Source organism: Sabethes cyaneus, chromosome 1 (assembly GCF_943734655.1).
Source record: "Sabethes cyaneus chromosome 1, idSabCyanKW18_F2, whole genome shotgun sequence".
Classification (NCBI taxonomy): domain Eukaryota; kingdom Metazoa; phylum Arthropoda; class Insecta; order Diptera; family Culicidae; genus Sabethes; species Sabethes cyaneus.
The window spans coordinates 104,589,117-104,733,295 of record NC_071353.1 but is presented as its reverse complement, the minus strand read 5'-3'; the positions used below and the strand labels follow the sequence as shown (position 1 = coordinate 104,733,295).

Here is a 144,179-nt window from a genome sequence, read left to right as displayed (position 1 = left end):
TTATTCAAAAAAACCTTAATGGCCAAACCTTTAATGGAACCAAACCTCAAAAACAGAATAATATAGTAAAAATGTGTAATTTTTCAACGGGTGTTCCTTGCAGCAGTTAATTAATAAAATATAGCACATTTCCTTACACTTTTAGGGTGACCGTGAATCCGCTTAGAAGGGTGACACAAATTTTTATTTTTGAAACGCGTCGAAAAAAATAGCGTCTTCACAAAAATTGTAGAACACACTAAAATAAGCAACTTTGTTGCAAATAGTAACTATCTATCTCTTACTGGTTGCGAAATTTAATGATTTGTTTAAAGAAACCAGTTTAAATTCAAGCAAAGCAAAGTCATGGGTGTAAACGTCCTTTAGAACTTAACCCTTCTTTATCGACAGACTTCGCAGCCGGTTATTAGAGTACAGGAAAATTACGGGCTAGGGCAAAGATCCTATTAAATCTGTAACGGCACCGATCAGTCGAGATTCGAACATACGACGATTGGCTTGTTAGGCTAGCATTGTACCCCGAGACAAACAGCCACTTTAAAATCAGTTCTGCTCAAAAATTCTGTACACGCTGTTTTCATTGCTTTCATATGTTCTATAAAGTTATTTAGTAGGTTAAAATACACACTGAAGATTGTTTATCGCTAGGATGCATATGGATGATAACTAGCACAGCATTAACAAACAGTTGAATTAAGTTCCGAAGACGTGTCGATATCTGTATGAACATTTCCAGCTCAAAACGCTTAAAAAGGCATTTTTTTCTCGACTATTTTCGATTGGAATTGGAATTTGAATGTGAATATAGTTTCTTCTAATCCTAATATTTCACGAGCAATATTTCGAAAGGTCCAATGTGCAAATGAGATTCTTTTTGCGCCTCGTCTCTTACGCTTATTACGGCGGCATAAATGCACATGAATGCATCTATTTTGCATGGAACGGTTGCCGGTGTTATTGGAAAGCTAAAATCCTTTAGAAAAATTGGGTTGAAATGCATTTATGTCTCCGTAATAAGCATAAGAGAGGAGACACATAGAGAATCTCTCATTTACACATTGAACCTTTTGACATGTTGGTCGAGATTTCCACGTTTATCTGTAAGTAAAAAATAAAAAGGTTTGACAAAACGGGTCTTTTCTGTTAAAAAGGAGGTACTGCCACTAATCGTGGGGGGTATCAATCGGTACCAAATTTAAGATGTTTGCTTTCTGACCTATAATGAACAATCTGACAAAATTTGGTTCGAATTCGTGAAGGTCGATTACACGGTTATCGGATACTTTGCATGTGTTAACTTTAATAGATAATTTTTAGATTTCACACCTGAATAACTTGAGAATGGTTGGGCCTGAAAACAGCTTATTTAAGACTTTAGTTCAAAGTGATGTGTATAGAATTTGACTCTGTCAGTTTTATAAAAATTACAAATTCAAATTCAAATTAAAAATAATATTTGACCTGGAAATGCCCATTTCAAATGACATATGAGATGGTATAACAAAGGTTCCTTTCACCACTAGGTGGATTAAATCGGGTTTTTAAATTGTATTTGCACCTTTGCGATAGAAATTTAACCTAGAATCTCCAATTAGTTCATGACTGAACATCAGTTATTAGGATTAAGAAGTCACAATATCAAAGTACCACCCATCAGTCACAATGCTAAATTCAAAACGTTTTTTCCTCCCTTGGCAGTTTGCTTTTATGGTGCTTATCGTTTTAGTTCATCAGCACTGTTTTTTGTCTCCACGACAGTACCCTCTTTGTCTGCATGGACGGATGGCCTGATCTAGAGTAACACAATGAAACCACGAGCTTCCAATCTGCTATAGAAAGTGTTACCATCATGAAAGACCTTACACCTCGGCCAAATAATTCCAATTCATCTTACACGTTATGAGCCTATTCATTTTTTGTTGTGAATAGCTCAAGAATGAGAGTACAAAATGAGGCAAAAAAGTCAGCGTAAGCCTGCTTCTATTAGCTAATGGACATGAAACGGTCTTCGGCTTAGAATAACTGGAAGGGGGCTGAATAGCCTTCGTATGGATGAACAAATTGTAAGCTGCAGTGCATAGTAGGGCAGCATTGGCTGATGCAAACGATATCTGTACCAAACATATGGACCATGAGATTCAAGATCACTGGGTTATAAGTATTGATAAAGCAGCTGAACATTTACGCACAGTCATGTTAGTGATTGCTGGTTTTATTTCAGCAACTATACCCCGTTTTGTCGTCTTCCGTTCCTGATTGGCGAAGATTATTTATAGACATAAATATATAATCTAACTATCATCTGGCGAAACGATATTGGTGGAGTACACATACTAGGAACAACAGTATTATGAAATTAAGGTAAAATTAGTCGTCATCGATTCTGCCAATTTCAAAAGCAGTTTTTTTGTTTGAAACAAAAATTCTGTTCATGAAATTATATTCGCTGTGTTCAGATTGACAAAAAGAATGAAGTATTTCCATTTTTATAAACAGAATCCCGCTTTAGGTCCCAAAAACTGCTTCTGAAATTGGGCTTTCCGACGAAAAGTTAACGACTGCTAGTTTCCCGTTAAACTCAAGCTAAAATTTTTCCTCGCAAGTTTTTAGTCATAATATACGATTTAAAAAAATAATAATCCTAAACATGTTCTATCGGTGAAAAATTGAAAAAAATCAAGCAAATGGAACTAAATTTAGCATGTGGGGTTTTTTGGAGGCATAAATATTTTCTATGGTGAATTGAGACCCATCCCCCTATAAGAGGCGGGGCTCCCATACAAATGAAACACAAATTTCCTCATAACTCGAGAATTAATCAAGCAAATGGAATAAAATTTGGCATGTGAAGGTTTTAAGAATTTTTTTCTATGATGATTTGAGATTCCTTCCCCATCTGCACGGGATGTTCTCATTTAAAGAAAACAGAATTTTTTGTGTAATTCAAAAACTAATCGGACTCGAGAAATTTCAGACTTTTCCATAAAATATTAGTCATCAATAATACCACCAAAAACTACCTAGTAATACTAGAAGATTCAGGGCGAGAAGGTTGCAGGCCGCGGGTGTTGCCGGCGATTCGGAAGTGCCGGCCACTCCGCGACGAACAGCCCCGCCCGCAGAAATCAACTCTGTCTCTGTCTGTCTGATTTATTCATTTTCTTAGATCTACTAACCTCTATTACTTTCTTTCAGTTGAGTCCGACCCAGCTAACACCAAATTGTACATCAATGTATGAAAACTATCGTAAGTATCTCTTAACAAATTCGGAATCGTAATGCTTAATAAAGTGTGCCTTAGTTGATTTTCAGTCCTATATAACGATAATAACTGACACACATGCGATTTTCAGCACAGAATTGTATACAATTTTTACTATAGTATTATGAAGTGAATCGCGCTTAATCAGATTTTATCGTATATACATACTTATACAGATGAAATGCGTATAATTATTCCTCATCACATATTCCGCCCTCAAAATAGTACCGATATGCCAATTTTGTGCATCACATACGACTTATTAGCATGCGTATCTATACTTACTTTCCGCGAAAATGTATTTTGCGAAATGGTATTCCGCGAAACACTATAGTCCGCGCTTTGCTCAAGCGAGAATTCGTTTTCTGCGAGACGGTATTCGGCGAAATGTTATATCATGGTGAATATTTTAATGCTATTAGCTTTATTTCATCTGTCGTAGCAATAGGGGAAGTTGTTTTCTACTCTACTGTGAGAGAAAATTGAAAATTTGTATATTAAACTACTCATGGTTTCATAATTACGTAACTTCCATAATGAATCACCTAAGGTTGAACTCCTCAGGAACTTGCAAAACTCGAGATCGTGATAAAGGTCATCGGAGATTTACGATTTATGTACAGCACAGTTTAATTTGTGGCAATACGAAGTTTGCCGGGTCAGCTAGTCTACTATATATCTTGTTCTGTCTGTAACTAAAACCAAGCCCCTGACAGAACGCTATATCTTCGTTGTTAGAGTCGTCTCTCGCTCTCTGCTATATCTGTTATATTAAATCTAGATTATCGCATCATAAAACCAAAGCTTGGATATAAACGTCTTTAACACTTGACTTTTTGAACTACATGACACTTGAAACAAACTACATGACAATTACGGGACTAGTGCAACGATCCTATTGACCCCAGAAGCACCGCACAGCCGAGATTCGAACATACGACAATTGGCTTGTTAAACCAGCATCGACCTCAAAGTTCACTATCGCATCAAAAAAGTATTTTTTCGTAAAAAATAAAGAAAATTAATCTAGGCGCCTTCAAATCGCCGTCAGTTAGACGCGAGACGATGCACGTGGGCTGCAGCTAGTTGATGTATAAAGACATGGCGGCGAGTATGGTTGATTTAATATCGAGTAGTTGAATCAGTTGTTACACATATGAAAGAACGTTTTGACATTTTAATAAGATGTATTCAGACAAACTTTCACTAACACTAGATACAGAATTACGCATTCTTCCAAGTTTTTAAAATGGAAAATCTCTTAAACAACAAATATTTTTCACTTTGGGTGATTGTTGTGGAAAATTGACTGGCGAACACTTTAAACAGACTGTGAACAACTGCTTATTCGCACTGTGATGGTTATATTGCTTATTTGGTAAGATCAGGTCGATGTTATTTATTATGAGCTATAGAAACCGAACGAAACTACCATAATAGATACGATTGAGCAAGGCATTGCATAAAAAACAGCCGCAATCCGAATAAAGGAACTGAAAAGTGATTATACAGCATGACAACGTTAGGCAACACGTTGCCAAATCCGTTAAATACCATAATTCTTATAAGCACCATTCGGAGCAACACGGTTCCACGATTTTTGTATGCATCGATGGTTTTGGTAATTGAACGCGGTGTCGGTGCTGTGACTGACTCGCTACCTGGTGCTCTTTAGATCGGGACCGATGAGCACGGTGTCAGCAAACCATGCATGATTTCGTTCTTCGTTATTTTCTATCTAATATCTTCATACTTTGTATGGGTGGTAAATTATTTGTCAACGCAAAAAGCGGTCTGCTGGTCACCCGAGCCAACGCTATTTATAAAGGTGGTAAAAGCGGTGCGTCAAAGTGGAGCATCAAACGGTGCATCAAAGCGGCGCTTCTAAGCAGCGCGTAAAAACGAGTGACAGCGTGAACTGTCAACTGAACTTTCTTTCTTGTCCAGACGTGACCGAGAGTAGTCGAAAAGTATGTTCGTGAGTAGTTTGTAAATCGTTTGTAATAATTAGCTAAAACTAAAAGTGTAATTGTTGGCTATTGGCAAATAGCGAATTTATTATATTATCTACAGCTATTACTACGATGAATCTTAATATTATACCACAGACAAACAGACATAACTCTTGGAAGAAAAATCAACAAAAATTATCGTACCTCTCATTTAGCTTGAACACTAGCACCATCTATGATCGACATTCCCAAATATCAAATAGCAACATTAGCATCCCTCAAAGTATCAAGTATTTTTTATGAGGAATTCCCCTTCTTTCGTCAAAAAGTGCCACTTTGACCAAAACGGAGACATTCCCAACTAAGAACAAATTTGAAATGACGGTTTAATCGGTACGAAGAATGGAAAACGAGTGTTATGTCTGTTTGTCTGTGATTATACCATAAACTAGTACCTACTTAAATGTAACTTAACGCTATTATTGACCTAACTTATTCTATAGGACAGTGATTTGCCACGTGTAGCACGAGATACGTGCATAAGCAGCCATTGAAAGGCGAAAAAGATACTGAATAGTAAGACTAGTCACATGATCGAATTGAATGTAGGCTAATACGAAAATGTACCTTATTCATGGATTTGGTGTTTTGGCAGGATAAAACATCATCGCCTTAAGCCAAAAAAACACAATCGTTCCTGAATACCCATTCGATCCCATTTTTACCCAAGAACCACGACCCGAAAAATCTGTCTCAGTGCGCCCAATCGAAAATTTCTTCGGGATTTTGAGTTCCTTGGTGTACAAATATAACTGGAGAACCACGAAATGCAAACAGTGGATTGGTAGAATCAACAGATGCATTCGCAAAGTTGACATGAAGGCCGTACAACGCTCTTGTTTCGACGTCAAACGAAAGCTTCGCCGAACAGCCGATTACGGACCGTTTTCAAATGTACACTAATTTTTTTTCAACAATGGATAATGTATCTTTAATTTCGGTAAATCAGATCTTCTTCCTGTATCTTTGGCTTTTTTTGACAGCTTGAGAAAAAAATTCCAAAATTTTAGTTGCCACCCGTTATATGGCACCGCACCATACAAATGAAATTAATACCGAGGTGCGGTATCATATTCGTTTTAGTAGCGAGTCGGCATAATCCACCCAAAAAGAGAGCTTATTGGTAATGAGCGGGGCAAAACATTTAAACATGGCTCGCAAAAGGGTGCGTGCTTTCATAAGTCTGTTAAAAACTACTTGGTAACATACAAATGGGAAGTTCTATCACGCCCGCTATATTCTACAGATATTGCACCGTCCAAATATAATAGCGCATGGTCTGACCGATCAGCAGTTACGTTCATATGAAGACATTACAAATAGTTTTATTTGTAAGTAGCCTCTAAAAGCGAAGACTTTTACCGAAACGGTATTCGAGCTTTCCCGTATTAGCTAGCAATTGGCAATATTTTGAATGATTTATTTGTAACCATTTTTATCGCAATAAAATTGCATTTTCAAAACAAACAGCGGGAACTGACCATCTATTGCCTGGGCCAACGAGGAAATAAATCCTTGAAACGTTGCCCCGAGCAACGGTTCTACTAGTTTTCAAGAACGCCATCATTAAAACCCAAATCAGCTGTTAAATTTGAGAAATTCTGCGAAATGCTGCAGAGTCTGGCTGTAAGATGAGTAGATGAGTGGAACTGTCTCCAGCTTCAATAAATATATTTTAAAATATGGATAAGGACAAAGAGCCCAAAGTTGATGGCTTAACAGACCGTCAAAAGCGAATCAAAAAGGATATTTTGGCATGGTGTGGTGAGCGTTATACAATTTTCTTTTCGGACGAAACTTCGCTTCGTTCACAATCAAACCACAGACAAACAGCCATAACTCTTGGAAAAAAAAATCAACACAAATTAACGTACCTCACATTTAGCCTGAACACTAGCACCATCTACGATCGACATTGCCAAATATCAAATAGCAGCAGGAGTATCCCTCGAAATACTAGAAGTATTTTTATGGGGCGTTCCCCTTCTTTCGTTAAAAAGCGCCACTTTGACCAAAACGGAGACATTCCCAACTAAGCCCAAATTTGAAACGACGGTATAATCGGTACGAAGAATGGAAAACGGCTGTTATATCTATTTGTCTGTGATCGAACTGTATGCTCAACACACGTCGATTGCAATTTAGAATATGGTTTATAATCGAACGGGCCCGATCGGAATGTAGAAAATTCGGCAAAACATGGCTTCAGCGAGCATTTGCGAAAGGTTATAAATGGAAAGGGTGGCAGATTTAAACTTAATTGTAGATATTCATTTGCATTCATGTGATTGTTAAGAATAAAAATAGATTATTTTATTGAAATAATTTATTCAAATTTCGCATTCGTTCGGACGGTGAATGAAATTACTATAATGATTAATCTTTACTTTCGCTCCAAACTTTTTATTAATTGAGGACTCGCCTTGCGTTTAAAAAGTTCTAATAAACCAATAACAACATTTTTATTAACTGTAAATGTGCAAATATTTTGAAAACGCTAAAAAGTAAACAAAGAGAAAAAGATCAACAATAGCGTAACACCACAGTGAACATGTACGAAATAGCAAAATGTGACACAGCTAACATCCACGGTTCAGTATGAAGGTTGTCTGCACGCTCAATACCTTGAAATTCCACAGGACAATCACTAGAGTCACGTTTTCTGTTACCCCTTTTTGTCGCGCTTCAGAGACGCTTTGAAAATTTTCCGACAAATGAACTTGGTACAATCAAGCTTTCGGAAGCTACGGATGCTGTTCCTCCAGAACCTGATCGACTGGCTAGACAACCCGCTTTCCACCGGGAGCCACCCGGCAACGGATGTATATATGACATACATAAATAAGAAATTCCACTAAAAATCACGTACAATCTGACATCACGTCCTAAATCAATTAGTAAACACTTTATCTAGAACTGACAGCAGCGTAGGCGGCGGTGGCCGTGAAAGAGACGGAAAACGAACAATAACTGCTGAGCTCAGGGGCGAGACGCTTTGACACGCTTGCCCCGATGGACGGATTCTCGACCATGTTGACGCGGAGCATGATGGGACGCTGGGAATCCGGCGACACTCAACCTGGATTTGTTAGGTTAAGGCTGTCACGTGTTATCGATTTTCTCTATGCAGCTGCCAAAACGTGATCGCGATCAGAGACGACTGCTGGTTCACACAATTTTTCAACTACCAAACTTTGCCCACTCGGACGACAAGCACCGCCATGCTAATGAGCAAAGTTCAACCAGCTTGCGTGAATTGGCTCGGAAACCGGTCTTGAACTAAGATGGGGAGAAGCAACAAAAGTGTAATAAAAATATTTGGAAACGACTTATAGCAATAGCTATCCGCCTATGTATATATACAGCAGAAGCGTGAGTAGTGCAAGAACCGGTCGGCTTCTGAAAATGGTCGGAAAGGGGTTTTGAGAATCTTCCAAAGACTATAAACAAACAGAAGGAAGCATGAGAAGAACTAAAACAACAGCAGCAGCATCTTCAAGTTTGATGGGCGTGACGGAGTTAAATGGGTGTGCACCGTGTGTACATTAAGCGCATTACGGGCTGGATAAACCGTTCCACCGCAAGTTTACTCTTCCCTTTAATCCTAACCAATAAAATCAATCAAGCCACTCAAGGATTTACTAGTCCAAAGTGTGCTGACAGCTGACGATTAATAGGGGATTCAATGGTACTGAAATGAATTGTTTGATGGACAAAAACGGGTGTTTCAAATTCAATTATTTGTAATTTTATTACATATTATTTAACTTTGTCCTGTACATTGTTAGTAATTCTTTGTTATTATTCACCAACTCAGCAATCGAAATAACTAACCACTAACGCAGTCTTTTATTAGTTACATGAGTCAGCATCATGAGTCACACACCGTAGCTAATTATAAAACACTGGCATTTGTAACAATATCGTCATTTAAAATGAGAAGCGTTCGAAGCAATCGAGACTTACTTCAAAATGTTCGTTGTGTAAACTGAGCTGTCGTATTGAAATAAATAATTATCGATTTTGTGATTTAGTTACTATAATCACATCGGGATTGTTTAATCTAACATTCTTTCGATTAGATGTCTAGTGTGTTAAATCAGCATCGCACTTCGAAACCAAAAGGGGTTTATCAAGGTAATTTGTGCATTTGGATAAGTCTGACAAAAAAAGTTAAGCGAAACATAGACAAAAATGTCGTTTACATGTAGAATAAAAAAGAAGTAATAAGGCAAAAGAGGCTTGGGAAAAAAGGTTGAAAAATCAGCTTTTTGTAGAAATTGAGTAAGTAATAGTCTACAGAAATATAAATTAATTATTTCATTATATCTCATATAGTTTTTTAAGAATGTGGAATTTCCTAGTGAGAATAGTCGGTCATTTGTTGAGCCGACGCGACGCAAACGAGTCTTCTTTTTGACTTGACCTGACACTTGCCGGGTTATTTGTTGTAGGTTAGTACATTGAAAGCTGTCCATAAGATATAATTTCGCTACACAACATTATACGATCAAGATAACAATTTTCCAATCTGTTGACAGTTGACAGAAATGACACGACAAAATAGTAACTCCAATTGATAGTGTTGCGGAGTATTTTTGATGGAGTACAATGGGCAAGCAGGGGGAGGCATACCCAGTAAACAATTTGGTTTGTATATCTCAATTGCTACTGAAAAATACGAAATCATATCTGAACGAAAAATATTTCACATCACGTAAGAACAGAGTATACTCTAATCATTATACAATTCCAATATAAAAATGATAAGCAATGATTTAATGTGAATTTTCCATTACGATCTTGTGTTATCTGGGTAGGTGCATAGATCACGAGCTGCAGGCACACCTTGGAGAAATTTCTGGCGAAATTCGGGAGCCTAGGATGGGCAGGTTACGCCATGAGATACCGGACCGTATTGCGGCGAAATCTCTTCAAGCCACCACGAATAGTAGACCCCTCTACGTGATAGATGGTTCGATCAGATCGAAGCTAACTTGTTAGTAGTGAGAAGAAGTTGGCATCCCGGATGTCGTTGGCTGGGTGGCCACGAACCTCAGGGTGTGCCTCTCCTTCATTGTTCCTTCGGATTCCAGTCGAGTACTTCTCTGCAGATCTCGTTCACTTTTTTCCTTAAGCTGCGTCCGATCCACTACCACCTACGTTTTCGAATTTCTGTTGCTATCGGCCTTTGAGGAAATCTACGATGGAGTTCTTCGTTGGATATCCACTTGCCAGGGAACCAGGCAGGCAGCAATCAATAAGTATCTACAGTTTTTGCGTTGCCTTCACTGACACGCACCATGTTTCGCAGGCATACAGCACAGCAATACGGATTTAACATTTGGTTTGAGCCCAAGACCATCGGTGGAGCGGTGTTGTGTGATAACCAAGATATTGAAAGGCTTCCACCTGCTCAACCTGTTTCCCGGTATTACAAAGCTGGTGAGATTTCCAGTGTTCATTATCATAAACTTAGTCTTTACTACATTTACTGTGAGAGCTGCTGTCTGGCAGCTTCTTACTTGCATTCGTTCTGCATATCGTTTTATGTTGTTTCAACGTTGTGCGAGCAAGACATTAGGCCGTATGAATAAAACAGTTTACAGTTGCTGTATTGCCAATCGCTCTAACTAATATCTCATCCATTGTGATGAGACACACCAACGGTGATCATATACAGACCTGTCTCACCCTTATAGGGTTGGACAAGACGTCATTGTACAATACCTTGAGCGAGAATGCCTCGATGAGATGGAATAGCTTATTTGGAACTTCTCTACGCCTAAGCGCGCCCCAGATGTTTTCATAGTTGAGTCGGTCAAATGTTTTTTCAAAGTCAACGAACATCAGCAGAAATGAGTCATGGAATTCGTTGATCTGCTCCGATATTGTGGTCTACACATAATTGGCACATAATTAAGCCGCTTAGTTGGTTTCAAGGTACGATGCTGGTCTAACAAGCCAGTCGTCCTATGTTTGAATCTCAGCTAGGCGGTGCTGCTAGATAGAGTCAGTAGGATCGTTCCACTAGCCCCGTAACTGTCCTGTCCTCTAATAACCGACTGCGAAGTCTGTCGATAAAGAAGGGCCAAGTTCTCAACAGGACGTTTATATATACCCATGGCTTTGATTTTACATAATTAGCCAGCATGGTATCCAGCTTGCTGCTGCCAGAGAGTAGCATCGATTTACTCCTGAATCCAGCTGAGGAATACCTTATAGAGTACTTTATGAGTAATACAGAGTAACGTAATACCACAATAACTGTTGTGACATTCAGTTAGATCTTCTTTTTAAGGGACTTTGACCAATATGCCTCGCATCCAGTCCAGCGGAAAAGTTGCGGTTTCCTATATATTGCCGACTAGCTTCATATGGACTGACAAAAATGGGTCAGCTTTGAGTATCTCGGCTGAAACGCAGTCTACTCCTGGCGCTCTGTTGGGTTTCATACTATTGATGGCTGCTTCAATTTTATCCAGTGATGGCGCTCCAGAGTTGATGCGATGCGATAAACTACAGGCGTCGGGTAATGCTGTAACTGACCAGCTCTATCTGCCACTTAGTATTCATCCGGGCACCACCAAGGCGGCGAGAAATATCAGACAACAAACGGATATCACCATTGGCGGCTGCGGTTTCTCCTTCTTAGGCTAGGGAGTTAGCCCAGGCTCTCTTGTTTCACCTACAAGCTCGCTTCACAGTCCTCTTCAGTTTGGCGTGTCTTAACCGCTCTGGTTCGCGCTCGTTCAATGCCGGCTTTCGACTCTCTCCGTTCGTCGATCATCGTCCAAGTTTCATATAAAATCCACTCCCACTCCTAAATTAGTAACCATAACCAGTTGAATTGATACAAGAGAATCAGATGTTATTACGTCGACCGCCGGCTGGAAAATCCGAAGAAGAAAATGGCCTTCGTCGAATAATTAAAGCTTGCTTCAGATAGTATTGGAACAAAATCAATTGTGTGTATTTCAGTTATTTATTATTAAATTCAAGATCTTTTCTTACACAAATGTAGCATTTTCTTCATACTTTTAAGAACAAAATACGGATAAAATTGTTCGTCACGGTTTCGAAGGAATTCTCGAACTTTTCCTGTAATATGGCTCGTTAGGCGGCGCACACTTTCTTCGTCCATCGTTTTAGCTATCTTATTCCACCAGGTCTTCATCTGATTGATGTCTTTGACAACTTTTCCCTTTGCCTTGAGTCTCCTCTTCATGATTCCCCAGTATTTCTCAATGGGGCGAAACTGGGAGCAATTGGGTGGGTTAAGGTCTTTCGGAACAAACAGGACCCCTTTCTCTGCATACCATTCTTAAATGACGTTGCTGTAATGACAGCTTGCCAAATCTGGCCAAACATCACGGGAGGTGAACGTGGGATTGAATGAACGGCAAAATTCGTTTTTAGAGACGCTCCTTTTGGTACGGTTCCGACGTCATTGTCTTATTTGTAACGAAAACTTTCGTTTTTCTGCCACAGCAGCAAATGCCCTGCCAGATCATAAATTTTCGTGCAAATTTGTCAGCAAAAACAAATTTGAATTTGCTTGGAACATCCCCCCGAGCCGTTGCCAAGTAAAAATTTTGACCTGGATTTCCCCGAAGTCAGCCTTGACATAGGTTTCATTGCCCATCAGAAGACACCCGTCGAACTTGGTTAGCAAAGCAAAGGCAAAGGCATGGGTATAAACATCCTGTTGAGAACTTGACCCTTCTTTATCGACAGAATTCGCAGCCGGGTATTAGAGTACAGGACAGTTACGGGGCTAGCGCAACGATCCTACTGACTCTAGCAGCACCGCATAGCCGAGATTCGAACATACGACGGCTGACTTGTTAGACCAGCATCGTACCTCGAAACCAACCAGCGGAGGCTTCAAGCTATAGGCCAACTAGTTTACTTCCATTCATTAGTAAATTATTTGAGAGAATAATTCTTAACAGAATGATGTCACACATTACTGAACATTCCATTTTTGCAGATGAACAATTTGGTTTTCGACTTGGCCATTCCACTACTCATCAATTGCTCAGAGTTACAGAGCTAAACATAGAAAAAGCATTCGACAGTGTTTGGCATAAAGGTTTAATCACGAAATTGCTCAATTTTAACTTTCCAATTCACATTGTAAAAATTTTACAAAATTATTTAACTGATCGATTTTTACAGGTTGTCTATTAGAATTCTAAATCTGACAAATTTCCTGTTAAATCAGGTGTGCCCCAAGGCTCGATCTAGGGCCCAATCCTGTATAACATATACACATCTGATCTTCCTGAATTACCGGCTGGCTGCACTAAGTCGTTATTCTGCAACGATACAAGCATTTCCGTAATAGGAAAAAGTCTTCGTGTCATATGTAGTCGACTGCAGAAAAGCTTGGATATTTTCTCCAAACATTTGCAAAAGTGGAAAATTTCTCCCAATGCTTCTAAAACTCAATTAATTATTTTTCCTCATAATCCTAGAACTTCTTCCCTCAAGCCAAATAGCAATTACATTATCAAGATGAATGGAGTTACTTTGAATTGGTTTGACCAAGTTAAATATTTGGGATTAATTTATGATAAAAAACTTACTTTTAAAGACAACATTGAAAGTATACAAGCAAAATGTAACAAATTTTGAAAATGATTTTGAAGCGTCCTCCTTGGCTTAGTACATTAGAATTACATAGACTTACTGGTGTTGAAACCCTAGAATCTATGTCAAACAAAATTATTTCAAGTTTCCGACAAAAATCGTTGCAATCCTCTATTGCGATGATTAGGTCTCTTTATAGATCATTAGTTAGCTAGGTTAGATATTAGGTTAAGATTTTATATATATTTTTTTCTTCCTTACATGTAGGTTTTAATCCCTACTGTTAAATAATCTTAATTGTCGTAACAAATCATAAGAAATCATAATAATAGTATATAATGCAATTCTAATACTGTTGAAAAGTCAGCACTTGTGATTGAACACACAATATGATATAGGATAGTTACTCTAGTATTTTATGTAATCGAATATTTACCCCAATAAACAAAAGAAATACTTCGAAACCAACTAAGTGGCAACTTGGTTAGCACCCGGTCGTATAGCTTTCAAGCACGGATTTTGGCCACACTATTCTGTTTTATGATTCGGTTTGGCTTCCCGGAGTCGAATTCTCCTCACGGTACTATGGACAGCACCGAATTTTCTGGCCAAATCACGGTCCGACAGTTTGGGATTCATCTTGATGGTCTTCAAAATCTTACCACGCAGTTTCTGGTCGACAATTCCACTCCGATGATTAGCTCTAGATTAGATTAGTTTGATAACACACCATACTGTATTTCTGGGCAATTTCAGCTGTAGCTAGCCTAGGTGCAAATCACAATGGATTTTCCAAATAACTGTGCACAATTTTTCCCTTCTTTCGGCCTCTATGCTGTTTATTTACAAAATACAGTCGTTTCGTGGAATGTCAAAAATACATAGGTGAAGCTAACAAAATTTCCGACACGTGGGCGCCAAGAACTTCCAAATCCGCCCACCAAGAGCGCAACAATATGATCAAAAGTTTGCACCAATTCTAAATGAAGAAAGCTTTAACGTCCCAAGCGTCAGAAGTGCCGCGCGACGGAACTGTTGAAGCACAACGGACCGGCGTTCAGAATGCCTTCATCACAACGAGTGATGAAACGCTCGGTAAAGTGCGCAATGTCCAGAGGAAATAGATTTCATACAAATCCCGAAGTGTATGCTCGATGAGCGGAAAAAGGGACCATTGACCGAATCCGAGCGGATCTTAGACAGCGGCCCATCAATGATATGTACACCGAGTTAGTGAGAGAGCTATTGAAAAGTCTTATAGACGGAACAAGCCGTTAGATGAGGAAGGAAAAAAAGATCATCGTCAAATGGACATTCGTTTTTTGTCCGATATTTTTCGTGGATAACCAGCATAGCCAGCAGTGCGTGACGTCTACAGTAAACTTTATGATAAAACTTTTAAGTCAAACAGTCAAATCCATTTTCATCTAAACCAATCAACTGTAAGGTATTTCATAACAGTTTGGCAATCTTTTAATATTTGATCAAATGTTAGGCTGATTTGGCAATCGTTAACACATCGTTGAAATGCCTGAAAAAATAAAAAAGTTATATAGATCTACAATAAGAAAAAAAAACTAGAATTGAGAAATATTTCTTCGTTCAAATTGACATAATAATGCCATGGAAAATGTGCTTCATAAAAAATTTACTACCTTTGCTATGTTTTATCAACTTTACTAAAATTTCATCAAACACAGCCGCCAGATTAATTTATCCTGGGCCGGAGGTTTGTCTTTTCCAAAATGTAATAACTTGATAAAAAAAATAGCATAAACTCAATAATTATCTATTACAATTTTTTTTTGTATGGGCTTATCACTTTGACCACAACATTATTGATCTATTGTAATGTTGCCCGGGTATATGCTGTATTCTGCACTGCATTTCTGTGCTTTATCGTTATTGAGTAAACGATAAGGTTATATTTTTTATGCGTGCTTATGTGTATGAGGGTTTTACCCTTGCTTCGATGCATGTCCTACTATACATACCAGTATACTAACCATAAGAAGCATCTTCGGGATTATGTAGAACTCAGCATGAAGCAAGGGTAATGAGACGCCTGAGAATAAACCCATACTATAGTCACTTGACATCAAATGGCCTGATTCTACTTAGATTCGAACCCAGGACCACTTGCTTGTCAAGTAACCTTGCGGCTACGGATTACAATATAGTTAGTCATATTTCACTAATTGAAGTTTTCTGAGATCCAGCATAACGTTTCTGCGCTCAAGATTATTGTGATCCGACAATTACTATAAAAGTGACCAGAATTGAATAAAAAGAGCTTTTGTAGCATTTTGTCTTTCGCTATACAAAGGCGTTACAGGACAGAGCTTCCGTCCATTTTTATCAACCTAGCCTAACTTTTCTAATAATTTCTAAGAATATCCGTGATAATACTTAAAATATTAATAATGTATTCAATATTATTTAAATTTAAAAATCATAAAAATACTCAAGGTATACAATTACAAAAAATGCAATTAAAATTTCAAAAAAAAAATATTGTCAACAACCACTTTTACCAACTTGTTACATCAACCACTAGCTTCTTACATTCCTGTAATCATTTGAAAGATTTCGACGTAGTACTGGCGAGGAGCTAACGCTCACCACAGTACAATACATCACTCGATTTACACTTACTTTTGTAGGACATTCTTCACAAATCTCACAAAATTTACAACTGTAAACTCTGCCAAATTATGCACATGACACTTCTCCGAATTTCTCCGAATTGAACACAACTCCCACACCTGATGCTAAATTCAGCACTATTATCACACCATCTTCGATCCTCACTGTTCTGATCCTACAGTTGTTACATTAACATTAAAGTCTTTCATTGTTCATCACGACCGATGCAAGTGAAAACAACTAATTACACTCAAGTGCAGCACCAAACTACGGCAAAATGGTGCTTAGAGTAGTCGTCCCAGAGAATCTCCGTTTCGTGAAAACTTTCTTCCACCGCAAGCTCAACGACTACGATGCCACGATTACTAGATACTGGGCACTCACACGAGAGCTTCTCGCCTTCAACGGTAGCAATGTCATTGCCATGTTTGGTGTTTTTTTCAACGCTTCTGTATAATTATTATTGGAGAAGACAACAAAAATATCGCGACAAGTTGCTAGCCGCAAGCTTGCACATGACTTCACCCGTCTATGCCGCGCACCAAGTAGACCCCAACAGGTACATAGGTGCTCGGACTGCCGAGAATAATACTTGCCGTTCAGCACGTTCCATCCGGTGGCAGATCGCAAGCCGAGGAACGTTGCAACGTTGTTGCATATTTGCCGTATCAGAACGAAAACTTTTTTTCAAAACAATCCGTGACTTTATGGCAATACAGTTACTGGAATATTTTTTTTTTTCTTTCTGTGTTGAACGGCTAGGCGCTATCTGTGCTTATTTTGTCACTGGTGGTTATTGTAACTAACTGGCTAACTAATTCAAAGCGATACCTACGTGGGCGTTTATAATGTTTTAAATTGTTCAGCTAAAAACAACTAGACAACACTGTTGAAAAAATATAACCAATACTTACATATGATATTCGCAGCTAGTGGCAATGGGGATTTATAGAATTTAGCGCAATGAATATTCGACAACCTGATCTTAATTCCTGTTTATGCTGCGAGGGCCACACGGCACCCAGATATATTCCCGTAGCTATCGATTCAAGCAAAAGGCCACCGGTTGGCTTACTGTAGCCGTAGCTTACCGAGACTTCTACAGAAGATGGGGTATTGAATTTCTAAATTTGTTTGATTTTGATCTAATTTATGCTGGATCCTTAGTTCAAATCTATTTTTCAAATCTTAATTCAAATCCTATCCTTAATTCAAATTTTTTCGATATACCAATGATATACCAATTTGGTTTCATTTTATTCTGACAAACTTATAACTTGTTTATAAGTTGTACTTGTAGCTCTATTTATGTCTAAAAACTATCCCAAATTTATTTTGTTTCCAATTTCACCCGACAATTTTAGAATATTGCCACTTTTCTCACGCCTCTCTTATCTTCCGTCATTTCTCGTCAAGCTTAGCGTGTTTTTCATCAACTTTAATTTTAATTTCACTACTAACTAACTTTATTTCTGTTCTGTCTTGGTTTTATTTTATTAATGCTTCATGCTTTAAATTTAGTTTCTGAGTCTCATCACAACAATATTAATAATATTGTTGGTATAGCTATGTATATGCATCTAGAATCAAGAAAAAATAAGAACATGAAACAAGATGACAATGAAGGACTGCAGAACCGAATAATCAACGTTAGGAATTTTAAAGTAAAATTGAAAAGAGCTTCTCACAACGACCAAGAACTTTCGTGTTCTGTTCAACCATTTGCTCTCCCTCCGAATGATGCCAGAATACGTCCAGAATTGAGATTTGTTTCAGAGCACGGCAGAAGCCTAGCCGGTCATGAAAAGCTCTATTGCAGTTTGTTCTACAATCAGTTGAAATTAAAGAAAAGAAAAAACTTTTTCCAAATTAAATTCTACTATTAATATTTATTCACGACAGATACGTAATCCGTCTACGACTTGCATCATCGGTGCCTGTTTTCAGAACTTCGAGTTCGGGTTGGTATTGGCTACAGCTACTCGAAATGCCCTCTAATTCTGTGCTTTTCTGGTGGTGAAGAAATCGTAATATATGTAATGCTAACTAAAGTCAAGACCTATAGGTATGTTTATTTTTTCTTTTTTCATCATAAGATTCCATAGTGATAATATCACGATATAGGTATATATTATGAAAGTATTTTAAACTGTTCTATAACATGTTGCTAGTTAAAGTAATAATCTTGCCGACCCAAACACAAAGTTCGCATCCTCCAATATTGGTGAAATGGAACGAAAAATGAACAGTTAGTATGCTCAAAAATTTAATTTAACTTAACTTAAAATAGAAAATTTAAAAAATGGTTGTGTGTCTCAATTCACAAAATTCAAGGTGACTAACATAATCAATACAAAATGTGAATATTTTATAGTTCCGTTCTAATAATCAACAAAAAAAAAATGCGATTAAAACATCTTCCAACCAATAGGTTTGTTTCCATCGAGCTTACGAGAATGTTGTCAACGGCTTGAAAACCACGTCCGATGCGGTATGTTTTCCCACCCTGTCACCGGAATGATCGTTCAATCAACCCCTTTCATGCGTAACCGAAGCAAGCCCATCATGCGGGCGTCTTGATGTTGTCTTCAAACTTTGCTCATGCACTTCTATTTGTTATTTTTTGCACCCAAGTGTCAAACTTACCGTTCGGTTACTTGTTATAATCAATCAATCGTTTTCCTGCCTAGATCGGAAGTTGTTGATAAACAGTTTCAACGTTTTCGCTACCGTACCGTCGATTGTTAAAACGAACGAGCACCAGCAGGAAGAAAATAGAGAGCTCAATTTGTAGCTGGAAAGCAAAATCTCGCATGTTTGCAGGAGATCGTGCCGATGAATAAATTTTCGACATGGTCTGAGCCTCGACAATATCCTCGATTAGGTATTGCCGTCGGCACTTTTCGCCGGTCAGCACGTGAGTGCAACAATGAAGATCCGATCAATTTTTCTATCCTATTATCGATCGGAATGCATTTATGATGTCACAAAGAATGGGAGATTTTCACGGTCTCGCCGGAGCCACGGAACGTGATTTTTCTTCCGAATAGGCTAGGTGGAGTTGGTAAGTGTGAGAAGATGAAAGAATTGAGAAAATCATGTGACTATGAACGAAAATCGATTATTGGTACTGGAAAATAAAGCACGGGTTTTCGTTTTATTGCATTTAAATTTTACCATCCAATTCTTCATTCAGAAAATATTATAAAAATCGTGACAATGTAAATCTGCTTAAATCAGTCTAAATTTTATTGAATGAAAAATGCAGCTGCATCCAAAAATTTAAATACTAACATATTATATTAGGTGCGCGATAAAGTTCACGCGAATTTTATTATTTAAATGCAAATGTTCCCCAGGTGATGGCCTCGTACGGTTACAGCAGCTCATCGAGATCCCCAGCGCCATGGTGGTGACCAGCATATGAACTACAATTTCAGCGATTCACGAGTTCGTCGAACCCCAGCGAATCGAATTATCAATATCTACTGCAGAAGGTACTTTATTCGCTTGAAGTTGGACGCGTAGCAACACACGCGGGTGGACCTAGTAATAAATAACATCGACCTGCTTGTACCAAATACGCAGCATAATCTTCTAGGCGTGAATATTTGGCCGAGTTAACGACATAGAAGCATGACCGTGCAGTTTCCACGGTTTAAATTTTTTGGGTTGTAGTACTACCAACAATGCAATGCGTTAAACGGTTCGACTTTCTTTTTTGTCGCAATAGCAGTTGTTCACTGACTAGAAAACGACGCTCATCGTGCTCTGGCTTTAAATTATAAGGAATCCAAGTTCCTAGCTTTTTGAATTTTTGCTCTTTTGACTACAGCACGTTAGCGAAACAGCGAAGCGAACAGCGCGTTAGCGAAGAGAAAGACAGAAGTGAAAGACAGAAATACCGAGAGCTTGAAGGAGGAAAGGAAAAGCATGTCTAGCAAAGCAAACAAAAGGACCCTGAGTTTTCTGAGTTTCCCAAGTGTCCCGACGTGTACCTACGTTTGGCCTTGAGCATTACACGTTACCACGGAGCATGTGTTGATCTGCGCCGTTGCCACCACATTCGTCAACCCCGAAACTGAAAAAGCGTCTCTACCATCGATGCCATCCCAGTTACGCCACGTCGTCACCATCCTTAACCAATGCCTTGAGTGAGTCCGCAGCCGGAACGCAGGGAGCAGGCCATCAAATCCCGTGCCAATAGTCACCGACTTGACCGCAACAGATCACGAGCAGCATCTGCGCCGGAAGTGAAACCTTCAATACCACAAGGTAGGAGTTACCAGAGGGAAACCCGTGAATAAAGGGAATAGTTTAAGAAGAAGGTTTGCAGTAGAGATGGTCGGGTAGCGGAAAATTTACCCGAAACCCGCACCCGTACCCGCCGGGTACGGGTCGGGTTCGGGTATTGAAAAAAGAATAATTTGTGGGTTCGGGTCGCGTACGGGTTCTTAATTTTTGGTTTTGAAACCTGGTACGGGTCGGGTCGGTTATCTATTGACCTCATTAAACATTAAAGATTGTCGGGTATCCGAACCCGTACCCGTGCCCGACGGGTTGTGGTCGGGTTCAGGTATCAAAAAAAATAAACTTGCGGGTTCGGGTCGGGCACGGGTTTTTATTTTTTTTCTTAATCGGGTACGGGTATTCAAATTTTCATACCCGACCATCTCTAGTTTGCAGGTGTTTTTTGACAATAAGACGCGAACGTTTGCCGTCCATGAGGGGCGTAAACTCTGGGTAGTTGCGACCTTGTCAGTTACAACTTGCTGGACAAAGCTTTTGTGGAATACATTCAATTTCATATAGAATTTAAGCGAATCCTTAGAACAATAGAGCTGTTCAATTGGCACACACGCTATTTCATTTTCCTTATTCTCTTATTCTCCTTATTTTGAAAAAAGCGCGTCTGCTGTTTTCGTTTCAGTTTATACGGCTCTCTGGTACATCGACACCCACGCTGCTAATGCAAAATCTTCTGGCATCAAATCTTCCTCGTCGTACCGAATGTTCGTAATAACGTAGTCTTTTTACCGGAAAGGATTAACTATTAAAATGCAGAGGGACCCAACGTGCTAGAGGGTTTGATCAAGTTGAAGCCGACTTGCGTGTGACGAGACCCTCAACGAATTGGTGACGAGTTGCCCAGAACCGAGTACAGTGGAGAGAAATTCTTGATACGGCAAGAACCACCCCAGCTCTTTTTTGTTAGAAGTAAGTAAGCAATAGAATGCTGCGTATGACTCAACTCAACTTTTGCTATTCTAACGAGTATACAAATAATTCTGTTGCCCCACAAGGCAGTAATTTAGGAACTTGGTTGTTCAAATTATTTTTCGTTCAACGGCATTAACTCATTATTAGATATTGGTGTAAAACAAGTACATGCTGATGATCTGAAACTACTTATTAGTTTATTTGATCCGTGGAGAAGAGAAAACCCCGCGGGAATGATACTTTATACTAGTGGTGGCCACGGTGTAAGCATAATGCGGGCTAAATCAGATCTGCTCAATAGATCCGCGGGCCGAAATGACTTCTGACATTAATAAATTCAACCTATAGTTCCCGTCCACCATCCATCAAACCAGTTCGCGGGTCGCAAGGACCATATTCAAGAGCCGTATGCGGCCCGCGGGCCGCAATTTGGCCATCACTGCCCTATACCATCGTATCTTCTTCTTCGATCTTCTCCTGCGTGCACAAAAGCATCATCTTTTAAGTTGAACAACTGCTAACATGACATCCTACACCACATTGAGACATTGAGGAGTGTCGACGTTTACAAGTGCTTTAGGATGTATTTGTAGCTGGTACCGTAGAAACTGTTTTTTTGAATGCCAGAAGGGCATTGGGTTAAAAGGCCACTGCGACAATCTTAATGATCGTCTTTTGTGGCAGGCCCCGACTGCTGTACACAGTTTACGAACCGCTCATACCCATTGATGGAGTTGAGCGGGATAGTTGTAATCCTGTGTCCCAATTCGGTACTACAATGACCGTTTTGGGATTAGGATCCATACCTGATATGGAGTAAGAAGGAAACTTCCGAAGAAGTTGTGCCTTGATAATGCAAGAGCTCCGCAATTGCAGAGCAGATGCGTTGAACTCTCAGGTTCAGAGTTACAAAAGGCAGGTGTCGGATGATACCTTGCCGATATTTTTTAAATGATAAAGAGCGGGGCTGTGTCCTGTTAGCAGTCCCGTGATTGTGCGTAGTACACTACGAGTGAAATGGAGTAGTTTTTTAGCTACTGCAGGGTTTGGGTAGATAAACTGTTTAGCTTGTCTACAGCCCTGTGTTTGATTCCAACGGGATACTATTTCTAGCTTTTCCCATGTCATCAGTTCGCCTTACACGGCGGATGTGGAGGTACCCAGAAACTGTTCAGGACCAATAAATTGCTGAGCTGATCCTTGTCTAGGTTGTCAGCAAATTCATTACCCTCGATTCCGCAGTGACCGGGAACCCAAAGTAATAAAACATTATTTTGGCGGGAGAGCTTCTTCAATGCTGTGCTGCACTCCCAAACTAATTTGGACACGCATTTGGCGGACTTGAGTGCCAGTAGCGCTGCTCGGTTGTCCGTGAAGATACCGATTTTCGCATGCCTGTACTTTCGTTTCAAGCATATTGTTGCTCAGACGTATATCGCATATACTTCTGCTTGAAAAACGGTGGGCCACTTTCCTAATGAGATAGTTTCCCTGATGCCGGGTTCGTAGACTCTGGAGCCTGTGCAGGCCCCCATTTTTGAACCATCTGTAAAAAAGCAGATAGTTCCAGGTGGAAGATCCGGCCCTCCATTATTCCACATTGAGCGATCTGTTTCAATCACCTCATATGGAACGTCCATATTGGGCCTGACTTCCATGCAGTCAAAGACTGAAGTTACTAAGGGTGTCAGATTGAACTCCCGAAATATGCGAAGATGACCGTTTTGGTCACCTTCGAGTATAGGTTTACTCCTTTGCAACCGTAGTGCGCCGAGCTCTGCTTCCTGCTTCAAATGAAAATGCAAAGGCAGTAAGCATTGCATTACCTCTATGGCTGTAGTAAGTGTTGTACGCATGGCACTGGTAACTGTAAGACAGGCCAGGCGCTGAACTTTGTTTAGTTTAGGATTTAGGATTGGGCTGTCACCTCATTCACCTTTGGCCACCAGACGACTGCAGCATAGATTATCCTTGGCCGTAAAATAGTAGTATATGACCAAAAAGCTAGTTGAGGTTTCGATCCCCAGGTTTTGCCAAACAGTGAGCTGCATGCCCAGATAGCCAATAATGTTCCAACCGACGAACAATGGTGTGCCGTTTCATGTTTATACAGAAAATATTAAAATGTAGATTTTTATAAATTGACTTTCAAACTATCATCAAGGCTATTTGCAGATGAATATTTGAATAACAAATAAATTATCAAATGAACGAATCAGTTAACAATAATACCGTACCTATAGTCCTAAACTGACATGAATGGGTTGATTGTTGACTTCTCTTCGTTGCCAATAACCTATTTCCATAAAATCGCTTCGTGCGAGGCGGTTTCCACCGCAGTATAAGTGGAAAAACCCTCACAACTACGAGGCACATTACAATTCCAGTCACATATCCGTTCACGGAATCGATAAAGACGTTAACTTGGCCAGTTAGAGTCAACTTGCCCAGTTTCAACAACGTTGTCGATATTTTCGTCTTGACTCGTCGTGTCCGAATATTTACACAACTGTCAAATTATATACGCCTAAGGGCGCGGATAATGTCCCATTATGTTGCCATCAGTTTTATGATTGAGGAAGAAATAATTGTCCGCTTTGTGTCAGGACTGATTGTATTTTGTTGCCATTTAAACCCGATCGAGTCCCAAAAGGCCTCCTTGCGGAGTTCTACAGCCGAACAGTAAAACTTATTGACATCACTTTCTGTGATGCCGTCAACAATGATAAAACTGGTGCGCACGAGAGATACGGTATTTGGTTTCATAGAAAGCGGAATAATAGCCTCAACAGTTACTTGAAGTTTTAAAATAAACTGTGACCAAAGCACGAGTTTCGTGGAAAGCAGAATCCGCGCGAAACAGAGATTTTACTGTCCAAGACTAATCATAATTTTACGAGCAACACTTGCGCAGCATCGCCGTTCCGTCGACGGGTGAATGGATTGGCAGGTCAGTTCTCTACGCGCACTTGCTATGCGTTGGGTGAGAAATTTTGCACTCAGTCTGTACTGAAAATAGGATGCGACATAATGGTCATCATGCCTCCCGTTCATTACTGGAAACTAGTTAATGATTTGTGAAGTGTTTCACTGTTCGTGGGATAAACCGGTGGAAGCCACAATTGTGTAACCTTCACGAAAGCGCACTGAAAAGCGAAAGCGCCTATTAATTTAGAAATACTTGTGAAACTTTGTAGTCTCCGATGACTGGACTATGAACCGTTCATTTCAAAGGTTCGAAGTGTTAGCTAGAGTTAGCGATGTCTTCGAGAATTATATCTTGTACTAAGCCCATAAAGTCTTTTTAATTTGTATCTAGGTACTACTAATAAAAGTACATGAATGCAAATCCGCAAATATCTCAGGGCTGTGGAGGTTATAGCTCCGACTACCGAAAACCGTTCCTTTTGCAGGAAATGCTTTTAAACGTAATATTGATTGAGGTTGAGGTGGACTTTGCTCTTTTACAACGCCGATAGTACTTCAAACACATTTTAATTGTCCTAAGTGGAAAGTGTAATTTGAAGATGTGGGTGCTCTCGTCAAGCTCATGGAAGCCCTTTGTCTCGTGGTGCTTTATTTCTTTTTTTTTCTTTCATGCAATATAAATAAAAATAATAAACTAAGTACCAAACACGAGCCACTGGCCGCCGCTCTCTTGTAAAAAATGCTGACAAACAAATCCGTCAGCATAGTATGAAGTGTGGGGCGATCGGAACAAAGTTTTTTTTCTTCTTTAAACATATAATCCCCATGCGACGATAAAGATGATGACGATGACGTTGAAGGACTTGAGTGGATGGAACGTACGAGAGAGTTGTTCTTTATATTCGCTAATTAAGATGTTTTTGTTCGTCATTGGAGGATGTGTGTATAACAATTCACTGAGGGAATATGATCCTACTTATTCTTTATTGGAGCACTACAGTATCGCCTTCCAGCGTCGAGACTGTAAATCGATTCGCTTCGTTTTAATAATAAACAGTAGCCTGCCAGAAGCGCATATAAAGTTAGGGTAGTTTCATATTGGTAATAAAATGCGATACATATATCTGACAAGCAGACAAAAAATAAGAATTTTAGGCTTGAGTTAAAGAATTAAAAAATAGTAAATTAATAGTGAAGCCTTGCTTTTGTCTGAGCTAGTGAATTAACACGACATTGCGAGATTATTTATTTTTACATGATTATTGACCCAGTTATTTTTACGCTCAAAAGAATGTGAGCATTTCTCGTTGAAACGAGGCCACTACTGACACGAGGCCTTCAAATGTTGGGACTTTTGTACTTAATTGGTTGAAAAATAAAAATTACACTTTTAATACCTTGAACCAGTAGACCCCTCGTTTGCCAAGGGGCCCGATAGTTTAAAATCGAGTTGAATGGGATATCCGAGTCCCCAGGCATCACCTGTTCATCGATTTCAAAGCCGCATATGAATGTGTAAACCGACAAGAGCTATGGAAAATTTTGGACGAAAACGGCTTTCCGGGTAAGCTTACTAAACTTATCATAGCTACGATGGATGGGATCCATACTACGGACTCCACAAACACTTGCGGTCGAACAACTGAGCCCCTGTACAAAGTGCACACTGTACTAAACATTAAGGGGACATGAACTACTAAAAATTTTGAAAAAATCATTTTTTATTTCAGTTTTTGATTCTGACAGTTCATTTGCTAACTGGTATAATTGCGTGTTTAGACAACCATTTTTAGAGAAAATTGCAGGGGAATTTGGACACTCTAAGCAACCCAAGCAGCAATTACAACATCTTCCATGTTGCTATTAAATCTTATTTGAATTGCAAAGAACTTCACCGGTCACAGTATTGAAATACATAACAAATGAGCAACTTTATGTTATTAATTCGTTGGATTCAGGTTATCCAATGTTTTTACTGGCTGTCATTAATATATTAGTGTATATCTAGTAACATGAAACTTTATCTCAACACCTTACTTACTTTACTTATGTGTCCATGTCCGCCGGTCCGGCAGAACAAAGGGATGAAATCAGAGATCTCCACTGCTGACGGTTACCCGCCATGGCTTTACCTGTCGCCAGGACAGGTTCTCGTCTACAGCCCGGATGTCGTTGGCTAAGCTCCGTCTCCATGAGCCTCTGGGTCTGCCTCTTCTACGCTGTCCTTGTGGATTCCAGTCGAGTGCTGCTCTGCAAACCTCGTTCGCTCCTTTCCTCAAGGTGTGTCCGATCCACTTCCACCTACGCTCACGAATTTCTGTGGCTATCGGCCGTTGATGACACCGACGATGGAGTTCCTCATTGGATATCCAATTATCAGGCCACCAGGCACGAATAATATATCGCAGGCACCGGTTAATGAATACCTGCAGTTTTTGCGTTGTCTCCGCTGAGACGCACCACGTTTCGCAGGCATACAGCAGTACGGATTTAACGTTTGAATTAAAGATTCGGGTTTTCGTACGTAGAGTGATCTGGTTTGAGCGCCAAATGTTTCGCAGACCTGCAAAGGCACCCCTGGCCTTCCTGATCCGTGTGGCTATATCAGTCTTGGTACCACCATCGGGCGTTGTTTGGCTACCAAGATATTGAAAGACGGCTACCTGCTCAACTTGTTGCCCCGCTACTGTAAAGTTGGTGGAATTGTCAGTGTTCACTACCATAGACTTAGTTTTCGCTACATTGACTGTGAGACCTGCTGCCTGGGAGCTCTCGGAGAGGTCGTCTAACTTGCTCTGCATATCGTTTCGGCGTTGTGCGAGCAAGACAATGTCGTCGGCTAGGTCGAGGTCATTTAGCTGCTCCATCGTTAGAGGATTCCAAGGCAATCCTCGATTTGGTCTACTGTCAATTGCTCCAACTAATATCTCATCCATAACGATGAGAAACAGAAGCGGTGATAAAATGCAGCCCTGTCTCACGCCAGCAGTAACCCTCAATTATCTCAACATCGTGTTATTATAATATCATTGGGAAACAATAATGTCACATGATGTTGCATCATATTGATTCAGGCATATTTTTAAATTAAATGTAACCAAACAAATACAATAAATAATTCCCCCATATTTTATATGAAAAAATGTTACTCAATGAAGAAACATTCTTATTTTAATAATAAGTACATGAAAATTCATGAAGATCGCATTACATTTACTAATATATCAAATAATTACAGTTTACAGCATCTAGTTTGATTTTACAACGCATTTTCCCATTGTAAACGAAATCTTAATTTGGCTGGTTTAATTAATTTAAATTTGAAAATTATTAAACAAATTTCACATGGCCCATGAAAAAATACGAAGCAAAATTATATTTTGCACGATAAATTTTGAATGGCATGAAGATGAGTATAATATAATAGGCCCATAAACTAAAGTTTTGTTTCGTATTACGGTTTACGGATATCAATGTAAATACTTTTTGTCTGGGAGATCAGAGAGCAAATTTGTTTCCCGCTAAACAAAATTCGCGATTACGAAGTCGCTCATAATTGTTTGGTTTTTGTGTGAGAAAAAAAGAGAAGAAAGTATTTTTGTTTTGTTTTCCCGCTAGTTTTGACAACGCGGCATAGGATTTCCTGTGAGTGCGAACAGGCTTAAAATCTCTTTTAGTATCGTATTCGCGAATAGCTGCTTGTGTTTAGATAACGCGCATTGATGTTCCATGAAACATCTGTGTAACAATTGGTTGCTTATAGGCTCCACCTCTTGCGCTTTTTCAGTCACATAACAGTTCAATAAATGTAACGGATACGAATTTCTACCATATTTGAATGTTTCAATTATAGTTGCGTAATCCTTCATGCAACAAATGGTGCTGCTTGGGATATAAACTAAATAAACTAAATCTAAAAATCTATGCATCAAAAATCAAAAAAGTTGAATCGTATGCTGAGATTTGCTTATTTTCTGTTTACCAGCTGAGTTTAACTATGGTATCTAGCTTAGTTTTACAGCCTATGGATTCCGTATGGATCACAACCTGCTTTTAGCCAAGATAGAACATACGCGAGCGGCATCAAATTTTGTAAACTGGTCAAAATCATACCTGGTTAATCGTCGTATTTCAGTAAAACTAGGCTATGTCTCTTCTAGCAAGTTTTGTAACCATTCTGGCGTGCCACAAGGAAGCAAACCTGGATCGCTATTGTTTGGGAGTGCTTCTTGATACGAGCCTCTGTTTTCGGGAACACTAATTCATATGTAAACTCTGAAGCTAATCAAAGTTTGGGCTTCATATTTAGGGTCTCCAAAGAATTTAGGAGATCCATATTACTTACATGCACTGTATTTTTGTATTGTTCGTTCTGTCCTAGAGTATGCTGCTGTAGTTTGGAGCCCTTACACTGGAATTTGGTCCTCCAGGTTGGAAACATTACAAGCCAAATTCTTACGGGCGAAATCCTTTAGTGCTTTCACTGTATCAACCGTCGCAACCATTGAAACACTTGACATTAGGAGAAAAATTGTAAGAGTTCTGATCATCAGTGCCCAGCAAACCACAAATCGTATAATAATGTGTGAAAATCATCTTAAATACCGCTAAGCAAACTCGAAATCGTACATAAAGCTTAATAAAGCGCACCCTTGTTTACATTTATTCGTACAAAATGATAGTAACTGATTCACATACGATTTTCGTCACAGAATTGTATAGCATTATGGAACTAATCATGTTGAGTCAGATTTCATCGTATACAAATACTTATGAATGTGAATTGTTTTCATATAATTTGTAGTACGTATATCGCCTCCAAAACAGTACGCATATGCTGGTTTCGTGCATCGAATGCGATTTTTCCAGATATATATCGGTACATATATCATATTTGTTACTTTGATATACGTACGAAAATGTTTGCTGGGTGATCATCAGTGCGCTTCGAGACATACAATTACTTCACCCGGAATAGGACACCGCCTCCAGTTTCTGATAATAAATAACAGAAGTTGGCGCTTTTCATCATGCGTCATGCGTAAGAGTATGCTTTAAACTATCAGTGTTTCCCCGTTGAATACAACAGATGTCGTTACTTTGTAACGCATATTGTACATTTCGGAAACAGCTCAATTTAGCGCGTCAATAAATTTACTCAACACAGCAACATTACTCTCTCATGCATCTCAGTTTCTTTTCTGTTTATAGCTAATCGCACTATATCCTTTGACACCTGAATCAATAAACAGTTGGTAAACATTTTTTTTAGTTAGTGACTATAATACTTTAACCAGTTTGGGTCATTCGTGACTTCTGCGGGGTTGGGATTTGAGCCCGGGTCCTAGTTGGTATACATTTTTATTTATTGCGTGCATGTTGCGAAATTTAATTTTTTCAAACGGTACCAAATCACTTTGCAGTGGTGGGCACCGCTAATCAGCTAACCGCTAACCTTTTAGCCAGCGAGTAGTGCTAGGTTCAACTCCTCCATCAACTCCTGGAGTGATTTCACGAATTTTGATACCAATATTGTGTGATTTTATTGACAATTGTACACATTTGTTTTGGATCCGGAACATGGTCCCGGAGATCCGGATTTACGGGAACCAGACGCGGTCCCAGGCTTGGTAAGTCTCATGCTCTAAAAATAGACAAATTTTCCAATCTTTTGACGGTTCAAGATCCAAAATCGGTAAAGAATTGATAAAGTTAGAAGCATTTCATTTCGGTGGGTACCCGGGTACCCATCCGAACACCTATAGGTGTTAAATTTCCCGTACACATAACGGTTAAGGTGATTCGCCGATCAGATTTCAAAAAGAGAGGTTTGATTTGCCAAGTGGCTAAGCAGATGACAGATACTTTGCCACGACGAAAGCCATCTATGCTAGACTTAAGGCGGAGCCTAGCAGGATTGGGCTTTAAATCAACGCGTCGAAGACCAAATACATGAATGATAATAGCTCAAGTGGTCGCTGTTAAAAATTTGTTCAAAATATACTGCTCTGTATGGTTTGTAGCTATCAATTGTTCGAAATCATCTCATAACACCGGCTGTTTGCAACATTTGTGTAGTCTAATTAGAGTAAAATATAGCTTAGAAAATTCTTGATCGTTTGCTGTCATTAATTCATTCTTTTACATTTTGCGATTTGGTCTGGTCTGATTTAACGCGGACCAAATGAGACGAACGTGCTCTTTTCGCAGACGGTAATCGGCGACGGCGACGAACCAGAAGTGGTAGATGAGCTCGTGAATATGGGTTCGCTGGTAGCCGCGGACAACAACACAAATAAGGAGATCCAGCGGCATATTCAAGCAGGACAACGGGCCTACTTTGAGCCTCGCCAAACGCTGCGATTAAGCCATCTTAGGAACCTTACAAAGTACAAAACCCCTATTAGACCGATATGCCATGCTCACGGAGGACTTACGCGCCTTTGCGGACGACATTTGACGAAGTACAAGCTGAAAGCGAAGAGTAGCGGAGGTGCATGAATCAAGGGCAACATCCCCTGCTTGGGAAGATTGCCAACGTACATTTGGCAAAAGTCGGTAAACTACAGTGAACCAGCCACGTCGTAAGGAAAACGGTTCTATACAACAATCCCACCGACACCGGCACAGAGCGACTCAACGTGCGAAATGGCTCGTCCAGGTCTAAAGCGACATTTTTTATTTTTTAAGTAAAAAACTGCGACTTCCGAGATGCCCGGAAAATGGGCGACGAGTAACCCAAGATCGAATTAAAGGGGGTTAAAACCAGATCCCTGTCACGACAGTTGTCAGCTGAAGCCGCCTCCGATAGTGGTGGTGATAGAGGTAAACAACAAATTTTGAAACAAAATTTAAACGAGGCAACGCATGTATTTAATGCTGCGCAGTATGACGAAAGCAGCGTGTTGTTTCCCTTTTTTTGTTTATCGTAAAAAATAAGACTATCAAAAGTCAGAATTTTTTCTATCTAATGTTGCCGATAACACAAAAAAACGAACATCGTTCATTATCTACATCCTACATGCAACATATTTTCTGAACCATAAGACCCTATGATTGCGTAATTCTTACAGATGCTGTCAAAATCGAGCCAGCAAGCCTAGCTCAAACGGCTTCAAGAAAAATGTATGAGAATGACGTTCGTGCCAGGGATGTGGTTAAAACAGCACGAACCACTGAGTTTCGAGTTCACGACGCCGACGGGGATCGTACAATCATCCCGTACATTTTCCTGTGCTTTAAACAACAGCTGGCTGTGAAATTTCAAGCTTAAAAGTGTATAACAAATTTTCTCCTGGGGGGGAATACCCTGATAGCCTGCCGCAGTTTCAGCATGCATGCTTCAATGGACAATTGACTTCAGTTCATCTCAAAAGAGCTGAATGCATCAAATTGTCCCCGGGTTCGGGAGTGGGAGAACCAGTTCAGAAATTATACCAACACCATTTTAGTTTTCTCGTAAGTAAACAAAACCAAATCCTGGTGGCTCAGAGAGGCTGGTTAAACCTGTCAAAGTTGAAGATAGAATGACCGTATGACATATCGATTGGGATAAAATACTTAGGTACGGTAACAAGATGAATGTGACATTGCATTTTGCACAACCATAGACATTCAGGTATTATCCCCGAGCGCTCTAAAAACCGCATATTTCAATATGAATCTGAGTATAGAGGGAAATGACCAAAGAAAAACATTTGTCTTACAGTTTGTTCTCAAACACACCGAAACCCGATTATTAAAACAACCTGACTTTTGTGACGAATGTTCCCTTTGGCGATCATGCATTGGCGCGATTGCAAATACTCTCGATGCTATGTGCACATAAATCCATTCTAGATTGCCTGCAATGGTATTTCCAGTGGATTCTTGTTTCTTGTTCAATTAGACCGAAGAAATGGTTTAAAATCAACTCGACCATTTCACGCAAAAAAACTGTCGATTTCACTCCACAAAGCATACAAGAATATGAGTTCACAAAATTGGATTTATTTTTATACAACCTATACATACATACATATAACTTTATACATTCTAACCAACAGTTCCTCTTACGTAGCCAAACAGAATTGCACTACACAATATTTTGAAAAATTTGTTAAATCACTAAAAATACCTTAAGACCTTTTTAGGCAGTTGTTCTGTTTACGTTTACGTTCGGTCGCACTTGTCAAAGCTCACGTTTCCGGTACTGGGAATTAAAACATTTTGCACATGTTCCAAACGAATGCTTGGAAATTAATTCCAAGATAGCGGAATGATCGCCATTTCCAACGAATGGTTCAGCACCGCTGCAAGAAACGACACTCTGTGAAAATCCGAAGTCAGTTAACTGTTTTACCAAATGTTAAACTTCTAAAAAAATGCAAAACCTAAATTATATCTTCAGTACATCCGAAATTTACAATTTCTGACATAAGGTTAAAAACAGCCTCCCAGTTAGCGTCGAGGTGCGTACGACACTAGCCTCACAAACCAGCCGTTACGTGTTCGATTCTGGACTAAAAGAGGCTTTAAAAGGCAATAAGATCACAGCACCAGCCCCGCAACCGTCCTGCACTACAACAGCCGGCCGCGAAATCGTTCAAACAGAAAACAGTAGGTCAAGTTCCTAATGCGAAATGTAGCACAAAGGCTTTGCTTTTTCCATTTAGTACAATTTGTGGCAGTTCGAAGTTTGCCGGATCAGCTGGTTTATAATAAGGCACAAATTAATTCATACCCCTGCAACAGTACACTTTCGCTGAAGTCCGCTATCAGTCCTACTGGAACACCCAAACTGGCACACGTGTTCCAATTGCAGATGTTTTCTCTATTTTTCAGCCTTGCCCACCGAAGCAGATCGGTAGCGTCGAAATTCAATGAGGCATTTTATTTTCCAAAAACAAGATTTATGTTGCTCTACCGAGCCGAAACAGTACGGAAGGTACGGGCTTCCTGCTGTGCGATCATACGTAAATCCCGCCTCTTCGGATTACAAACGACATTTGCCGATAATGTAAACATATCCATACATACATACATAAAAAAGATAACTTCGTAAATTAAAACTAAAAATCACTCCAAAAAAATAAAAACAATTCGATCCTACTTCACACGCCAATCCAAGAAATTAAACAAACTCACCGGCGGCGACTTTGTACTGGCTGCTAGAATCTATTGCGCAAACCGTTGCGGGTGCCATACAAAATGGACTTGGTTAGTCGTTTCTAGCTGTGAGTATCGTTAACAAAAGCACGATTGTAATATAAACCAAAAAAGTCATTAAACTTTTATTAACAAATACCTTAAAATCTGTTGAGTATAGTTCGCTATAAAATCCGTATGTCTGCTATAATCCGTCGTACGTTAGTATCCTTCATGTAGTGCAATCACATTTGAATCCACACGCACAAATCACAGCTAATTGTCCAGCATCACTCTTGCGAACAAGTACAGCAATCTATAAGCATCAACTACTGTAAAACTTTAGCAAATGATCACAATAATAGTAATTTTGCACTAAAAACATCATTAAACTTCAAAATCACACACTTTGACAATGCAATCCAATTCGCCAAATTTCAATCTCAGGGACTGCGTGAGTCCTTTCGAAGCGGTTCGAGCTAGCAGGGGCGCTTCTTTTTCGTTTCCGCACTGGCGCGTAGAATAACGAGTACTGAACAGCATCGTCGCAGCATCGCGTACCCGAACCAAGCGCAGCCAGTTCATGTTTCGAGAGCGCACAATGCGGGATAGGAGACAGCAGAGACCCTGGCCAGGAAAATGCCACCGAGCGGCGCACGGTTCACTGCGACGTGGGCACGGCATGCAACTGTTGAAAGACACAGGGGAGATGCAAGCTTGCGGCGAGCAGCCGAAAATCAACGCCATTCATCCCGTGTGTAAACAAAATCGTCACTAAGAGCTCGGGAACGATGCCTGCTGATGCTTTGGTTGGCGCTCTTCCACAGTAGTGGAACAGGCTGCCGGGATATTACACGATATGGGTCGGAAAATTATGACTGGCTATCAACCAGAGCAGAGGGAAGAGAAGGTTTGGTGGATACTGGGTGAAAGGCGAAACGCCAGGATTGTGCAATTTTTAACTACCTTCTATATAACCCGTTTCAGCTATCTCGAGAAGAAATACATTGTTAGAAGAGTTGAAAAAAGTACCAGTTGTGTCAGTATCGGTAGTTTAAAACCCAAATAATTTGCGTATCTTTCACTTAGAGTTTATTCTTTAAAACAAGTAATTCTAGTTGAATAAATCGTTTGGACGATAACTTTATAGAATATCTGTCTCAACTTTTTGTTTAATATCTAGGTATTTCACGGATATTGATTAGAGAAATGCATGATAACATAGTTCAAACATGTAGTTCAGTAAATCAAACATATGCCTATCATTTGTGTACAAACATTTTTTCAACTTGCTATAAAATTAATTTATAATATAAAATTAAAAGTTATCAATTACAACACTTGATCCTGTGCAAAACCATAATCTTATATTCCATTTTCGTCGTTCAATTACGCTATTGTACGTCGTTATTCTACTTAATTACAAATTTACGATTGTTCCATTTGTGTAATCTATGTTGGTATAGAAAAATATGTAACTTTTCCTTTTAATTCTCGTAATTTATATTCTAGTTAACGTCACGAAAATATGAAAGATTTTGAACACTAATTATGAATGGATTTTGATGCTTCTGATACCGATCTTATGTATCGATCATATGTATATGTATATGTATATGTATCAATATATGTATGCGGTTTTTATTTTAACTTTCTTTTTCTATAACTAACTAGTGAAAAAAAAACGAATTAATCCACCTAGCGGTGTGACCTGGCCTTTCTACTGCAACAGTAATTATGTTTTATTTCTCAGGAGCATCTACAATTAAATTGACTATATTTTTAAATATCCTTTCCTTGTTCCTCAAAATCCTTATTTAACAGTAAAATTCATAAGAAAGTACTGCTAGCAATATTTTCTTTCCTATCTTGCGTAAATATTTATAAGTGTCATTTAATTTACTTTATCAATACCTTATTTAGTTTTATGATTTCTAGAAATACATATAAAGACAAAGGATCATTTTTGCAGACTTGAATGGATATATGTAGAAAATTATAAATTAACCGTTTAACAAGTAAGGCTTCAAAGCCACATACGAATTTCGTTTTGAATTGACAATATGAAAAATGTGTTCATAATCGATTTCTTGATATTTTGATATTAATGTTACAACACTATGACTATGCGTTAGAGTTATCATTTTTTAAAAGGAAATCAGGAATATTTCTAAAAAAATATTGCGTGAATATTTCCTTTTTTATGTTCAATGAAAATGGACATCTAGAATCAAATGATTAATCTCAAAATTTTTCTGTGAGTAATTTACATGTTTGATTTCAAAATTGTAATATATCTGGATTGCAAAAATAACTGGGTAGAGCATTAGATATGAAACATTAAGAAGAGAAATTGGACTTTTCCCTTGTTGGCCCTCCTTTAGATAAGGTACCCCGGGGCAAGTGGAACCTAAAAAATGCATTGTTAGTGTTTATTCCACTGTGTTATCTATACCTATGATTATTTCAAAATTCTTTCAGCACAGAAACTCTTCAGTAAAATCACTTCGAAGGTTTAATTACGAAAATGGCCTATCAATTTAAATAAAATGAATCTGGAGGAGAATTTTCAAAACCATGGCGATAGGTCCCACTTGCCCCGGTAAATGGGGCAATCAAAGACAATATTTGTACGAATGGTTCATCCAAAAATAGCGTAACAAAATCAGATCACAACGGGCGACTTCATAAATTATAAAAAACACAGATCGTGAGCAATTACGCTGTGATACATTATTGTAATGAGATGCAGTTGAATATGTCGCTGTATCCAATTCTTGCGAGACATAATTTAGGAGTAACCATTGTTTAATAGCTCGAAAATATGATTATGATCTGTTTGTTCTACCATGCCCAATTTGGTAGAGCTACTCATAAGAGATAGTTACGCTATAATAACCACAACGCTTTATTGTTTCAATTCCAGTTGCAAATTTGCTTAATTATATCAAATATGCCTTTCCAGATACAATTAACATCGAAACAAAGCCTGGGTGCTAATTCCGTTATCGAAATTTGACCTTCTGTTTTTATACGACAGACTTCGCAACCAGCTGTTAGAATACAGGACAGTGCGGGGTCAGTGCTACGATCCTATTGACTCTAACAGCCTCTCCCAGCCGAGATTCGAACATACGACGACTGGCTTATTAGACCAGCGTCTTACCTCGAGACCAACTGGGAGGCCAATTAACATCGATTAGGTGTAACCAAAATGTGACCAAATTGTAGAATCATCGTTTCAAAAATAAATATTAATACACTCAAATCTCGTTTTACGTCCACTATTGGGGGGACGTAAATCAAATCGGTCGTAAAAAAAGTGGACGTTAATTCAAATTTCGGACGTAAAACGAGAGGACGTTAATTCAAATTTTGGACGTAAAACGAGAGGACGTTAATTCCAGTTTTGGACGTAAAAAAAGAGGACGTCAATAATTGGAATAATTCCTGATCCTGACCGTATAGAACGTTGGTGTCTTCGACATAGTTGTTTAGCAGATCAAGGGCTTTTCGTCGGATTGTATGTATTATAGAATTGCCTCACTACGTGGCGCTAGCGTATATGTAGCATTCTTATACAAGCTATATCTTGCGCTGCTGACTATCTAGAAAGTTGTGGTCTTCAGGAAGGTTACTTAAATGACTGCCGCCTTCAAAATGGTATGGAAAATAGCGCAGAATTGACTCACTACGTGGCGCTAGCGTATATGTAGCATTCTTATACAAGCTGTATCTTGCGCTGCTGACTATCTAGAAAGTTGTGGTCTTCAGGAAGGTTACTTAAATGACTGACGCCTTCAAAATGGTATGGAAAATAGCGCAGAATTGACTCACTACGTGGCGCTAGCGTATATGTAGCATTCTTATACAAGCTGTATCTTGCGCTGCTGACTATCTAGAAAGTTGTGGTCTTCAGGAAGGTTACTTAAATGACTGACGCCTTCAAAATGGTATGGAAAATAGCGCAGAATTGACTCACTACGTGGCGCTAGCGTATATGTAGCATTCTTATACAAGCTGTATCTTGCGCTGCTGACTATCTAGAAAGTTGTGGTCTTCAGGAAGGTTACTTAAATGACTGCCGCCTTCAAAATGGTATGGAAAATAGCGCAGAATTGACTCACTACGTGGCGCTAGCGTATATGTAGCATTCTTATACAAGCTGTATCTTGCGCTGCTGACTATCTAGAAAGTTGTGGTCTTCAGGAAGGTTACTTAAATGACTGTCGCCTTCAAAATGGTATGGAAAATAGCGCAGAATTGACTCACTACGTGGCGCTAGCGTATATGTAGCATTCTTATACAAGCTGTATCTTGCGCTGCTGACTATCTAGAAAGTTGTGGTCTTCAGGAAGGTTACTTAAATGACTGCCGCCTTCAAGATGGTATGGAAAATAGCGCAGAATTGACTCACTACGTGGCGCTAGCGTATATGTAGCATTCTTATACAAGCTGTATCTTGCGCTGCAGACTATCTAGAAAGTTGTGGTCTTCGGGAAGGTTACTTAAATGACTGACGCCTTCAAAATGGTATGGAAAATAGCGCAGAATTGCCTCACTTTGTGGCGGTAGTGTATATGTAGCATTCTTATACAAGCTGTATCTTGCGCCACTGTGGGAGCCACTGTACCCCCTTCCCTGCTAGCGTACGACAACCAAGGTTGCGTACGTCAGCCGGCACCACGTGGAGGTAGGGATAGAAGTTGGTGAACAAAGGTTCTGGAATGTACATGTTAACCCTTCGCCAGGCCGCCTTGTCTTGCTCGTGAAATAGTGGAATCAAGAATCTTTCAGCTTAGAATTATCAATATATTTTCTGATAAGTGGAATCTTACTCATGATATCATGCGTTTTTGGACTGAAATCTTGAAATCACGATGATGTCATTTAGCTACTAAATGACAAATTTGGCTGGTTTATTTACATGAACTTTTAACAAATATCAAATCAACGAGGAAGCCGATCGACTCGCACACGATACAAGAAACCTACCCCCAGAAGACCACCCGATTCCAGTAACCGATGCACTGCAAACTACAAAACAGAACATTCGACAACACTGGGAAAAGCAGTGATTTGCATTTCGCGATGAGATACTCTATTAGTCCCCCCCCCCCGCTCCGCGGAAGAAACCGTTGAATTTATCCGAGATACAAAGTTTAAAAACCCCGATGTTTCAAGCCGATTTCAAAGAAAGGGGGGGGGCGCTACAAAAACTTTAAAAATAATTTGCAATGGCCTTAGTTCTCAAGTTATACAGAAATTTCTGTTTCATTTGTATAGGAGCTTCCCTCTTAGAGGGGGACGGGTTACTAACCATCATAAGACCCCGGCCCCAAAAACGCCCAAATTTTTACGCCAATTGGTTCAGTAGTTTCTAAGTCCATGAGGAACATACAGACAGACAGACAGAAATTCAACGTTATAGGCATAGATTACGATGAATGACAAATGGTTAAAATCCGTTATTTAATTTATAAACAATATATAATAATTATTGGCGCATCACGAAGATCCTGTCCTAATATATGTTAGTATCTGCGATCCTGCTACTATTCAAACAACTTTTCCGAAAAAAGTAATATCATAGGTTACCTGTATATGACGTATATGATATATGACGTACAAAACGTATCACTAGCATCGACCGATGAGAAGATTGTGAACTATTTTCTATACTATCTTGAATTTGACAGTCATTTGAATAAACTTATACAAGTACAAGAATGTTACATATACGGTAGTACCACGTGGCTATACGATTCTGTACTATTTTCTATAATATCTGGAAAGCTGCTATGACTCAAACAACATTCCCGAAGAAAGTAATATCTTAGGTAACACGGATCATGAAATATAGCGAATAAAAAGACGTCGCGTATATACTAGCGCCGCATATTGCGAATAAACTAAACTATTTTCCATGTCATCTCCGAGGTGACAGTCATTTGAACAACTTTTCCGAAGACCACAACTTTTTAGATAGTCAGCAGCGCTATACACTAGCGCCACCATGTGAGACAATTCTGCGCCATTTTCTATACCATCTTGAAGGCGTCAGTCATTTAAGTAACCTTCCCGAAGACCACAACTTTCTAGATAGTCAGCAGCGCAAGATACAGCTTGTATAAGAATGCTACATATACGCTAGCGCCACGTAGTGAGTCAATTCTGCGCTATTTTCCATACCATCTTGAAGGCGGCAGTCATTTAAGTAACCTTCCCGAAGACGTTAATTCAAATTTTGGACGTAAAACGAGAGGACGTTAATTCAAATTTCGGACGTAAAACGAGAGGACGTTAATTCAAATTTTGGACGTAAAAAAAGTGGACGTTAATTCAAATTTTGGACGTAAAACGAGAGGACGTTAATTCAAATTTTGGACGTAAAAAAAGTGACGTAAAACGAAATCACGTAAAATGAACGGACGTAAAACGAGATTCTAGTGTATATGCCTGACCGCATTTCAAGGTCATGACTAAAGTCACGAGTTTGGTCAATTAAGACAGGAAGTTTTGTGCTGAAACACTTTATTTTTAATAGGTCCCACTTGCCCCGGGTACTTTCAAGTGTGGATCTTATTCCGACCCATTTTGATATAGGACTACGTCTTTGTTTACTATATTGGGACTGGGTAGTAATTTGCGAAAACGAAAATAAAAGTGTAACGTTTGAATGAAAGATTTCGAATGCTAATAACTACTAAACTACTGAACGAAACTGAACAATTCGTATGTCGTTGGATAAATAAAATGACTAGCAATTTTATGGGGGAATAAGCGTGCAATTTTAAGGAGGGCGTAAGAGGGGGGGGGGCTCCCATACAAATGAAATATAAATTTCCTCATAACTCAAGAACTAATTAAACAAATGGAACCAAATTTGGCATGTGGGGGTTTCAGAAGGCAAAATTTTTTTTATGGTGAATTGAGACCGCTCCCCTCTTTAGGAGGGGAGGCTCCCATACAAATGAAATACAAATTCCCTCATAACTCGAGAACTAATCAAGCAAAAGGAACCAAATTTGGCATGTGGGGGTTTCAGAAGGCAAAATTTTTTTCTACGGTAAATGGAGACCCCTCCCCTCTTTAGGAAGGGGGGCGCCCATACAAATGAAATACAAATTCCCTCATAACTCGAGAACTAATCAAGCAAATGGAACCAAATTTGGCATCTGGGTGTTTTAGAAGGCGGGAGTTTTTTGTATGGTGTACTGAGACCCACCCGGATTGTAACAGGGGGGGCACCTATACAAATAAAACACCAGTTCCCTTATAACTCAAGAAATAAATAAGCAAATGGAATCAAAACTAGGCATGTGTGGGGTTTTGGAGGCAGGATTTTTTTCTATGGTGAATTAAGACCTTTACTGCCCATAAATGCATAACAGTCCCATCTGACTTTTCACCACTTTTGAGATAAACCTGGGAATCATCTTTAAATTAACTGTTCTTTCAATATTTCAAACAAAAAAGCTATGTTTGTTCCCAAGATGTTGAAAAAAATATCAAACTATGTCAGTCCCATATTACAAATAAACGCATAACAGTCACAGTAGTAAAAATATATAAATAAGCATCTGTTTTTGGGAAATGCTTGGACCGATTCGCCCGTAGCAACTACCAAACGGAAGATTTTATAGCCTAGAAGAACACTATTGAGGAGAACTTGGATCGGATGTACGATTCCGAAGTTACAGTGGGAACAAGTTCCGGAATATATGGGACTTGAACATAGAAGCACCTTGAATCACAACACACCCATCATGTGACACCTATAAATACACGGATTTGCAAATCTAGACTATTGGTAGTCGTATAAAGTATTCAAGACGCCATTGGCCACATCTAAACATGTTCGTGAATGTTCCGGATTCCTCTGTCCAGGTTCACATTGGTCATACTCGGACACGTTCTGGGAGTGTTCCGGACACACATGAAAGCGACCAGCTTCTGAGTCAAACAAACCCCATCATGCAACCTCACTATAAATTCAATATAACAAATTACAATAAAAAGTAGAAAAGGCCAGGAAGAGATTTGAGCCAAAAAGGACATTTTGAACAATTGAATTGAACGAGCACGTGAATTATCAAAACAACGACACGTGGTCTTGAAAATACTGCCGAGTCACCGACAATGCAAGGATCAAGGCATGCTGTGCCTGTGACTGTTATGCGTTTATTCTTGCTTATTCAAGCACAAATAAACGCATATCAGTAATTTCGGCAGTTTTTCTAAGTTTTGGAACAAATTTTAGGTCACTTGTGAACAAATTGTTTGTAAAAGTATTCTGTTATGTACATTCAAGTGATTTTATGACGATTTGGACGATTTGTTCCCAAAATCGATTCAATATTAAAAGAAAAATGGTCGTGGCTTCAACAGCGTTTTTCGTAGTTGCACGATTTTGCAGATGTGACTGTCTTCCATTTATGGACAGTTTACATTCTTTAAGAAGGAGGGACCCCATACAAATGAAGTGCAAATTTCCTCATACCTCGAGAACTAATCAAGCAAAGGGAACCTAATTTGGCATGTGGTGTTTTTTGGAGGCAGGTATTTATTTTATGATGGTTTGAGATCCCTCCCCCTGTGGTAGGAGGATAAGGACTCTCATACAAGTAAAACAAATTTTTGCGTATGTGCCATATTTTCTACTATGTAACAAGCGGTGAAAGTAAACTAGTAAAACTTTGTTGAAGCAAAAGAGAGTGAATCGACACCGCTAACTTACGTGCAGGCAGGACACTCGAATGGCATGTCACATTTACGATGAACATGCTTTGGCTTTAACGTTATTTGTAATCAATGGCCCTTTTAAAGGCCACTAGCGAGTTAAAGTAAGATTATTGAAACATGTCAAGCTTCGCATAATCATATTTAATAAAATAATATGTGGGCTGGTCATTCATTACTATTTCAACCTTTATGATGCACTCAAGTGATTTTTAAAAGAAGTCTCTATGTGTCAATGGTTGCAGGCATTATACTTATGAACCCCCGTTCACGTATTTTCAGAGCCACTATTGCATTCAATGAAGAATTGAATCTGAATATTTTGACTTTCTCTTTTAAACATTCACTTAAACAGTGGCACTCAAAGCAAAGCAAAGCGTATGTGCTACATTCCGTTATTGAAACTTGACCTTCTTTTTTATACAATGGACTTCACAGCCAGCTGTTATAGAGCAGGACAATTGCAGGGCCAGTTGCTATGATCCTATTGACTCTAACAACCTCTCCCAGTTCGAACTGGCTTATTCGGCCAGCGTCATACCTCGAAGCCAACTGGGAGGCACTCACAGATTCTTGTAAACATACATATACCAGAAATGCAGTTTACATTAGTCTGTGATCTAATGATCTGATATAGTCCTACGTCACCCTTTCGTACAACCTTTAGGGCTGTATACCTTGTAGTTTTTTTAATGCCGTTTGTCAAATTAAACAACTAGTTTTCGGGTTTATTTTGTTAATACACACATTATGTTTACCTACTGCCAGAAAAACATGCACTTTTACGAAAAGCCTTTGGCCAAAATATCATTTATAGAAAGGTGCGTTGAACTTACAACGCAAATTGAAAATAACGCTCAATTTTAAAGTTCAATTTTGGTGTTTGGAATGCCTGTTATAAATAATCTATGATTTTAATACATGCGTTTGAGTTGTATCTTTCATTTCTAGAAAGGTTCGGTTGAATCAAATGAGGTTGAAGAGAGTTATGAGCTCCGTTCCCACTTACCGCGTATTCCCACTTGCCCCGGGGTACCTTAATTGTTTTTGCATGAAAACTAAAATTGGAACTTCTTTTGAAAACATTCATGAAAAAATAGTCATTGGTTTGATCGCATCGTTTTTACGATGTTGTCCGCTAGAGAGTTAAGAAAACGAGATGAGATCAAAGGAATAGTACAAAACTAGCGCCATAAACATGCTTGAGAATGGCAAAAATTCCAGCGTGGTTTTTCCAGCGCTAGTGTTTTGATGGAATGAGCGATCCGATATGCGCAAAATTTGCTTGAAATTTGTGTAAATTTATATGGGAGAATCCATTTATTAGCGTTCTCAATTCTATACACCACTCCCAAGTAACCAGTAAGCACTAAACACTAGTCGTTTGACAACATTGTATAAGCATTCAGAACTATGATTAAAAGCTTGTTTTTCTATACATACTTCTGTAGAACTCACATAATGCTAAAAAGGCGAAATAGCGGGTTATTAAAATGCTACACCACAACCATTCAATAAATATTATTAGTGTTTGATTGAGGCTTAATCGAAACGTCACACAGTGCGTTGAGCCATAGACAAAAATCATTTTTCACTTTTTTTTAATCGGGTATACTAAGTATTTAGAATTGTTTATAGATGCCTTCTGCTATATAAACAAGTATTAGTTTGCTTGGGAAAGCGTCACAACTACTATTACAAGCGTTCAAACTGTCAAGTTGCAGAGTGGATTTTACTTACAAATTTTGCTTTCATTTTTGAAGGTTATTCTTCACGCTCGTAAAAGTTTCATAGTTTGTGTAATCAAAATCTTTAAAATGGAGAATAACTATCAAGATTAGTAGAATAAATTTTGGTTATAGAAGGAATTCATTTTGACCTCACTCCTAAGAAATCGCCCCATAGAAACGACATACATATTGTCCTTCAAAAAAACAGAACTCCAACTTTGATTACTGATTTAAAAAATGTTCCACCGACTTCCAAGCTAAAATATACACAAAATAATTGTTCAAAGTGTCCTCTACAAGATCGAACAGGTTTTAGCTGCAACTACTTGCAACTCTGCAAGATATTTCAATATTTGTAGATCAACGTCAAGCACTGATAAACCGTCAGATTCCCGTTATTATGTTATCCCTGTTAGAAGAAACCACTGTTTATGAAGCTTTGTGCTATTACTGTTCAAAATTAAACTCAAAGCGATTTTATTTCATATAGCGAGTAAATATTTCTTTAAAAAAATTAATAAACTTAATCGGTATTAAGTATTGCCAATTTTTCCCGTTTCTCGGGTTGAATAATGACGAATAATCGATGATAACGTTTTTCCTGCTGAAAATTCGTTTCGCGGATCTAATTAAAAGGTTTTCAAAAATTTCCCAACAAAAACAGAACGTCGACCTACAGACTTTGTCTCAAATTATGCCACGGAAAATTATTAATTACTTTTTACTAGATTACTAGATTTTTGAGATTACTAGATTTGTTAGTGCGAAACTATATTTTGCTTAGAAGTGCAAACGTCTTCCATAAACATAGCTTTCCAAGCTTTCATGCACTGAAGAAAAACTTTTCGATTACCGAAATTGCAGCCAAGGTTGATCTTCGAGTGCTGCTTAATATAACACTAGATGGCATTGCTGAATTTACCAAAGTATTTCTAGTACAAATGCTGCTTTCACAAACAACATTGGTAGTTATACAGCCGACGGCAACCCATATAATGATGAAAAACTTTTGCAATGCTTGCGTAAAAATTTGGTGTTTGGGACATTTTTGCCATTATGTAAATATTTTGAGACATTTAAGCAAATACTAGCTTCTATTATCACAAACTACTTTTTTCATTACACTAGCTTGATAAAATGACTAAAACTAGCAGTTTTGATTTTTGTCCTGCAGTCCCATACGTTCAATGCACTGTGCGTCATTTTGACTACATTATCGACGTATCGAAAAAATATCGACAGCATATCGTTTGCTTATTATGGAAAATAAAAATAGATTCGGTCGGGATTTAAAAAACTAAAACAAGCAAGCGATTTTTTTTTGCTGCATCTCAAGGGGAGCAGGATTAACAGAATCATTTTTTGAAATGCTGAATAATGTTACCACCTAGACAGGGCCCGAACCGGGGAGTTAGTCATGCAGCCTCATTCGTTTGTTTACACCTTTGCTATCTAAACCATAGCGGACGTGATTGAGTGAGTTGAAATTAGTCGTATTTAAATCTTGGTGATATTCGCTCTCATATCATAGCTACTTGTCCTGCATTACCAATAGGGTAGAAAAAGACGACATCCGTTAGGTGGAAGAGGGCACGAATAGTGGCCGTGGACTAGCAAAATAAGAAGTCAAGTACAAGCCGTTTATCAACACTTACGGCTCGTGTCAATGCAATTGACTAAGTGCATTATATTGTTACGTTATATGCCGATATATTGCTTTCTTTAATGCTGATTTACGTTAATGCTTCTATGCATCTTCTTCTTCTTCAGCAGCATAGAGCCGGGGTGGCTCGTGCTGTTTCAAGCACTCGTCTCCATTCAACTCGGTCTTGGGCCACTCGTCGCCAATTTCCTAGTCGTCTCAGAAGTCGCAAATCGCTCTCGACCTGGTCGAGCCATCGTGCACGTTGGGCCCCCCTGTTCCTGGTGCCGGTGGGGTTGTTGAAGAGGACTATTTTCGTCGCACTGTCGTCCGGCATCCTTACGACGTGTCCGGCCCACCGTAGCCTGCTAACTTTCGCTAGATGTACGATGGGAGTCTCCCCAAGCAGTGCCTGTAGCTCGTGATTCATACGCCTCCGCCACTCTCCGCTTTCAGTTTGTACTCCGCCAAATATCGTCCGCAGCACTTTCCGCTCAAACACGGCAAGGGCGCGTATGTCCTCCGTAGGCAGCGTCACGGCTTCAAGTCCATAAAGAACTACCGGTCTAATAATGGTTTTGTACATTGTTAGCTTCGTGCGGCGGCGTATGCTTCCTGATCGTAGCGTTTTACGAAGGGCAAAGTAGGCCCGATTTCCCGCTTGGATGCGCCGCTGGATCTCCTTACTAGTGTTGTTGTCCGCGGTCACCAGCGATCCCAAATACACGAACTCTTCTACCACTTCTAGTTCGTCGCCGTCAACGGTTACCGTCCGTGGGAGGCGCACATTTGTTTCCTTTGAGCCTCTTCCTTTCATGTATTTGGTCTTCGACGCATTTATTTTTAGCCCAATTCTCCTAGACTCCGCTTTCAGTCTGGCGTAGATTGCCTCCGCCGTCGCAAAGTTCCTGGCAATGATATCGAAGTCATCTGCAAAGCCTAGAAGTTGGCTACTCTTGGTAAAAATCGTGCCTCTCGTTTCGATGCCCGCTCGTCGGATCACCCCCTCAAGAGCGATGTTGAACAGCATGCAGGATAGACCGTCACCTTGTCTCAACCCTCGTCGCGTCTCGAAGGGACTCGAGAGTGTCCCAGCGATGCGTACAAAACACATCACTCGATCCAATGTAGCTCTGATCAGTCGCGTCAGTTTGTCCGGAAAACCGTATTCGTGCATTATCTGCCATAGCTTGTCTCGATCGACTGTATCGTATGCTGCTTTGAAATCAATAAAGATGTGATGCGTGGGCACGTTGTACTCCCGACATTTCTGCAAGATCTGTCGGATAGTAAAAATTTGGTCCGTAGTTGCGCGAGCCCCCATGAAACCCGCCTGATAATTCCCTACGAAACCTTGTGCTATCGGTGACAGCCGGCGTAACAGGATCTGGGAGAGTACCTTGTAGGCGGCATTTACCAGCGTAATACCGCGATAGTTGCAGCAGTCTAGCCGATCACCCTTTTTGTAGATGGGACAAACCACTCCTTCCATCCATTCCTCCGGTAGCTTTTCCTCCTTCCAAATCCTCGAAATAACCCAGTGTAGAGCCTTTGCTAGCGTTTCTCCGCCATGTTTATAAAGCTCTGCCGGTAGGCGGTCCTTCCCAGCGGCTTTATTGGTCTTCAGCAATCTGATTTCTCGTTTGACTTCTTGGAGATCAGGTGCCAGGACATCACTATCTTCCATGGGCGCTCCTAGGTTAACTTCCGTTCCGCCTCCTTCTGCGACTTCGCTATTGAGGTGTTCATCGAAGAACTGCTTCCACCTGTCGACCACCTCGCGCTCGTTTGTAATTAGATTCCCTCCCTCGTCCCTACACATGTCAGGTTTCGGTGTGTAGCCCTTCCGAGTTTGGTTTACCTTCTCATAAAACTTGCGCGTGTCATTAGTTCGGAATAGTTGCTCCAATTCTTCACGATCCCTGTCCTCCTTTTGGCGCTTTTTTCTCCTCAGGATCGTGGTCAACTTGTTCCTAGCTCGTCGGTACTTGGCCAGGTTCTCTCTAGTGGCAATACTTAGATAATTTTTCCAAGCATTTTTTTTCTCCTCCACCGCTTGTTGGCATTCCCCATCAAACCAATCATTTTGTGTACTCCGAGGCTCAATACCTAGTGCCGCGGTAGCGGCCTCTCCGATGGCCGAGCGTATTCTGCCCCAACCGTCTTCGAGGTTTGAAGCACCTAACTCCTCGGAAGAAGGCAGTGCCTCATTCAGTACTCGCGCGTAGTTCTCGGCAGCTTGTGGGTTATCTAGCTGCCTGATGTTCAGCCGAGGAGGGCGGCTTTGACGTGTCCGGTATACGGTGGACAGCTTTGAGCGCACATGTACTGCTACTAGGTAATGGTCAGAATCGATATCCGCACCCCGACGGGAGCGTACGTTCGTGATGTTAGAGAAGAACCGGCCCTCTATGAGAACGTGGTCAATTTGGTTCATTGTACGTTGGTCAGGTGATCTCCAGGTGGCTTTGTGGATATCCTTGCGCGGGAAAAAGGTGCTTCGGATCACCAGGCCTCGGGAAGCTGCGAAGTTTATACATCGTTGGCCGTTATCGTTTGTGTCGGTGTGCAGGCTATGGGGTCCTACCACCGGTCTATACATTTCTTCCCTACCGACCTGGGCGTTCATATCCCCGATGACGATCTTGATGTCCCGTGACGAGCAGCTGTCGTACGTTGCCTCCAGCCTCGCGTAGAACGCTTCTTTCTCATCGTCGGGTCTACCTTCGTGCGGGCAGTGCACGTTAATGATGCTATAATTGAAGAAACGACCCTTTATCCTCAATACACACATTCTCTCGTTGATCGCCTTCCAATCTATCACGCGATCCTGCATTCCGCCCAGCACTACAAAGCCCGTTCCCAGTTCGTTGGTAGCGCCACCGCTCTGGTAAAACTGGGCCTTTCCGCCACGTATCTTCCATACCTTCTCTCCTTTGCGACAGATTTCCTGCAGAGCTACGATGCCGAGTTTGCGGGGTTCCAGCTGTTCAATCAGCACCCGCTCGCAACCTGCGAAATTTAGCGATCTGCAGTTCCAAGTCCCGAGTCTCCATTCGTCGTCCTTATTCCGTCGCCTAGGTCGATGCCGAATATTCCGCTCCGAATATGCTTGAATGTTGTTAGTTTGTGTTGTTTAGGTGTGTAGCCGTACTGGGGCAACACTACCGAGTCTCGTGATGGGGCTGCCATCTTATAGTGCCGAGACTCACTACCTCCTTCCCGGTTAGTATACGACCTTAGTTTCCACCGGGGTTGGTTACCCGATCTCCGCTAAGGTTGCTCGTATTCCGGCTGGTACCACGAGGAGGTCGGGATCGGAGTGGCTGGATAAGAGGCTAACGACCACTATGGGGTCTATATTCCGCATTATCCGGCCGTTTACCAACCATGCATCAGCAATGTTAATATACGTTTTATAACCATTAAGATTGCTAATATACAAAAGTTTGGCACCAGGGATGCAGAATTATTTCCAATATACGGTTTTGGATTAATGCTTATGGTTACTTGGGCTATACCTATATGCTTAAGCCGGTTCTACCGGAACTCAAAATTGGATATTTTAAATTTTTATCAGATATATGGCAAATGGGGTATCAAATCAAAGGATTTTTCAACGCGAGTTTTTGGGTGGACTTTAGGATGCATTTTGAGCCGATAGGGACAATTCGGACAACAGAGGTTCTACCGGAACTCAAAATTGGCCATTTCAATTTTGCTTCGAATGTGTACAAAGTGGGGTATCAAATCACAGAAACCACCCAAGAACTCGTGTTGAAAATTCCGCGACTTAATATATTTCCAAAGAAAATTCAAACTGGCCAATGTTGAGTTCCGGTAGAATCGACAACGGGTATTCCGGAATGTCCAGATCAGCTTAAAATGCATCCTAAAGTCCACCTTAGCAGTCGCGCTGAAAAATCCTTTGATTTGAAACCATATTTGCCATATTTCTGATAAAAATTCAAAATGGCCAGCTTTGAGTTCCGGTAGTACCGAACCGACAACGGATGTTCCGGAATATCCAGATCGGGTCAAAATACACCCAAAAGTCCACGCAAGGACTTGTGTTGAAAAATCCTTTGATTCGATACCCCATTTTCCATATTACTGAAGAGGAAAACGACCAATTTTCAGTTCCGGTAGAACCAATACCGGATGTTCTGGAGTGTGGGACATGAACTTGCGCTCTACAGGGTAGTGTAAGATTCATTCTTATTGACCAAAAATTAAATGGAGAACTTTTGCGCATTCTGTGCAGATTTCTCGTTTTTATTTCACCACATACTTATGACATCAAAAAAAATCCCACTGCGATCTAGAATATCTCCAGGAAAATGGAACCATAATTTATAAACTAATGTTTTCATCAAAGACCAATCTAATGAGGTTCTTTTAAGACTAATTGCATAAAAATCGAATGAAAATAAGTGGAGATAGAGCCAAAAGTGTAACTGCAAGTAAAATTATTTTTGATGTTGGGGTCGTAAAGGTTAATCATGCATAATCGTTTGATTAATCCTAATTCAGTGATGGACAAACTGCGGCCCGCGGGTCGCACGAGGCCCTTCGAGATGATTCGTGTGGCTCGCGGACTGATTTGATAGATGGTGGACTTATGAGAAAATCTTTTGATTACAGGAAACCCTCAGGTTAGTCATAATGCCTCATGCATGTTGTGAATCTGAATGCTTCTCGGTTTAAATCTTATGGTGATTCCTAGAAAATGGTTTTTGTTGTCGCATATGGATCATTCCTTCTCAAACGTACACAACAATCGGAAAAATTGGATCCGACCATCAGCGATTTCAATCAAAGTTGGTATAATTGTTCATTCCGACCCCACAACCAATTTCCCAAAGTTTTGCGCCAATTGATCAATCCCCCTAGCAGTGGCGCTACTTCCTTTTTTACAGATTTTCAAAAAAAAGTCATTTTTCGAGTTTAAATATCTCTGAAACAGTTTGATGTGAAGACATGCCAATATACTTTTTCTATGGGTTTTTGGCCGCGCAATCGAATAATGTTATCAGTTTTTATCTAATTTGTCAACATTATACATTTTTTTGCAATTTAAAACGAAAAATGCGAATATCTCTAAACACCTCCAATTTTATTTTCAAATAAATATGCTTGAAATGTTCGCCACAAAATTCTACACAAGAATCACTTAACTAGAAAAATCAATATTGTTAGTTTGGGAGATATGGAGTTTTAAATATCGGGGGCATGCGTAATTCTATCTAAATTGTTAGTGAAAGTATTAACCAAACCTCGTGATTTTAGTCATGACCTTGAAATGCGGTAAAAAATTAATATTTTTTTGAAACGATGGTTCTACAATTGATGAAGGGACGGTAAGGGAAAGAAATGAAAGATTTTTTTTGGGAATGGAGGGGGAAGAGTGGAAAGGAAGGGGGGGTAATAGGTAGCCACGCTTAACAAGTTGTCTTTGTGACTCCTACCTTTTGCCCAATGCTGGAAGGTGCATGGGTCGAACCAAGCTATAATCTGAGATTATAACCGGATTTGAACCCGGATTTGATGGTTCTACAATTGATGAACGGACGGTAAGGGAAAGTAATGAAGGATTTTTTTGGGAGTGGAGGGGAAAGAGTGGAAAGGAAGGGGCGTGGTAATATGTTGCTACGCTTTAAGCATTAAATGTATTAAATGTATGTATGCATTAAATCGTTCATATACACTAGTACCAGGAGCAAGTGGTTGTCACTCAAAAACTAGCTAACATATGCATTAAAAACATAAACTTTTTTCGGATGGTGATAAAAAAATATACTAAGGCAGCTCATTGAGTTCGGTAAATTTCCCATGAAAGGTAATTATATTAGCTTACTTGCAAAAACCTTCTACGCCCTTGCGAGCGGCCTTCCGGCAGTTAACCGGAACATTCGCCATGGCGGCCGAAAACATGCATGTAGGCATGTTTTTGAGTTTTTTCTTCGTTTTATATATCAATTCCTCCTCAGTTTTCGCAACAAAATTGTTGGAGTAGATCTTATGCTTAAGGTTTGCCCAGAAATTCCTTATGGGACGCAGCTGGGAGACGTTGGGCGGATTCGCCGACTTTGATATTTAGCCGCTCCATCTTCACCTAGGAGTTCATTTCCTTCGTGGGGGAAGTAAAATACAAAGTGCCCTACCAGTCGTAGCCATTCCACCGCCACGTCGCGATTCGCCGGGAAAATCGTCTTGACCATCTTGTTCAGCCACTGCGTCATTGCCTGCAGCTCCGAGATCAGTGGACGGGACTGCCGCTTCCTGACATGTATGTCCATGTTTGCAAGGTACTTTTTCACTGTTTGGCCGGTTGCACCAACCTCGGTCTTCCTCTTTAGCATCCTTTGGAGTTTCTTGTCGCTCAGGGTCATCAGTCGTCCGGGAGTCGTCTTGGCACAATGTCCATTTTCGACGCGGCAAGGTACCGTTTTTTGAACGCGCACACATCTGAACGGAGTAGCTTCACTGTTTTCGCCATCACGGTTAGAGTTCCACTGATAAAGTAAGCTGTTAGTTTTTTTTCTGCTGACTCATGGGTTACTATGATTGATGCTGCAAGGGTAGTTTCGTCAGTGCGATGGTAAACCCATGAAAAATTGGCAATTTTGGTCCAATTGCTACGAAAAGTTTTGGAATGCAATGCCACTATAATTCATATTTCCGGCCCGATTTAAAGATAGAGCCGAGCTTTTTCATAATTATGGGAAGATTCTGGATTCCAGAACAAGTTTAAAAATCAAAAAAGTGTAGTAAACTTCATTGCAAGATTCCGTTAGGTCCAGGACATTTTGAGGAATCTAAAAATTTTTAAAGCCTGCAGAATATCTTGAGCATGAAATAGGTTGACGACAATATCCATTAAAAATTCCGGATAAAATGCAATACACCAGTGTTCAAAGGACTGTAGATAATTAAGCAAGCATAGTTGATTTTATCTATAACATTCCCATTAGTGTTTTGCAATTACTCAAATTTTAGCAAATCGCGCTATAAATGTAGTACTTCAATATAACATCTTAGCGGCAAGAGTTGACTAATTAATGAATTACACACAATCCCATTAGCGAGCAATCCAAGCTCACACATTTTACAGTATACAGTGGGATTTAGAATGGCATGGTTCGATTTTGGCAACAAAAGTATCCGTTTTTGGCAACACAAAATATTTCACTTCCAAAAAAATGCTTAAATATCAGTTAGTTTTCGCATACACGCTTTAAATGACGAAAAAATTATACCCTCAGTGTGAGTGTGATCATGAAAAAAAATTGCGGTTATAGAACAACAATATTTTTATTGCCGTAGGACTACGTCTTACCAGAGGTTGCCAAAAGCTTACTTGCACCGGACAAATAGCTCTTGGCGTACTTTTGAAACATATAATGGTTGCAATCATTGATTAATAAATGTTTAGTCAATTTCTAAAGCATTTACATTCAATTTTTTTCTTATCAAAAAAGGGTCTCGATTTTGGCACGGTTTCGATTTTGGCAACATAGGCGATACGCATATGTTGCCAAATTCGAAATCCTATTGTACTGACAAGTATTTCATGTGCTGCCAGACTTATCATATGTTTCGAAGCTCTAAAATGCTTAGAACTGACTCAAAACAACTGAAAGGAGTGCAAACTGTGCGATATGCGTCGTGAAATGAAAAGAGAATCTTTTGTGGTGCACATGAAATCTGCGCTTTATGCCAACGCACGCTCGTCACATTTTTACGACTGTACTCCGAGAACTTACAGGCTCACATAATACGAATACAATGAACCGAGTACTTTTAACATACGCTTTAGTATGAACGTATAACGGCAACGTGTATTATCGATTATTTGAAACTCTTCCAGCAATTATACGTTATAGAAAAATGTGGAAGGGTATTCTTTTCGTTGCAATTATATCGTCTTTCTATTCACAGCTTTCAAAACATATACCTACAACAAATCTGTTAAAAAAATTAAAAAGCTTTTCTCCGTTATAAAACGCTCAGAAATCAAAATCAATTTAATTTTCAGATATTGTTGAAAAAAATCTGCACTATTTAAATAATTAAGTGATTTTTATGAATCCCTATCATATGGCTTAGGTTATAGGCTTGCAGTAATCCAATAACAAATGCCAGCATTTTAAAAACACAACGCCCTCCCCAACCCGATCTCCGAGACCAATAAACTTTGTATATTTTAATCTCTTCCAAATACCCCCACAACATCTGCCACATCACTGCAACTGAGTTCATATTTCCGCCATCATCCCGGAAACATGATACCCATACAAAGTAACCAACCACATCAACAGCTGCAAAAAAATAGATCACATCATTCAACTTGATACACTCTTCTTTTCGCCTTTGTCTTGCCAAGAGAACGGACGACCTACGGCCGGACCAGTCGGTTGCCATAAAGAAACAAACACGCACGCACACCCGACAGTACGATAAACCACGCCTTCCCTGTAACTCAATTGGGTGCTATAAAACCTGCGCGTCCAATCGAGAGCTCGCAGCGTGAACGGTCGCTATTGTTACCGAATGCAAAAAAATGGCGACTTTGTTTCATTCTGTTCGTCTCACGTCTGTCTCTGTGCCATATAGCAGTGCATCTACGATCTACAGTCCGTTCGTTCAGGTAGGGTGGAATAATGCTGTCTGAGTTCGCGTTATTCATCTAGACGTGTCCAGTGCGGCGCTAGGGCGACGAATAAAGATGATAGGACCAGCCGATTGCGTTATTTTGCTAGGTAGGTTTTTAGGTATAGGTATTTAGAAACACGTATGAGATTCAACTTATATTGCAGTGTTTAAAAATGTTTTGTTCTTGTAGGTCGAAGGAAGTATGCATGTGGTATGAAAATGCAAAGTAAAGCAAAGCCATGGCCATGCATACCGTTTTTAGAAACTTGACCCTTCTGTTTTTATTCAAAAGTTCACCGTCTGCTGCAGTACAAGACTATTGTGGGGCTAGTGCTACGATCCTAGGGACTCTAACAGCCTCTCCCAGTCAAGATTTGAGCATACGACGACTGGCTTGTTAGACCAGTGTCATATCTCGAGGCCAATTCTGATGCTAAGATATGAATAGCAAATGCAAGGTACAAATCTTCCACACGATTGTGAAGAACGTGCCGCTCGAGCCACAAATGCGGATACCTGATGAATAGCATCAGGCGGATAATAACCTGGAATTTACATAAAAAGTATGATACTGTTCACAAGTTATGTACATGTTGTTGCTTCGGATTATAGAATCAAAGAACTGAAATGTATGGTCAAAATAGGACTAAACTAGGACAGAAAAACTATTTTATTGCATAATTTGTTAGGTGCCCAACTAAGTTCTAGCTGCTTTATTTTTAATAAAAATGCAACTTTATTGGAAAAAATGGCTACAAAGAATCCCTTAAATTTCCTATCGCTACAATTTTTCCCATCTTTCTGACAGAGCTTCAATTTTTTTCTGATCACAGCTGCTTCCAATAGAAGGAATATTGTTGTATGACCTATATTTGATTTGGTGCTAGTCAAATATCCTATCACAATTAAGGTGTGATGGGCAATGGTTGACATAGCACACGATCCCAGTTAGGTTCGACTCAGTTTATAAAGCGTAATACCCTGCCAGGATCGCTTTGCCAAATTTCAAGGGGCTCTAATAATCGCTTTCCAACTATTGACATCCTTTGATCTATTAATGCTCCACAGTTGCAGAGTAGGGCAACCAACGTATTTTGGACCCCCTCAACAGCTGTACATAATTTGGACACTTACAGCAAAATCAAATGGAAGTGTCCTAATTATGTACAGCTGCTGATGGGGTCCAAAATAGGTTGGTTACCCTATATGTTCATCAGTTTCTATATCAAATCGGCAAAAATGCTATTGAGTAGTAATTACCCGAAGTTTTTTTTAATAAGATGCTTTTGCTGCATATGGTCTTATGAATCTTTTTGCCTGTCTGGATGTATCCGTGGTGTTCCAATTTGATTCTAGCATGGACGTTTCCCATGTTCTTATTTCGGTCCTCAGAGCACACTCCGGGACTCTACAAAATGGTTCCGGACCAATAAAATGTGTTTCAGAACCTTCTCTTGCTAGACTGTCGGCTTTTTGATTTCCCTCAATACCACAATGGTCGGGAACCCAGCATAAAGTTACTTCGTTCCTACTGGCCAATTGCCTAAGAGAGAGAGAGAGAATACATTCCCATACTAGCTTCGATTTACATGTGAAAGCTTTAACCCGGTAAGCCCCCCACTATTCCCAGCAGAGATAGAAAGCTGAAACTTTCAGGAAAGTTTTGTTTTAGATCAACTAAGAAAAAACCGCAGAGATGAATTTTTTAATTTTGTCCCGCAACGCTATGCTGAAAAAAATGCAAAGAATGGTCTTACAGGGGGGTGGAGGGGTGGTAAAGCAAAGCAAAGCCTAGGTACTACTCCGTTATCGAAACTTGACCTTCTGTTTTTATACGACAGACTTCGCAGCCAGCTGTTAGAGTACAGGACAATTGTAGGGCCAGTTGCAACGATCCTTTCAACTCTAACAGCCTCCCCGCACCGAGATTCGACCATACGACGACTGACTTATTGGCCCAGCGTCATACCTCGAAGCCAACTGGGAGGGGTGGTATGCAGGTTTTATATAGCTTTGTCATTGCGGATATGTTAGATAGGTTATTTTTCAAAATGGCCAATCTGCAAAATGTAAACAAACCGAATGAGAGTTAATATTTGCTGGACTAGCATAGGGAAAGAAACCCTCACTCGGTTTGTTTACATTTTGCAGATTCGCCTTTTTGAAAAGTTGGTGCCGATTATATTCGAATTCAGAAATACTGTCATTGACCGGTTTCGCTTTTTCCATCCGAGGGCGAAGTTACTATAGTTTGAGCTGACTGAAAATTAGCAAGACCTATTATGTTTACACGGCTGCAATTTTATCATATGTAACATCTAAGCTTTGAGCGGAAACAGGTCGATTAGATTTTTTCCCAATATTTCTTTGTTTCTTAGGGTCCAAGTTGATATCTCAAACCTGCCTTCTCTAGAATCGAGAGAAGAGTGCGTTGCGTTTTCGCAACGTTGGGAGGAAATAGGTTAAGCGCATTGAGAACTGCACAGAGCTCGAATCCTGTTACGGTAAAAGTCTTCGACTATCCATCCACTATCCATATCCGAAAAAACGACGATCAACGTGGCTCGGGTTCAAAGCAAAGTATCTTGCTTTTGGATTATACTCAACACATACAATCACTTGGAAATGTCTTGAAGCGTAATTCCCAATGCTAAAACAAGCTCTTCTTGCATTTGGCACGGATCTTCGTCGAACAATACTTTCAACTTAACATCTTCGAAAGTGTTTTTTGCTTTTCTCCACGCGGATGATCGTCGATATCAAAATCGCCGTCTTTAAAACGACGGAACCAATCACGGTCCTTTTTTTCACTTAGAGCAGTATCTCTGTAATCTTTTTGGAGCTCCCAATGCGCTTCTGCCACCGTTTTCTACGAATCAGACATTTTCACAACGGTTAATCATGTGACCTTTAGAAAAACGAAAATACTATCGCAAATGCGGCCACAATAACAATCGCAGTGACTGATCCTGTCCATCACAGTCTGGTGTTCAAGCTTTCCTTATCACAGCTTGACACGCATCCCTTGATTGCAGGAACAACGCACGCTCCCTTGTTTTTCCTACGGATTATGGCGTAATTTCGGTATTTATTCAAATTTGATTCTCACAAAACTTACGAAGTCTTCCGCATGCTGCACACAGCCAACGAATGTATATCCGGTAATTGGTTTAAGCACGCTTCAGTTCAAGTGTTTTGATTGGCTTTAAAACTATTTCCGTGTGGCTGTGATTGCGATGCTGAGAATTCAAAGTAGGAGGGAAAATATTCGCACGTAAAATAAAGTGAAGGGCATAAAGAATCGGCTGAAAGTAGTGCAAAATGAGCGAACAATTGAAATATGCTTATGAGAGTCAATTGCACTAACAAACGCTTCAATGCTTTATTCATTATTTTACACCCGCAGCTCTCCTTTATTTTATCAAAACAAGTTCCTCTATCGAAGCAACATTCTTCAAAACGCTCATCACGCGAACGAAACGACGACACGTGACCGACCTGGCGCTGCGTGGCGGGATTTTAACGAATCCGAACGGTGAGGTTCACTTTCGCCTTTTTCATCCACGAATCCTATATCACACAGGTACCGACTGGTCTCCGTCCTTGCTGTGTTCGTTTGACATTACATCAATCAGCATGATACGCGTGACTTCATCTGTGATCGCTCCGGGTACGGAAATAATTGGAGCATTTTGAGAGTGTAATACATGAACGAAGAATGGGTATTAGTAACGAGCATTGTTTTCTAAAAATTATTATAGCAAGGCCAGAAAACTTTAGACATATAAAACAGCTGATTCTTAAATTTTGAATTGAAGTTTTTATTTTTATTTATGCATACTTCATATAGTTTTGCTTTGCTTTTATATGCGGTTGTATGTTCTGTAGAGACTATGAAAATTTTGATAATTTTGATTTGATTTGACGAAATTTTGATTTGATTGACACGATTATTTTCAATGGTAGAGCTTGGAGAATCGACAATCAGAGGCATTATTTACAAAAGTCAACCGTTGCAGTCACTGAAGACAAAAGTCAAAAGTCGAAATTGGCTTCGCCGAAGACCTTTCAGCACGAAGAAATTCACCGTCAAGAAACGTTACAGCATTCTCACCGTTAGCAAGGCAGAGACAGATGAGTTTCTTTGCCCGCCAAATTAATAAAATGTGCGTATAGTTTGAGCAGTTTGAGTTGTTCAAGCTGTCAGAACAGCATTCGAAATGCTCTAGAATAGGACGTGCCTAGTGTCAACCGCGGCGTTGACCCAAAATTGACCCAATTTCTGATTGGCTGAAAGCGACGAGCAACCGTTGACTAGAAAATATAACGCGGTATCGCTTTCATTATTGCTGAAACGCATTAGTGGGAATACGACAATAAGTTATTATTTCCGAATTTTGATTTCTTTTGTATTCTGTAGTTCTATGCTTGGTTCTACATTAGTTTTGTTTGTACACGAATTTTAATTTTCAAAATGAAATACAAAATATGATTTTGGTCGCATAAACTGTGGCGTATTCGGGAGCTGTTGTTTGGCAAACAAAGTTATTCTTAAAATAATATGTGCAGGCAACAGTGGTGCAGAGTGTAACAAAGAATATTCAACCGGAATGGCGGTAATAATAAGAAGAAGAGCAGAGGTGGGCACCGCTAATCAGCTAACCGCTAACCATTTAGCCAGCGTGTAGTGCGTTCGCTAGGTTTTAAGTGTGTTAGCGCTTTCGTTAGCTTCCGATAAGTTAACGTGCCACTAAATAAACTACTTCTAGCCGCTAATTTTTGAAAATGATAACAAAAATAAGTGTGTGACTTCTTGCAAATTGATAAAATTGGTCGCTGCTGTTCGCGACGCGAGTAAATATAGTTCATTCATGGTTAGTTGTACTATTTCCAAAAATTATTTGCAAAAATTAGTGGCTAGTAGTTTATTTAGTAGTGCTTATATTTATCAGAAGCTGATAGAAGCGGTAGCACATTTAAAACTAAGCAAACGCGCTGCTCGCTAGGTAAACTGTTAGCGGTTAGCTGATTAGCGGTGCCCACCTCTGAAAAAGAGTAAGAAGCCAGTTGGCACGTCCTGTCCTAGGAAATGCTTAACGTTCGTGTGCGGTATAAAGTAAGTCCAAGTGCGATGCACTAGATTACTATCAAAAAACGAAGGCAACCACAATGCAATGTCACCCTTGAAGCATTGAAGGAAGAATGCCAGATAATTACCTGCTTAGAAGGCGACACAGCGATGATCGAGAAATTCATCGGCCAGATTCAAGCCATCAACAGCAATCTGCTGCACCAAAAGCCATTTAAAAAGAGATCCAAAGAATCATAGAAGCTATCTTTGCCGGAGGAAGAACGGAATCCTCGCTGGTATTGTAGTGCGATGCATTTTTCCGATGCTTTCAAAAGTCGCCCAAAAAGGCCGGTGTCGTGCACTATGCTGCCAACGGCAAAAGAAGAGCTCGATCGACTCGAACGCCAAAAAATCTGTACGCCAGTGAAGTATTCCGAATAGACTACTCTAATTGTTGTACTGCCGAACGAGAACGTCCGCATTTGTAGGTTGTAGCGACTATTCGACTGGGTTATCATTTTCAATTACACCAAAAAAGATGGTCGAGTATGGGAAATTTTACCCGAACACGACCCGAACCCGCAAGTTTGGGGCCATCCAAACACCACTGAAAAATACAAATTTTCAAACCCCCATCCCCCTACGTGGACAAGCGTAGACTCAATTACCACCCCCCTCCCTGTATGACGTGGACTTTTTTTTCTTATGTAAAATTTAACAAAACAGAAATGCATGGTGCCAAACTTTGCTCCCAACTTGATTTATGCAGTATTTATTTAAAAAAAAAGTTCACGTGAAAGGAAGCTCCAACCTAAAGGCTCCGACACAATGCATTCGGAAATTGCGTTGCAGAAATTTGAGTTTTTTCATGTATTTTCTGTCAAATTTCCGGATGCAAAGTGCCTTCCAGTTGGCTTAATGGCCGAATAAGCCAGTCATCGTATGTTCGAATCTCGGCCGGGAGAGGCTGTTAGAGTCAATAGGACTGTAGCAACTGGCCATGCAATTGTCTCGTACCGCTGGCTGCGTCTGTCGTATAAAAACAAAAGGTTAAGTTTCGTTAACGGAATGTAGCACCTGGGCTTTGCTTTTTTTGCTTTTTTATACATGCAAGGTGGTAGGAGTTAGGTTCGTACGGAAGGTGTTAGGACCCTAAATCTTCTGTTCATAGTGCTCTAGTCTACTGCGAATTATTATCAACTGCAAGAAAATCTGTTTCAGCTTGACTTTCGCTTGACGATGACGATTCTTCTTCGTCAAGAGTATCCCTGTCTAACCAGAACACCTGAGCTTGGCCGTCTACTTCAACACAACACAAGACCTTTCCGACGCGATGTGATTTCTGAATGCGAATCCTTTTGGAAATACATTGCCCATGGGTGCCATATTTATGGCGAGCTGCATTTGGTATTGAGGCAAAATGCAATCCAGATTTGGTGCAAACGCTACCTAAATGATTAATGAGTCACGTGACTGGTGAATATTCGTGGGTTCTGTGACGCATCTTAAAGTGAGATCAAATGTTTTGGGTATGCTTCCGTTATATGTAGTACCTTTGTCATTTTCCGAAAAAGGAAAGGGTTGTAAAATAATATCTTTATTGTTGCTTTACTTCAACTTTCAGGCTGGTAATCAACATCTATCACCCTTATTCTGCGAGGCGAGTGAAGTGACGAAATGATTAATGAAATTTTGACGGTATATAACGTACACTCTTAAATGAGTTTACCCGTTAATTGGTTGGATTCAGCTAAAACTTGGTTGAAACTACTCAAAATGCCCTTAAAGTGTACAAACTCAGATTTTGAGTAGTTTTTCAACCAAAAACTACCGTGTACCCCCGCTGGAATGACCTTCCTTAATCTGAACATTTTTAATCTGAACCCCGTTGGTATGAATGCGTTCACATTAAAATCTGATCAAGCGTCATATTCAGTTGACGGTTAAGTTGACCGGGCAAATTGAAAAAAAGCAAAAAAACTTAATACGTTTCCTCTTGCTCAGCAGCTTTGGCAATATAGCTCATATGCAACTTATTTCTCTCCAGCACTCAAAATAGACTATTTTAGTTGATACTGTCGAGCCAATTTCCACTTCAACAATCTGGATGTTGAGAATTCGAGAATATTCGACATGTTTTCAAAACGTTTGTTTTCGTCAAATCAAAACAACAAAGTCATAGGGTGCGCGCCTTGCGCGTATGTGAAAGTGAATAGAAAGGGAAAGGGTGACGTAGGACTATATCAGGTCACTAGATCAAAGACTAATGTAAACTGCATTTCTGGTATAAGTATATTTATTAGAATCTGTGAGTGCCATTGTTTAAGTGAATGTTTAAAAGAGAAGAGCGAAATATTCAGATTCAATTCTTCATTTAATGCAATGGTGGCTTTGAAAATACGTGGATAAGTGCAATGCCTGCAACCTTTGAGACATAGAAATTTCTTTTAAAAATCACTTGTGTGCATCATAAAGGTTGAAATGGTAATGAATTATCCTCCTACCACACGGGTGAGTGAGGGGTCTCAAAGCATCATAAAATAAATAAATTCAAAATAAATTCATGCCTCCAAAAAACCCCACACGCCAAAGTTGGTGCCATTTGCTTGATTAGTTCTCGAGTTATGAAGAAATTTGTATTTCACTTGTATGGGATCTCCCCTTCTTGAAAAAAGCAAAGTTTCTAATCTACCATAGAAACCCCCCCCCCCCTGTTAAAAGACGTATGGGTCTCAATACACCATAGAAAAAAATCGTGCCTTCTAAAACCCTCACATGCCAAATTTGGTTTCATTTGCTTGATTAGCTCTAGAGTTATGAGGAAATTTGTATTTCATTTGTATGCCCCCCCCCCCCTCCTCTTAGAAGGAGAAGAGGTCTCAGTACACCGTAGAAAATTAATTCTGCCTTCTGAAACCCTCACATGCCAAATTTGGTTCCATTTGCTATATTAGTTCTCGAGTTTTGAGGAAATTTGTGTTTCATTTGTATAGAAGCCCCCCTCTTACATCCCCCTTAAAATTGTCCCTGAAAAACTGCTGGTCATTTTATCTATCCAACGACGTATAAATTGTTCAGTTTCGTTCAGTAGTTTAGCAGTTATTGGTTTTTGAAATCTTTCATTCAAACGTTACACTTCTATTTTCGTTTTCACAAAGTGCTACCCAGTCCCAGTATAGTAAACAAAGACGTAGTCCAACGTCAAAAATTGGTAGTATAACTTAAAAGTGCGTTATTTGACACAAAGAATAATTCAATTATCGGTTGCAAGTAGCCAAAATTGGTTGAATTTTAAACCCAAAATTTGAGTTTGTACAGTTTAAGGGCATTTTGAGTAGTTTCAACCTAGTTTTAACTAAATCCGACCTATTTACAGGGCGAATCATTTAAGAGTGTATATAAAGCACAGTCGCGCAGAGAGAAATAATACCTAATTGCGCAACACTTTTTTTATTGACTTTATTTAAACAATTTTGGCAACCAGTCAGAAATGGATCGAATTCCCTGTGATCAGCAGAAAGTTACGAAAATATGGAAAATATCGAGGTATGACTCTAGAACTTCGCGAATTACGGCGCAAATAAGCTTATTGAAATTTTAAAGTATAGGGCATGTGCAGCACAATGTTTGTTCTATTCTATATTTTATAACAGTTTTAAATTTTGTAACATGTGAAAAATGAAACAAAATGCAGGCAACCGCAATCCAGTTTTAATGGCAGTTCTAATTGATATTATCCCATAAACTAGAGTGACTATATACAGAGTGACGACAAGTCATCCCAAATGTATGCAATGCGGTTTTTCCAAGGTTTTTCTTTCTCTTTCTTGCATACGCGTTGGATAGGTTGTCTGCTCGATTGGAATGACACTGACAGATAATTATCATTCCAATTTTGACATTGTCGCCACTCTGTATATAGTCACTCTACCATAAACAATCCTTCCTGCTTTTCCCCATTTAGAGATGCGTGTTGATTTCTAGATAGAATTAACAAAAGGGCGAATGTCGCAAACGTAAACAAAGCGGGTGAGAGTTATTTTTTGCTGGACCAGCATAGGAAAATCAACCCTCACTCGATTTGTTTACGCTTGCGACATTCGCCCTTTTGTTAATTCTATCTTCATTTGTGTGGAACAAATGTCATATGTCACTCGCTAGGTGTGTGAAACGGTGCTGCCACCTGCCTAACTTTGTTCTATTTGTGAGGCAGAAAAGGGATTTGAAAAAAGATTGCAAAACAGTATTGTCTGTCGCGAAAATTTTAACAAACACTCCATATAGGCACTCGGGTGAGTGTACAGGGGATCAATTTGTGCTTAGAATAATCACTATCCAGCATCCCAAAGTGCTCCCTGTACAAGACGCTTATGCGCTTGTTAGACTGATTGTTCTCTACGGGGATGAAGCATGGACAATGCTGGAGGAGGACTTGCGAGTGCTCGGAGCTTTCGAACGACGAGTGCTTAATGCGATCTTCGGCGGCGTACAGGAGAACGGAGTATGAAGGCGGAGGATGAACCATGAATTCGCATAGCTCTATGGCGAACCTAGTATCCAAGAGGTGGCTAAAGCTGGACGGATACGATGGGTAGGGCATGTTGCAAGGATACCGGATAAGTACCCTGCAAAGATGATGATTGCCTCAAATCCGGTAGGAACAAGACGACCAGCAACATAGCGAGCAAGATGGTTAGACCATGTCGAGCGAGATCTGGTGAGGAGTACTCGGTGTCCAAGGAATTGGAGACCGGTAGCCCACAACCAAGTTGATTGGAGAAATGTTATTCAACAGGCTTTGTGTTAGGACGGCAAGCCACCTAAGTAAGTAATATCCAGCATTCCACTGTCTGTCCAGCATTATCTGTCAGATTTACGCAACCGCTGCCACAACGTACCGATTCGGCGCGTGCCTTTAACGATACTCTGTCCGGACCTAGCAGGATCTATTGGTGTCAAATTCTTTACATATGTGCATTACCACGGATGGTGTTTGGTCCATGACGTTTGTACACTGTCACGGACCAAATGGCTTCTAATTATTTTCGAGCCAGGGGACTAGAAACTCTATTCTTGTCTACTGCAACCACCCTATTGGCATATCTATATCGAGCTGCAGTGACAGCAAAAGTATGCCCCGGACTCAAAATTTGACAGCGGGTCCAAATCACTGCTGGCAGTCAAGTGAAACGTAGTGGTGAAATGCTATTTAATTTTCGCACACACAAGATGTTGGCGACGAAAACATGGTTGCCTGCCGATGGGGTGACTGCAACTAATAAAAACTCAATTCCAAACATGCAGCGCAGTTGTGGTTTGTGTCGTTTTGATCCCGGCAATGCATTTACCTCCTTTTTAGCATAAATGAAACAAATTAAGTAAATTTTTATAAGCTACATATACTGGCAGGAGTGTAAAATCGATCATAAAAAAGGTAGCAAGAGCAGCATTTGAAATCATGGTCACCTACCTGTCCGTTTCACAATTCTTTACCGAAAGATCCCCCTGATCCGGACAACAGATGGAAGTCATACCAGGGGCCCTATAATCACAGTTACCTCGCCTCACCTCACTTCTCTCACGCGTCCTATTCTCACAGTCACCCTCACCTTACCTTACCGGCCCCATTTGATTTGTACAGTCACCCAGGTTAGTGGAGTCAACTAGGTGACTGAGAATCGCAAATTGTGCTCTCACCCAAAAAAAATTAGGTGAGATGACTGTGAGAATAGGGTCCAAGGTAATCTTCAGCAATGGACGTCTTTGGTTTCATCCCTTTGTTCTGCTGGACCAGCGAATAGTAATGTCGTGAATGTCATCTTTTAATGAACGTTAAAGAAAATCCGTCATTACTACTATTTTGATAGCAAAGCAATAGTGCTGCCCCCGCGAAATTTAGAAACATTTGCTATAATTTCGTACTAACCTGCATTCGTATTATACTCACAGCAGGTTTTGCAATATGAAACAACCAAACAAATAACCGTCGGCCGAAACACATCCCAAATTTGTTTAAATTACTTATATCATTCTGATCGAAAACGATTATGAAACAACCGACTGTCAAAAGTTTGTATTTTGCTTATTATTGGCCACGTACACAATATCCTATCTGTTTGAAACTCCGCTTTACTCGTGTTTCATATATCTGCAGAAACAGCCCAAGTAACCAAAAGTTCGAATAATGGTGTCTAACAAGGGTTAAACAGCTTTATGTATATCAATCTATAACTTGCTAAGCAGCGTCACTTTTAAGTAATTAACCGAACTTTCAAGCTGTCTTGGGTCCACTGCATAGAACGCTAAGCAGCTTCGAAATAAACTGTCAAAAACTAAGAAAAAACAAATTTAGCAGCACTTCTATGTTCTATTTTTATATTTCTACCTAACTTCTATATTCGTTGCATTTGCCTGCTGTTGGGTTTGAACCCGGGTGTTCCGCGTTGCAAACCTATACCGATCCACTGCGTCACCTTTGCCGTATACAAGCGATGTGAATTTTGCCAATGAGTTGTTAAGTAAAAGTTTGTTTTAGAACTTGCAGCAGCTTTATGCAGCGCGAGTTAATTATAGAACATAAAGTTTGGAACCAGGCAATTAACTATAGTAGTGATATACCGACAGCATATGCTACACAACACAACACAATAATGAAGAGCATTACATTATAATTTATATTTGTAATTAGAAATGTGCGAGGATTAAATTTATTCAAGTGAAATAAAAATAATTAATCTCCAATAGTTTCAGGTTCTGCTGGTTTGATCACCAGAAATATAAACAAAAGAGCAGCACGCGGAACTTGTTAGCAACTAAAGTTACTTCAGAACTTCATGTAGCATGCTAATAGCTTTGAAGTATCTATGAAGTACTCGCAGCACTTCTTAAAGCATTTAGTACCACGTATACTTGATATACACTACTAATCAGCAAGAAAGTTCCACGGAACTGAATCTGAACTAATTATGAACTTTCGAGTTCGCGTGTCAAGTAATATTCGAACTTTTGGTTACTTGGGAGAACACTGTTGTATACTAGTTTCAAATTTTGTAACTCAACTGTTAGAAAAAATAGAACTGAAACGCTCTGTTGGGGTTGCCGATATTTTAAATTTGTTTCATTTTAAAACTTTCATATATAATAAAACAGTGTTGTACATGCCCTGGCATATGGTATATTGAAGGTAATTGATATGTTGATAGTAAAACAATGGTTGAAGATTTAACATTTCAGGTCGATTACAAAACTTAATCTTCCCATTCTATACGAAACACAGCGACGAACCAGTTTGTTTACTTTGCTCATTTGGAGCACAGATTTAACGATTTTTATGACACGCTCTTTGCGCGTCTGTACTTTATATACCGTCTGTAGGTTAAACTAGTTCAGAGTGTAACGTGCATATGTGCAAAATTTCGTTTCAATCTGTCAAGAGGTTATCGAGATGGCTCCCACGACCCAGCGGCGATATGGCGGAAGAAAAGCGAAGACGAACGACCCCGTGAAAGCAAGAAGAAAAGTTACGGATTACTTCAAGCACAATCCGAGCCTTTCGATTCAAGACGTGGTCAAGAAGGTCAGTTCTTCCGACTGGTTCGTCCAGCAGACAATGATGCGGGCCGTGCTACATGGTTCCAAGGTAATGAAGGCGCCTAACTGAACCGTAAAATGGAATACGGTGGCCAAATCCCGCGCTAGGAAGCTGTACTGCGAGTGGTTGGTGTAGCCGAAATGCATCGTAATGGACGATGAGACGTACATTAAAGTGGACGCCAAGCAGATCCCCGATCTGGACTTTTTCGTCGGCAAGTGCCGCCTGGATGTCTCAGAGAAGTTCCGGAAGAAACAGGTCGAAAAATTTCCCAAGAAGTACTTGGTGTGGCAGGAAATCTGTGGCTGCGGCAAATTCAGTAAGCCACACAAACCGACCGGTACAATCAACGGCTAAATATATAAAGAAGAATGCCTCCAGAAACAGCTGCTGCCCTTCCTCCGGTCCCACGAAGGTGACATTCTGTTTTGGCCGAATCTGGCATCGCGCTATTACGCGAAACCGGTGATGGAGTGAGCCGAAGCAGGTCAATCCATCAAACTCGCCAGAACTTCGCCCAGTACAAAAATTCTATGCGATTATGCATGGTAAGCTCTGGAAAACAGGGTAAGTCTCCAAGAACGACCAGGATTTGAAAAAGGAGCGTATGAAAGTGTGTAAGAAAGTTGCCGCAAGTGTTGCACAAGATTTGATGGGTAGCACGTTTCTTATTTCTTATTTTTTGTTTATTTATTTCATCAACAGACTTACATGGTCCCAATGATGGTTTAACTTCTTACAACTAGTGGTCAAGTGTATAAATAGTAAAAAGTTACTGTTAGCGACACTATTTGGTAGAAAAATGTTGTTACGTGAGTTCTATATGAGATTTAACCCCTCATTATCCCAACAGTCTAGTCTATGCCTAACGTCATACGAAGCGACGTTACATCAAATAAAGGATAAAAATCGAGTTTAGCGATTGTGATTACGTGACTGAGGTAATCAAAGACGGCTGCCAGGTCGGTATATATGACGTTGATTTGCGTCATTGTAGAAATGTGGTCGACGATGTGCGCAATAAGGCACAGCAAATTGGTAGTGGATCGACCAGGGAGAAATCTATGCTGATTCGCGCTAAAATATTACTTGCAATGTGGAAAAGTGGTTCCAAGACGATTAGTTTGAACAGATTAGAGACGGCACTCAACAATGTAATTCCTCGGTAATTGGGCACATCTCGCTTGTTAGCTTTTTGTGCACAGGAAACATATGAGCAGATTTCCAGCAAGACGGAAAAGTACCACTAGAGATGGACTTCTGGAATACGAGCCGCAGAGTGCTCTAAAGAAGCAAATAAAAGATGTATTTCTTCAGGAAAGTGGATGGAATTCCATCTGGGCCGAGATTAAAGGAGGACTTCAGTTGCGTAGTGGCGGCGGAGGTCACTTCAGTGGTTATACCCTGATCACTCAAAACTTGATCATACAATGAAACGTTATTTGCGGCGCAGTCGACTTCGTCGCTGGTTAAACTTTTGTGACAAAACACGCTAGCAAACTTTTTAGCGAATAAGCTGCATATGTCTGTACAATTTGAGTCGGCTTCATCGCGGTACATTATAGAAGAGTTGCTCGTTCATAAACTTCCAGAAAGCCTTGGGGTAGACGTTAGTGACGAAACCGCAAATTACTTCGTAAAATAGGCCATATGGGGCCGTCCATGAACTAAGTGGACTATTAGGGGCAGGGGCTCGGCCAAAAACAACGCATCATACAAAAAATATCAACGAAAATAACCCGGAGAGGTTTGATTGAAATAACTAAAAATGAGTTCGTAGTCAATGGACAGCCTTTATCCAGCTTTTTACGCGCTATAATAATGGCCGCTATAAATTGTGTTCGTAATATGCGAACAATCTTTTTGACAACTCTGCATACATCAAATCTGGCACTTTTCTCTTGCAACACTACCGTGCTCTTTCTTTCGTTTACGTCAAAGAAGGAGAGCAAAAATGTGCGAAATGTAAACAAAACTATTGCTCTCCTTTTTTGCGTAAACGAAAGAAAGAGCAACACTGCCGTACATGAGAAGAGTGCCCAGTTTTGATGGATGCAGAGTTGTCAAAAAGATTATTCGAATATTACGAACACAATTTATAGCGTCCGCCATTATAGCGCGTAAAAAGCTGGATATAGCCAGTAGCGTTTCTAGGGTTAACAAGGGTGAGATATATGATAACAGCCGCATTGACCGATCCCCAGACGTCCGAGCTAGGACACATCCTTTGGACTAAGTTATCCGGAGTAGTGTCCTGTCCGCTCACTGCCATCATGTTGCTTCTCACGCCCGCGAAACGAGGGCATATGAAGAAAGCCTGTTCTGCAGTTTCCTCAACATCCACGCATTTGGGACACGCGGGGGACTCCGCATGCCCAAACTTGTGCAGATACTGTCTAAAACGACCATGCCCTGACAGAATCTGTGTCAGTTGGAAGTTGACTTCGCCGTGGCACCTGTTGACCCACCCAGATACTTCCGGGATAGGTCGATGTGTCCACCGACCTTTTGTGGAATTAGACCATGCCCGCTGCAATGTGGTCATCGAGGCCGATCTTGTGATACTCCGTATGTCTGTAGTTCCACGTTGGTTGAAACACTCTACGTCCTCGCTGATGATGCTGCCAATAGGCATCATACCCAAGATGCAGATTGCGTCATGCGAAACTGTGCGATACGCACTCGCTAGTCTCAAGCACATGAGACGATAGGTGCTTTCCAGCTTGGCTAGATAGCTTTTGGTACCTAACGCCGATGACCACACCGGCCCGCCATACATGAGTATGGACTGGACCACGTTGGCTAATAGCCTTCGCCTGCTGCCATATACCGCGGAGCTATTAGACATCATACGAGACAATGCCGAAATAGCTGTGGAAGCCTTCTCGCAGGCATAGTCGACGTGGCTCCCAAACTTGAGCTTGTCGTCGACCATGACTCCCAGGAGTTTTAGGGACCGCGTTGACGAAATAGTGCAGTCCCCGACGCTGATATTTGCTTGCTGCATCGACTTGCGGTTGTTCACCACGATAACCTCCGTTTTATGATGCGCTAGTTCAAGTTTCCTGGATCGCATCCAATCTTCAACAATGCTAAAAGAGTGGGCAGCCGTCAAATCAACCTTTATGATAGATTCACCGTAGATTACCAAAGTGATGTCGTCCGCAAAGCCGACAATCACCACCCCTACTGGGAACTTTAGCTTCAACACCTTGTCATACTTACATGACGTTCCACAACACCGGGCCCAGTATGGAACCTTGCGGAACACCTGCGGTGATTGGAACGCACTTCTGACCCTCCTCCGTGTTGTAGCATAGCACACGATTCTGGAAATAATTTTCCACAATTCTGTACAGCGACATCGGCACTTGGACGTTCCGAAGCGAGTTGGCTATGGAGTCCCAACTAGCGCTATTAAACGCATTTCTCACGTCGAGCGTGACAACTGCGCAATAACGGATACCTGTCCTCTTGGGCTGGATTGCCACCTGGGCTGCCTTAGTGACAGACAAGATGACACCCACCGTAGATTTGCCTTTTCGGAAGCCGAATTGGTTCGTTGACAGACCGTTTGTACCCTTAGTGTACTGTACGAGTCTGTTAAGGATAACCCTCTCCAGCACCTTGCCGGCAGTATCGAGTAGACAGATCGGCCTATACAGTGGACCCCCGTTTGTTTGAACGATTCCTCATGCAAACTAACGGGGTTACTTTTTAATTTGAACAACTGACCGCCCTAAATATGCTGAAACTCGTATGAACTGGCCGCCCTGTTCTTTGTTATTGTTTTGATGGTTTGATTTAGTTGGCAGTTGCAAGCAGCGAATATTTCATTCTCCGATCGGATTTCTATTATAATCGTTGGGAAAACGAAATGTGAAACAGATTAAACACGCTTGGTCAGTGCAAACAAATCGTGTTTATGTGCATTGTGTGCATAAGCAAATGATGTCCACCCTTATTCTGCGAGTCACATGACTCAATACGACAATTGTCACTTAGGTGACTCGCCACTGCGAGTCGAGTCGCCTAAGTGACAATCGTGTCACCTAGGTAAGAAACCCTTGTCACCTAAGTGACAAGGCGAGTCACCTAGGTGACAATTGTCACCTGATTCGCGGTGACTGCAACATAGTCACGTCACTCGCCTCGCAGAATAAGGGTAGTCATATTGTGAATGACATTTGAACCATTTTTAATTTGCACGTCGTGCAAACCAACGGGGTTCAAATTAAAAAGTGTTCAGATTAAAAACGGTCAAACGAACGGGGGTCCACGGTATGACCAGGGGACACCTGGAGGTTTTCCCGGCTTCGGCAATAGAACCAGGTTCTGTCGCTTCCATCTGTCCGGGAAGTGGCCAGCTTCCAGGCATCTACTCATTACTGCCCCGAATAATTCAGAAGCCTCTAGAATAGCCGCTTTAATGGCCATATTCGGGATTCCGTCTGACCCCGGTGCCTTGCTCACCTTTAAGGATTTAGCGATCTCAATGAGTTCCTCGTTCGTTATTACCGTCACTTCCTCCCCGACCTCTTAGCTGCCGTCGCCCACGTTACTCTGCCTTTGTCAAAACGAGCTCTTTGTATAATTCTCCTCGCATGAAAGCACGCTCCGCGGAGTTCCGCAATTTTATCTGTCCACCAGTAAGCCGGTGACCTCCCATACCTAAGTCGACCTTTCCTAGGCATGGTAGCGTCACACGCTCGCGACAGTACCTCAACCAAATGATCAGCGTTCGGATCAGGCATACCGCGATCACCGCACTCTCGCCGGATCGCTTCCACAAATACTTAGGGATCGGAGTATGATGTCTTCCATCCACGAGTGGTTGGAGTGTCGGCTCTACACGCCGCCTGCTTCGTTATCCGACCGACACCATAGCGGACCGCCTGATGGTCACTGTGAGTGTAGCCAGTGTCTACCCTCCAGTCTCCTATCAGACCGGGACTGCCGAATGTCACGTCGATGATAGACTCCGCACCGTTCCTACTGAAAGTACTTGTGGGGCCGACGTTGGCCAAATCTACGTTGATCTTTGCCAGAGCCTCAAGCATAATCCGATCCCCACTCTACCGCCCAAGCGTTAATGTCGCCCGCCACAACCACCGGCCTTAGACCAGTCAGCACAACTGATACTCGGTCTACCATGCGCGTAAACTGCTCGGTAGACCATCTCGGTGCAGCATAACAGCTGCAGTAGAACACGCCACCCACTTTGGCAACCGCAAATCCCTCGTCTGCGGTTGACACAACCTTTTGAACCGGGAATCTGCTTGTCGTCCATATAGCCGCCATCCCGGACCTATCCGAGACCCAGTTGCCGTTTCCGGCAGGGACGCGATATGGGTTCGAGATGATGGCAATGTCCATTGCCGACTCGGAAACTGCTTGGTGTAGCAGCTGCTGAGCCGTGCTGCAGTGGTTCAGGTTGAGTTGTGTCGCTTGCACTATGATCGTGGCTTGGTCCCGGCATACCAGCCGGGCACCTTGGACCTCCCGTTACGTGCTTTGCGTTCCGTTTACCGGTACAGATCAAGCACTTGGAGGGCTCCGCGCAGTCCCTTGCTTTATGGCCAGCACTGCCACATTTCCTGCACAGTTGACTTCTATCTGGCCCCTTGCAGTTCCAGACCTTATGCCCGTGCTCGAAGCACCGGAAGCAAGCTTCCGACTGCTTGAGCACGCTCAGTGAGCATACCGACCACCCCACTTTTAGCCTAGTAGCTTTCAGGGTTTCGTTTCCGTCCGCCAGCGAGAGTCGTATGGTGACTACCTGGGTCTCGACAGGACCCCTACGCAGGCGAACCGCCTCGGTTGTCACCAGCACTCCACTTTACTCTTTGAGAGCCTGTACGACCTCGTACATATCGGCAGGGCCCGGCATCATCGAAACAAATAAATGAAACTGACTTTCTCTTACCTTTGCTTCATACATGAAGTGAGTTGCTTCATTTATTGAACAGAACGTTTCAAGCAAGCTTCAGTTGAAATTGATGGCTGTTTCAATAGACGACGGCAGAAAGTCAGCCACGATTTGTCGATATAGCCTAGGTTAACTTTAATATGCGTTGCATTGTAGGAAATGTTACTCATATTCAACTAATTTGCATTCAAAGTTGCTGGCCTTCTTCTGAATATTTGATAGAAAAGTACAAATGAAAAGTTGAAGCCGATAGTCACGATGAACTGAAACCCGTTTCGCTGACGCTGACTGAAACCAGTTTGAAACTGAAGCGGTGCTGCTTCTGTTAAAACCAAAGCTTCACTACTTCATTGTTGAGTGACGCTATGCAATTGAAGGGGACGTTGTCGGGCCCTGCACATCGGTGATCCCATCCAGGTTTTTAAGCTGGAGAGTCATTTCTGGTGTGAGAGCACGTACCTGCACTCCCTCCCCGAGCACTCCTTCCGCAACCGGCTTGTATGTGGAACTCTTGGTGGCGACCTTCTTTAACTCGAGGATCATTTCACAAGTGCGTGAGCGGCGGATGCTCCGCACGTCCACGCCCAAATCCATGAGCAGGGCATCTCCTCTCATGGCCTTATCGAGCTGCTGTGACGCTGCTACCACTTTAGGTAGTGCGTCCGTATAATTTGCCAACGCCCTGATTAGCGCTGGGTCGTTCATCGTTGTGTCCGGTGTGGTAGGCATACCGCTGCCTTTGCTACCCAAACTAGTGCATTCTTCTCCACCCTTGGTGGAGAACGCTGGATGCCTCCTCCCGCGAACGGATTTGCTGCTTTTATTAGCGACAGGCTGGTCGCCGCTGCGTCCGGCGTAGATGCAGTTGGAGCGACAGGTGTGCCGCTTCCTTTTCCGCTTGCGCTTCCACTTATATCCATCGGCGGAGATCTTTGGATTCCGCCTCTCGCGAATGGATTATCTAATCCGACCACGCTCATTTAAGTTAAATTTGTTATGTGTTTATCCATAGTCCCACGAGTTGAAGGGAAAGAGGAGTCCGCCGCATCAGAGCCTCTCATGATGCGGTAAGGACAGATTACTGTGGGGGCGCCCTGGTACTCCACAGAGGCTCCGTTTGCGGCTGATTATTTATAGAAACCCCCCCCCGCCCCCAATATTCATCCCTCGGCGCGGGTCGCATGACACCTTGGATTAGGGGTTTATCCATTCACGCTTTTATATTTAGCCAAGGATAACAGCTGTTAAAACCATCCTCCTTTCCAGGGGCTTTGCTTCTACTGAGATCCGTCATTTGCTGGCGGAGAGTGTACACTCAGCATTCGCATGCGTGCTCCTTCTCTGTTTGCATACGACCCTAGTTTCCACCGGTTGTCCGATTTCCACTAAGGAACGTATCCCGGATGGTACCACGAGGAGGTAGAGATAGGAGTTGCTGAATAAGAGGCTGTGGAACTTCGTGGTGTTTCTGGAGCCATTTACCATCCATCATTATGGCTTGTTGGCACAATCTCAACCCTGAGAAGCTCGAAAAGTACAAAGTTTCGAAAAATATTATTTTTGTAATCAAAACTTATCCAACGCATAATAACCTTTCAATACATTGTAAATGGTTAGTTTATATACCTTCAAAATAGCAAGTTGATGCGATTTCTTGTTGGGGTTGGTTGATACGGGACATTATATACAAGCGTTATTTCCGAGTATTTTTGATCGCGAACTTTAAACAGTTCCTGCTATTTACAACCCCCAAATTCTGTCTGAACGTTGGAGGCGCTTTGAAACTAACACACTGATCCCGAAACACAAAAGCAAAGCAAAGTCATGGGTATAAACGTCCTGTAGAGAGCTTGACCCTTTCTTATCGACAGACTTCGCAGCCGGCTATTAGAGTACAGGACAATTACGGGGCTAGTGTGTAACGATCCTACTGACTCTATAGCAGCACCTCCCAGCCGAGATTCGAACACACGACACAAGACAATCGGTTCTACATCTCGACACACTTTAGATGGTACTCACAAAACCGTTAAGCCCCTCAACCAAGGAGAGGGAATTATATATTTTGGACAGTTTTAGAACACAAAAATAACGCTGAAGATGAACTTTGATCCACGAGCCTTTTATCATAATTTACGTACCGAGATTTAGTGGCATAATATACTAAGCAGTCATCATGATTCACAATACTTTAGTTATAATTTAGGTTGTGTAATCACCGTTTAATGAGTTTTCATATTCGACGTCTTTGTTGCCTGTTTCTGGTTAAACTGATCGAACATTGTCTTTTCAGTCGGTATTGGTTTTCCTGCGTGCATGGCTTTCATGTGTTTCTGCAGTCCATTGTACCAGCTGTACTGTATGCTGCATTCCGGACATGGATAAGGCTTGGATCGAGTGTGAGTAACCATGTGCTTCTGGACAGTTTCTTTAGTGGTGAAAGTTTTGTCGCATTGCTCGCACTGCAAAATATAAGCTTAATTAATGTGATTAATTTAAGGCATTCATTCGTTTACTATGCAACGTAGAATTTGAGCTTTGTTTTAATTCCAACGAACTAACACAATAATTTTAATAACCTATAATAAATTAATGTATTGTAACACGACGCTGGGCCACTGATCATACAAGGGGCGTAGTCAGAAATTTTTCCAAAAAAAATCTTTTTTAGTTTAAATTGAGTGTTTCTCATTTGACAAAAAAAAACTCGAATTGAAATAGAAAAAGCCCGTACGAATAAAACCGTTTGCTTTACTTTTCCTGTTATAAACCTTATGGGGGAATTCATAAATTATTTACTCTTAAGACACATTCCAGCGTGAAAAAATGGTGAATCAGGAAGCGGTTCACACAGTAAAAATATGTGCTAATTGTGTCCCGTAACGCTGGAATGTGTCATAAGCCCCAATCACATGGTCAAATTTTGCCTTCCGATTGGCTGCGAGATACGTTATATGCTTGGGAGAGGCTGTTAGAGTCTTTGATACATCTTTGAGACGCGACGATGGTTGAGACAAGCTGACGACTTATCTTACATGTCTTTTAACATCGCTCTTGAGCGAGTGGTCTGATGAGCGAATATTGAAACGGGAGGCACGATGTTCAGCGAAAGATAGCCAACTTCTAGGCTACGCCAGAAACTTTGCAACAGCGGATGCCAACTACGCTAGACTGACGGCGCAGGCTAGGAGGATTGTGCTAGAAACAAATGCGTCGAAGATCAAATGCATGAATGGCGAGGGCTCAAAGGAGAAGCGCGTTCCTTTCACAGACGGTATTTGTTAACGACGACGAACAAGAAGTGGTAAATGAATTCGTGTATTTGGGATCATAGGTGACCACGGACAACAACACGAGTAAGCCGAGCTCCTTATGCACCGATTTTATTTATTTCATTGTACCTCCTCAACCAAGCTAGATTTGAAAAAGTTATGTTTGGAGCACTTACATATGTGTTGAGCCAAATACGTTGAAATAAGTAGTAAAATCGAAGCACAAAGATCAGGACAGCCTTGCAAGTAAGGACATCTAGTAAGGAACCCCCCGGAGAAGCCCATAGATCAGCACGACATATAATTTATTAGCATTCCCTACGCTATCCTGATTTTGTTAAACACTCAGTATCTGGGACTTTTTTGTCAGTACCTTAAAAGGTCTTAGTTTTTCATGCATATGTCTGACGTGTTTGTGCATATTACTGGAAGTTCCAAAACCAGCTTTACACACCGCACAAACGTATGGTTTGGCATCCACATGAGATCTCAAGTGTATGGCTAACGACGAGCGAGTAGCCGTTCTATATGAACAATGTTCACATTTGATAGGTTTTATGTCTGGCTTATGAACGTGACGGTGGGCTTTAATCTGACTGAAAGTCCTGAAAGCCTTTTCACATACCTGAAAGAAAAACAGAATAGTTTGATAGCTGTTTCATTACCTTGTACTTCCTTTCGCCCATGTGTCGCCGTTTGACGTGTTTGCTTAAATTGCTAGAAGTAGAAAAGGAACACTGACAAAGATCACAGACGTATGGACGGGCTCCAGTATGACTACGCTTATGCAAATTTAAATCGTTTTGATTGCGTGCCCTGTATGAACACTGCTCGCAAGGAAAATCACGAATATTCCGGTGCACTTTCATGTGATAGGTAAGGTTGGTGTTCTGCACGAAACTTCTACTACAAATCTAAGAGAGAGAAATATTCCGAGTATTGATTTGACTGAGCGTGCGTTTTATGGGCGAAAGGATTTCGATGAAGTACTTACATCACAAACATACGGCCGTTCGTTAGTGTGTGTTCGCCGATGCACTTTCAGCGTCGATGCCGATCGGAACTGCTTCTTGCAAGTGGGGCAGGTAAAACGCTTTTCCATGTCGTGTCTAGTTCTATGTGTCTGCCACAGATCGTGGCTCCGAAAAACTGCTTTGCATTGTTCGCATTGAAAAAAGTCGCTAGTTATTCCGTGGATTATTTTGTTGCGTGCTCTTTTACGATCCAAATTTACTTTCAATGGTGGTTCGGGCGCGTCGTAGATGCAAACCGAAAAGCTGGAATTATAAAAACGTAATAACACAACCGTCAATGTGGTTAAAAACGAGTAGGTACTTTTCATTTCCTTGTTTAATCTGATAACTTGCATCCTCATCTTCTAATTCCTCGTAATACTCCTCTGTTTCTTCAATTATTTCGATATTTTTCATATTTTTAACGTCTAAAATTGTAACTCTCGTTTTCATCTCATTATCTTTAGGATTCCTTAAACTTTCTAGATTCTTTTCTACTTCTTCCTCCGATAGGGCATCTTCTATCAGCTGATCCTCTATCGTTTCGGTGCACACGACTTGTTCACCAAATTCAACTGTTTGCAAGACTTCTGCTGTTACTTGTTCAACGACTATAGAGAGTTCACTATTCGCCAATTTATCCTCGTCTCTTCTCTCGTACTCTGCCAGCAAATTCCTCAACTCGTCATCCGTTCGTTCTATTTGCATTTTCATAGTGTATGCTGCTTCCACTTGAGTGACACATTGGTCACAAACATATTTTGGAAGTTTGTCTTCTAATTTAATTGCACTCCCAAAACAGCCATTTATTTTGTCGGCAAGTGTTGTCCTAGAACCGTGCGCCTCAAACAAATAACACTTTTTACTGCCAACTTTCAGTACCAGTAAGCAGGTTCGGCAATGATTGATAATTAATTCAAATGCATCCACCCCACATTCAACTCCGTCCTCATGTAGAAATTCTGCCTCTTCCGACTGTAATTGGCTACGGTTTTTAAGGTAATCAATATAACGCTGTTGCAACGCTGATAGATTGTCTGCATCTTTCTGGTACATTTTGCGGGCTTCTTGACACCACTCTTCGAACACACGTCGCCAATATATTTCCGGTCGAGAGGAAAACTTTAGTGCTCGCATTTCAACTGCTATTGTTGGCCAGAGTGTATCGCTGTCGCTTCCGACCACTTCAAGGTGTTGCAGAATTGTTGTAATCTGGGTATGCGTTAATCGTGTATCGACTGCTGTCAAAAGGCGTTTTAGCTCACCATCCCATGGTGGACACGCTGTCACATCAATATCCACTACTCGTTGCTTCCAGCATTCAATTACTTCTAGCACTTCCGTGCTAGATATTTGCAGTTTACTTCCCGCAAGATCACTACAGACCAGATTCAGAGTTCTTGGGAACAAACCAGGCCGACGAAGAAAATCTGGATTAATGCGGAAGTATTTAAGAATGATTTGCTTGCGAGGGGGAGTGATTTCCGACATAATATTGTTTATCTGCGGTTATGAACATTGTTATTCATTAGCGTTCATAAAAACTATCTAAAAATCCTACCCGTTCCTCATTCGGTTGTAAGGTTTCCACCACTAGAGATGTTTTATCGTAGCTCATTGTTAAAAATATAAAACTTCTTATTGAATAATTAGTGACAATGTTACCTAAAGAATATTAGATTATAAAGTTTACAAGGAGTGTTTAAGCCATACGGATGACCGAAGAAACCAGTAGAAAAACGAGAAAAACGGGAAACTCGGAGAAACGGACGATGTTTGTATTAAACATTTTCTGACGTTGTCCCTTTGCACGAACACGTTCATTTAGTTTTACCTTGAATGGAGTAGATTTTATCCGGTTTCGTTAAAAGCGAGGTCACGTAGGGTAACCAACCTATTGTGGACCCCATCAGCAGCTACATAATTTGGACACTCCCATTTGATTTTGCCAGCTAACTGGCACCTTAATATCATTTGCTTTGCGTTGACAAGAGCTAACATCACTGCGGGTTCAGGAGCTAACTTGTGTGAAGAACGGCGAATATATGATATCTCATTATTTCCTTTACGCTAACGCTAACATGTTGGAATCGAAAACATGGATTTTGCTGTAAAGTGTCCAAATTTCATACAGCTGCTACGGGGGTCCAAAATACGTTGGTTACCCTAATACGTATAAAGTAATCAAAGGTAACTTTTTTAAAGTTGCCTAGTAATCATTGCCGCTGGTAACCCCTTGATCCACATTTTAGCACTTTTAACGAAAATGATTGAAATTTAACAAGCGTGATAGCCATGCTCTAATGGCTTCTGATGTCAGAAAACGCGCGCTGACGGATTGATGATTTGCGTGGTTTGCGTGTTTATTTATTCCTATATACCGCACAAACGGCCCAACTGGCCCAACTCAATGGACGTCGTTGTCGTTACTCATCACTAATTTTTTTTGTAATCTGTGGTTATTTTTTTATTAAAAAAATTGTGAGAATAATGGCACAAAGATCTATTTTGTAAGTAATTACCGTAGCATACGTCTTCACCATAGGTAACTTAACTAAAATAGTGCTTTCTCAGATCGTTTTTCTCTAAGGCAAACGAAAAAAATGGCAATGTGGGGAAAAACAGCGTTGATAATAAATCCAGGTAAGTTAAAAATATGGCATTTAATGCTCGTGCGTTAGCATATGAAACCAATTTTTGCTAACTTCTATTTTGAATCTCACTGTTTCCCAGTTAAACAGATGATTCGAAACAATATTTACGTTGGTTGTGTGGTATTGCGCAGTGTCTCAAAAGATGCATTTATTCGTGTTCAGCGAAAGGATTACTTGTTCCGCAATGCCACGGCGTTTTACCGCTTTCCGACCGCAAACGTGTTTGTTAGCAATAATCGTTTATTTTCTATTCGCTCAATTGCTACGACCAGTGACTGTCACAGGAAAAATAAGCTAACCGTACATACTTCCAGTGAGGATAGCCCTTTGAAGAAACAAACATCCAAGTCGGCAGTTTCAGATTCCTCTCCTTCCCCGTCGCCACAAAAAGAGACAACTACCACCAGTAAGATTTCAAAACGACCCCGCATCGCATCATCTAGCAGTGAAGATGAATCGCCGGCCTCCAAGTCGAAGTAAGTTGCTGCTTGTTAATGTTCATTTTTAATAAAACATTCTATTGTAGAGTTTCGCCTGGAGAGCCAGCCAAATCAATTAAAAAAGAAGAAAGCCTCACGAAACCGTCTCCAAAAAGTCCACCTAAAGCAAAAAAGACATCAAAAAATTCTAAAAAGAATTCCCCGAAACAAAAACCTCTTGTGAAGGAGGAGAAGAAAGATGTGCTAAGTAAAAGTGAATCAGAAGCTGACATTAACATGACTGCGAAAGAATTGAAAAAAGAAGCTGAATCGCCAAAAAAGACTAAAACCTCCGATGATACAAAGGATAAATCCGCTAACGTAATGAATTTTTTTACCAGTGGAAAGAAAGATTCTACTGCTACTAGTTCTAAGGTGGAAATCGGAACCGATTACAATCCTGGAAAGAAGAACTATCATCCAATTAACGATGCGTTCTGGAAGAAAGGAGAAAAAATACCGTACCTAGCGTTAGCCCGTACATTTGAAATCATCGAGGAAACGAGTGGTCGGTTGAAAATGACGGAGACCCTTAGCAATTACTTCCGGTCGGTGATTGTCTTAAGTCCGTATGACTTGCTGGCAAGCGTGTATTTAAGTTTGAATCAATTAGCCCCTGCTTACGAGGGCGTTGAATTAGGCATCGCCGAACATACATTAATGAAAGCAATTGCTCAGAGCACGGGCCGAAGTTTGGCTCAAATCAAGACGGACGCTCAGAATACGGGAGACTTGGGTCTGGTTGCAGAGCAGTCCAAGAGCAGTCAGCGCGTAATGTTCCGACCGGCAGCGCATACCGTGGGAGGAGTTTTTAGTAAATTACAAGAGATTGCTAAAATGACTGGAACAGCTTCGATGGCGAAGAAAATGGATAAAATCCAGTCAATGTTTGTCGCATGCCGCCACTCGGAAGCGCGCTTCATTATTCGATCGTTGGCTGGTAAACTGCGAATTGGTCTGGCAGAGCAGTCACTACTTCAAGCACTTGCCCAGGCATGCGCAATGACGCCGCCAAATCAAGAGGATATTGAGGAACCGATCGTTAACGCGCTTTCCAAATGTAGTGAAGCGACGGCCAAGTCTAAGGTGGACGAAATTGCATTGATTCTAAAAACGGTATACTGCCAATGTCCCAACTACAATCAGATTATACCGGTTCTGTTAAAACATGGTGTAGATCAGCTGTTGGAGAGGTGTCCCATGGTTCCAGGAACACCGCTCAAACCTATGCTGGCTCATCCGACCAAGGGTGTGCAGGAGGTTTTAGAACGTTTCGACGGGATTGATTTCACCTGCGAGTGGAAGTACGACGGTGAGCGCGCACAAATCCATTTACTCGAAGACGGGGGTGTCAATATCTATAGCCGAAATCAGGAGAACAATACTAGCAAATATCCGGATATTATTGCACGGCTTGATCACACCCGGACAGATTCAGTGAAAACTGCTATTTTGGATTGCGAAGCAGTTGCTTGGGATCCAGAAAAGCAGCAGATTTTACCATTTCAAGTGTTAAGCACCCGGAAGAGGAAGGATGCCAGCGAGGCAGACATTAAAGTACAGGTAAGCGATTGTTTTGAATCGAAGTTTGTCCAATTTTCTATTGTTTTATTAAATTATTTCAGGTATGTGTTTTTATGTTTGATCTGCTATATCTGAATGGCAATCCGCTTGTTCAGCGACCGTTCTTAGAACGTCGCGAGCTACTGTACAAACACTTCCGGGAAATACAAGGTCAGTGGAAATATGCCACCCGGCTTGATACAAACGATGTAGACGAATTGCAGCGATTCTTAGACGAAGCGGTTAAAGGTAACTGTGAAGGTTTAATGGTGAAAACTCTCCAGAAAGAGGCAACATATGAAATCGCTAAACGATCTAGAAATTGGTTGAAATTAAAGAAAGATTATCTTTCTGGTGTTGGCGATTCGCTCGATTTGGTAGTTATCGGAGGTTATAAAGGCAAGGGTAAGCGGACAGGGACTTATGGCGGTTTTTTGCTTGCTTGCTACGACGAAGATAATGAAGAGTATCAAAGTATTTGCAAAATTGGAACCGGTTTTTCAGATGAGGATTTACAGAAGCACACCGATTTCCTGAAGGAACGGATAATACCACGAGCCAAGAATTACTATCGCTATGACTCAGGCCATGAACCTGATGACTGGTTCGAACCAGCACAAGTGTGGGAGGTATTGTGTGCGGACCTCTCGTTAAGTCCCGTGCATCGTGCAGCTTTGGGCATAATCGATGGAGAGAAAGGAATATCGTTACGTTTTCCTCGATTCATTCGCATCCGCGATGATAAATCTGTAACTGATGCAACATCTGCGAAACAAGTGTCCGATATGTACCTTAATCAGGACCAGATAAAAAATCAGCAAAGTGGCAAGCAGCGGGATATCGAAGAGGACTTTTACTAACTAAAACATGAGAGCACGCTTAAATTATGTTTTTTGTCTTAATCTTAATGCTTCATAATTTACAATAAAATTGCTTACAAAAAATAATCTAGATAACCAATCGCAATGCTGACTTAGCATTGATACAAATGAGAAATGTTGGCCCAAACGTAGTTAGAATTATCCTCTTGAGAAGTATTCTCCGGTCCCCACGTATCCGGCCTTGGATACGGATTGTGCCGATCTAGGTAATAACTGCTTGGAGCATGCATCACAAACTCCATGCAACTGAGTTTGCGGGGCAAGTCTTCTTCAGGCCCGATAAGATAAGTAGCAGGATCGAATTTCTCATTTGGTGGCGGACTTGAGGTGGTCGGAATAAGCCAAGTTATGTATGCAGACTTTTCACAGTACGAATCAATCTGCAGTCCGTGAATTTGTGCGTAGTATGTATTCCCTTTAGCATCGACCATCGAAACAATGTCCCCAAGTTGGTAGTAAATGTTCTGAAATATAAAATAAATGGTGATATCCGTGCTAAATAAAATTAATGTGTTCATTTGTAATTTTAATTTACGTCATGCGGCTTAGTTCAAGGATTTTTCAGGAGAAACTTTACATTGAAAAGCTTATTTACTTACGTTATGAAACAGCGTCTCAACAGTTCGTGTCGTAACAGTAATGTTGGGAGTCTTCATGGGGTTTTTCTTAAATATAAACCGTCTTGAGCGTCCCGTTTTACTTCCATTGCCACCTGAACCACCAACTCCACCTTTTCGTGAACTTCTTACATTTTTTCGCAGCTTCCTCGGACTAAGCGACAGTACCGGTTTTTCTTTACTGTCCATGTTTGAATCCTTATCCTCCTTTTCATCGCCCGCTTCATCTTTCGTACACTCAGTGGACTCTCTCTGCTCTTCAATTTTTTGTCCAGAATCAGTATCCGCCATTGCCATCGAAAATTTCATTTCTTGATTAGCGACACTTGCAACATCTAATCCCTCACTGACTGGATTCGCCTTAGATGGTTCCGACTGTATTACTTTTAATTCCTCTTCAAGTTCCAGCTGCATTTTTTCATGCTTTTCGTGACACGGAGAGCAAACGATAGTACCTTTTTCAATTGTGTGCCATTTATCCGAAACACCAGTTTGACAATGAGCACATTTGGTAGCTAGTTTAGGGCCCATGATGGTTACTTTATATCGACTAACTTGTTTTAAGTCTTAATTTTTCGAAAAATGAAGCCAATTCCAATTCCTATCTTTTTCTGTTTAAAAACAAAAAATGACGCATGAACAAGGACGACTGACCATCAGAAGAACGACAAACACAATAGGGCTTTTGCTACACACACATGCAAGACATCTGTTGGGCACACATTGCATATTTTCCTATTCGATGCAGCAAAAACGTGCTGGATAAAATTATCATTTTTTCTAAAATTGTTCATCATTTTGAAGCAACTAATAGTCAAAATAACCGACAAATGTTCCCTGAAATATATGCTGACTTTTGGTAACTAGGGTTTCGGTGAATTCGCGTTAAATCGGTGTCCCAAATATTCTGATTTTTGAAGCAGTATACGGCATAGGCCAAGTTGAAAGTAACGGAATATAAAATTGGTTTTAGCATAATAAATTGCTTTCTTAGCCGAAAGCAACTACTGGCTATTGATATTTGTTTAGTTTTATCCCGCTAACATAGGTCATAGTTACATTTTTGATCATTGCTACCGCGTCTTACCTGATTTGTTGAAAATAATTTTTTTATTTAGTAAACAGATATATTACCTTGCCATATGTATGAAGCAATTTGTAATTTCTGTTTGAAATAAAGAAAATAAATCATTTAAAAAATTTTACTCTTCCCATCCCGTGTGTTTTATATGGAGCTGTCACTTTTGCCTGCCCCACAGATCTACAATACATATGCACTCTGCAAACACCCTATTCTAGATAGAATTAACAAAAGGGCGAATGTCGCAAATGTAAACAAAACGAGTGAGAGTTATCTCGCGTCACTTTTCATTTCGTCCAATGTAACAATTGTAAACAAATCCGGTTTATCACAACAAATTATTGCTCTTTTTAAACTCTATGTTATACAAAAACACCTGCCCAAATAGAATTATTTTGAGGTGAAAAAATTAGCATTATCAAAATGTCCAATGCGCACATTCGAATTACGAATGACTGACTGTTACTTCGGTCGTTCTCATCTGATGTCCAAAGTGCAAAAAAAATCAAAACAAACCCAATCTGTACATTGGACGTTTAGCAAGTGAAAGTTTTTTTCGCATTATTAATGCATTTTAAGTGAAACAAGCGGTCTAATATTGAAAAATAAGCTCGAAAATAGCGTAGCACGGCAACGCACGTATTTTACGGTGATCTCGCTTAATTTATGTGCAAGAGCCTGGACAAATAAAACCGTCCAAAGTACAGCATGAGATGGTAAACAGTCCAATGTAACTTTTTCCATAATAAACCAAAACTGCTTAGTTTTAATTAGATTTTTAAAATCTCCGTTAAATATTGAATGTTATTATTCATCAACCACGTTGAGTGAATGACTGAAAATTATTTCATTTTGAAGCAATTTAAAGTTCAATTCGAAGAACTTCGATCTCGTTTTTCTCAATATGGTGGAATTGTTACATTGGACGAAATCAAAAGTGATGCGAGTTATAGTTAACCAAATCAAGGTGACGTCATCTGGCAGATACTGGCGCCGTTGTTTATAAACAGACCGCAGAATCCAAAAAAGTTTCAGCTGTTTAAACGGCAAGTTTGTTGTTTAAACCGAGTTTAAACAGCATTAGGACTAAATTTAAAAGCCATTATGCCTGTAAAATGTTAAAAAAAACACGCTACATTCGCTATAAACGGAAAGGAAAGTTTTCTAAAATGTAAACAAGGGCGCCACTATCTGTCAATTGACGGTATGGATCATTTTGCGATGACGTCATTTTGCCGTCAAATGACACCACTTGGTGGTTTGTTTACATGTTTTTTGTCACATGCAGCGGTTTCGATTTAAAATTTCGTGAAGGATTTACTGCATCAGGTGCTTTAAAATGCATGTGAGGTACTTTCTCTTAAATAAAAACTATAATTTTTTTATCATTATCTGCCGGACAAAGATGGACAACTCAATTCAAACTTTAATACCATGTAAACAAACCACCAAGGCTGTGAACCATTTCGCGAAATTTTTAACTTTTTGGTTAAAATTTGACAGTTCGATGGTTATTTCTCCTTGAGTGGTTAAAATCAGTTCAGAATGCGAACCATTTCATATTTGACGGATTGATAGTTAATTTTGCTCAATGAGAGCATATAAGGTGAGGATGAAAATATTGTTTATTCTGTCCGAGTTAGAATTGGATGAATTTTTGATGTTCATTTGCTTTTATTTGATAGCTAAAATTCATCTCATTTCAACCCAAATTGTTTGAACAAATTTATTATGCGATAAGCATCCATACCAATGTAAAAAAATCCAACGAAAAATCAGTGAAACACGTCGAAGCTCTCTTCCTCACCTGTGCATATCTCATTGGCTCTGAAGCGAACCATCGAACTGTCAAAACCTTGGTCAAAATTAACCATGCTCCCGAGCAGGGTTATTTTCGACAAACCATCGAACTGTCAAATTTTAACCAAAAAGTTAAAAATTTCGCGAAATGGTTCACAGCCCAAGTGCTGCAAAAAAAATGTGGTTAGGAGCTCCCGTGTAATGATCTATAGCGCCCTTCGTTAAGTCGACTGTCAAACACCGTTCGTTAAGATAGGGATAGCACCCCGCTGATTTATCGCCTTAAGCGGGGTACGCTGCTGAAAAGTAATGGGTAAAAAGGGTAAAAAGATAGGACAAGAAATGCTCAAGAAATTGATTTCTTTTACGATTTCTTAAGCAGTACGCACCTCATAAGAAATATTATTTCACGTCCAGATGACGTTGGTTTACACGCAAGTGAATTAAAACGTCACTTTTCCGTACGGAATAATATCAGGCGCAATTATTATACCACAAGAAAAAATGACAGGTGGTTGCTTGCATTGGAGTTGTCAAAATTTCTTCGGTAAATAACAAGATTTTTTCTTGAGCTGTTTTCTTTTCAGCAGCGTACCGTACCCCGCTTTACTAGAAACTCCTTGATTTTCTGTTGCAAATACGTCCTTTTGAAAAGCTGTTAACCAACTCGTTCGAATGGGATGCTTTGCCATCTGAATTTTGAGCATAGAAACTCAACTTGACATTTCCATGACATCCGAAAACATGACGTGCGCTTTCGTTAAGAAGAGACTGTAAGAAAAAGAAGCAGCAGCTAAGACGACGTTGAAGGTGTGTAATGTAGAAAAAAAAATCCTCTGCGAGAAAAAAGAGCAGTGAAACGGGTTGGTCGAGGATTGTTCGAATTGGTAGTGGCAAAAGGCAACGAAGAAAAATGTTTTAATGCAGCGAATGCTCACCATTTTCTTGCTAAAATTGTGTCTACTAATCCTCGTTAGTGCCAGCTTCAGTTTTAATTGTGATTACAGGGCCAGATTGTTCCGGAAGTAGTTTTTTCTGTGGCTGCTGCTTGGAGTGAAAACGCGACGAATACCTCCCCAACAATTTTCCCTTCGTGTGTGCATTAAACAGCATTAACGTTGTGATCTCGATTGTGTTTGACAGTTTTCCTGGTGGAATTTAGTGTAAAAAAGCTTATAGAAAGCAGAAGGTTTGGAAGCTGTTGCAGAGCACTGCTGCGGACTGCGTCAGAGGATCTCTTGTGTGTATTCCTTATCAGCTATTGCTCTGCTGCCCTGTCGCTGAGTTGTTTTGGTTGACAAAACGTTTCCACTACGAAAGGTTTTTCCATCAGCCTTCTAAAGGCCCCAACGCGAACTTCGGATTACTAGGATCCACACGCAAAGATTGAAAATACTTCACATCGAAAAAATGGAGATTCTGTCCACGTCTCAAGTGAATGGATTAACTACACCGCGAAAGAAGGATATCGATCCGAAAGAAAATCTTTGGTGAGTACACAAATATCTATCCAGGATGACGCACCTGTTATATAGCTAGGTTTATGTATGTGAGGCAAGCATCTGATGACGGTACTAATGGTGGAAATATACCTACCCACTTTTAATTTGACTTTGAATCTTTTGAATCAAGAAATTAATTTTACATTCACAAGAAAGAGTTTCTTGCTAAAGAGAAAGTTCTGTTTAGTACCTATTGTTTAGTCACGATTCTCAAGCGCTTTTGTATATATAACAGCGATTTTGCATAAGTAATTTTTTTCGCCCCATATTTGTTGGTGCTCCTTAACTGCTGATGCACTCATTCAAAGAGCCACGATCACAATTTTATTCATTGATCGATCAAGGGGGATGGTGAAAATAGTGAGCGAAAAAGAGAGCGATGGCGCGTACACTTGCCAGCTAGAGACTATAATCGGGCCGTCAGTGTAGCGCTTGCATATTTTTCGGGGTTCCTATGAGCAACAAAATTTCAATTCGGCTTGATAGTTTGCTAGTGATGTTTTCCAATGTTCGATTTTTTCGTACCTGACATGTAACAACATAAACCTAAATGCTATAACTATGGATGTATTGAAAGACAACAATATCAATGTGTTATGGACGGGTATGCAAATGTGCATAAGCGTGCCGTCATTGATGAATCATAATCTGCTTCACGATAAATCTTTATCTCCTTGCCTTAGCGTTGCAATGCGTTGGAAGTGGGAGCAAGTAAACTATTAACTTCCCAGAGTTAGTTGTATGCAGCAGCGTGAAAATATCAGTAGTAAATATTTATACACCGGTTCTTCGATTGTTTTGCGAGTTTACAGCTAAATGAAAATTCAGATGTGACACTTCATATATACTATCACATTGTTGCAAACCAATTGTACAAGAAGATACAAACTTGATGTTTATGTCGCTTTGAGAGTGTAACTCCCACTCAAAAGTCATAACTAGATCATGAGTAGTTGCAATAATAATACCTAATATTATTCACTATCATTTCTTTGAGATATTGAATCCATGAACCAACTCTTTTCAACCTCAACAAACCGCACCGAGTACCCGCTGCGATCTCCACAAACTTTAATCAGTGTAGACAAATGCAATATTTGTTAGAAGCTTTTCTTCATCGTTTTTGCCTATATGTATACTTCACCTATACACCATAGATTGAGGGTAAACTTCGGATCCGTGTATTCCGACCCGACCTGCAACATCCCTGATGACAGTATACTGCAGAAGAGTAGCGCAGAACTATAAACCAAGCCTGGGTGCTACATTCCGTTATCGAAACTTCATCTGTTTCTTTCGACAGACGACAGACTTTCCAGCCAGCTGTTTAAGTACTGGACATTGGCAGGGCTAGTGCTACGATCCTACTGACTCTAAAAGTCCCAAAATTCGAGCATACGACGATTGGCTTATTAGACCAGCATCGAACCTCGAGGCCAACTGGGAAGCCTTGAACAACTATCACAATCTAAACCAACTGTCAGTGAATCTTCTGCATTGATCACAAGATTTTGAACTCTAAACAGTCTAAGCTATCGATCACAGTGTTACATCTTACCCAGTAGCGAGAAAAAAGATTACGCATGTTGTTTGTATTGAGAATGAACAAGATCTGACATGAGGTTTATCATAATCTGTACAGATCGCGATACAGTATTTGTCGCTTACAAGTAGTGATGTCAATGAATCTGAAGCTCCGTCAGATCTTTTACCTATGCTTATCTGCCTATGTTGTGATATGTTGATTTAGGTAATGCATCATTTGACAAAGTCTTAATGAACGTTGAGGTATTACAAAAGCCTTCTCAATAAACCATAAGCCGGGTGTCCATGCAAAGACAGCACGTAGCCTTACTAAACAATGAAATGAATGTAACAAAATGCTGTATACTTATATAAACATCAATGGCACCAGAGATCTCTCATGCCTCTGTAGTCTCTCGTTTACTCCTCTCCACAAGCTTTCCAATTCCTTGGACACCGTGTACTCTCTGTTAGAGCTCGCTCCACCTGGTCTAACCATCTTGCTCGGTGCACTCCTTGTCGTCTTGTTCCTATCGGACATAAAATGAACGCCATCTTTGCAGGTTAGTATCAGTCCAGTTTTAGCCACCTTTTCGCCTCCACATTCCGTTCTTCTGTATGCCGTCGAAGATCGTTCTTAGCATTCGTCTTTCGAAAACTCGAAGCACTCGCAGGTCATCCTCGAGCATTGTCCACGTTTAATGCTCGTAGAGAACAAGCGGTCTAATGAGCATATTTTACAGAGTGCGATATAGGTTTTCCGTCAGATCATACCCTTCCTTTTCTTATTTCGTCTCGAAAGCACTTCCAATACGAGTGACAATGCACAGTGTTAGGACGGGCGGCCATAAATGGATTTTTCATGATAATGAAGTCCAGCATCATCAACGAAAATAAGTCTCTTTTAACCAAAACACACGTCAAAGTTGTATGTCTACGATTTCGTTACAATTATTTCAATTTGGATGATTTAATACGTCTCGAAAGCACTTCCAATACGAGTGACAATGCACAGTGTTAGGACGGGCGGCCGTAAATGGATTTTTCATGATAATGAAGTCCAGCATCATCAACGAAAATAAGTCTCTTTTAACCAAAACACACGTCAAAGTATGTCTACGATTTCGTTACAATTATTTCAATTTGGATGATTTAATACTTTGAACTTAGGAGCACTGTTACTAGACACTTTTTATTGTCATTCTCTAAATAAGCTAACGCTATGTATTTCTTTGTTTTGACTTAAAGGTAGTTCCAAAATATTTATTGTACTTATTTTTGATCAGTTTTGTATGTTTTTACTGGTACTGACTTTTTCGCGGTCAAACGTAAACTCTTTTTTTTTATTAAAGCAGAGGAGCGTTTGGTGCGAAAAATGTTAGACTGACTACTGGGCAAGTGTTCGATCTGCGGCTAAAAATATATTGGGTTTAGTTCGTGGCACTGGGACTCCAACCCCAGAATTTCTCGATTAGTGCTCGAGTGCTTTAAGCATTTAAACTATACCACACCAATGTACTATCTGAGACTAATTATTGCATGGGTGTGGTATAGTTTAAATGCGTAAAGCACTCGAGCACTAATCGAGAAATTCTGGGTTGGAGTCACAGTGCCGCGAACTAAACCCGAAATATATTTTTAGCCGCAGATCGAAAACTTGAATTGAAACTTGAATTGAAATTGAATTGCAATTGAAATGAGTACGTGATAAATCACCAAATGATTATAATAAACAATTTATTAATAGATAGAAGAAGATAATAGATAATTCTGAGTATTCATCTACCATCATTCGAGCAGTTTATAGCTTATTCCTTAAATTTTACCGTATTGATTGCGTTCCCAGAGGACGAAGGCTACAAAATAGTTCTGCAACGTTCAAGTAATTTCACTTTTAAACCAATTATTTCTAATCTTCGAGCATTTCAAAAATTTGTTCGCTGTATTGCCATCATTAGTTGTCTCAATTCCTCTTCTCAATTATCAACCATGGCGCACTCACTTTGGCTCGACTTTGATTATTTAAGTGTACCGCTTCAGCTAAACAGAATTCGAAAAAGTTATGCAGAGGGCATTTATAGAGCTAGTTATCATCTACAATTTTTCTTCACAAAACTTTGTTGTATCTTTTGGATTTACGATGCTATACGGCTCCTATCCCGTTGGTAACCAGTGAACGTATATTTGGTTAGCAACACAGTAGCGGCATTGTAGCACCTTAAATACAAAAGGTGCAGTAAAACTTTGGACAGCAATACTGTACACAATAACTAGCTCTAGAAATACCTCATACATTACTTTATCAAATTCTGCTTGACAGAGGCTTTGATCTTTCTTAAAACTGATAATTCGACGACGCATGACACCTTTTTGCGAGTGTCCGTCTTTCCTATACCAAGTGTCCGTCTTTCCCGCCTATTCGCAGAAACTCTGATTTATACATAATGTTTATAATATTAGAAAAAGCATACATTTTGGAAGAAATTTTTTAGCACACGTTTTAACTTTATTAGACAGAGACCTAAAGGTTCAGTTTGCATGAAAATTGCGATCAATATAGTTATATTTGCGTAGATATTGAGTCTTTGCCTTAAGGTGTCCGTCTTTACCGCCCTTCCCCTATGTGTATCAGCGTAAGTGAAAAGGACAAAACGAACGAAAAGCTAATGTCTACCTTCTTTTTCGTTTTCGGGGGTTGCTTGCCACAAGAGTAAAGAGTGGCACAAATGGTTTCGAAGTAAGGAAAATAGAGGACACTGGTACAAAAAGGTATGTAATACTCTGCCTGCGAAGTGGTGGGTTGAAATATACATTTTTTTTTTTCATTTTGTACGGGAGCTTAGCCTCTTCGATCGTCAGGGATGATTTCTCCTCAGAACAAAAAAAGAGAAGAGAAAAATTCAAACTGTGCTCAGTCTTCAACGCGATTTATTCTTCTCCGTTTCTTTTTGATTTTTCTCTTTTCTTGCTGAATGCAGTTGTATCAGCAACCGCACATTGTGCTACTCATTGAGGAGCAACTGAATGTTAATACACTTTGAATACGTTGATGCGATGCACTGAGGTATGACAACTACGGGTAGTTTTAACATGGGTAGTGCGTTGAGAAAAAACGACGATTGTAAATAGCGGTCATTGCCATCAGAAAAATATTATTGCAAATTGCATCAAAAACGCGAAATGCAAGTATCTTGTAAACAGTTTGCAAGTAGAATTCCAGCAGTGACCTGTCAAATATTTATGTCAGCTTGTTGCGAGTGTCAATCGCAATAAATTGCCATGTATAATTGAAAGCTCCCTGCAAGGATTTTACTTGCACGCTCTCTGCAAGTTTTTTGCATTTCGCGTTTTTGATGCAATTTGCAATAATCCGTTAATGCAGTTGAATCATGATTCTTACATTGAGTATATTCAGTTGAGTTTGGCTGCCTGTGGACGCAACTGCATCTCTTTGGTCAGGCATGTCACAACGGTAACAGTGCGAAAAATGTTATTTAGATATGGCAACATTGAAATTCCCATGCATTTGCTTCTTGATGCGCACCTACAGGAAAGTTTCATTATAAACAAAGGTAATTCTCCGCTTAGATTCAAAATTTAATGACTTTTGATTGCCTTGACGCATCTGAGTCCATAGTCTCTGCGCCGCAACGGTTGTTTCATTTTCATGCTTACTGCTGTAGCTAACGAGAATCGAAAGTTTCTCATTTGAAGAGCGCAATAAGAAGTTTTTCTGCGCGTCAGTTTTTTCTTTATGTTTAGTCTGCTTCTCCTTGTGTGGATTTATTTCTCATTTCTGACAGCAGTTCTGCTCATTGTGTTGAAAAAAAAGTTGCACTTTTTGCACAATTAGTGACGAAATAACAAGCCTGTTGACCGTAATTGCTTGTAAAACCCCGGACTCGGGACGCACTGCAATGGTCTCCAATTTCTCGACTGTCCCACACTTTCCACGTCATGCTCCACTTGGTTTAACCATCGAGCACATTGCGGACCTCTGCATCTGGTACCAACCGGATTCGAGGGGAAATCCATTTTTGCGGGGTTGTTGTCCGGCATTCTCACAAAATGTCCCGCCCATTGTACCCTTCCAGCTTTAGCAACTTTATGGATTTTTTTTTTGTCGGAAGGTTTGACCACTGCGACCATTATTTTGATCTATCGTGGTAAACCTTATGGATACCAGGTTCGCCGAAGAGCTGCGCCAGGTTCATCGTTCTCCTCCATTACACCTGTTGGAATACTCCAACCAGTACTAAACGTCGACTCGCTGTGAGCCAACGGTGAGTTACTGCTAACCCAAGCGCATCAGTTTGCGCGCAATTGCTGTCGACAATTAAGCCTTTATTTGCTCTGCTAATGTAGACTGTGGACGAACACTCGTGTGTTATCTATTCCGAAGAAACATATCCATAGGCAGCGGCATAGACTCCTCCACACCTCTCTGCGCTGTACTGTAGGCACTCGACATAATGGTCCTTCGAGCCGGTTCCGCGTCGAACTCCGCGGACCGAAAGCATCATGCCAGCGCAGCCGGAACCGTCGAACTCCGGGGACCGGCTGCATTTGTTTGGAGTAACCGCTGCTGCTGAAAAACGGGTAACACACACAGCGAATAGTACGGGTCGTTGTTCCAACCGAGACTTCAATCCCAACGACCCAAAGCGCCTTGGAGCAAGCAGTGTTTAATCTCATGGATCAACTTCCCGCCAAAGCTGGGGAACAGACGAAGTGCGTAAGCCGTTATACTAACCGGGACTTCAGTCCCAACGGCTTCAAGTGCGTGAGAGTAGTCTGCGTGTAAATGGAATAAATTCTCGTCTGAGCCGTGAAAGTGACGAATCGTGCGAAGCGCTGTACCAACGGGTAAATCATCACCATACTCGATAGTGGATTTACTCGTCCATTAATCTCGGCAGTGGATGTACCCATCCACCGTTCTCATCATCGCGTTGTTATCGACCTGTGTGCCGGCTACGTTCGACGACCACCGCAATTAGACGAGAAGCGTCATCAGCTGCCATTCTACGACCTGTGTGTGCGCAGCAACCACGCGCGCAACAGCAAGTTCGCCCATATGATAAGATGTACTCAGCTTATCACCGGTGGGTGAACGGCTCTAAAGTTAGTTCGAGACTGGTCGGACGTCACGCAATTACGAAAGTAAATCAACATTTGCAGGACGGATCGCGCACTGAAATCGTAAAACTAGTGACTAAAAATGGCGGAAGTGGATGCACTCATCCACCATTCTCAACGATTGTATTGTTAACGAGCTGTGTGCACTCCGCAGCTACGCGCACAATAGCTTGTTCACCGATACGTAAGATGTACTAAGCGTACCCTCGGTGGATAAACGACTCACAATCAGTGAGGCTAAACTAGTCACGATAAGTATAAATCAAGCGACTACCGTACGTGCTAGTATTGATCTCAATTCTATATCGTTTTCTGGGTGTGTGCCGCATCTACGCACTCAGTAGCAAGCTCATCCACGCGTAAGATGTACTAAGCTTACCAGTGGATGATTGAATCTCCAACAATCAAGTGACTGAGTAAGATGTAGTAAGCTTACCATCAGTCCGATCGTTGCTCTACGTGAAATGAGAAGATTTGCGCTGTACGTCCTTCGTTACGACTTGGTGAAAGGTCGTTATTCTTGCTATTCACTGCTTGACCATCTCCGTGACAATACAGTGAACAATACATTCAAAACCATTTACTCCGCTCGGCGAATTCATTCCAATTCGTCGAGAGAACAAACGCACGTCGAAATAGAAGCTGACCACGAGTTCTGTTCCGCCCACTTTACTAACCGCGACTTCATACTTGACAATCCAATGTGCTTCAGCAGAGACAAGTGTTTAAGTTGCACGATTCATCATGCTCAACCGCTATATAGGAGAAAGGTTGCAGATGGAAAAGAGTTCACGGTGATCGATTCGCCTATCAGCCCAAACGCTACTTTCCGTACGTGAAGAAATTAAGGCAATAGCAACTGCAGTTTCTTCAAACGTGTGGTTAAATGAAGCAACTCAACGCATCCAGCATTCCGGTGCCTTGTTACAATCAGCACAGTCTTTCAAACAACAAATCTTACGCGGTAGCCATTTCAGTCCTGCTTCAAGCAGTCGATTCTGCACAGCTATTCAACATTTCATCAGCAGCACTTCGTTCAACCTACGAAAGACAATCGTAAACCTTCGTGGAACCTGCTTTCGCCATCTCAACCTGCGCATCGACCAATCAGTAGCTCAACGTTCTGTCTACGAGAACCAGGTGCCAGCCTTCGCGGAACCTGCTTCCGCCATCTCAAACTGCGCATCGAATATCCCATCACAGTTCAACTTTATCATGCGGAGCGCCGAAGCGTCTCCTGTGCCAATTCTTCTCCAGTAAGTCACGCCAAACGTGACAAGCAGGACCCAGCAATAAAGCATGAGGGGCAGCGCGTTTCGTTCAACCGTGGCGACCGAACTGCTGCCCCACCTCCCACTAAAGCTCAGTAGTTTCTTGTATGCAAGGCGGTAAGATGTTAACTCAGCTTACGTTACAGCTCTACACAACAGCCTTTCATCGTTTCGTTCTGCTCGGCTTGAACATTCTATATCCGTACGTCATCGTTTCCGACTTGCACCGCAGCCTGCAGACATCGTACCACGTGGCTTGGTCATCGCTTCGAACTTGTATCCAGAATCGCATTTCATCTCGCATCGCTACACATCTCAACAAGACTTCGATCACGTCGCTTCGTGCAACTAGTATTCTAACCGGAACATCTCTTTCATCGACCTCAGGGGACTCAGCCCAAGCAAATGTTAAACTGCCTTCTGCCTCTGCAAAACCAGCTCTACGATGCCCGGTGGTACTCTAGAAGGAAGATACTTCTGGAAAGCGAGACGCGCGGAGTCGTTCGCGGACTTATTTTATCGACGCCGGCTGCATTGCAGTTGACGGAGTCGAATTCGTGCTCCCGTCCTCGACGCCCTCGGTCCATACTGCAGAAGGGGATAACTTCGAAACCCTACGGCCATAGACTCCTCCACACCTCTCCGCGCTGTACTGAGCCACTCGACAACACCGTTCTCACATACATCGCCAAAGATGGTTCTAAGCACACGACGGTCAAAAACGGCCAATGCTTTCAAGTCCCCGTCGAGTATTGTCCACGTTTGGTGCCTGTTAAAAATAACTATTTGCAAATTCTAGGATAATGGTTTTATTGCTTCTTACTTCAGTGATAGATGTTAAGCGAATGAAATTTTAAGCAAACCTAATAAGTCATGGCTGGCTATAATTTCCTCGATTCTCGCCTGCTTGATTGTTCGAAACATCCTCCGGGGCGGCCAACGTATTGACTTCTAGTAGTATGACCTTCGTAATCTGTCTGACGTAGCTAGATCGACAAGTATGCACTGCAACCGTCCATATTTTTCCATTAGGACCCAGATTGCCAACAGTGCACTCGTAGTATTTCCGGTTGTTCTGAACGTTGATAGCAAACTTTTTTTTGGTCCGAAATCTGCCTTATATTTAAATAATGTGCAGTAGATCGAATGAGCCAATTGAAATCCAAAAATCTCGCTATATCAGGTATGTCCCAAGAATCTTCCAATACTTGATGACAAACTACCATGTGGGCTTCCAAATTTCGATTTGTGTATAGAAAGTCAGGACCTTTAAGCCAGGCTGTCATTTTTGCAAATTTGGAAACTTTCGTTGCCCGATCGGCTACATTTAATTGCGATGGTATCCATCGCCACATTGCTGTAGAGTGTCCGTGTTCATCTTGAATTCTGCGAGTTAATTGACTAGAGACAACACACCATTGTAATTCCAATCTCGGCACGGTTTGCGACTTTAAAGGGGCAACACGGGACTTCGCGAGTACTTGAGAAACATGCACCTATTCCGGAGATCGATGTACCATATAGATCACGCTAGTATATGCATTGTCACTTGCATCAGAAAAAGCATGAAGTTCCATACTGCTAAACGTCTTAAGTCCAGGGAAGTAAAATCTAGGCACGCGAATTTCACGCAGCACTAAAGTTTGTTCGAGCCATTCGGTCCATCTTGTCCAGTTTGTAAGCGCCGCAAATCTTGAAACAATGTTTTTAAATGAACGGTCACAGGACTGAGTACACAAAGTGGATCGAAAATGATCATTATAAATTGTAGCAATTGGCGCTTAGTCGGAACGTCGACACCGGAACAGAATTTTTCTTCTAGCTTAAGAAAATCCAATTTGAAGCCGCCGCGCTCGAATATGGTTATAACTCGTCGAATCAGTTTAATTGCTTCATCTTCGGTATCTGTTGAATCTAAACAATCGTCCACATAATGTTGCTTTTCTATTGCTCGTTCAACACCAGGAAAACGATCTAGTAATTCTTTAGCGTTGAGCTTTTTCACGAACTGTGCAATTGATGGGGATGATGCGGTTATTACATAAACCTCTGGTGAATCAGTGCGGTTCATTCCTCTCCAGAAAAACCTCTGAGAATGTTGATCCTGTAGTCTGATACGTAAGGGAAGTAGTTCTTTGGGACTCAGCTTTCTTGCAAAACCTTTTGAAATATAATCTTTAATTTTTTGACAGTATTGTTCCGCAAAATCTGAGTCAGCATCCATCTTTTTTTCAATGAAGTCGAGGCGACTGAGAGCCTGTGGTTTACTATCAGGAAATACGAAATTGTTGTATCTGTAGATTTGTCCAATCTCGAAACGGTCACCACAACTAGTAAGTGTTTGTTTCATGATGTTCAAGGTTCTCCCATTTTCATCGGACATTTCAGTATCATGTTGTACCAGGTCAAAACTCTCCAATTTATACATCTTCTTGGTAAGATCCGTTAATTCCAAATCGTCTTCTTAATTGCATAAGGAAATGTGAAATTGATCAGCAACGTTCATTGTAGCAGGTTCGATTTCTCCATGAATTGTCCACCCAAGGCGACAGCGTGTCAGTTGCAGACCCTTCGTAGAATACTGCACAGTTTTCAATGGAACAATAAGGCCAGCATTATTTGATCCGATGAGCATTCTAGGCACGGCATTTTGCATGGTAGCCAATTTCTGTGCATTCAAAGATGGATACAATTTCTTGATGCGTTCGATGTTGAAATTTATTCGTGGCAGATTCATATTTTTATTGTTCTAACGTTTTCCAACTCGTACCAGTTCGCTTGCTTACTGGGACCAGCGATATGAAATGAAACCAATTTGGATTCATTGTCATTGTGTGAGATTCCATTCGTCCAGCGATATGTAATGGGTTTGATGGGTATATTGCGGTTCTTTTGCTCCGCAAGCGATGCATCGATCATAGACAGTAACGATCCTTAATCGAAAAGAGCATAAATATCGCAAACTTTACTCTGGCTACGACTCTGAGCTTAACCCTTCTCACCCTGAGTAGCGTACTCATACTTCTCGCGTTTACATGGCACAAATCTTCTGGCGCAAGTTTTCGTCCCCAATTCCTTTCTGGTTTATTGATTGCTTCATCGGCATGCACCAATTCGTGATGATTCTTATGACAAGCCGAACATGTTATGTCAGACCGGCAGTTTTGTCGAGAATGGTCGGACTTCAGGCACACGTAGCATGCATTACAGGAACGCGTGACGGAGCGACGTTGAGTCCCCGGCATCCTTTGAAACGAATCACACTTTGCCAGACTTGAATGGTCTTCCGAGTTACACAAGGGACACTTTTCTTTGTGGTCATCAGCCTTGGTATGGATATTAAAAACAGGTCTTGATTTTGGAAAAGATCCTAATTGCTGCTCTTTGCGATCTTTTCTGCCGAATACTATAGGATTCATACTTGCCAACTGGTTTTCCATTTCTTTTTCCAACCACCGAGAAAATGCTTCAAAATCGACAACTTTTTCTTCTTAGTCGATGAAATCGAAGAAGAAGTACTGCGCTCGTCATTAGAACAAGACAGAATTTTAGCTGAACAAAAGTTGGAAGCTCTGAAAATTCGAAAAGATCTGGAACTGAAAAAGGAGCAGAAGACTACTGAATACCTGAAAAGAAAGCGAGAACGTGCGTTGCAGATTAGTGTACATTTGGTACGGGGGTGAAGCTTACCAGATTTTAGGATCTTGTGGAGTCCGTAGTAAGCACGACTTCCGGTAAGAATACGCCTGCGTATTTCTCTGCTGCAGTTGCTGCAGAGGTATAGAAATTCGTCCATCACTCGAAGTCGTCCCTGCCGACTACCACACTATTGCCTATGCGAGGTCGATCGCGCTTAGTTCCTCCTGTTAACAGATACTTGGTTTTCAACATATTCACCACTAATCCAACCTTTACTGTTCCACGTTTATGTTTGGTATACTGCTCAACAACCACGTGGAACGTCCTTCCGACAATGTCCACGTCGTCAGCGAAACTTAAATTGGCTAGATTTGTTGAAGTTCATGACCCGCACCCGATAAAACCCGCACGTTTCATCACACCTTCTAGCGCGATGTTGAACAGGAGACAGGAAATACCATCGCCTTTTCGAAGTCCCCTGCATGTGTCAAACGGGCTTGATAACGTGCCTGAAATTCTCACACAGCACAGAACACCATCCATCGTGGCCTTAATCAGTCTTGTCAGCTTCCCGGGAAAGCCGTTTTTGTCCAAAAAATTTAATACCTCTTCACGGTCGATAGTGTCGTAGGCAGCCTTGAAATCTATGAATAACTTAGGAACTCGTATTCTCGACACTTCTGGAGGATCTGTCGTAGCACAAAGATTTGATCCGTTGTCGATTGCCCGTCTACAAAACCGGCCTGATAACTTCTCAGGAATCTACTTGCTAGCGGCGAAAGATGATCTGGGAAAGCACTTTATAGGCGGCATTGAGAACGGTGATAGCTCGATGGTTCTTTCATTCCAACTTGTCGCCCTTCTTGTATGTGGGGCATATTACTCCCTCCTTCCACTCCTCCGGTAGCTGTTCTGTTTCCCATATCCGAAGCCTTTGCGGGATACGTTCAGTTTCTTGTAGAATTTACGCGTTTCCTGAGAGCGGTACAGCTGTTCCATGTCCTCGCACTCCATTTCTTCCAGGCGGCGCTTCTTATCCCGGAAATAGTGGGTTTGCTGTCTTTGTTTCTGTCTATATCGTTCCACGTTTTTGACAGGTTCCCTGCTGCAGCATTGATACCCGCGCTGCATTCTTCTTATCTAGCGTCCTCTGGCATTCCTCGTCGAACCAGTCGTTATGTTGATTTCTTTCAGCGAACTCAATGGCGCCTTCCGCTTCGCCGTTGATGGCTGCTTTAACGCTATCCCAGCAGTCCTCGAGAGGGGTTTCGTTCAGCTCTCCCTCACCCGGCAGTGCAGCCTCAGTAGCGACCTCAGATAACATGAGTCGTTCCAGATTGTCAGATTGTACCGCGGCGACCGAATGTTGGTAACAACGGAAAGTCTTTGGCGCATTTTAATCATCAAAAGGTAGAGGTCAGAATCGATGTTTGCGCCAGATAGGTTCTAACGTCGATGATATCCGAGAAGTGCCTTCCATCAATCGAAACGTGGTGGATTTGCGTGTCCGTCTGTTGTGGTGATCTCCAGGTGTACCGATATGGAAGGCTGTGCCTGAAGAAGGTACTTCGTATGGCCATATTTCTGAAGGCGGCGAAATCAATGAGTCGATAGTTTCGTTTGTAAGCGGGTGCGCGCTAAACTTTCCAAGAACCGGTCTGAATTCCTCCTCCTGGTCATCCTGAGCGTTAAAGTCTCCGATGACGATTTTGACGTCATGTTTTGGGCAGTTGTATTCACGGTCAAGCTGCGCGTGAAAGCGTCCTTATGGTTCTCGTCACTTCCTTGGTGTGGGCTATGCACGTTGATAATGCTAATGTTGAAAAAACGGCCTCTAATCTTTAACTCGCACATACGGCTGTCGATTGGCCACCACCCAATCACGCGTTTTTGCATGTCGCCCATCATGATAAAAGCTGTACCCAGCTCGTCTATGCCAATTGTTCCGGTGTTAGCGTCCCACACTGACACGAGACGATGTTCCACTCTTCCCTGTCAGCATACGACCTTAGTTTCCACCGGGGTTGATTATCCGATCGTCGCTCAAGTTGCTGGTACCACGAGGAGGTAGGGATAGGAGTTGCTGGATAAGAGGCTTAATATAAGAACCATTATGCGGTATTTCACGTGTATTTGCTTATAACTTGACGTTACAAACATTTCTACAAAGATTCCATCGCTGGTGATGTATATGCTATTTCAACTTACAAATGTTTTATTTGTGTTTCGACTGTGCTTATCTATTCTGCGGTATGTATTATTTTATTTCATGTTCACCACTAGGGGGTTATGAATCTTATTGATAAATAATAAGTAACTTTTTTCTACAATCTCAACGTGACTTTCAGAATCATCATTTCTAAAATCAAGAAAAAACTCGGGCACTAGAGGGTTAAGAGAGCCGAAATATTTCGCAGTAAAATTCAGGTGTAATTATATATATACCGCAAAACGCAGTTCCATACCATGTTCTGAATTGAAAAAAATGCGCTTTTGCAAGAATATAGTTCGGCAAGCAATTGGTCAATGCGGTGTGAAATCATCATCTTATTCATTCCCAAGAATATGAATGCCGAAATCTAGCAGAAAATTATCTTCAAAAACGTGTACTTCCACCTATCCATCCGTAAGCACAAATGTCTGACGCTGGTTCGGCCTGACTTGGTGTCATGCCACAGTTTGCAGTTCACGCAACCGCTGAAGAGAATTGTAAATAAGCAATCAAAATGCGCGCACTAAAATTTAATGAAACCGTCTACTAATCTATTACCCACAATAATTGAAATATGTTTTATATTTCGCATTGAATGCTCATCACCACTGTAAGGCAGCAGAATGATTTAAGTCTTTTTATAGGGTGGCTGACGTCATAGCTACACACGAACCGCACATTTCATTTCGAGTTTTTAAAAATTTCAGCAACTACTCAATTTGTTGGCACGAGATGAATTCTACACTTCTTGTCTGTACATATATGGATACCTATTTAAACAGATAAAGTATTTCGGAACATACATTTTTAATGAAACAATTAAATCCATGGCGAATGAAATCCAGCTGGAGTTCGTCATACGAAAATTTCAATTTCATTTTATAATATGCAAGATTTTTTGGGTCTATCATAGATAGGGAGTAATGGCTTACAAAAACGGTTGTATGTATTCGTTGAGCCGTGTGCGCGAGCTATCCAACTTCCACAAAAAAGTGGAAGTAGTTTGTATGCCAGCTTAAAACTTCCTGTGCCTTCTGTGACTGATTAGCAGATTTTCTTCGTCATATTCAAATCAAAACAGGTAGAAAAATCAAGAAAATTTTATTTAAAAAAAAGGGAGTTTGTTACATTAACTTTACCAATAACGAAGAGACAATTGGTAAACATTATGGCTCGGTAAAAGCTTAAATGTAATTGATATCGAACTTGGTTCTAATCTTCTAATGCTGCTTTTTCGTTTCTATTACGAGAACGTAGACGAAGACACGCCACAGACGCATACATCCAGCACACTACATTCAATAATAGTGTTTATTAAATCGTATAGCAAAAAATTTAGATATATATAATATATTTTCTACCCTTAGTCGGAGACGAGAGAACGCTTTCTTTGCCCATAGATCAAAAAAGGCATCAACAAAACGATCGAACATCTTTGTTTGCCAAAAAATGTTAGTCAGCAACACAGCTTTGAATACTGTAAAGCTGTACAATACCTGGTTGAACGATTTCACGTGTATGACGTAATGTTTGCTCCCTCCCATTCATCCGCTAACTTTGGCGTTTAGCTTGATTTCTTGTCGCCAGTTTGTTTATGGCTTTTGCGGCGCTACTCTCGTTTTTCTCGGCACCCACACCGCAGAGATATCACCAAGCGAACAGCGAGTAGTAGAGTACATTTCGGGTTATGGCCTGGAAGAAGGTTCGAAGCCCGCATTGATTCCACACAAACGTTTCTTCAACCATCGTCACACGCGGGGAATGCAACTGGCCTTTAACTGGTGGAGGGGAATAGAAAAGTTACGGTACTTGTCGTTTTGCACTTCCGATGCAGCGCTCACCGCCTCCGAGAGTGAGGCAGTCCATTAGCTGAAATTGTGTGGTTTTAGATTGCCAACGTTCCACATTTTATCAACACCATTTTAGCCATCCATCGGTTTTCCTTATTCACTTGCTTTTGCATTGCATTCGTTTATATTTTATTCAACTTCTAGATGTTCCCAAAATTTTATCGCACCATGAATTCAAATGGGAGTTATTTTATTTGGTTCCTATAAGCAATTAGTTGCTAACTTTTAGTGAATCCTGAAACTTCTAGTGTTGATCTTATGTTAATGATATATAAATACATATTTTCCCAAACTAACAACAGTCCTCCAAATTAATTTGTTTACTGCGTTCTCAGTTTCTCAAGCATTACTTTTTTTAAATGGATAGGATAATTACTATGGAAAACCAATGAATCGAAATTCAAACAGCTTTTGAAAGGTGGCTATTAATCTAAATTTGCTTCCATTTTTATGTACTCCTTTTTTTTGTTTTTGGAGAAGAATAAATGCTTAATGCGGAAAATGTAAATTCAGGCAAACTCTTGATGTTAGGGACCGTGCAATAATTACGTAAGGCCTTTTTCCTCATTTTTGAACCCCCCCTCCCCCCTATATAAGATTTTGGCCAATCCCCCCTCCCCCCGTACAAATTCTTAGTAAGATTTTTTGAAACATCAAAATTTAAGTTTTATTTAAAAAGATAGACATTAAAAGAATATTGAAACAGTCAACAAAGTTCAAACAAGTTCATAAAAACCAAAAACAAATAATATCAATATCTATTGTAAATCCCTTAATCCCCTCACGAACAGAACGTATTTCAGCATTGAGGTTGTCAATAAATGTTGGTGTATGCTCAGAAACTCACTAGCGTTCACCTAATTCGCATTGATCCAATCTAAATCGTCTGAAAACGTGTCCTCGTCAAATAGTATACAAAGAACTACTTTGCCTCTTCTAGATGACACGCGACATGGTCTTATGTTGGAATTGGCACTGCGTTGCGTCTAATGTACATATCTGTAATGACCGCGGTTTCCTTTGAAGCAAAATACTGACCCCACTCTGGCCACATACGGCAGGCAAGATATTTGGGAACAGAAGAACAATATATCCCAAGAAACATTTTTGTTGTATAGTAGCTTATCAAGCACTTGTTCCATTGGTACAAGCACATTGGTACTTTTAAGCAAGTTGGAGAAACTTGGGTGTACCACAAGATTGTGCAGATGGTTGGAAACTTACCTTGCGGATAGGCAACTCTTCGTACAACTTGGCAACTGCCGGCCTGCCGCGTTTACAAATGGTTCTGGTGTGCCACAGGGTAGCAATTTGGGACCATTGCTATTCTGTATCTACATAAATGATGCAGTGTTACTACTCAATGAAGATGGAAGGCTTTTCTTCGCTGATGATCTGAAAATCTATCTTGAAGTCAGAAAAATCGAGGACTGCAGAATGTTGCAGAAGCTTCTGGACTTGTTAAGTGACTGGTGCGTAAGGAATCAATTGTTACTGAGTGTGGAGAAATGTTGCGTCATCAGTTTCCATCGCACTAGAAGCCTCTATTGCGCTTCGATTACGAAATTTCCGGATCAAAATTGAATAGGGTAGAACAGGTGAAGGACCTTGGAGTATTACTTGACGAGAAACTCACCATGAAGTCCCACATTTCTGCCATCGTTGACAAGTCCATATTGGGTTCATATTTAAGATTGCTGGTTAATTCAATGACCCGATCTGCTTCAAAGCTCTCTATTGCTCTATTGTACGGTCAACGCTGGAATTTGCGAGCATCGTTTGGAACCCGCACGAGTTTATCTGGTCCGCCAGACTGGAAAACGTACAGCGAAAATTTGTTCGACATGCACTTCGTCACCTTCCGTGGAGGGATCAGCAAAACTTAACACCGTACGAAGACCGCTGTCGTCTGTAAGGTTTAAGCACGCTAAGTCGACGTAGAGAGGTTTCGCAGTCGTTGTTTGGCTGCAAGCTTTTAACTGGCGAATATGATGCACCGGACATCCTATCGCAAATCGGACTCTACGCACCTTCAAGAGTCTTACGACCCAGAATGATTCTACAGGAAGACTCCTATTCTACGCAATATGCTGCCAACTCTCCCATCGCTTCCATGACCAGACAATTCAACTGCTTTGCTGACCTTTTTATTTTGACGAACCATCACGCATTTACTGCTAACGAATTCGTGCACTTGACAATGTAAATACTAACAATTAAGTAACTTTTAAGTATTCATTTAGACCGAAATTGTCCTATGAATTATACGAATAAATTATGAATTATAAATAATAGCATAAACCGATGACATCAGAGACTCTGGAACAAGTAGGCCAACTGCTGTTTCCTTGAGTGGACAAGGCTAAAATACTCAGCAGCTTACTATGCATTTCCTTGCAGCATGAAAGATTTCGACACTTCACAACTTACCTCATCAATTTAAAAATTTTTGTAACAAATAACAACTTATGTTGCTATTAAAAATGTGACTTTTTCAGAATTTTTTCGTGTGTGAAAATCTTACGTAAGAAATGATTAAGCCCCCCTCCCCCCCCAAATAAGATTTTGTAAGATTTCGCGGAACCCCCCCTCCCCCCATAATGCCTTACGTAATTAGTGCACGGCCCCTTAGGCCAAAAATATAGACGTAGCGAAGGTGAGAGTCGAACTCACAGCTCTCAATCTCTAGTCGAGTGTGTTGTTTAACCAATTACACCACTCGCCGTCTATTCTCTGTGGTCTAATATCAAGATTTTGTTGACGCATGCCTGATTCTATCATTCATTCGCACATTTATCCAGCGCGAATATATTTTTTTCGTTGACTGTATTTGTTGCAACCGCACAGATTGATAGACATATAGCTATTCGGTTTGTGCTTAGCAACGAACGATTCGGCGATCAAAATTGGTAATACAGTCTTTTTTGTTTTTATTTTTCTTTGGAAAGGTTTTCGCACAGAAGTGAATAACAGCAATATAAACAGAACGCTCGCTGCCTATCGCACAGCAGCTTACACATGCTTTCGTGTGCATTCGTATGCGATCGTGTGTTTTCGTGGAAAAAAGTGACTAGCCACCGCCAGATTCGCTAGTATCTGTAGAAAGTAGCATGTACGTGTTTGCATTTCTACTTCCACTTCTGTTCTGTGATTTGATGCTAAATTGAAATTAATTTATCCTAGTACCTAGGTTAAAATCGATTTAAATTATTGTAAATTTTAAAGATAATACACGATTTCTTATAACTTTCAAATTACACGTCCAATAAAAAAACAATTCAATAGTGATATATATTAGTGATCTACATTAGGGTATATTACTTTTCAAATTAGATAAATAACGCTTCAATCGGTTTGACCATCTCTGAGAAACAAGCGATAATTACTACCAAGTCAAACCAGGTCTTTTAAACATAACTTTTAAAATGCTTTTTTCTTTTCTTTACAACTTCTTTGAAAACTTTATAATAGCAAGAGCTTTCATTTGGTAAGATCTATGTTATCGGTTGTCTCGTCTAACTGGGAAGACTACAGAGCTTCTCTCGCCAAATACAACGCTGAGCTACGCAAAGCCAAAAGGAAATCAAGAGTTAAATTTTGCGAAAGTATACAAACTCTGCCAGAAGCTACGCGTCTGCAGAAAGCGATGTTCAAGGCCCACTGTTATAGTCTAGGGCAATTACAAAAAGGGGATGGGAGTCTCACTGTTACCACCAGGGAAACTCTTGAAGTTCTAATGAACACGCACTTCCCTGGCTCGACAATGACCACTGGACAAGGTCCAGCGCCTCTATGGTTCAAAGGTACAAGTACCAGCGAATCACATGCCCTGGCGGGTGTTGTGGGTTCGAATCCGGTTATAATCTCAGATTACAGCTTGGTTCGACTCATGCACCTTCCAGCATTGGACAAAAGGTAGGAGTCAAAATGACTACTTGTCAAGCATAGCTACCAATACCACCCCCCTTCCTTTCCGCTCTTTCCACCTTCACCAAAAAAAATTTCATTTCTTTCCCTACCGTCCCTTCATCAATTGTAGAACCATCGTTTCAAAAAATATTAATTGTTTTTATATTATTTTGCTTTTCGCTCCAGCTCGGGTAACTATATCTGCAATGTGTTTAAAATGAGCAATGAGTGTTTAAAAGACTCTCCGTTACATGTAAATCAACATGCATACCAACACGATAAATCTACGAAAGCCGCACTGCAATGCTTAGTAACGTTAATTGAGAAATCGCTCAAATATCAAGAGACGGCACTTTGTGCTTTTCTTGATATAGAAGGCGCTTTCGATAACACGTCCTTCGCTTCAATTAATACGGCTCTCTGTCAAAAGGAAATCGACCACACTATAATGAGCTGGATTAAAACAATGCTATCGAGCAGAGAAATTATAGCATCATTAAGAGATACGTCGGTCACGCATCTAATGTTATGGTGCTTACAAGAGGGACTTAATGTGAACCCCACCAAAACAGTCGTTATACCATTCACTAGGCGAAGGAAACATATCGTTCCTCCCCTACACTGAATGGTGTTAGACTGAGCTTCAGTAATAAAGTCAAACACCTCGGAATAATGCTCAATAAAAAAACTGAACTGGGCTGCACAGTGGTAAATAAAAAATTTTATCAAAAAATAACACATTTTTCAACTGATTTTTCTGAGATTCCTTTGGAGATCTGATGGAAATATTTTTTTTATAGATAAAATATAGTACTTTCACTTTATGGTTGTCTGGTTTGAGCGAAGCGGCCCGAAATTGAAAAAAATTTTGTTTTGTAAATTCGATTTTTTTTTTCATTTAATTTATAACTTATTAAATACTTATTAAATAAACTTATTAATATACTGTGGACTAGTCACCTAGATTATGCTGTTAATAAAGCAACTTCGGTTATCTGGGCATGCAGCTCACTGTTTGGCAAAACCTGGGGATTGAAATCTCAACTAGCCTTTTGGTCATACTACTATTGCACGGCCTAGGACAACCTATGCTGCAGTCGTATGGTGGCCAAAGGTAAATGAAGTGACAGCCTAAGCCAAACTAAACAAAATTCAGGGGCTGGCTTGTCTTTTAGCTACCAGTGCCATGCGTACAACACCTACTGCAGCCATGGAGGCAATGCTATGCTTACTGCTTTTGCATTTTCATGTGAAGAAGGAAGCAGAGGTCGGCACACTACGGTTGCAAAGGAGTAAAACTATACTCGAAGGTGACCAAATCGATCATCTTCGCATACTTCGGGAGTTCAATCTGACACCCTTAGGAACTTCAGTCTCCGACTGCATGGAAGTCGGGCCCAATATGGACGTTCCATATGAGGTGATTGAAACAGGTCGCTCAATGTGGAATAATGGGGCGCCCGATCTTCCATCTGGTTTCATCCGCTTTTTTACAGATGGTTCAAAAATAAGAGTCTGCGCAGGCTCCGGAGTCTACGGACCCAACATCAGGGATATCTCATTAGGAAAGTGGCCCACCGTTTTTCAAGCAGAAGTATATGCAATATACATCTGTGCAACAATATGCTTGAAACGAAAGTACAGGCATGCGAAAATCGGTATCTTCACGGACAGCCGAGCAGCACTACTGGCACTCAAGTCCACCAAATGCGTGTCCAAATTAGTTTAGGAATGCAGCACAGCATTGAGCGAGCTCACCCGCCAAAACAAAGTTTTATTACTTTGGGTGACCGGTCACTGCAGAATTGAGGGCAATGAGTTTGTTGAGCACCTAGCAAGTCAAGGATCGACTCAGCAATTTATTGGTCCTGAACCATTTCTGGGCACCTTCACATTCGCCGTGAAAGGCGAATTGATGACATGGGAAAAGCTAGAAATAGTATCCCGTTAGAATCAAACACAGGGTTGTACACAAGCTAAACAGTTTATCTAGCAAAAATCCTGCAGTAGCCAAAAAAAAACTACTCAAATTAAACCGTAGTGAACTACGCACAATCACGGGACTCCTAATCGTACACAGCCCCGCTCTTTATCATTTAAAAAATATCGGCAAAGTATCATCCGACACCTGCCGCTTTTGTAACTCTGAACCTGAAAGTTCAGCGCATCGGCTCTGCAATTGCGGGGCTACTGCATTATCAAGACACAACTTCTTCGGAAGTCTCCTTCTTACTCCATATCAAGTATGGAGCCCAAAACGGTCATTGGTTTTATTAACCATGTAGTCTAAAAATAAAAAATAAGAAAACTTATTCAATTTAATTCTACTATGCGTATTTTATTCACGACAGATACGTATTTCGCCTACGACTTGCAGGCTTCCTCAGTGTCGAAAACAGACACTGAGGAAGCCTGCAAGTCGTAGGCGAAATACGTATCTGTCGTGAATAAAATACACATAGTAGAATTAAATTGGATAAGGTTTCTTATTTTTTATTTTTAGGTTTCGTATTCTACTAAGACGCTCCAAAAACTTCAGTTAACCATGTAGTACCGAATTGGGCCGCAGGATTACAATTATCCGGCTTAACTCCATCAATGGGTACAAGCAGTAAGACTGTCGCAGTGGCCTTTTAACCCAATGCCCTTCTGGCATACAAAAAACTCATGTTTTCAACCTGGGGAATCCACGGATCGAACCAAATCTGTGGATGTGTTATGGATCGCAGGTACGGATGCTGTGATTCAAAGGTTCATCACTATCTGCAATCCACAGGGCCGGTGAGAGAAGTGGGTTCGAATCCAGTTATAATTGGCTCCGATTATAGCATGGTTCGATTCGCGGATCCCTCAACTCCGATCACTATAAAATTCAACTTATGAGGCAACTAAGCCTTTCATTTGATACAAATATCAAAATTAGTCCAGCCATCATCAGCCCTATCACATAGTGAAAAAATATAAATACTTAAAGCACGATACATAATGTCATTTCTTTGAAAATGCAATACTCAATAGGGTTGATGCTCCAGTGGTTCTGGCAGTACCAGTAATGGTAAAAACTCGAAATATTTAATTATTTTTACAGATTTTGGTACAAGTTTGATAAGTACCGGTAGTTTGGTACCAGTATCATTTGATAAGTATCAAACTTGTCTCTTAAATGCCTTGGACACTTTACTTTTTGTTCTTACAAAGTATAAAAATTACCTTTTTGCCGACCGGTTTCGGGTAAGTAGTTACCCATCTACGGGACTCGGCCCCGTAGATGGGTAACTACTTACCCGAAACCGGTCGGCAAAAAGGTAATTTTTATACTTTGTAAGAACAAAAAGTAAAGTGTCCAAGGCATTTAAGAGTCATTCTAGTTCTTACGTTAGCACGACTACGTAATTGAAGTGATATCAAACTTGTACCAAAATTTGCAAAAATAATGAAATTTTTTGAGTTTCCACCATTACTGGTGCTACCACATCAACTGGAGCAGCTACCCTAAAACATAAACAAAAATATCTCGAGAACGGCTGCATTTAGGAAGATGTTTGTTATGATCATGTATGGAAATTTCATAAAGATTTTTTTGAGCCGTGTGCAAGATCTACCCAACATTCACAAAAAAGTGAAAATAGTTTGAATCTCAACTCAGCACTTCAAGTATATATTCCGAGTGATCAGCAAATTCGCTTCGTCATACTCAAATCAGGTAGGAAAACCAAGAGGACTTTAAAAAAATAGTGAAATATAGTGGTTTTCTTACAGTAATTTTTCGTCGGTAACGAAGAGGCATTCCATCAACATCAAGAGTAAATAATAGTTTTTGCATCAAGTAATTTGCATCAGAGTTCTACGTTCTAATGCTGTTTTTTTGTCTTTATGTCGGGAAAGTAGACGAAGACCCGTCATAGACGAACCTGACCAGCACCCTACTTAATTATGAAACAATATTAAATTTTTTGCTCATTAAGAAATTCTGTCGCTTAATGCTATCTAACATAAACATACACGAAAATAATGCACCATTTTTTTTAACAGGTCGGCAATTCTCAGCGAAGTTCAAACACAGAGCAGTACCAAACTACCCTCGAATAAGTCAGTGTTAGTGCTGGGCGACAATGCCAGCGGCAAGACGACCCTGATTGCAAAACTGCAAGGCGTGGAGGATCCAAAGAAGGGATCCGGCCTGGAGTATGCGTACATCGACGTGCGGGACGAGTACCGAGACGGTGGGTAGCCGCTTACGTTGGAAATTGTACGCCCCGTTTAATCGTCTTTTTTTTTGTTCGTTCTCCGGATAGATGTGACCCGCCTAGGGGTATGGATACTGGACGGCGATCCCGGCCACAACAACCTGCTCAAGTATGCGCTCAATGAGTCTAACTACGCACACACCCTGGTCATTCTGACGCTGTCGATGACGACACCGTGGAGCTGGGTGGATCAGCTGCAACACTGGATAAAGATACTGGATGATCACATAGCGGGACTGAAAATCGAACCGGGTGAGTTACTTGCGCGTGTGTGTTTTGTTCTCGGTTGTGTTGTCAGCAGATGAAACGCGTTAGCAGATGAATACGCGTTAAATGGCTTTTAAACAATGTATCGGTTTACTTGTTCTACAAGTACAATGCTGGAAATCTAAGTACGGTGAGATGAATGGGGCAATATAACTAATTTTCTATTCCACGTTTGTAGAATTTACTTTTTCAAATTATGTAAAATATGAGAGTTTTATTTGAAAATCTTTAAAAATTGAATATTTTTTCAAAGAAGTGTTTGACATCCGATTTTATTTATAGTAAACGTTAAAATTTGAACGCGCAAAAAAAAGGTCTAACCCTTCTATCGTCAGAAATAAGAAATACAGCTTTTTGCAAAACTTCCACGCTGACCATAGGCCTACCCATGCTTTAATAATGTTTTCAATTCAATAGCAACTGACAGTTTTTCAATCTAATTTACAAATCATGATATCAACATTCTATGGAAAAGCAACATATTAGACAGAACAATAATTATTTAATTATTAAATAACAGTGATGGTGAAAGCCATCTATTCCCATCCACCCCCATTGCTTTCCGTTCCGTCTGGTGTCAACTGAGCGAGTTTAAATTACACGAACGTGTGGATTTCATTTACTGTCGACGTATCTAACCGTGGTGTTTTTGATTTCGTATTTTTGTAGAAGAAAAACAGCAGTGCTGCCAGCGGCTTGTGACAGTATGGCAGAGCTACTGCGACACAATCGACGAACTGGATCCGGGTTCCCCTATCAAACGCACCAATCGTCTCTCTTCGGTGGATGATGACCTGGATGCGCTACCCCTTCCGGAAGGTGTACTAACGACAAATTTGGGCTTAGATGTAGTTGTTGTTGTGACGAAAGTACGTGTTTGTTTGTTTCTGGCTTTCTACTATTTAATATCATGCTACTGCACTTATCTTATTTTAACCGCACGGAGATTTGCAACTGATTACTCGGTTGTAGTTGTGCACTAACAGTACTAATAGTTATCAGATTGTCTAATCTCTCATTTGAGACATTTGAATAAATTTTATTAATATTTTAGACCGACTACATGACCACCCTGGAGAAAGAACTCGACTACCGGGATGAGCATTTCGACTTCATGCAACAGTGGATCCGTCGATTTTGCTTAATCTACGGCGCATCATTGTTCTACACGAGCGTGAAGGAAGACAAGAATTGCGACCTGTTATATAAATACCTAACGCATCGGATCTACGGGTTACCCTTCCGTACACCGGCGCTTATTGTGGAAAAGGATGCCGTGCTAATGTACGGTACGGGCGCAGTTCATTTAAACTTCAACTGACAGTTATTCATTTTTCAGACCCGCTGGTTGGGACAATATGAAAAAGATTAATATATTGTACGAAAATATGCAATCCTGCAAGCCAGATGATTACTACAATGATATTATAGCACAACCGCCTTCAAGAAAGGTAAAACAATAATAAGAAAATATCGCCCTTTGTGTTGAAAAATGTCTATGATTTGCAGACTGTGTCCAACCGCGAAGTGGAGGTTCAGACGGAAGAAGAACAGGCGTTCCTCACACGGCAGCTGCAGCTACTACAGCAGGGACAAACGCCAACGCGAGGCGACTCGCCGATGCGGTCACAGGGTAGTATTGGTAAAACGACGCCACGGACTCCGGGGTCGGCCGGTGCGCAAGGTTCACCCAAAAAGGTACTAACTTTGAGTTTGGTTTTTTCAACTCCCTGAAGCAGTAGTTGAGTTATTTGGGTTTAAGCTTTAATGAAGGAAAAAAATTCCATCTAATCTAATTTTCTGTGGTTAATGGTTCAAAATAATGTACCGTAAGCGCGCCAAATTCTGTACATGGCTCCTAATAACTACATGTAAACGTATTTTGCCAGATGCGTTAATTATGTTTGCGGCTGTGAAATATGGCATACGCAGAATCAGGTGCGCTTACGGTACACAGATAACAAGCAACATAAGTGATATGTTAGATTATAGTCGAACAGATCCGCAAAAGAATTTAAGCTGGCCGACGTGAAGCGAATTGGGTCGTATTTTTTGGAAGTCAACTTCTCTGTTTGCATGCCAAGAAATCGACAATGGCTGCGATGAGTTTTCAGGTAGATTTAAAGCAAAATCTCGCGGATAGATAGGTAGAGTAGCCTATAAACACCATAGAGCTCACTGGTGAAGCTCTGTGTAGGTATACGCAGCCGTTTTTCTTGGATAGACAGCTCAACATATGCCCCGCACTCTGTTAGGTCTACTAAATAGTGCTGTACAGAATTCTGTAATGGACGCTGCAAATATGCTGGCAGGATCTGTTAATTTCCAACGGGTACGGGGTCCATCCCATCCAGCCCCAATATCCCACCTAGAATTGATCGCAGGATCTTACTAATCTAATCTCACACTAATGCAGCCATTTATTGAAGTCAGCCTGGAAAATGACGATTACTTGAATCAATCATTTTTCTTGTCAATGGCCAGGCCAACTGTGCAGCATGTACCGCAGAGAGAGTTGCAAGGAATCAAGTAGAACCAGAAAAAATACCTAATTCCATTAAGTTCCTTGAATTCAAGGGGAAGCAAGAAAGCGTGGACCTCCCGTACCAAACGCTTCCCATATTAGATAATGATTTATTTACAGACGTTGGGGTATCTTTGCTAATAAAGGTTAAGTGATACTTCGGTCCCTCGGGGATGAACTAATGGCATTTAGACCAGAAGCCAGGCTGCAATTGGTCAAGGATATAACGTCTTATTTCGCTCTCTGAAAATAGATTAGTTTGCCAAAAATATTGGTTTAAATCATATAATACTTGAAAATAAAGTCGTGTTGTTGATGGTTGCCTAAAACTACATTTGTAAGGTTAGGAACTGAAAACCGCACGACCCCGCACCTCCTAGCTTGGCTACTCAATTATACAAATTGAAGTATTTCCAGGTATTGCCACGTGGAGGCGCTAGGTAGGGGCTTGGGATGGCTAAGTAGAGCCTTGTTGGGTGCTTTTTCCTAGTTGCCTTCCCCATCTCATACCCAAGAATTGATCGCAGAATCTTACGCTCAAAAATACCAATAGCGGACTGTAGGAGCATGCGAGATTTCGAGATGATGGTACCACTTCTCTGTACGCCTGTTCTTCGAATAGCACCTTCCAATAGAATGTTGAATAACAAATTCGATAGCAACCTTGCTTTAAATCATCTAACATCACAAACGAGTCCGATGTCTCGCCCGCTATTCTGACGCTTGATTTTGAACCATCAAGGGTAGCACGTATCAGCCTAATCAGTTTTGTTGGAAAACCATGTTCGAGCATAAACCGCCACAGCTCATTTCGTTTAAGCTAAGCTAAGTAAGCTTTATTCACGGACTTTTTGGACGAAATCCACAGCCTGAATATTTAGTCCGCCACTGATCATTTTTCAACAAATCCGGCTTGATAAATTTCCACAAATCTGTTTACTATTGATGAAAAAAAGGTGAAAAATGATCACATCGAACGATCAACAACCTAACAAAAAATTGTATAAAAAGGGCACTGGGTAGACGGCATTAGGAACGGTGATTGTACGATTGTTCTCATAGTCCAGTTGGTTGACTTTCTTGTAAATTGGGTAGATAACATCAAGCTTTCGCTCCTCCGGTATCCAAAATTATTACAATCTGCCGGTGTAGACAAGTGACCCTCTCTCTCGGGCCTCTTAATCAGCTCCACTCTAATGCTCTCCTTCCCAACTGATTTATTATTCTTCAGCTGCTTGATGGCCTCCAAAACTGTGCCTATTTTCGGGGTTGGCACCTCTTCCACGCTTATCGCACATGGTTCTCTGCCTGGACACCATTAAAAGGTTCATCGAAGTTCTGTTTCCACCTTTTGGTTACCTCACGATCGATGTACAACGATACTGCCATTCTTATCCTGAGCCTGACACATTTCAACTCACGGCACAAAGCTATTACGGAGTGCGTTTCTGATTCCGATTAGAAGAGTTTCTGATAGAACTTTTACGTTTTATGGAAACGATGCAGCTGGCCCACATACCCCTGCGTTTTATCTCATCTTGTCTAATTCGAGCATTCAATGAGCTTGGGGCCCCTACTGTACAATATTCATAACCAACTGGATGGATGGATGAAATCATCATCAAATGGATGAATTACATTTTATAAGCAGGTATTTTTTCCAAACTTGGGCCCCAACTGTTCAATCTAAGATTGCAAAAAATGCGTTTTAATCTTCAATTAATTAGAAGATTTCGTAGATCGCGAGGCCTCACAGTTCAATATTTATAAGCAGTAGAAAGACTTCGACTGAAATAGAAAACTTTACTTAAATTTGTAGGTATTCAAGCTGTTTTCTGAACAGCTGAACAGTATTCTATAAAATTAGGGCCCAAAGTAATAGAAATATAACGAGATTGGGGCCCAAACAGTTCAAGTTTGAATCGTATGGCATAAGGACTGTATCGAAAAGTCTTTAGCAACATCTATTCGTGAATGAAAATGAAATACGATTATTATTTCAATTTTTGTTTTTGGTTTATTGAAGATTAGTTGCAGATTGAAACAATAACATGGCTTACGTTAGTTGAAATATTAGGTTCTAAAAAATGAGCGCACTTTTGATGAAACTCCTCCCAGCAAATTCTGCACACTAGCTTTTTTGCATTTCCTGGATGCTGCTGTTCAATTTTTCTTGCATTCCTCCATACTTTGGGAAACTATTCCTTCCCTCCTGAAGATCCTATCAACAATCGACCAGTAACGTTCAATTGGTCAGAGCCCTGGACAATTTGGTGGATTCATGTTTTTCTCGACGAATTGGATATTATTGTCTGAAAGGCACTGTAGTACAGGCTTAGCGCAATGTACAGATGCCAAATTCGGCCAAAAGAGAGGGGGAGACTGATGCTGTTTGTAGAGGGATCACAATATTTTTTATAATTATTCATCTTTGTAAATATGAGCATTTATTGCACACTTTGTGAAGAAAATATGCATCGCAGACCACAAGTACAAAACGCATGCCATATTAAAACCTTCTGTCCAAACTTTCCCAGCGCAATCGTACTGTCGGTATCGTCCACCACCTCGTCCGTCGATTTAGTGTAAAATTTTGGCCCTGGAAGCGTTTTTGAATCCTGTTTGGCGTAGGGTATTGTCGTTATCGTCGGGCCACTGTTATGGTCGGGCCATCACGATTTTACAGTTTTAGTAACTCATGATATCTATGATACAATCATTGTAAAACTTCTTACTGTAATAGCTAACTTTTCACAATATTGTGAGTTTCAATCGTGTATTCAAAACACCCGTACTGAATTCAGTGACTAAATCTTCCAAAAAAAGTTTTCCACGCGCAATGAACTTTTCTTCAGGAAATGATTCATGAAATGCAATTATCGAGATAAATTTTGAAAATGTATGAAGTGTATTGTGCTGCACACGTAGACTATAAAAAAATCCCCTCCAGTAAGGTGTTTTGGGAAGGCTAAGGTGAAATACTAGAAAAGCGCTATTTGTACAGGTCGGGTCACTTGAGTAGTCATGGTTGGGCCACCATAATTTTAAGCGCAGAAGCGCAATAATCGATAGAGAATATCAGTCACGTAAAATGTGATGGAATGAAGCAAAATTAATACGATAAATACTTAGATTTTTGTTGTTATTTCATTGTAGTTGTACAGTTCGGAAAAGGCGATAGTAGCAATACTGATTTTACAAGATCGCCAAAATTTCGCAAAAATGCAATTAAAAATAGGGTATTTGTACATATATGAGTCGTTGTTCACGGAATTCATTCTTTTCATGCCTCTATATAGAATTTCAATACGTATGTCTTAGATTTTCTGCGGTGGCCCAAGCTGTACAACATGGCTCGACTATGACAACATTTTTTGTCTTCACGTAAATACCTATAACTTTTTTATTTTTCACGCAATCAGTTTAAGACTTTCCGGAAATATACCTTATTCTTAACCATTGCAACGATGTATTTAGATTTCCAAAATTCCTTTTGAAACCAAAGTTATGGGCGAATTCCAAAACGTGGCCCAACCATGACGACACTCCCCTAAGTTTTGTCGCCCATATAGATGCACTTGTTGCAGTTGTCTATTATCCGTTTATAGTTACCGTGCCCTTATTTAGGCTCGAGATTGTTACTCTCCGGATTTCTTAGATACCTTATGATACTTGTATGTCTTTACGGAGTTCCTGACCTTGATTCACTGAATTATCGCAATGCTTCTTTTAAGTATTTTAGCCAAATAAGACGTTGTTACCAATCGGAGTCGTTTAATATGAGTTATTACTTCAGAATCTACCGAAGTCTAACTGGAACCAGGTTTTCTTCCGGACCAAGGCAGATCCTTCAAGAATAACTCTTCTTTATTAATCGATGATATTTTCACGCTTGCGTGGTGCATTTTAAATCGTTTTGCGATTTGGTGATAAAAAAACACCGTTTTCAGTGCACCAAGCGTGCAAAATTTTTTTTCTGATTTCAAGATCAATCCTAGGCATAGCGAAAAGTAAAAAAATATTCGAAACAAATCGATTGCACAACTCTCTTTAGATATTTAAACAAACTTTTGCTTGCACGCACATAAAAATTACTTCACCCATTTTTGAGTAAAATCATTTTAAAAGTTGCTAATTACTTTTCGATATAACGCCGACCATCTGTCATCGTTCAGAGATAGTACACGTCTAACTCTACTAAAGGTTAAGCGACTTGAGCTAAAGTTATCTACTGATAAACCAACACAGTTGGGAAAACCGTGCATTTCTACCGTAAATCTTCCAAACCTTCTCTTCCTTACTACAGATTTCCTACGGAACTGTGATGCCGAATTTGCGGGGTTAGCGGTCTGTAGTTCACAAAATTCTGTTCGTCGTCTTTGTTTCGTCGCTGTGATCGATACCAAATATGTATTCCGATTCATGTTTGTTTGAATGTTCGTAGTTGTTGGTATAGGTGGCTTAGCTTAGGGTCACACTACCGTGTCTTGAGATAGGACTGCAATCTTGGGTTTAGCGTCGAGACAACACTTTGCTTAATTCAGCCGTCCGTTCCAGGTTAAACGCTATCGTAAGCCGCTCTTAACTTGCAGTGTAACAATTGTCAAGAGCCCTTTATGATATGAGATCAGACGCTCAAGTCTAGCAAGGTTATTCCTCATCTTAACACTCATTTTACGCATGAGTACCTCCTTCGCTGTCAGCATAAAACTTTGTTTCCACCTGGGTTAGTTACCCGATCTCCACTAATGTTGCTCGTATTCCAGCTGTTTGGAGGAAAATGCTCCAGACTTTCTCTGGTTACGACTGTATCATACAGTGGCTTTTATATTTTTAAGTTTCAGTTTTTTAAGAAATTTTTGATCTTTTTGAATAGTTTTTAGACAGTGTTTGTCTTTTACGTCTAGCTTATAGTTATGTCTCCTTAAAACTATTAATCGTCTCAAAAAAAAAAGATTTAGTATGAATAATTCTTTGGCTATTAGTTGATACTATGTCATGTTTTCTGTTCCGTTAGGCTAGGTAATTTGCATCTGCAAAGTACGATTAAATCATTCTTCCACTACAAAAAGCAAAACTTAGTTGAAGTTTTTGTATCATTTTTAAAATTATAGTAGTTTATTATCAAAAAACGGTGTCGCAATCGCTCAATTGACTGAAAACTGACTTCATTTTGCGTGCAAATTTATCTGTCATACTGATATATTAATATTAGTTTGTATAAAAAGTTTTTAAACCAGGCTAATTATAGCTGCAATATCTTCTTGGTATACGAATGGCTTTTAAGAGAATCTCTCGTTTTCTTAATTATTATCTGGCCCGAATATGATTGGGGCAGGTATCAGCCCCGAAGGGCCTCTATGTGTGTACTCACTTAAAATATTTCCATTTTTTCACTTCAGGTTGACGGTAAACTAAATCCTTGCACACCGAGCGGTGAGGGCGTACTCGCTAACTTCTTCAACTCATTACTGCTGAAAAAGTCCGGTTCACCCGGAGGCGGAGCCAGTTTACCGGGCGCAACAGGCCTCTCGCCACGAGCAACAAACGGCGGTGGTGATCTGGTTACGGCGAACGATAATATCTCCATGCGAACTGATGCCGCTATGGAGTTGGACCGTATGACGCGTAGCGTCAAGAAGGATCTGGACTTCTCGGCTCAATCGGACTGCTAAGGGAGTTTCTTGGGATCACAGATCCGCCACATGATGGTAGCCTTGTTGCGAGACAGCGAACGAGAACGGAAAGGCGACTGTAAAGACCGAAATTTGCACGTGTCGTGTGATATGGCTTATATGCTCTACATATACTCTGCGCTGCGGTATTGTTTGTGTGTGAATGTGAGCGCTTCTATACGCAAAACAAGAAATGAGAGTCTGCTAAACAGTGAGCTGGAGTGCGAGTGTTTGATAAAGGGAACGGTTTGTGTTCCACAATTCACCGAAAGTGGAAACGTGGAATGCATATCGAACCATTTTTAATAGTTAGTTAGTGCGGTAAAGTAGAGAGAATAAGTCGAAAAGGAGAGTTTTCAATAATAAGTGCATATTTGAAATGTTCTTTCTGCTCTCGTTAATGGTGCTTCTTTATCCCAACCTGCAAGAATAAAATAAGAAGGTATTACAGTTTATATTTCATTTCACAACTCTGTGGGCTTCGTATCCTTTATCTTAGCTTAGAATGTTACAACCATAGGAAATGCTATCTCCAATATAGCCAACTTCATTATTTTTCGTAACTAAAAAACTAATCCTGCATTTTACAAATCGCGTACCACTCTCCATCAATGCATGCTTACTCAAAATTAAAACATTCACTGCAGTGCACTCAGTTGCGAGAATAAAAAGGACAGAGAAGCCACCCGCAATGCAAAACGCAAGTGAGAGAACAAGAAAACATTTCCTATTAATTAACTTATATCGAATTGATAATGATAATTTGCAGCTTACGAGATGATGAGCTAATAAGTAGAGCAACTTAACTTATAAACATTTATCCATTGTAATTCCTCATTAAAAAAAAGAAGAAACATAAATAACACACAGGCCGAGCAAGAAAAAATTCCATAGGGAAAGAAGAAGATTTATTATCTCATTTTAAATTTATGTCGTTTTCCTCTAACCTTGAGGAGATCGGTTTAAAAAAATGAAATTTAGTATTTTGTAATAATTTAATTATTCTTCTGTTCCAAAATGAAACCAGGTAACAAAATAAGTACACCAATAATTTTGCATTGTTTAAAGTTATGTGCTAACACTAGATTGTTTCCCGTAGTACGCAAACACGAATTGTCGATTTGACCCATTTCAATTAATGTGACAAATATTTAATCATGTTGAGAATTAGAACAGATGACTAGGACAGGGCTTCCACTCTTTTTTAGCAAAATCTTGACCAATAGGTTCCAACAGATTTGGTCTAACGTGGAAGCCAGCTGCGCTCTTCACTGGATAAACATTTTTATATTTTTATAGAGTTCTCCATCTTGAAGCAGGTAGCTTCAATTTATGATTTCGAATGTCGAATGTGTTTATTGCGGCATTGATATCTGTAGCAAAATAGCCTTTCATGTTTATGTGAAGCCTATCACTAACTACTGGACCATCATCAGCGTATCTTACGAAAAACAAACAGTTATGCTAAATAAAAAAGCAGAGAAACAAAAATAGTCAACCATTTGCCACATAGTAGGCTGATACTAAAATCTACTAACCCATTTGGCGCAGAGAAACCATATTTCGGATCATTTAAGAGTTATTAACTCGTACGAACGATGAAAATAAATTATTGCAAAAAACAAGTTTCATTGTAACTCTGGCTGTGTTAAGTATGTCCGAAAGCCTTCAGACTATCAGTTCGACGGACTTGAGCTACACTTTCAAAATGATTAGGGTTCGTATACCGGTATACCGAACCAGCACCCTTTTTGGATGGTGAAATACAGGCAAGGGTCCTACTTCGACCTGAACAGGTCAAACTCTCGCAACGCCTCATTGAGCTGGTTGTACCTAGTCATTCTCGATGGTTTGAGTCCGTACAATGCATGTTTTAGCTTGCACATCTTCGTCGGATCACCAACAAAAGTACAAAATCTGTTCTGATTTATTAAGACTGACAGCCGATAAAAATAAAATGATATTTATGTGTATTGTTTATAAACATGCTAATGTTCACTGTTTAGGTTTTTAGCCTATCTTTATGTTTTTGGAACAATGTCACCCCCTAGAAGGGGTGAGATGGTGCCAAAGTTCATGCACTTCCAGTAAAATTAGGTTACATTGTTACCGGAACATCCAATTTCGGAAGAATGATCATTGCGAGAGACGACATCCGGTCGGGACGAAGCTTTGGTGGACTGGAACTACACGGGCGACATCTCAGAACGCTGACAGAGTTGTAAGAGGCAGCAGCTGTTCCGGCGGAAGCGCAGATAATTTACCGGTCATAGAGAGGTTGTGAGGATGTCGAACTACGCATCGTGAGCGTACGCGATGAATATGACTTAGATGAACGAAGTGAGTGTTCGAGACCAAGCGTGGTGCTGATGGCCAGAGTAAGACACACAAAGTTCGATTCGTGGCCAAAAGGCGGTTGCAGCGGCCAGGAACGATCTTTACGAGGAAAAAGCGCCAGAAAGAGGACTGAGATCATGAAGGGCTAGAGCAACTATTCTGGGACAACGGTACGTTCGTTCTATGAGAATGCGAACCAATCTCGTAAAAGATACACACCGAAATCTAAAAGTACCATCATCCGGGGCGAGATTTTGCCAAAAAAGCATATATTTTTGTTCTTTAGCTCAGTATACTTACAATTTAGGAACTAAGTAGATTTCAAACCTGTCAATATATACTAATTTGTTCAATTAACAACTACCGTAGAGATGGTTTAGTTACAATGAAACCTAATTTTACTGGAAGTGCATGAACTTTGGCACCATCACACCCCTTCTAGGGGGTGACATTGTGCCAAAAACATAAAGATAGGCTAAAAACCCAAACAGTGAACATTAGCATGTTTATAAACAATACACATAAATATCGTTTTATTTTTATCGGCTGTCAGTCTTAATAAATCAGAACAGATTTTGTACTTCCTTCGACGTTTCGACTATATTTTGTAATCTTTAAAGACTACAAAATATAGTCGAAACGTCGGAGAAAGTACAAAATCTGTTCTGATTTATTAAGACTGACAGCCGATAAAAATAAAATATTACAGTCGACAAAACATATCCACATAAATATCAGTATAAAGTAGTTCATATGGGACCGTCCATGAACTGAGTGGACTATTAGGGGCAGGGAGTTGACCAAAAACAACGCATCATACAAAAAGTATGAACGAAAATAACCCGGAGAGGTCTGAAATAAGTAAAAATGAGTTCGTAGTCAATGGACAGCCATTATATAGCCAGTAGCGTTTCTAGGGTTAACAACGGGCAGATATATGAAGGGGTGTATCCTAAGCGGGCATACTTATTTGATCATTTATCAAAAGTAACCATTACTTCATTCGAGAACCCGCGACCGCAGAACATGTGGTCTATCCCACCCCTCTCTCCCCTCCTTAAAACTGGCAGTTTATACACGGTATAATATATTCGTCTTATATAGTGTTTATTCAAAGTATCTGAAATTTCCAGAGAAGAAGTAAAAATTTGTTTAAATTATTTAGCAGACCTATGATGCTGTTTGCTCTAAAATGGGTGATGCAATCTAAGGAGCCATTCAAATATTACGTAACGCCAAAAACGCCATTTTCGCGAACCCCCCACGCTCTCGTAACAATTTGTAACAATTGTTTCTTACACCCCCACCCACACCCGTAACGCGTAACTTATGCAGCTGTATTCATATACTCGATCGCTCTGCCGATGATTACGCTACAGTAACTTATTTAAATTTAGCTCACAAATGTCAGGTAATTTGGTTTTGTGTAAATTTATATATATTATATGAATAGTTTATTTTTTCAACATTTTTATATATAATGTTACGCGTAACATTGTCGCTCAAGGCCCCCTCCCCGTAAAATTTGCGTAACGATCTGTAACAGAAATTTAAGGAGCCCCCACCCCCTGCTGTCGAAATATTGTGCTCAATAGTAAAGAATGTGAGTATACTGACGTATTTTTGTTGTGTATGTGAAATCCACAAAATGGATCGATCATTACGGCTTGGCACAATCTCACCCCCCTTAAGCTAGAAAAGTACAAAGTTTCGAAAAATATTATTTTCGTAATCAAAACTTATTCTACGCATAACTTTTCAATACATTGTAAATGATTAGTTTATATACCTTCAAAATAGCAAGTTGATGCGATTTCTTGTTTGGGTTGGTTTATGCGGGACATTTTTTACAAGCGTTATTTCCGAGTATTTTTGATCGCGAACTTTGAAACCCTGTTTAGGCTAAATAGTTTGCTAATATTATCTGCGTTCCATTCTAAGTTATGAATAAATATGTTATGTTCATCAGCATTTTGAATTTAGGTCACCAGTTTCTATCCCCCGTGGCACAATCTCACCCCGGATGGCGGTACCCATAAACGATAATATTACCTTGGCTCCCGATCTCAAAGAGATCCGGCGAGAAATTCAATAGCTAAAGGCCAACAGAGCTGCCAAAAACGACCGATTTCCGGCAGAGTTCTACGAAACTTATAAGCTGTGGTTCAAAGGTACATGAGTACCAGAGAGCTACCTGCCCTGGCGGGTGTTGTGGATTCGAATCCGGTTATAATCTCAGATTATAACTTGGTTCGACCCATGCACCTTCCAGCATTGGACAAAAGGTAAAAATCACAACGACTACTTCAGATCAAATTTTCACAACGAAAATTGCTGGGGCGCGCGTGTTACATTTTCATAGATAGCAGATAACACACGAGAACGGGTTTCCGCACAATCTGAGTAGAAGATTGCGGGAAACAGATGATCTGTCCTGCATGTTATTTAACATCGACATTGAAGGTGTAATCAGGCGGGCGGAAAATGCAAAAGTATCCAGCTCCTAGCCTTCGTAGACGAGCTTGACATTATTACTAGAAATTTTAGGCCGGCGGATGCAATCCACGCCGGTCTAAAAACGGTGGCTCGCCTCTCACGGACAATTACTATTAACGACGATGAACTGAAAGTATGAACTGAAATATATTTTGGGATCCCTGGTCACTACCGAAAATAATACGATTAAGGAGCTTCAGCGACGCATTCAAGCTGGAAGTCAGGTCTACGATTTCATCCGCAAGGTATTTCAAGAAGCATATGCTACCGCGCAAAGCTGACGATTTACAAAGCGCTAATTAGGCTGCTTTACAGAGTCCTTCATAGACTGGAGACTAGTGTTCGACATTGGTGCGAAAATTGAAGTCCGGGTTCTGGTCCGGTCCGGTTATTCCGACTTTATTCCGGTCCGATTTGGCTCTGTTCCGGTTCCGGAACGTGAACAGAGCCAAATCGGTCCGGATTATTAGTCTTTATAGTCGGAATAACAAAGTTCGTGCCGAATTTAAACCAGACCGGAACCCGGACTTCAATTTTCGTTCCGATGTCAAACAATACTTGAGACTGTAAATTTGCTTACGTTGCGGACTGTTTTTGGCGGAGTACAAACGGAAAGTGGAGAACTGCGCAGGCGTATGAACTACGAGCGGCAGGCACTGCTTGGAGAAATTTTCATCATACACATGGCGGAATTCGGGATGCTACGACGGGCCGGCAATGTCGCAAGGATGCACCCCCGGCACTATACACAGAGGAGCCCAATGTGCTAGAAAGAGGGTTCCAATGGCTAGACCAGGTTGAAGTTGACTTGTGAGTGTCGATGCGCTTAGCTTAATGAATTGGTAACAAGTAGCAATTCCGGCTCGTTACGGTGTAACTTCTTTTTTTTCTTGTCTCCCAAAGTGAAGTTTTTCTGAGCTTTGCTAGATCTCAGTCATAATAGAACTTTAATTCCTCTTCACCATCCTTCAAAGGTTGGTAGATTATTTTCAAGAGGCACTGTTTGACCATCACTGATCTGCACCCAACAGACATTTTTGTTGTAAAATAGCTTATCATGGGATTATTCCACTGTTGTTAGCCGTATAGCAGTTAAATAAGCTACCTATTCAACAAAAATGTTTGTTGGGCAGCCTCTAAAACGCTAGCAGAGCAGAGTTTAATTTGGTTTTCTGTATGGTTGGAGAATTACATCATCACGATCATTATATTTGTATTATAATAACTTTTATAACCTTTTATATCCTAAACAGAGGGGAAGTTAAAGTTTCATACGTCTCTGCTACTTCCCTTGAGGTGACCCATAGTTTTTGCAGTATCTTTTCAACGAAAATATTCAGATATCGAAAAATTGTTTTAGTAAAAAATTTCTGAAGGTATAAACTTCCTGAAAATTGTAAAAAATATTACAATTTTGCTTTATATATATGAAACACTTAGTACCTAACCTTAGTTTTTTTTATTAATTATCAGTTATTAAATTACACAACATCCGATCGAATTTATTATTTGAACCGGACAAAATCATCGTTCGAGCTAGCATTACTATCCATAAACAAAGTCGCATTAGTCGCACCTCATCAGTCGGCTTCGTCACAATTCGGAATTCGCAAACGATTGAAGGCAACCCGTGAACAATCGCAAGTTCCGTTATTCTGAAACTAGGTACATATTTACCTGTTTGCCTGCCGTCTTCCTCAATACAAAAACATCAACTGATAACGATTGATAAACAGATAACACGGTTTGACGGAAAGTGGAACTACCGCGTGAGTTGCCGATGTGTTAAAGCGGTCTTAGCCTGACTATTCCGGAGCGTCTTCGGCGCATACACACTTATGTTCGCGTACGGTAACAACGGTGACGGTGCGACGGCACAGCAGACAATGTCAACGCTAGATACTCTGGCAGTAATATTCGAGCGGTTTTGCTGGGCTGTTAAATCAATGCCAGAAGCTTGTGTTTTTTGTCAGCATTTAATTGGCTTCGTAAGAAATTCAGTTTTCAAAGATTTACGGTCATGTAGAACGTCACGTTGATAAGCAACTTCGAGCAGCCGAAAATTCAGCTGATTAAATTACATGGCTGACGCAACGAAATGGAAGCTTTTATCAACGAAATTGTAGAACCACGGATTATTGATCTAATAGTGTTAATTTTACCGAAATGGAAGCTACTGCTTTACATCTTTTTAATGAACGTAAGGATTCTGCTACTGTTGTTATCTACACGGTTGGGGTGTGCAGTATCGTGGAGTGTACCTACACTAGGCTGTTCAAATACCTAGTAGTTTATGGCTATCGATAAGATAAGATTTTTTCACTTGCAGCTAGACGAATTCGTTTCAAGATGATATTGGCAAGGGAAAAATCCCTTTACAAATTCGTTACCTTAGTTTACCATCTAATTATTAATAATATTCCTAATAAGTAACTTAGTTACTGATAATGTTAGTTGGATAAAATTGTGTTATTCATATGTAGCTTTTTTCATGTTGTTTAAAAAAACATACTAAACTCATTCAAGTGCGACTCTTCAATGCTCAATGACGTTATGTGGTCGTTATCTAAACGGGATAGCCTGTTTTTGGCGTTAAAGGTCATAGAATGCCTAATAGAAGAAGGAGTGCTTGAACATAATCAAGCACAGCTTATTCTTTTGAAGTTTTACATTTTTTGCCATTTAAAAGTGCTTGAGCATGTAGGATGCTATACCTCTACAGGTTTTCATTGGCAAGACAAAATATTTATCATCATGGAGATAATCCTGGCTAGACCCCTGATGTCCTAGTCCTAAGTCAGTTTAAGCGCGTTATCCTACGTGATTGCGCTGTCTAATCGAAAAGAACCAGCAAATTGTAATAATCGCACTTACTACAGAACCTTTACGGGGTTTATAAATATTGTTGGAAGTGATATTCTTCGGTATACTAAAACTGCAAAGTATTATTACGTTTTACACATTACACCACACATTTGAAAAAATTGCCTTAAAGTTGTGTACTTCTTCTTTTTATCCAAGTTATAATTTGAGCCAATTATAACCGGATTTGAGCCCACTGAACATTAGACCCACAGCGGAATGGACAAAAGAAAGACTCCACAACCCCCTTGTAAGGCGTGCGACGTACGGCAAACTCCACCCGCCAGTGTTGGTGGGTTGAGTTATTTTTTGACGTAAATTGTGCCTCTTCCTCCGTGTATTGTAGTCAAGCGGTCAAGCCACTGGACGAGAAGTTTAATCGAAATTGTTTACTAACCGGGACGACGAAACTATGCAGGTAGTTGCTACTTGCCGTCCGTGTCCCGTGTGTTAGCCACGATTCTCAACGCGGATGTTCGAGGTAGGCTCCGTTCCCATGGATTAGACCAACCTCATGTTTTTTTTCTTGACTGTTGACTTTTAATAAAACTTTTGCAGCCTAAAATAACAGTTTATTAGTTAAAAATTTAGATTGATTAAATCCAATAGTTGTTTAATTTAACAAAAAGAAGAAGACGCTCGTTGTTCATTGTAGTATAATAATTAATTACATGGCAATTGGAAAACGACCAGGACCAAAAAGGACAGATTTTTATCTAGCTGTACTTGTTTTTCCCACCATCCTATTACATCAGCATCCAATGACTGTGATAAAACGGGTGGGTCAAATTTATACAACCTGGGGTCAACATATAAAGCTGCGAGGAAAGCTGGATTATCCAGCCGCATGTAATGGCAATAAGCTAAGGCTTTGTACAGCTGTTTTGGCACTGTGTCCACGGATTCTTCCAGTTCCAAGCAGCACTCCTGCCAGTAGAGATAGAAACTACCGCACAACAAAGATTCCCAATATATATATATATATTATATTGGGGTTTGGCAGCAGCTACAAAGTGTTCAATGCGTTTCCTCTAGTTGGTGTTGAACGATTTTTGTATTTATACCGGCAGAAGATTGATTATAAAATCTCACTGCTCTCGTAACCGGTCGACCATAAATTATGCTGTGCTCTAACGTGTTTCGCCATCCGAGAATGGTAGTTCGCAGACGGCATTGTGGCACAAGTATCAGTAACGCTGGAACAGGACGAAATGTTGGCGACTGAGTCAATCATGCAGGCTTGCCATTTCCTCACTTATTGTGCAAAAAGTTTTTTTGTTCAATACAATGAGCAGAACTGCTGCCACAAATAAGAAATCCATTCACACAAAGCGAAACAGGCCAAAAATAAAGAGAAATATAAACAAAATTTAGTTTCTCATTGAGCGAAAAAGCAACTGGACGGGAATTCCAATGTTGCCATATCTATCATCCACTATCGTCATATGCAGCATTTTTTGCACTGTTGCCGCTGCGAGAAATCTAAATAGTTTTTTTTTGTGTCCCATATCATGGGCAGCCAAAAAGTGTACTAACATTTTATTGCTCAGTTCACTCCCTCAATGAGTAGAAGGTAGAACATTAATGTGTAAGTTGCTCAGCAATTGCAGTCAGTAAAAAGAGAAAAGTTAAAACAAAACGGAGCACAATAATTCGTGACTGAGAAAAGTGTGAATTTTTCTCTTCTCTTTTTTTATTCTGAGGAGGGATCATCCCTGAACGCATGCGTTAAAAATGGACTGATTTCGGATGACGACGAAAAAAATTCAATATTCAAATTCATTGGAACCGATTCGGCATCAACTTTACAAAAGGGCTCTTTCTTTTCCTATACCAGTCCAGCAGAAAATAACAATCACTCGGTTTGTTTACATTTTGCAGATTGACCCTTTTAAAAAGTTGGTACCGAATTCTCCTTAAACCTTCTACATAAATGTAGTTGGCCGGATCCTTAGCCATGGCCGATAAAAATTTATATATCGGTATGTTCTTCAGCTCTCTTGTGGCTTTGGCGATCAACTGCTTCTCCGTTTTTGCTACAAAAGTAATGAAGTAGATCTCCAGTTTTAGTTTAGCCCCAAAATTTAGTATCGGTCACAGCTGGGGGACGTTGGGAGGGATGGCGGTCTTCGGTAAAACATTTATGTTCAGCCGGTCTATCTTCTCCGGTGATCTCTGGGCATAATGGACCGAGGCCAGGTCTTGTCACAATACCTCATCATCCTTTGAATGATACTTCTTGATGAAGACGACAATCTCCGGCAGGCACTTAGTTCCGTTTACCGAAGAATCACGAAGAAAAGAAGAGCGGCTAGGACATTCCATACTCGCTGATCGTCAGCCGCGAAAGGATCTTCTTCGGGAACCTCGTGTGGGAGATGTATTTGCGTCATCCCTTGCCTCATTAATTTTATTTAAATGTTACGTCAAATTTCGATTACTTCTGTGTTACTTAACAGCAACACCGTATGTTCACCACAGAGGCACTGGACAAAAGGAGACTGCACGACCCCCCTTATTGAGCTAGCGACATGGATTGGGTTATTTTTAGACACAAATTGTGCCTCTTCCTTCGTCTACTGTAGAACCACCGACCGAGAAGTTTAATCTACCTTTGTTTTTACTGGCGGGACGACGACACTATGCAGGCCCTTGCGACTTACAAGGTACTGCGTGTGACGCTGTTCGTCTGTCAGCGTGTTAGCCGCGATTCTCGGCGCTAGTTGCTCCAGTGGTTGGGAACAGCGTTGCCACAAGTACAGATTTTTGTTCATGCGTAAATTTGGGACCTTGTTATTTCTGCAAAAATCTGCAAAAATAGCGGAATATTTCAAGTTTACACCACTACAGGTACTACCTCAACTACTGGAGCATATACCCTACATGAATTAAAAGGAATCGAATAATAAATGATTTGGAATCTAAATGTAGGGGAATGTCGTCGTAGAAATGAGATTTGTGGACCAAAAGATGGCCCAACCACGACGACATTCCCCTACGTTTATTTAACGGTCATTTAAAGAACAAAGATTGGTGACGGAGGCCTGAATGTATGTAAAGTCTCGAAAATACTAGGCGAGTTGACTATGCAGCTGCTAGCAAATGAGCTTGCAAGCTGATCGTAAACTGCGTGAGTTTATGATCAGCTCTTAAGTGCACTTGCTACTAGTTAGTCAATTCGCATAGTATTATTGAGACTTTACATACATTCTGCTGGCAAGTATTATCGAGGTGTTACAGTTAAGTATTTTTTGTAATGTTACAAAAACATTTATATTGTTACGTAATAGAAATAATGAGATTGTTACATAACAATGGCATTTATGTGACGTAACGCTACATTGCTTTAATGTTATCGTAATGTTACATAAACATTATTGCAATGTTACATTATAATGTAACAATGTTATGTAAAAAAGTGAGAAATTTCCACCATCCTGTTACTCTCAGGTTACGTAACTACAACCTCACATCATAACACAGTTACGTAACAATCTGGTTAATGTTATGTAACAATGTTGACCGGGTACTGTTCTTTTCTGACCTGATCTGTTGAGTCAAAATTTGGCTTTGGATTCGTTATTGAAACACCTTGGCTTAATTTCCAGATTAACTTTTTTGCGTTTTCTCCTTACGATCTTTCTACTCCACCTCGAATTTTGACCACTCTAGTATACCATGTTGAATTATCTGTCTATTCAAACAGAGCACAGAGTTTCTGTGTTTTAGGTGTAAGCATTTTAAAGCAAAACTTCTTCTGTTTAGTTTTTCTTTAGGCTCATTTTGCAATTGCTTGTTAGTAAAGGCAGTATTTGTTAGTCAAATGGGGAAACCTTTATGTTGGCTAGCCACTACTCATTAAACGTCACTTTGTTATTTCTGCTGGCTGCCCTAAAAACCATTACCTCTACTGTATACTCACTATTCAGGTCATCATCTTCTCCCCAATCTACTTCTTCAGTGTGATCCTGATCGACCGCTGGGGAGAGCTGCAGTTAATCTGCCCATCGGCCGCGCTGTTCGGATTCAACTTAATTCACCGTGCTCTATTTGTGCGGTACAACCTCAACAACACACGGTCGATATTCCTAGGTGTAGTAATTCTGGGTGCAGGAATCTCAGCAAGCGGCATGGTCGCCATGTATAGTGCAAGCAACCGAGAAAGCTTCCTAATGGTGTTGCTATTATACAGCTTAATAGGTGGTAAGTTTAATAGTCAAGTATCTACTAGAACTCCAAAGAATGATTCTCGTATCAAAATTTTGTTTCAGGTTATGGGTACCATCTGATATTCTCCAAAGTGTGGAAATTGCTAGCCAAAATTTTCAACGCAAAGAAGGAAATGTTTGTGATAAAATTTCTACATTCATTTGGACAATCGATGACGTTGCTGTTCCTACTGGTAACATTTCACTGTCCGTGGAAAGATTACATATTCGGTGCACTTTTGATTTTGTTCGGTGGAGTACTGCTAAATATTATTCCGATGACTATCTTGATCGTAAGCGAAAAGAAATACCTGAAATTTGATCAAGATTCCATGATCCAAATAACAGAGAAAGGAAATGAATCGTTTTACAATGACGTATCGAAAAGTTACGTAAATTCAGATGCTAACGAGCAACAAGTGATAGAACAAGATACGGTACAAATGCCTATGACGAGTTGGAAAAATCCGGCTACCTACAGCCGTCAGGAAGAACCCGAAGAACCAATAAATATCGAAGATGACTTCGATGAAGAGATTCTCAGTCGCGAAGGTAAATTTTTCAATCCGGATGGAGTCGAAATTTTAGAAATCATCATGGAAGAAGATGAAGAAAATATGGCAGCGTATGAGGCAGCTACTGCAAACACTGTGCTGGCCTACAAACTCAATGAAAAAGATCAGTGGACGTTTGTTCATCAGTTCATTGAATCCATCACGGGCTTGTATCGAAGTTTACACATCAGAGAACATTTCAATACGAAAATAGTGAATTCCATCCGTTATGCATTTACCGACATGAAATTCTACAGTTGTTTATTGTTAAAATCGACCGATTTGTGTATTTTTGTGCTTTTCTTGACTCTACTACCGCGTTTCATGTCATATCACTACTATTACCGAGGGAAACCCCGGCAGATGCTCCTAATGTCGTTTGTCATCATTTCTTCTGCTTGGGCCAGCTGTTCGCTGCTGTTGCTCTGGTGCGACATCAAATTTCGCAAACAGCAGGACAAGTTACTCATCTTCAGTATTCTGTTTAAAACATTCGGCTACTTTTGTGTATACTCCACCCGGTCCAGCTTCTGGACCGTATCCGGATGTCTACTAATCGGGGTAGGTCATGCCGTTAGCTGTTCCTATCAGGATTTGGTCATCAAGCGGAAGTTTAACGCACTCAAATGGAGGCTGATCAAGAGTGCGCTTTGCCTCACTAGTGGTTCACTGGTGGTGTTGTTGGCTATTTTGGTCAACGTGGCTTACGTTTATTGTAGGATAGACTATGTGTTGCTAGCGGTACTGCTGGTGTACTGCTTTAGTGGGAGTCTGTGGCTCGTATGCAATTACAAGATTATATTCCGATAGCAATGTGTACAAGCCTATTGAACTAAACTATCCGAAGGTCTGAAATATGCGGTATACGGACAAGTGCTCACTATAGCGTTTTTCGGGTAGAATTAAACTAAAAATTGCGTATAGAAATAGGTAGCGTAGTGTTTACACCTACTGGTGGGGTTCTACAGTTACTCTACGAGAGATTTTTCTGTCCAAAAAAACGAGTATTCCTTTTGCGTTCGGTAGAATTGTAAGTCTTTTCCAAGTGTTCACGTTGAAATTACCCAAGTAACCAAAAGCATTATAGCATAGGACTATTTCGACCTGAGAATTTGACTGAGTATCAAAAAATTCAATGCTATACGAATATACCGGAAATTCCATGCGACGTAGTTTTACATCAACTTTCTGCTTCGTTACATTGTATTCATTATAATATCTACACTCAAAATAATCCACACCTTCTTTTTCTACGTGAAAAATCACGTAGATTTCTCTACAGGGAGTTACGTGATTTTCAGCTGATTGTTATTGGAAAAAATAATAACATCCACCTGATTTTCACGTAAATGCATTAGTATGCGTGCGAACTACCTGAAATTCACGTAAATAGTACAGGAAAAGCTAGATGGAAAATATTCACATAACTTTTCCTATAATTTCGACGTGAAAATTATTTTGAGTGTAGCAATATTTTATTAATTTGAAAATGGTGGAGCTTCTTTCAGCCCGTCCAAATCCTGTGATTGCTTCACAAATGTTTTGCTCCCTGTTTTGCTTGTATCGCACCAATTATCGTGCGAACCAACTACCGGTTGAAAGCACCAATAAAAAGTAAATAAATAAAATTGTATCCGATAACGGGAATCAGTTACGAGCAGAGATGGCAAAAATCGCTTCTAGCGATCAAGATCATAGGAGCGATCAGATTCAGATTCATTGACATCACTACTTGTAAGCGACAAACACTTTGTCGCGATCCGTACAGATTATGACAAACCTCATGATACATAACAGATACAAACGATTAGTCGTGTGCATCATATGAATCACAATACAAACAACATGTGTGACCTTTTTCCTCGCAGCTAGGTAAGATGTAACACTGTGATCGACTGCTGAGACTGTTTAGAGAACAAAATCATGTGATCAACGCTAATGATTCACTGCTTGTCATGATCTGTACGGATCGTGATCTGTGCGTGTGGCGATAACTCACAGATTTTATCAAAATCACTGATCTTCCATCCCTGGTTACGAGTACTGCAGTTCATGAACTTTGCTGTTTCTGTGAATAATTAGGAATAGTATATTTTCATACTGTACCGTATATTTCGCCACCCAATGTTAATGCAAGACGGTTCGTGGATACCTTTGAAATATTCTGTGGAGAAAATTATTGAGCAAGGAGAAGAATCAATATTAATTGCGCTCCAAATATTTTTGCAAGTCAGATACAGATATAACGTTTGCATTAAAAAATGGACTTTTTTAGCTTTATATTAGCTTTATATTAGTAATTATATTAGCTTGCAAATAAATCTACGCCCTTGCGAGCGGTCTTCCGACAGTTAACCAGAACATTCACCATTGCGGACGAAAACATGCGTGTATGCATGTTTTTAAGTGCTTTCTTCGTTTTATTTACCAATTCCTCCTCAGTTTTCGCGACAAAATGGATGGAGTAGATCTTATGCTTTAGGTTTGCTCAGAAATTCTTGATGGAATGCAGCTGGGGATGTTAGGTGGGTTCGCCAACTTGGGTACCACATCGATATTCGGCTCCTCCAACGATCGCTTCGAGTGACCCGACGCCAGATCTGACCAGAACACCGCGTCTTCGCCCTATGGTATTTCTTGATGGACGACGCAATTTCCGACAGGCACTTCGTAGTATAAATTTCCCCGTTCACGGCCATTCCGAAGCGAAAGAACAGCCGCTTTGACATCCCCTTCTCGGTGCTTGTAAGCCACAGTAGCACCTTCTTGTGGAATTTAGTGTGTGAAATGAACTTCACCTCACATCCATCGTGGGAGAAGTAGAATACGAAGTGCTCTGCCAGGCGTTGCCATCCAGGGTGATGTAGCTCTCCTCGTTCATCACCACCGCCACGTTGCGATTCACCGGGAAAATCGTCTTGACCATCATATTCAGCCGCTGCCGCTGCGTCACTGCCTGCAGCTCACACATTCCAATATCGGATCATATTGGATCATTTAGATTAACCTATTCAATACAAGAAGCAACAAGAATATGATGTGTCTCGTTTCCAATACCTCCCCAAATAATACCGAAGTACTAGTTTAAACTGCTACGAGCTCTGTATCGCCATTCTGTAATCATCCACAATCTAGAAAAGCCAGACACTTTTAAATAATTTTAAATCATACGTTTTTTTTTAATTTTCATAGTGAAAAATGAAAACCATCACATCTAACTAACATTGTAAAAATGAATATTCGGCTTACTTACTTATCCTGGTTCGCTGTCCTTCAGGATTTGACCTGCATTATTATATTCCGCCAACTAACTCGGTCCATGGCGGTTCGTCTTCAATTTCTCGACTGTCCCACACTTTTGAGGAGCTCGTGGTTTATCCTTCTGCTCCATACACCGCCAAAGATGGGCCTAAACACAAGACATTCAAAACGGCCAGTGCCCGTCGAGCATTGTCCACGTTTCGTTTGGAATGCATTCGCCACTAATCCAACCTTTACTGCATCACGTTTCAGTTTGGTATACTGCTCAGCAACCGCCTGGAACATCCTTCCGACAATGTCCACGTCGTCAGTGAAACAGATAAATTGGCTAGATTTATTGAACATCGTGCCCCGCATGTTAAAACCCGCACGTTTCAAAACACCTAGCGCGATGTTGAGCTGGCGACAGGAAATACCATCGCCTTGTCGAAGTCTCCTGCATGTGTCAAACGGGCTTGATAACGCGCCTGAAATCTTCACACAGCACCGAACAACATTCAACGTGGCCTTAATCAGTCTTGTCAGCTTCCCAGAAAAGCCGGTTTCGTCCAATATTTTTCCATAACTCTTCACGGTCGTTAGTATCGTGGCGGCCTTGAAATCTATGAATAACGGGTGGCAACTAAAATTTCGGAATTTATTCGCGGCCCTTATGCTCAACAACAAACAAGCTGTGTTAGCTCTCTCTCTCTCTCTCTCTCTCTCTCTCTCTCTCTCTCTCTCTCTCTCTCTCTCTCTCTCTCTCTCTCTCTCTCTCTCTCTCTCTCCCCTCTTCTTTTTGTTAATATTTTTTGTTTTGTTTATGCTTGCCCAGTTTTGCTAAAAATGACGTCGAAACAGGAAGCATTTCGGGAGCGCGTTGTACACTTCTTCGAACTGCAACAGAAATCTCAGTAAAAAGTATACGGTACAATATTTAAAAGTCAATTATGTTGCGGCTTCGACTGTTTACCATATGCTAAGATGCCCAATGACTATTCGCAAGCAAAGTAGTGGAAGACCAGCCAAAATTATGGACGCAGAAGGACATCGTTCTCTTTTTCGTTTCTTCAACAATTAGCCCTTTAGTTTGGCTATCAATTAAGATGTGCCAGACGAATGTTTGAAGAAAATTTTGATCCCGTTTCTACAAAAACATTATGCAGATGGACAATACGTGTTTTGGCCGGATAGAGCATCATCGCATTACGCCAAAAAAAAAATACACAATCGTTCCTGAATACCCATTTGGTCCCATTTGTACCCAAAAACCACGACCCGAAAAATCTGTCTCAGTGCGCCCAATCGAAGATTTCTTCGGGATTTTGAGTTCCTTGGTGTAAAAAAATAACTGAAGAGCCACGAATTGCAAACAGTTGATTGGTACTCTGAGAAAACTTTTCGTATAGTTTTTATGTGTTTCACACATAAATTTTTTCCATGTGCCCAGTAAATGTGTTATCTTTAAAATTTGCACATACTATTCATATGCATGCACCGTCAGTACCAAGAAGCGCGCCCGTACGGGTAACATTGATAAACGCTAGCATTGACAGTTAACATTGACCAAAGCTTCCGCGACAGCGAAAGTTTTACCTTTCGGTGCGGTTTTTGTAAAGTTTATTTCTCTGACCGTTTCAGGGGCAAGCGAAAACGTTTACGCATGGAACATAACAAACATTGTACGTCGAATCGTGCCTTGTGAGTTAGCTTAGTACATGTGTGAGAGGTTTCGCGCGCCACCTGAAACTCTCATAGAACTAATGTAAAGTCCAGCTCTACTCTCTTTTTTTCTCAGCAGCTGTTCTAGTACTTCTTACTACGAACAATTAAGAGCTGTTATAAATACCAGCGGCAACACCGCGAGCAGGGGTTCCAAGTCGTGTGAAAGTGTAGGGTTAGAGAATTTCGTGTTACGTTAGAAGTTAAGTTCCATTCGTGGTGAAGAGAATTACTTATGGATAGAGTAGTAGTGAGTTAAAGGATAATTTTATAAGCTAAATTTGATTCTCTTTTAGTTTTCAATTTAATTCCTTTTTTTTTTGTTTGGTAGATTTGGCAAAAAAAATTAGAAAGTTACAATAATAATTTAAAAGTTAAAACATAATTTGAAAGTTGAAGAAATAATTTAAGAAGGGAGAGTAACAAGTATGACTCCTAGAAGAATTGAAGGAGGGAGAGTAACAGTAATGACTCCCGATAGAAAATCGAAACTGTGTGGTATCACAAAGATAAACCAATAACACTGCCGTAGCTGTGTGACAATATATGCACCAACAAAGGGGTGCATACTGTATGCGCGCAGTTACTGCATTAAAGTAACTCCGACACTAAAATCCGCGGATCATAGCATGCGCTGCAAAAGCATGCTGGGAAGTACACCCGTTCAATCGGCCTCTTTTCCCAACGGACAGACAGCGAGGTAAGACCTAATCCTATATAGCTCTACGCGTTGGGTGATTCCTCAGTTCCGGAACACTCACATTGGCGACCGTGACAGGACGCTGGTTTTTTTTTTTACCAGCAGTAAATCTAATTTTATTACGAAGTTTTGAACACTGCTGCGGAATCACCCAATGCGCAGAAGTTTTTTTTTACACAGAAAACCGTTAGTGCAAAAAAAAAATGATGGCCGACGAGCCTCGTTTCAATTTGGAACTGGAATGCCGGTTGAACTCGGGTAAAGTGGGTTTGAACAGTTGCGGTTCATATTGTAAAATTTCATTGAATATGTACCAGGTCGACCACTTTGGACGAACGTCTGTTTGATGTGATAGTGAAAAAAAAAAAAAAAAAGTTGACAGTCATGAGCGGCTCAAATGACCGCGTGCTTTGTTAAACATTGGAAGCGGTTCGGGATGACTGCAACTTGATATCGGCAGCGGCTCGGGATGACCGCAGTTCGTATTTGTTGGTATTTTGGTCTTAGAGCGGTTCGGGATGACCGCATACTTATTTAGTAATCGGAAGCGGTTCGGGATGACCGCATGCTGGGATTGAAATCAGTAGCGGCTCGGGATGACCGCCTGCTGGGATTGAAATCAGTAGCGGCTCGGGATGACCGCATGCTTATTTGACAATTGGAAACAAAGCGGGTGCGCTTTGTTTGGTATTTGAAGTGGTTCGGGATGGCCGCAATTCAATTTCGGGATGATCGCCTATTTGGTTTGCCATCGGAAGCAAATCGAAATGAGCGTATTCTAATTTGAGAGCGGCTCGGGATGACCGCGTGCGTAGTTTCTAAAGGAAACGGTTCGGGATGACCGCAATTTGATATCGGGAGCGGCTCGGGATAACCGCCTGGGATGACTTGCTGTCAGAAGCTACAAAAAAAAAAAAAAAAAAAAAAACGCTTTGTTTAAGATCGACTAGGGGCAATATAAGCAGCTTTTATTCCTCTCTACTGTTTTCTACAGGATTATCAATTCGAGTGTTGTCAAATCCAAAATCGGAAATGTCAAGCGACGGGAAATATGTACGTGCACCAGAGCTCCACAGCGACTCAGATGTTCCTTGCAGTGGATCTGATGAAGCAACCAGCGATTTAGATGTCTGTGATAGCGATCCACGTTTCTCAGAGATAAGTTTCGACAAGGTAATTGAGGATAACGTTGGTGATCAGGAAGAAGCGAAAGACGAAAACCTTAACAATATATCAGCCCTTCGAGACGAAAACCGGGAGTACCTTCGCAGAATGGAGAAAATGGAAAACATGTTGAACCAGTTGGTGGAAAAGTTAGGTTCGGGTCAACCCCTCAATACCTCTAATTCGATACCGTTCGAGGACGATCGCAGTTGGAATACCGTAGCTGAACCCGCAGGACCTATAGCGAGTACTAGTGGATTGCGTTGGCAGAACATCCTACCTTTTCCAAACGATGTCCCAGCGAATCAAATGTGGGAACAATGGAACCGTTTTATTGATCGGTTTGAAATCGCTACATCGATCTCCAACGTTAGCGATTCAGTGAAACGCTCTCAACTCCTGTTTCTTTCACTGGGGGAAAAACTTCAAGGAATAGTTCGAGCTGCCAGACTCCGTCCAAGTCTGCGAGACCCGAACTGTTATGATTTATTTATAAAGAACATTGAATCCTACCTACAATCGATGGTGGACATTACAGCTGAGCATGAAACGTTTCACAAATTGAAGCAGCGTCCAGATGAACCAACAATAGCTTTCCATGCACGGTTAATGGAAAAAGTACGCCTATGCAGATACAGCAGCGTAGATGAAGACCGGTTTGTTCATATGCAGCTCTTGAAAGGCATGCAAAATAGGGATTTAGCTAAACACGCGAGAATGCTCGGATACGAAACAACCTTCATAGTGCAATCAGCAACTCGAGAGGAGGCGTATACGGCTGGATCTGCAGAAGTCGAAACATCGGAGGCATTCGCAGTAATACAGAACCAGCAGCGCCTATCCACCGATCGATTCAAACGAAAAAGCAGGTTCGACTCATCGGAAGACAGTCGAATACAACCCAAGAGGCAACGAGAAACAAATGATGGACCACGTGGATTAGGACGTCGCTCCCGCTGTCCAAAATGTTACCGTCTATTTCACAAGTTCGGATCGTGTCCAGCTGCTAATCGGAATTGCAACGCTTGTGGAAAACGTGGTCATTTCGCAGCCGCATGTCGGAAGAAAAACGCTAACAGCATTCAAACTAGACAGAGGTACGCCCCGCAGTTGACAGAAGAAGAAGCAGAAGAAAAGAAGGTATGTGATGATGAACCATGAGTCCTAGTTAATCGAATATTCGACATGATAAACATATAAACTATGTAAATCTAAAATAATCGGAATATTTGATTAAATATGTATTAAAAGAACAAAATCTTGTACTTATTCGCAACTCACTTCCAGCAAATAAATGCACTGTCGCTCATGGATGTACTTGTCAAGTGCCGACTAGGGTCGTCGTTTCCAATTCAATTTTTGATAGACTCAGGAGCAGATGTGAATATTGTAGGGGGCGAGGATTGGAGTAAACTACAATGCGAATTCAACTCAGGTCAAGCAAAATTGGAGCTAATCGAATTGTCGAGCAATAATGACCTTCGATCTTACGCTTCCAATCAGCCCATCGCAGTTAGGTGCAGTTTTAGAGCAGTAATAGAAGTAGTTGGGTGCCACAAACCGTCGATCGTTGCTGAGTTCTTGGTGGTCACCGAAGGTCGTCGTTCATTGCTGGGCCGGTCGACGGCAAGCGACTTGAAACTTTTGAAGGTAGGTGCGTCCGTAAACAACTGTGAAGCAGTGGAAGAGATTAAAATATTCCCGAAAGTACCGGGAGTTATTATAAAATTCAGCGTTAACGATTCCATACCACCGACCAAAAACGCTTATTATAACGTACCAGCGGCCTATAGGGAAAGTGCAAGGAAAAGACTCCAGACCATGGAAGAGCAGGGAATTATTGAGCGAATAACGACCGCCCCTAATTGGATTAGCGGTATGTCAGCAGTTGCCAAGGGCAAAGATGACTTTCGTCTGGTCGTCAACATGAAAGCACCAAATCGAGCTATCAACCGAGAATACTTTCGACTACCGTTGCTGGATGAAATGAGGGTCCAGCTTCACGGTGCAAAGTTCTTCTCGAAGATCGATTTAACGAATGCATTTTACCATCTGGAGCTGCACGAAGAATCTCGGGACTTGACCACCTTCTTATCTGAAAGTGGCATGTTTAGGTTCACTCGTTTGATGTTCGGAGTAAATTGTGCTCCGGAAATATTCCAGCGAGAAATGTCACGAATCCTTGAAGGAGTGAAAAACAAAATAGTATACATAGACGACATATTGATGTTCGCAGAAACTTTGGAAGAGCTCCATAAAACCGTGGCTCAGGTTCTCGAGATTCTGAGAAAAAACAACTTGACCATAAATCCAAAAAAATGCGAATTCGACAAAACTCGAATCACATTCCTTGGTCACGAACTCGACGAAAACGGCTTTAATATTGACGAGGCGAAAATTAAAGACATCCGCAGATTCAGACCTCCTTCAACAGTTTCGGAGTTAAGAAGTTTCTTGGGTCTGGCATCGTTCGTAGGCCCATACATAAAAAATTTTGCCGATACTGCCAGTCCTTTGTGGGCGATAACAAGCTCTAATACGTGGGTCTGGGGTCCCGAACAACAAGTGGGTTTTGAAACATTAAAGGAACAAATTGTAAACTGCACGATATCCCTTGGATATTTCGCGGACGACCAAAAGACTATTCTATACACAGATGCCTCCCCGAACGCCCTCGGCGCAGTGTTGGTCCAACAAGAGGATGATCGACATCCTCGCGTGATTAGCTTTGCGTCCAAGGCTCTGACACAGACAGAAAAAAGATATCCACAAAACCAACGTGAAGCGTTAGGAGCAGTATGGGCGGTTGAGCATTTCGCTTATTTTCTACTAGGACGGCCATTCACGCTTCGCACAGACGCGCAGGGATTTACATTCATCTTGAACAGATCCCGAGAAGACTCAAAGCGAGCCCTGAATCGAGCTGACGGTTGGGCTCTTCGACTCAGCCCCTATAATTTTGAGGTAGAATATGTTCGTGGACGCGACAATATTGCTGACCCGTCCTCAAGATTGTACGAAGGTGAAGACGACCCTTTTGACGAAAACATTAGCCCGTGGGAAATTGCTGCTCTTGAGGCAAATCAAATTAGTTTTCTTACACAAAATGAAATCAAAATAGCAACTGCTGCTGACCAACGGTTGCAAGAGGTAATAGATGCTCTTGAATCTAGAGTTTGGCCAATACACCTGAAGAAATTTAAAGCTCTAAGCAACGAGTTGAGCTCACGTAACGGACTACTGGTAAAATCAGGATGTGCTGTTATCCCAGAAAACTTACAACGGAAAACACTGTCTATTGCACACAAGGGCCATCCCTCAATAGCTAAATTTAAAAGTATTTTGAGACGGCGAGTATGGTGGCCTGGTATGGCAAAAGACGCGGAAGCATGGGTAAACTCGTGTGCGCTATGTGCGACAACCGGTAAACCAGAAAAACCCACCCCCATGCAACGCTTGTTCGCCCCAAGTTCAGTATGGGAGACGATTGCCGTAGACTTTAATGGACCATATATGCGGTTTGGGGGAATCTCCATTCTGGTTCTTGTAGACTATCGGTCCAGGTACATTGTTGCAAAACCAGTAAAATCGACAAGCTTCGAGAACACGAGAAAGATTTTAGATGCTGTATTTGAGAAAGAGGGTTTTCCAGAATGCATTAAATCAGATAATGGTCCTCCATTTAACGGCGAGGAGTACAAAAGATACTGCCTTGAACGTGGAATCAATTTAGTCTTTTCTACTCCCCTACATCCCCAGCAAAATGGACTAGCTGAAAGCTGTATGAAGCTGGTTAACAAAGCAATGACAGCCGCAGCATCCAGTGGAACAAACTACAGGGACGAATTGAACGCGGCAATTCACGCGCATAACGCAGCCGCCCACTCTATTACAAGAATACCACCCGAGGAAGTGATGATGGGACGAAAAATAAAGCGGGGTCTCCCTCTGCTATGCCCCGGCAAAGCTACTTTTGACAACGATCAGCTGAGTGCTAGAGACCGCGATGCAAAGATTCTAGGTAAGAGACGAGAAGACACTAGACGCAGCTCTCGTGTATGCAGAATTAAACCTGGAGACCAAGTTGTGATAGAGCGACAAACCCGAGGCAAAGCTGAGTCCCGATTTGATCCTCATAAATATACCGTTATAGAAGAAAACAGCGGAATGCTTGTCTTGAGTGATGAATCTGGTCAAATAGTTAAAAGGCATGTCTCACAGACCAAGAGGGTTTACGACTGGAGACAACCCAACCCACAGAGTGTTGACATCAACGACAATAGAGATCCTGTTCAAACTTCAGCACCTGAAACCGACAAACAAACAGATAATCAACCCACTCGACGATCCACGAGAAGTAAGCGATCGCCAACACACTTGAAGAATTTTGTTCGTCTGACGGAACAGCAGTAAAAAAAATCGAAAAGAAATCGAACTTTTATGCGTTGCTTGACCGTGGAAGCTAAAATCAATGAAATTATCAGTAAAATTTTACGGAATTGGTCAAGTTGTTTTTTTTACCTCAACTTTTGTTATAATTCACTGGAAACATCACAGCTATGGGTACGGACACATTCCAAATTATGTTATCCACAACCAATGTTATCTCACAACCAAAATCGAATTAA

The 144,179-nt window shown here is 40.6% G+C and overlaps 5 protein-coding genes across 8 annotated transcripts; 3 read left to right on the top strand and 2 right to left on the bottom strand.

Annotated features, from left to right (window-relative positions):
- Positions 1-75,275: 75,275 nt before the first annotated feature.
- Positions 75,276-79,208, bottom strand: LOC128732491 (zinc finger protein 239-like). Of its 2 annotated transcripts, none has more exons than XM_053825761.1 (5): positions 78,996-79,208; positions 77,757-78,937; positions 77,416-77,698; positions 77,087-77,335; positions 75,276-75,611 (listed from the first exon to the last, which is right to left on the bottom strand). In XM_053825761.1, the coding sequence occupies exons 1-5, from the start codon at positions 79,050-79,052 to the stop codon at positions 75,372-75,374; spliced, it is 2,010 nt and encodes a 669-aa protein (XP_053681736.1). In that variant the 5' UTR covers positions 79,053-79,208; the 3' UTR covers positions 75,276-75,371. The 2 variants fall into 2 exon arrangements, with proteins under 2 accessions (XP_053681736.1, XP_053681728.1); XM_053825753.1 differs by lacking the exon at positions 77,087-77,335 and adding an exon at positions 76,795-77,046.
- A 627-nt stretch (positions 79,209-79,835) lies between these two features.
- LOC128732459 (DNA ligase 1) lies at positions 79,836-83,076 on the top strand. 3 transcript variants are annotated; one of them, XM_053825712.1, is made up of 5 exons: positions 79,836-79,944; positions 80,009-80,077; positions 80,168-80,564; positions 80,615-82,130; positions 82,193-83,076. In XM_053825712.1, the coding sequence occupies exons 2-5, from the start codon at positions 80,038-80,040 to the stop codon at positions 82,988-82,990; spliced, it is 2,751 nt and encodes a 916-aa protein (XP_053681687.1). In that variant the 5' UTR covers positions 79,836-79,944; positions 80,009-80,037; the 3' UTR covers positions 82,991-83,076. The 3 variants fall into 3 exon arrangements, with proteins under 3 accessions (XP_053681687.1, XP_053681703.1, XP_053681695.1); XM_053825728.1 differs by having other exon boundaries at positions 79,842-79,944; positions 80,403-80,564; XM_053825720.1 differs by having other exon boundaries at positions 79,842-79,944; positions 80,361-80,564.
- Positions 83,010-84,232, bottom strand: LOC128732549 (uncharacterized). The gene is made up of 2 exons (XM_053825825.1): positions 83,611-84,232; positions 83,010-83,475 (listed from the first exon to the last, which is right to left on the bottom strand). The coding sequence occupies exons 1-2, from the start codon at positions 84,157-84,159 to the stop codon at positions 83,104-83,106; spliced, it is 921 nt and encodes a 306-aa protein (XP_053681800.1). The 5' UTR covers positions 84,160-84,232; the 3' UTR covers positions 83,010-83,103.
- A 3,085-nt stretch (positions 84,233-87,317) lies between these two features.
- LOC128732525 (cytoplasmic dynein 1 light intermediate chain 2) lies at positions 87,318-121,888 on the top strand. Its single transcript, XM_053825794.1, has 8 exons — positions 87,318-87,999; positions 111,588-111,778; positions 111,851-112,054; positions 112,739-112,938; positions 113,124-113,353; positions 113,409-113,520; positions 113,579-113,767; positions 119,996-121,888. Exons 1-8 carry the CDS (start codon positions 87,920-87,922, stop codon positions 120,266-120,268), a joined length of 1,479 nt encoding a protein of 492 aa, XP_053681769.1. The 5' UTR covers positions 87,318-87,919; the 3' UTR covers positions 120,269-121,888.
- A 5,311-nt stretch (positions 121,889-127,199) lies between these two features.
- LOC128732515 (uncharacterized) lies at positions 127,200-133,535 on the top strand. The gene is made up of 3 exons (XM_053825783.1): positions 127,200-127,301; positions 131,893-132,166; positions 132,235-133,535. Exons 1-3 carry the CDS (start codon positions 127,200-127,202, stop codon positions 133,533-133,535), a joined length of 1,677 nt encoding a protein of 558 aa, XP_053681758.1.
- The last annotated feature ends 10,644 nt before the right edge of the window (positions 133,536-144,179 follow it).

Bases quoted from the DNA above. Each gene is read 5' to 3' on its own strand.
- LOC128732549 (XM_053825825.1), bottom strand. From the start codon at position 84,159: ATGGGCCCTAAACTAGCTACCAAATGTGCTCATTGTCAAACTGGTGTT. The intron at 83,476-83,610 runs GTAAGTAAATAA...TTTATATTTCAG, and splicing joins TTGAGACGCTGTTTCATAAC to AACATTTACTACCAACTTGG.
- LOC128732491 (XM_053825753.1), bottom strand. From the start codon at position 79,052: ATGAGCTACGATAAAACATCTCTAGTGGTGGAAACCTTACAACCGAAT. The intron at 77,699-77,756 runs GTACCTACTCGT...TTATAATTCCAG, and splicing joins ATTAAACAAGGAAATGAAAA to CTTTTCGGTTTGCATCTACG. The intron at 75,612-76,794 runs GTACTGACAAAA...TATATTTTGCAG, and splicing joins AAAAACTAAGACCTTTTAAG to TGCGAGCAATGCGACAAAAC.
- LOC128732459 (XM_053825712.1), top strand. From the start codon at position 80,038: ATGGCAATGTGGGGAAAAACAGCGTTGATAATAAATCCAG. The intron at 80,078-80,167 runs GTAAGTTAAAAA...ACTGTTTCCCAG, and splicing joins AGCGTTGATAATAAATCCAG to TTAAACAGATGATTCGAAAC. The intron at 80,565-80,614 runs GTAAGTTGCTGC...ATTCTATTGTAG, and splicing joins TCGCCGGCCTCCAAGTCGAA to AGTTTCGCCTGGAGAGCCAG.
- LOC128732525 (XM_053825794.1), top strand. From the start codon at position 87,920: ATGGAGATTCTGTCCACGTCTCAAGTGAATGGATTAACTACACCGCGA. The intron at 113,354-113,408 runs GTACGGTACGGG...TTCATTTTTCAG, and splicing joins GAAAAGGATGCCGTGCTAAT to ACCCGCTGGTTGGGACAATA. The intron at 113,768-119,995 runs GTACTAACTTTG...TTTTCACTTCAG, and splicing joins CGCAAGGTTCACCCAAAAAG to GTTGACGGTAAACTAAATCC.
- LOC128732515 (XM_053825783.1), top strand. From the start codon at position 127,200: ATGGAAGCTTTTATCAACGAAATTGTAGAACCACGGATTATTGATCTA. The intron at 127,302-131,892 runs GTAAGGATTCTG...CTCACTATTCAG, and splicing joins TTTACATCTTTTTAATGAAC to GTCATCATCTTCTCCCCAAT. The intron at 132,167-132,234 runs GTAAGTTTAATA...ATTTTGTTTCAG, and splicing joins ATTATACAGCTTAATAGGTG to GTTATGGGTACCATCTGATA.